We start from the raw sequence: 144,179 nt of genomic DNA on the forward strand, positions 1-144,179 counted from the left end.
AGAAAACATAGTTACAAACACTCACAGAGTTACAGGCAAACCCTCTGAGGGCAGAAACAGAGTTGTGCAATCCCAGCCAATCAGAAGCTAGGAAAAAGAGCCACCTAGGTCATGCTTGCTTTCAATGGGCAAGGGCAAGTCATGCTAAAAAGACCCCTTAACCCTCCTCCTGATCAGTAGCACAATTCTGAGTTGTACCAATCCAGCCAACCAAGCCTTGGTAGCACAGTCCATTGGACCGTGGTTGCTTTCAATGGGCAAGGGTAAGTCATGCCAATGAAGCTCCTTCCTTGTCCCTTAGTTGGCAGTACAACCCCTAAGGAGCACGCTAATCTCCTGGTAATCCATGGCACTGTTTTTCTCAGTTGCCTCTCTTGGATTATGCAATCTCTGCAGCTGAGCCTCGGGACACGGTGCTATTGGATCCCGCCTGCCAAGGGGCAGGTGGGATTCATGCCAAGGGAGCACTTCCCTCGCCTCTCAGCTGGATGTATAACCCTGTATAACATCATGCAGTATGACAAATGCCCTACTCTTATCTTTGCCCTGGACTGATGAATTCCACCCACGAAATTCACCCAAATATACTCACGGATCAGATAACTTATTCTGGCCAGGGAGGAAGTTACAGTTGAAAGGCTGGATCGAGCTTCAGTCCTTCGGAGCTCCCAAGACCATCCAAAATGCCATGATCTCCCCAAACAAAGGGAGCCCAGGGTTTTTATACACTCTGCCTCTCATTAGCGTCTGTGGCCGTGAGAGAGGTGGGTGTCTAGGATGCTCTTTGCTGATAGTACATGATGTTCAATATCTGCATAAGTTGCTTGTTTACTGCATGATTGACAGCCCCTCTGACAGCTTTACTGTGACTCCCAAGGTTGCCCTCAGACCCATGTATGTGTTGTTTTGGGAACATCTATCTTGCTTCCCTTCAGACCCATCTCCGCCTTGCTACATCTGAGGAATTGGGGCATCTGGTGTACATCCCACTTCCTCCCTCCTTCTGCTGTTCCTGGCGCCTAGGTCACCTGCATTCCTTTGCACCTTTCTCCCACTATAGCCAGGGCAATTCAGATAGAGTTGCTGTCTCTGCGTCATTCCCCGTCCTTCTCTTGATAAGATCCATGGTCAGTTTCTATGGTTTGGGGAAACACTGGGACATTCAAATTGTTTACATTTGCATTCCACCCAAGGACATCCTGGCATACATTCCTCCATTTCATTTCACACTGGTTACCTTCCAGACAAAGGTTTGTAAGTTCACTCTGGCACCTGTGTTTACATCAAGGAGAGGAAGAGCGAGGGCAGAAGTTCCCTTCACAAGGCGTAAATGTGGCAACTTTATTGATAGGAATAGGAAAGAGAAATGGGGGTGGAAGGGCAAGTTGAGAGGCATATAGGGAGAGAGAGGAAGTCAGCTTTATTGATAGTAAAGAAGGATTTTCAAGGAAAGGAGAATTTTCAGAGCCTAAGCAGCACACATTTCCCCCCCAATTGGGGGTCAAGCCCAACCGGAAATCGACTCATGACAAAGGCAGCACAGAAGCTGAAGGACTGTGAGGAGACAGAAGACTAAACAGAGGAAGGAAAGCGGAAGAAATTCAAAGAAAATGAGAAAGCTGAGACTGCACATGACGCTAGAGGAGAAACAGAACAGGGAAGGAAAGTGGGGATATGGACCATCACTGTGAAGACTTAGCAATTGTTCCTGGGGTATCATATTAGGGAGGTGACTTTTACTGAAAAGGGGGAGCAACAGTGAGCTTCAGCAAAGAGTAAGTAGGAAGATCAAACCTATGCATATTTAACCCAAAATAAGTACTACTGAGTTCAGTGGGGCTTACACCCAAGTATGTGTATATTGGACGGTAGCCATAGTAAATGAGTAGATCGCTTCATTTCCCCTTTAGTGTCTGGCTTCTAATGGCTCAGGTTTGAGGGTGGCTGGTTCCTCCTCCTTTTACCTTCAGCCTCTGGGGCTGTATCCTCTGCAGTTGCTGCTGCTGCTGCTACTATTGCACTTGCTGCTGCCTCTGCCATGCCTCCCTCAGCTTTGAGAACGCTCGTGGGTGTTGTACTGGGGGAAGCTGCTAGCATTGGCTTCTTCCTTGCCCCTTTCTACCTCTCACTGGTGAAATCCCAGGTTGCCAGTAAGTTGCCTCTTGCTGAATCTTTTCACAATTGTCTAGGTTAGAAGAACATTTTCATTATCATCATCTCTTTGACAACAAACAGTAAATGGTAAAATCACAGTATCAAAGAAAATGGCCTTGAACTGTTTCTAGAAGAATATCAGTGATCAAATCCTGAAGAACCATAAGTTAGGGGGTTGAAACACAATGCAGGTGCTGTTCCTTATTTCTTAACAGAAAGTGTGATTAGCCAGTGCTTATATAAGGCACCTTGGACCCACTCTTCTCCTGATAGGATGAACCATCCACAATGTATATTACTGTCTTCTTTAGGTTGAGCTTCAGTTTGTTCTACCTCATCTAATTGCTCATTGATCTGAAGTACTCATTCATGCAGTCCTCTGCTGCAGATGGATCAGGTGAAAAGAAGAAATAGAGCTTAATGTCATCAGAAGACCTAGAATATCTCAAAACCCACTGTGTGAATGTAGGTATTCATTGACAAGAAACACAAAAATGAACCTTATGGAATATGACAGTAGAAGTTCTAAGGAGCAGGGACAATATATTCCCAGAAACATGTTCTGGCACCTACTCATCAGAAGGGAACCCCTGAGATGGGTAACTTTGAGTTTGGTCTATATATTGCCAGGATTCGATCATTTTTGTCTGTCTCTTCCGCCAAGACGCTTGTTCATGCACTGGTTATTTCACGGTTGGACTACTGCAACCTTCTTCTCTCTGGCCTTCCTTCTTCTCACATCAGTCTGTTGGTTTCTGTTCACCACTCCGCCACAAAGATCATCTTCTTGGAAGTAGAAGTTCTAAGGGGCAGGGACAATATATTCCCAGAAACATGTTCTGGCACCTACTCATCAGAAAGGAACCCCTGAGATGGGTAACTTTGAGTTTGGTCTATAAACAATTGAATAAACAAACACACCCACCCAGTCATTTAGGAGTCACAAATCTTCAGTCTAAATAGGCAGTCCAGAAGGATGTCTTATTTGTTAGTATTGAAGACCACTGGGAGGCCCCAGAGAATTAGCATGGCTTCATTCCTCTTTCTCTTTTTCCAACAGTAATAACCTGTAATGGTGTCTAAGGCAATTTCAGTCCCCATCCAACCCAGAAATCATATATGTCTTCATAATCTATGGCATAGGTCCTATGCCATCTAAAAATGCCTATAGCTGGCTCACTACTACACGCCTGACTACCACAACCAAATAGGTTAGATCAAACTTAGAATTTGATCTATGGCTTGTATTTTGAGATGGATGCAATTTCATGACATAATTATAGCTTCCTTGAAATGGGCAAGAGAAGCTCCACCCCACGGCAAAGTAGTAATTCGAGTTGTTATTACTACACTTCAACAGGACTTAATGAACTAAGGAGGACGCATAAATGATGACATGCAGTTCCTCTTAAAGAGATCAATCAGGTTGATCTGGCATTAGGAGTGAGCAGTGAAGTGGCTGAATTTGCTGACGATACCAAATTATTTAAGGTTATTAAAACACAAAGGGATTGTGAAGAGCTCTAAAGAGAATTCTCCAAACTGGGAGAATGGGCATCCAAATGGCAGATGCGGTTCAATGTAAGCAAGTGTAAGGAGATGCACATTCGGGCAAAAAAACAAAAAAACAAACTTTAAGTATAATCTAATGGGATCTGAGCTGGCAGTGACTGAACAAGAAAGAGATCTTGGGATTGTGGTGGACAGCTCGATGAAAATGTCCACCCAGTGTGTGACCACTGTAAAGAAGGCAAACTCCATGTTTGGCATTATAAGAAAAGGAATTGAGAATAAAACGGCCAGTATCATACTGCCCTTAAACAAATCTATGGTGTGACCACACTTAGAATGCTGTGTACAGTTCTGGTCACCACACCTAAAAAAGAATATTATAGGGCTGGAAAAAGTGCAGAAAAGCCCAACTCAAATGATTAAGGGGCTGGAGCATCTCCCCTAAGAGGAAAGGTTACAACAACTGGGATTGTTTAGCTTGGAAAAAAGGAGACTAAGAGGTGTACTAAATTATGCATGGTATGGAGAATGTGGATAGGGAGACCTCTTTCTCCCTCTCTCAAAATACTAGAACCCGGGGTCATCCCATGAAGCTGATTGGTGGGAGATCCAGGACAAATAAAAGGAAGTGCTTCTTCACACAGCACATATTTCAGTTGGATAGCTTTAAAATGGGGGTGGATACATTCCTGGAGGCAAAGGCTATCAATGGCTACTATCCATGATGGCTGTATGTTGTCTCCAGTATTCAAGGCAGTAAGCCTGTATGCACCAGTTGCTGGGGAACATGGGTGGGAGGGTACTATTGCACCATGTCCTGTTGTTCATCCCTGACCAATGGCTGCTTGGCCATTGTGTGAGCAGAGTGCTGGACTAGATGGACCCTTGGTCTGATTTGGCAGCAAAGAAACATATGTCAGGTAAGCACAATACAAAATACAAGAAGCGTGTTCTGATTAGGGCTGTGCTCTGCTCCGTTTCAGATCGCCGAATCTGAAGCGGAGCGGGCCGATCCAGACCTTTGAAGGCCAGTTCTGAAGTGGATTGGAGGAGGTCCGGATCGGCGCAAAGCAGTTCGGAACAGTCTGAACCGATTCGGACTGTTCCAAAGCTCTGGACGCAGGTAATTGGGGGCAGGGGGCTTACCTGCCGCTGCAGTCCATGTGGTGACAGCGGCAGAGCCACATTGAAGCCTAAGTTGAAGCTGCCGCCCGGACTGCGAGGGATACAAGGAGGTTTGTGGTGGAGGGGGCTTACCTGGCTCTGCCACCACAGTCTGTGTGGCAACAGTGGTGGAGCCAGGTAAAGGGGCAGGGGGGAGGGGGCTTACCTGCATCCATAGCGGTCTGGGCGGTGGCTTCAACTGCGTCCCAGGCCTCAAGGCAGGAATAGGCCACAGCCTGTTTCTGCCTTGAGGCTTGGGCCTCTGTTGAAGCTGCTGCCCGAACCGCGACGGATGCAGGTAAGTGAGGGGGAGGGGGGCTTACCTGGCTCCACTGCCACAACAGTTTGTGCAGCGATGGAGGTGGAGCCAGGTAAGGGAGGGGGCATACCTGTATCTGTCGTGGTCTGGGCAGCAGCTTCAACTGAGACCCAGGCCTCAAGGCAGACTTTTTCTGCATTGAGACTTGGGACTCAGCTGAAGGTGACGCCCAGACAGTGACAGACGCAGGTAAGTGGGGGGAGGGGGCTTACCTGGCGCCGCTGCTGCTGTCCATGCGGTGATGGCGGTGGCGGCACCAGGTAAGTGGGGGAGGGGGGGGAACAAGGTGGGGAACAATATTAAATACAATATAATACATAAAACTAGTTAAAAGAGCATATAAAATCAATACTATATTAAAATAACTATCACAACGTATAAAAATTCTTAGGTTTAGAGGTCATCTGGGTCGGTCTGCCAGAAGAGACTAGTCTTTATGGCTGTCTTAAACCCAGAAAGCGTATTGAGGTGACGAATCTCCTCTGGCAGGCCATTCCATAGCCTGCGGGCAGCAGAAGAAAAGGTCCTCTGGGTAACAGTTGTCAGCCTAGTTGTGGCTGACTGGAGTCAACTCTTCTTAGAAGACCTGAGTGTGCAGGGCTGATCGCATGGGAGAAGTTGATCCCACAGGTAACCGGGACTCAAACCATGTAGGGCTTTAAAGTTAATAACCAGGGGGCAGAGCCTAGCAGTCCAATGGAGCGGTAAAGTCTCTTCTCAGTTCTCAATTTCTGAAGCCTAGAAGGGCACTTATCTCCATCTGATTGGCATAATAATGTGAGTAATATTTACAAAGGATTTATGAACCCTCTGTGCAATCGAAAATGTGAAAGCACCTCTCGGAGCGATTCAAAGTGAAGTGTTTTTTTTAAACTTTTGCTTTTGCTGCTCTTAAGAGGGGACTTTACAGAAACAACAATAAATAACTTTGATGGAATGCAGAGTATTTTAAGTGAACGTGAATCAATTCTTATCTGAAAGAAGCACAGAGAGGACGCTAATTAAGTCGCTCTAGAAATAATTTACAGAGGAAGAAGGAGGGGGGGCGGATGAGCGACGAGGAGAAAGGCTGTAAAAGTGAATGCTAAATGTCAAAAAAAACCAGAATAAAGGGAAACCAATTTGGACCAGAACCAAAGCACATCCCTCTGATAAATCAGCAGCCAGATTAGTAAAAGACGAAGAAAGTACACAAGAAAGTATACAAGACGATCTGGCTATAAATCCACAAATTGCTGAAGGCAAGAAAATGGCGGATGAAACTGGAAGTAAGCATTCAGGCAAAAAGAATGGCACAGTGCCAAAATCAGCACAGGATGATAACTATTCTAAGCTGATGGAAATGATTCAAAGCAATAATGAAGCTTTGTTTCAGGAAATGAAAAAAATAAATAAAGAAGAGGTTATCAAAAATGTGCAGGAGGTGAAAACATCAATATTAAAGCTTGAAAAGGATATGGCGCAAACAAAAGCAGAGGTTCAACAATTATCGAAGCAAGTGGATGTGAATCAACAGCAGCTAAACCAACACAGCATAAAATTTGATCAACATGAATTGAGGCTGATTCGTCTGGAAGATTACTCTAGACATCAAAATCTACGTATAAAAAATTTCCCTGAGATGCAAGGTGAGAATTTGAGAATAAGCATTTTGGGATGGTTTAAGGAGCTGGCTGCAGATATGGATCTAACACAGCAAGATGTTGACAATTCATCAAGTGGCTGGTAACAGAGCTGGGCCATGTCCAGAGATATCTTGGTTAGATTTGCAAATTATTATAAAAAAGAGCAATTTATGAAAAAATTAAGGCTAATAACTACATTGAAGTTTCAAGAATTGCCAGTTCAAATCTACAATGATCTGTGTCCACAAATCATCAAATGGAAGAGAAGGGTTAGATCAATAATAGCAAAGCTTAAAAGGGAGGGGGATTGCTTATTCATGGGGATATCCAGTGTTCCTGAGATTTATGTGTGAAGGAAGACAACATAGAATAACATCTTTGGAACAGGGAATGTCATTGCTGAGACAACTAGGGATGGATGAAGAGTCATCAACCCAGCCGGAAGGAGAAGATGAAGGACATCCTGGCTCTAGTGGGACTTAAAGATTTAATTAAAAGGGGAAAAAAAGGGAAGGAGATAAAAAGAATAATTAATGAGTTAGGGGCTTGCTGCATCGGGACTGTGGGTTCTATCCCCCCTTAAAGGTTCTAATAGCCATGACTGGGGTGTTTCACCAGCAGAGAAGTAAAGGGGGGAGCAGAAGAGGGGGGAGAGTAGAGGGAAGGGAGGGGAACTGGGGAGGAGAAGGGGAGGGGTGGGAATAAAAATTGTGATTGTTAGTTGGTGTAAGTTTAATTTTGTAGTGTTGGTGATAATGTGGGAGTGCACAAGGGATCTACAAAAAGTAAAACAAAAACATTATGGATAAGAAAATACGAATCTCAACACTCAATGTCAAATGGTTAGGGGCAGTTGTTAAGAGGAAGAGGATTGAACAATTGTTAAATAAAGATGGGGCCGATGGGGCCGATTTTATCTTTCTACAAGAAACTCCTCAAGCTAAAGAAGGTATAAATGAGTTACGCTTAAAGTGGTCAGTGTTGTATGAGAAGTCCATGGGGACCTAAAAATAAAATAAAATAGTGTGGCTATAATTATCTCGAAGAAAAGTGGATTCAGCATATTAAAGAGTAAAAAAGATGGGAAAGGGAGATATGTTATGATACAGGGGCAAATGGCAGGCGAGTATTACACTTTAATTAATATTTATGCCCCTAATGAGAGACAAAGAGAAGTATTTAGGGAAGGAGGAAATAAAAAAAGGATATGTAATATTGGCTGGAGATTTTAATATGGTAATGGACAACAAGTTAGATAAGTCAAACCACACCACTTGTGAAAGGAGGAATAATGTTACAATTTTAAATAAAATGATAAAGGAAAAGGATGTATGGTGATTGACAAGAGCGGGGGAGCCAGGATATACTTTTTATCCACCAATTTACAGAACGTTCTCCAGGATAGACTATATCTTTGTTCCAAAAGATTTAGCAACAAAGGTTTGTAGCACACAATTAGGGGGAATTAAAGTAACTGACCATGCATTGGTCAGCGTGGATATTAAAGTGAAAAGAGACTATAGAGAAGCTAATAGATGGAAGTTAAATACCAGAATATTAAAATATAAAAATGTGGTGGAAAAAATACAGAAGGAACTGCAAGAAATATGGGAAATTAATGAGAATGGGGAATGTCCCCCATCAGTATTTGGGATACAATGAAGGCAGTGGCTGGGGGATTTGTATTAGAGAAACGTGAAAATTAAAGAGGCAACAAGAGGAAATACAGAGGAAATTAGAGGATGAAATTAAGAAGCTTGGAAGAGAGTATTTGCAAAGTGGAAATAAACAAATCCTGATAGAATTACAAGCAAAAAAGAAAAAATTAGAAAATAGGAATTTAGAAGAAGTACAGAAGAACTTGATTTATTTAAAAAGAGAGTACTTTGAGAATAGTAATAAGAATTCTAAGGTGTTGGCGAGGGTCACACAAATGAAAAAGTCAAAGAATTCAATAGGGATAGTTAAAGATAAATTAGGAAAGTCATGTAGTATTATGAAAGGGAAAATAAAGATTTTTCAAGAATTTTATCAAGAATTATATAAGGAAAGAGACACACTGAAGACAAGGATGGGAAGCTATATAGATAAACATATAAAGACAGGTCTGATAGGGGAAGATAAAGATTTAATGGAAAGATATATTTCTCAAAGTGAAATAGAAGAAGCTATAGATAAATTAAAAGGGGGAAAATCCCCCGGTATAAATGGATTGGGATCGGAGTACTAAAAAACGTTTAAAAAACATTTTAATAACATTTTTAAAAATAATAGTGTTGAAATAAATGAAATTCTATAATGGGATAATAGAAGGAGATAGGATACCACCATCGTGGGAACAATCACTAATTATATTAATTCCAAAGCTGGATAAGGACTTAATGGTCCCAGACTCCTACAGACCTATCTCATTAATAAATCAGGATGCAAAAATTTTGTCAGCTATAATGGCGAGGCGAATGAACACATTTATTCACAGTAGCCCCACCAAATGCACAAACACAACCTGAAATCATATACTAAGCCAAGAATAAGAGATAGAAACACAGCACTGCTCCCCACCATAACCTTGGTGAACAACTGAATTGATGTGGTGCAAGGGGATGAGCTCCCCTAGGGCATCTCATTGTGGATGTTCCCCCACTCTCTCCTGCACTGGAAGGCCATTAGAGCCTTCCAAAGAGAGTAAAACGGTGGAGCAATGCCTATCATGAGTTGAAGTGAATGGTCACTTTTCAGTGGTGGAGCAATGCCTGTTATGAGTCAAAGTGAGCGTTTTACTTCTTCTCAGAGCTGTTGGTGGCTGTCAGTGTCTTGAACTGGCAGCTACTTCCCCCTCCCCCGGGCACGTCCCCCTATTGCTGGTAAAAGACAGATATAGCCTTTTTAAAAAAATTCTTCTTGCTGTTTATTCAGCAACACTGCTGCTTTTAATTCCACCCCTCCTTTGTTTATTTATTGATTTATTCCATTTTATATGCATTACTGGCTTATCCTTGGCTCACTTCCTTATGCCCCCAGAAATGCCAGCTGCATGCCTGCCTGCCTTCCCTCCCTCCTCCCCTGCCCACCTCGCAGGGATGTTGTGTGTGGGGTGCCCGATTTTCAAAAATTCGCCAAAAATCAGGGGATGATGGGATTGCTTTGAAACTTGGCATGCGTGTGTATATCCCCATGAGGTGTCATGGTGCCAAACATAAGGTTTCTAACTTGAACAGAAAAAAAAGTTGTGTAATTTTTTAGCTTTCAATGCAAGCCTATGGGGGGGGGGAAATGGAGCTCCGGATCCGGATCCGGAGCTCCGGGCGGAGCGGAGCGGAAGTGGGCGGAGCGGGGGCGGGGCGGAGCGGCCCGATCCGGAAAATGGCGGATCTGCAAGTGAAGCGGAGCGGGGGGTCCGTGCACACCCCTAGTAAGAATGGTTCACACAACACGCTAAGTCATGACTTGTTAAGTCATAATGTTTTGGTCAGAATGCTTAACCACCATGGCTTAGTGTTTCATCTGAATAGGGTCACCGTCTTTATTGTTTTCTTGTTTGCCAGAGAAAATAACTCCAATGCAGGCACCAACAACCACTGATGCTTCTACAAAGGTGAGCTGCTCCCCCCATTTGAACTGGTTTCCCTCCCTCCTATCCCAGCTAACCCTCTGCATAATGAAGGCTGGAGCAGTTTAGACCACCCCTCCAATATAACATAAGCTCCCCATGTGAAAAGGAGGACAGGGCTCTTGTCTCTTTAACTAGGGGTGTGCACGGACCCCCCGCTCCGCTTCACTTGCAGATCCGCCATTTTTTGGATCGGGCCGCTCCGCCCCACCCCCGCTCTGCCCACTTCCGCTCCGCTCCGCCCGGAGCTCCGGATCCGGATCCGGAGCTCCGTTTCCCCCCCCCCCATAGGCTTGCATTGAAAGCTAAAAAATTATACAACTTTTTTTCTGTTCAAGTTAGAAACCTCATGTTTGGCACCATGACACCTTATGGGGATATACACATGCACGCCAAGTTTCAAAGCAATCCCATCATCCCCTGATTTTTGGTGAATTTTTGAAAATCGGGCACCCCACACACAACATCCCTGCGAGGTGTGTTAAAAAACACGGGGAAAAGCCCGTTCAGATGAAGAAAGAGAAGTTTCCCAGAATCCCAAGTTACCTGTTTTGCCTATGCCCTCCTCCAACTTTGGGATCATCATGACCGGGAGCTGACTCTGCCCCTCAGCCCTTTGAAAAAGGTATTTTTCCCGCCGATTTTTTAAAAACTTCTAGCCCGCGACCCGTACGATGCAGAAAGTTGAGAGTGGTCTCAAAATGACCCCCATCCACGACTCTCTGTGCACAAGAATTTTCAGAATGATAGCTTAACCCCCCCCCCAGTTATCCCCGATTCTTTCCCTCAATGCAATCCTATGGGCGAAAAGCCGAAAACGCCGTTTGAGCCGCGCGGTTGACCCGATTTTCACAAAAATATAGCCCGCGACCCGTACGATGCAGAAAGTTGAGAGTGGTCTCAAAATGACCCCCATCCACGACTCTCTGTGCACAAGAATTTTCAGAATGATAGCTTAAACCCCCCCCAGTTATCCCCGATTCTTTCCCTCAATGCAATCCTATGGGCGAAAAGCCGAAAACGCAGTTTGAGCCACGCGGTTGACCCGATTTTCACAAAAATATAGCCCGTGACCCGTACGATGCAGAGAGGTGAGAGTGGTCTCAAAATGACCCCCATCCACGACTCTCTGTGCACAAGAATTTTCAGAATGATAGCTTCAAAAACAACGTAGTTATGCGCGATTATTTGCCGCAATGCAATCCTATGGCGAAATGTTTTCAAGATGGCGACCGGAGCGCTCCGCCTGAACTCGGAGCTCCGAAAAATGGCCGCTTCTCTTCGCCTTGCTTCTAGGGGGTCCGCGGTCCGCTCCTACTCCGCCTCTGGGTAAGGCGGAGCAGGCCAATCCGCTACTGCTTCTACGCTCCTAATCGGAGCGGAGCACATCCCTATCTTTAACTGTTGTATTGAAAAGAGAATTTCAGCAGGAGTCATTTTTATGTATGCAGCACCTGGTGAAATTCCTTCTTCATCAGAACAAAAGCTGCAGGAGCCCTGCTCTCTTTTGTATCTGGTCACTCTAGTATAGCTCCTGCAGCCTTAACTGTTGTGATGAAGAAGGCATTCTATGAAGCAGATTAGAAACTAGGTTGTGCAAAGATTCTGTAAAATCCATTATGACTGTATTTCACCAATTCTTAAGTGCCTTTCATTCCATCATCAGTTTCTTGGTGAAATTATTCCCCACCCCCATTTCCGGAATTTGCAACAATTTGCATTTGTGCAAATTCACCCTTGCAGAAATGCATGACACCCCTCCATGCCATGTGCATTTTGGCTAAATATGTATTTTTGATGGAGATCAAAGACAGAGACCAGTCTGAGGCCACAGGTAGATAGTAGGGGTGTCATCCGCTCCGATTAGGAGCGTAGAAGCAGTAGCGGATTGGCCTGCTCCGCCTTACCCAGAGGCGGAGTAGGAGCGGACCGCGGACCCCCTAGAAGCAAGGCGAAGAGAAGCGGCCATTTTTCGGAGCTCCTAGTTCAGGCGGAGCGCTCCGGTCGCCATCTTGAAAACATTTCACCATAGGATTGCATTGCGGCAAATAATCGCGCATAACTACGTTCTTTTTGAAGCTATCGTTCTAGAAATTCTTGTGCTCAGAGAGTCGTGGATGGGGGTCATTTTGAGACCACTCTCACCTCTCTGCGTTGTCTGGGTCGCGTGCTATATTTTTGTGAAAATCGGGTCAACCGCGCGGCTCAAACGGCGTTTTCGGCTTTTCGCCCATAGGATTGCATTGAGGGAAAGACTCGGGCATAACTGGGTTGGTTTTTAAGCTATCGTTCTGAAAATTCTTGTGCACAGAGAGTCGTGGATGCGGGTCATTTTGAGACTACTCTCAACTTTCTGCGTTGTCCGGGTCGCGCGCTAGAAGTTTTTAAAAAATCGGCGGGAAAAATACCTTTTTCAAAGGGCTGAGGGGCAGAGTCAGCTCCCGGTCATGATCACATGATCCCAAAGTTAGAGGAGGGGATAGGCAAAACGGGTAACTTGGGATTCTGGGAAACTTCTCTTTCTTCATCTGAACGGGCTTTTCCCAGTGTTTTTTAAAACAGTAGCCCTACCAAATGCACAAACACAACCTGAAATCATATACTAAGCCAAGAATAAGAGATAGAAACACAGCCCTGCTCCCCACCCTAACCTTGGTGAACAACTGAATAGATGTGGTGCAAGGGGATGAGCTCCCCTAGGGCATCTCATCGTGGACGGGCCCCCACTCTCTCCTGCACTGGAAGGCCATTAGAGCCTTCCAAAGAGAGTAAAACGGTGGAGCAATGCCTATCATGAGTCGAAGTGAGCGTTTACTTCTCAGTTGTGGAGCGATGCCTATTATGAGTTGAAGTGAGCGTTTTACTTCTTCTCAGAGCTGTTGGTGGCTGTCTTGAACTGGCAGCTACTTCCCCCTCCCCCGGGCATGTCCCCCTATTGCTGGTAAAAGACAGATATAGCCTTTTTAAAAAAATTCTTCTTGCTGTTTATTGAGCAACACTGCTGCTTTTAATTCCACCCCTCCTTTGTTTATTTATTGATTTATTCCATTTTATATGCATTACTGGCTTATCCTTGGCTCACTTCCTTATGCCCCCAGAAATGCCAGCTGCATGCCTGCCTGCCTTCCCTCCCTCCTCCCCTGCCCACCTCGCAGGGATGTTGTGTGTGGGGTGCCCGATTTTCAAAAATTCACCAAAAATCAGGGGATGATGGGATTGCTTTGAAACTTGGCGTGCGTGTGTATATCCCCATGAGGTGTCATGGTGCCAAACATGAGGTTTCTAACTTGAACAGAAAAAAAGTTGTGTAATTTTTTAGCTTTCAATGCAAGCCTATGGGGGGGGAAAATGGAGCTCCGGATCCGGATCCGGAGCTCCGGGCGGAGCGGAGCGGAAGTGGGCGGAGCGGGGGCGGGGCGGAGCGGCCCGATCCGGAAAATGGCGGATCTGCAAGTGAAGCGGAGCGGGGGGTCCGTGCACACCCCTACTAGATAGGGCGCTATCCTGGAGTGATCCCCGGGATCATCCCTGTGCATCCACATGACATATAGGGGATCCTGGATGCAGGAAGGGATGACCCCTCCCTTGGCATAAGATATGGCCCTACACTTTCAGCCCACTTTTTCCAGGGTCTCGGGATGATCCTGAGACTGTGGAACGTATGGGCAGGCATTGTGGTTTGTCCCAGCTCCTCGCTGTTACTCATGAGGAGCCGAGAACTGCGCATGGGGCGCAGAGTTCCTCAGGGATGGGGGGAGTGGGGAAATTAATGTTTTTAATAAAAAACTTACCTTTGAGCTGACAAGTGCTTATACACTTCTTCTGTATCTTTAAAAAAACACAAAATGGCGGGTGCAACATCCTGTTTGTCTGTCGTTGTCGCTCGCCATGTGTAAACAGAAGGGGAGATCTCACAATTAAAATATTGTGGGATCTGTTGGATCCTGGAATGGATCCTGGTTATGTTTCCAGGGATTTACTAATTCCTGAGGAGCTGGAGGAATCAGACGACTCAGCAGAAAACTTAAAGGTCAACGTTGCACCTGGACATTGATGTCATGATTGAATAATTGGTGACTTGATTGTTTCAATTAAGGGATTGCAAGCAGTTGCGTAATTGTACAGTTAGCCTATAAAAGGATTGTATTCCCATGTACATGTATCAGAGATCATTGTATCACTCCATGTATCAGAGCTGTTTTTGACTGACTGTATGTAAGTATTTGTATTTGTGTTTGCCATAACTAAATTATATTTTATATGCCAGTAAAGGTTTCTTTAAACCTTCTGAAAGTCTCTGTCTTAATCTGTGTCTGTGCTGACTGTGCTGGAAACCGCTGCAAAAACTCTGTTATAAGATTATTGGCCAGAAGCCCAGTCTGGCAATAACTAAAATAAGGTTGTGAATATTAGAGCAACATATCCCAATAGGTTATGGGCCCAGTCCCTAAAAAACAACCAGCAAGCAGAGTGGTTACAGCAAGAACAGTAGGACTGAAAGATTAAGCCGTGGTTGATTAAATTCCTGAGCGTCTTTGTTGAAAGTCATTGGAACAGGCAGCCGGAAAGCTATTTTGGATAGCTGGTGTCTGAAAAATCACACGGAGAGAACTAGCAAGAGTGGTTTTGAATTTAAGGGGGCACTGAGGAAGCTGAAACATGTATAGCTGGTCAGGCCCTAAAAGAAATTAAACCACTGAAGGGGTTATATATCAGAAACAACCTGTTAAATTGAAAGTATGGCATTAAACGTTGGGAACACTGTCCCTATGGAATTACTTACAGACGAAAATTACATGTCATGGTCATTCAAGTTAGAAATGAGCCTGAGAAATCTTGATCTGTGGGAGGTTGTAACAGATGCCCCAGCAGAAGATTTGAATGCAGCAGATTTACAGGAGTGGAGACGTCGCGCTGACCGGGCAAAAGCCCACATTGTTTTGTCAATGAGAAATGACCAACTGTCTTATATAAGCAGAGAAGACACAGTTGATGTTATCTGGGCTAAACTTAGAGCTGTATATATCAGGGATACTGCTGGAGCTAGAATAAGCTTAACCAGAAAGCTCTACCGCACACTGATGAAAGAGGGAGAAGATGTAAAAGCCCACTTGCAGAAATTAAGAGACTGTTTTGAAAGTCTAAATGCAGCAGGCTTACCTCTCAGTGACAAAATGAAAACGTATGTGGTTCTGTGGAGCTTACCACAGTCCTGGGACGTGCTGGTGACAACTTTAGAAGCAATGAGGATCCAGGACATGAGTTTAAATTTGATATCGGGCAGATTGATAGAAGAATGTCAAAAGAGGACTTTGAGAAAGTCAGCCCAAAGCAGTTCAGGCGACAAACCAGACGCGTTTGAAGAATGGTCTGGGTATGAAGGGGTTAAGGCTTTGGTGAAGAAGGAGGAAAATGAGTCAGCGTTTTCAACTTCGAGAAAGCCCAAAACTAATAAACCTCTACGGTGCTTCAGGTGCCAGAAGTTGGGACATTTGCAAAAGGATTGTAGAGATAAATTACAATCAGAGCCCAACAAAGAGGACAGAGGGAAAAATAAATCAGTGCAGCTAGTGACGGCAGAAGCAAGGAGTCAACTCTGCAAGCAAGCAGGAGGGAAGAGCTTTCAGTGGCTCATAGACTCTGGATCTTCTACAGTGATTTCGAATAGACCTGACTTCTTCCAGGACTTCAGGGACTCTTCTGAAAAATCTATCACGCTGGCTGATGGCAAAAAAGTTCAAGTGTCTGGCGAAGGCTCGTGCAGACTACCTTTTTTGAAAGAATGCTTTGATAATGCATTGTTTGTTCCCAGTTTAAGTTATTCTCTTCTAGGAGTATCAAGTTTAACAGAAAAAGGTTTCTGTGTGTCTTTTGAAAAAGACAAATGCTTTATTCGAAAGCATGGACTCCTGAAAGGAACTGCAAAGCTGCAGAATGGATTGTATTTTATACAGGACAATCCAAATGAGGAAGAAACTCCAGAGGTGCAAGCAGGTTGTATGGAAACTTTTGAAAATGTTCCTAACCATGACAATTGCATCCATGTTTTACATAGGAGACTTGGACATTCAAGTTTTAAAGTTCTGAACAAAACTCTGAATTTTTCAGAGGGTCTAAAAGTTCAGAAATGCAACAATTTTCTGGATTGTTTGGTTTGTAAAGTTGCCAAGTCGAAGCAGAGGAATATTCCACGTGTCAGAGACTGGCGGAGTCAACACGTATTGGGACTGGTGCACATGGATCTGACCGGCCCATTTCCAGAGAGCTATGGAGGAGCCAGATATGCTTTAGTCATTCTGGATGATAAAACCCGGTTTTCGTGGGTATACTTGTTAAAGCACAAATTTGAATGTTTAGACACGGTGCAGGAATGGGTTAAATTCATAGAGAGAAAACTCCAGAAGCAAATACGTGAGCTGATGACGGATCGGGGAGGCGAATTCCAATCGACCCGTTTTAAGCAGTTTTGTAAAAAGACTGGCATAAGTCATAAATTATGCAGCCCGAGGACACCGCATCAGAACGGCAATGTTGAGAGGCGCATCGGCGTGCTTAAAGAAAAAATGGAGTGCTTGTTAAAGGACGCTGAAGCAGAGCCACAATTGTGGGGAGAAGCGTTTGTGGCAGCCAATTACCTTTGTAACAGGACTTGGACTAAAACCATAAATAACATTCCTTTCTTTTTGCTTTACAACAGGAAACCAAATCTAAAGCACTTGAGAACTTGGGGGAGTTTTGCTGTTGTAAATGTTCCAATCTCACAGAGGCGTAGGTTACGCTTTGTAGGTTATGGTCACAACAACTGGAGGTTTTTGTGTGAAGGGGGAAGGATAGTGGTTTCTAGGTCAGCTAACTTTAGTGAAGCGAATTGGAAAAGAGTGCACGGCAACCCGGAAGTGCTGGTTGAACTAGAAAGCAGGCAGGAGCCTGAATTGTTGGTTAACCCACAAAGTGCAGAGACTCAAGAGTTAAGGCATGAAGAACAGCAGGAAGAAGCTCCAAGACACAGTCAAAGAGTTAATAAAGGCGTACCACCAAAGCGGTACGGCTTTGAAGCTTGCTGTGTGAATTATGAGCCTAGTTCTTACTCTAAAGTAAAGAAGTTGAATTCTTTAGAGAGGCAGCAGAAGGAAAGTGCCGAGCAAAAGAAAAGAAGCAGTCTTAAGGAAGAGACGAGTTTGCCAGTAAGGCAAAAATCTCTAAGCTGCAGGAAAGTGTTTAGACGCAAGCAGTTAGAGAAGGGGTGAAGAAATTCAAGCCTCGGCTTGTTGCCAGAAAAGTTAAGGAGGCAGTTTGAAATTGAATGTTCTTCAAAATGTTTAAATCTTTTGTTGTTGGAAAGAGTTTTTCCTAGAATTGAAAAAGGATCAAGCAGGTGAAAGAAGTTTTGCTAAGCAATGTGATTGCAGGATTGCAAAGGGAAAAAGCCCCATGGAAATGAATGTGTGAAGCAACCTGCAAAAGAAACAGCTTTAGCAACTTCAGGCTTGTATCATTTGGTGGTGAGAAAATGTTATGTTCAGTGAACAGTTTGATTGTGTTTTGTTACTATTCTCAGCAGGTTTATGGTGACGTTTGAAAAGATAGGAAGCAAGTGAAGTCTTTCCTATGAGGCTAAGTATTGTGCTGGTTTTTGGTAAGGTTACTTGGCTAATTCAGTAAATAAAGGACTTTTAGGTCCCGGTGGAGAAGCCAGTGACAGTTAAAGTTAAAGCACATAGCCACAATTTTTCAAAACATGAAAAACACAAAGAAAGTGGAAGTTTATTGTGAGTTTATTGTGAGACTAAAGAAAACCTTGCTGACATGTTCACAAAGCCACTAGGTCCCACCAAACACAGGGAAGTTTGTGAAACTTTAGGTTTCAGGGAGGACAAATGTAAATAACTGTACAATGTGTTGTTAAATCCTGTGTAAACATAAGAAGGGGTGTTGGATCCTGGAATGGATCCTGGATATGTTTCCAGGGAGTAACTAATTGCTGAGGAGCTGGAGGAATCAGAAGACTCAGCAGAAAACTTAAAGGTCAACGTTGCACCTGGACATTGATGTCATGATTGAATAATTGGTGACTTGATTGTTTCAATTAAGGGATTGCAAGCAGTTGCGTAATTGTACAGTTAGCCTATAAAAGGATTGTATTCCCATGTACATGTATCAGAGATCATTGTATCACTGTATCACTCCATGTATCAGAGCTGTTTTTGACTGACCGTATGTAAGTATTTGTATTTGTGTTTGCCATAACTAAATTATATTTTATATGCCAGTAAAGGTTTCTTTAAACCTTCTGAAAGTCTCTGTCTCAATCTGTATCTGTGCTGACTGTGCTGGAAACCGCTGCAAAAACTCTGTTATAAGATTATTGGCCAGAAGCCCAGTCTGGCAATAACTAAAATAAGGTTGTGAATATTAGAGCAACATATCCCAATAGGATCCTCACTCCTCTGTCGCACTAGACCCAGTAAGTCTAGCTGAGGCCTAAGTCAATAAGAAAGAAAAAGCCTACTCACAACATGAAAGGTGCTGCTCATAAATTTTATGGCAATATCAATAGCTTCAACCAGTTTCTGGAATTTTTCATCTTGAAGAGAAAACCGGTGTCCAAAGGTCACAGCACAAATCACGTTGGAGACTGCATTGGTGATGGGCAAGGAAGGGTCAAGTGGCTGCCCTGAAAATGGAGGCATATTAATATTAAATCAACATCTCCTATTAATAGCCAGAGTGGAATTTCATGGTGGTGTATAGGAGGCAATTAGGATTTTGGGCAATGTATTTTTGCATTGCAAATCAAGTAACATGAATGTGACCGGATGCACCGGGAAACCCCGGAGACCTCTGGAAAAATGGAGGTCTCCGGGGCAACCAGGACTGGCCCCCAATTCACCATGGAAAAGGGCTGGAAGATGCATTCCCAGACTTCCAGGACCACATCCTCCAGCGCTCCCCCAGCGCCAATCTAGCACAACTGAAGGCTAGATCGGTACTGGGCCCGGGGGCTGGGGCTGGAAGACACGTTCCCAGACTTCCAGGAATGTGTCTCTGAGCCTCTCCTCCCCTCAGGGCCGATATAGGTCTTCTGCTGAGCTGGTGCGATCACGCCAGTGCAGCAGATGGGCGAAATCGGCTTTGGGGGGAGGAGCTGGAAGCATTCCTGGACTTCCAGGAATGCATCTCCCAGCCCCGCCTCCCCCCAGGGCTGATCTAGCCATTCTGCTGTGCTGGTGCAATTGCCAGGGGGCTAGATGATGCATTCCATCTTCCAAATCCCCACCCCAGCACTGATCGCCAGCCAAGGAGGAGGAGAAGAAGAAGCAATAAGAAGAAGCAAGAAACAAGAAGAAGAAGCAATAAGAAGCAAGCAGGAGGAGAAGAAGGAGAAGAAAAAGCAAGTCGAAGGTAAGACTGAGGGGTGTGTGGGTGTGGGTGTGGGTGGGTGTGTGGGTGTGGGTGTGGGTGGGTGTGGGTGAGTGGGTGTGTGGGTGAGAGAGAGAGAGAGAGAGAGAATGAGAATGTATGGGTGAATGGGGTGCATGGGGTGTTTGAGTGAATGGATGTGTGTCTGCGTGTGTTTCGGAGTGTGTGATCCTAAGTGTGTTTGCTGTACGCGCGCACGTGTGCTGGCAGTGTGTGAGTGTATTGATGTCTGAATGGGATGCCTTGTTGTGTGACTACGAATGGATGCATGTGCATGTTTGCAGTGTGTGGGGGCTTTAGTTTTCTGTGAGTTGGGGGGATGATTTAGAGGTGATATTCCTATTAAATAATGCATTTTAGACCAATAGACCTTCCTTTCCAATTTGTTTGATATAATTGGCATGACGTATATTTTGTAACAATGGCTGATCATTGTTCATCCTTCTAAAAAACCTTCTAAAAAATTAAAAGGGTTGCCATTATCATCATCATCATCATCATCATCATCATCATCTATCTCTCTTTTCTTGCTTGTGGTGGTTTTTTCTAGATGAACATGATGGGCTTTGCCAAGTCATGCTGTCTTTTACTGATTCAGAAATTTCCTGACTATTGAACATGTTTTAAGTATAACTGCTTTCTGGATGTTGGGGTGCATGTATTTTGGTAGGCCTAATTTCTGAAGGTTTTCTGTGAAAAATAATAATGTGATGCTGGTGACTGATGTGACTAATGGAATAATTGTAACTTTTTCCTCTTGCCATAGTTCTTTAACTTCCATAGCCAGTGGTGTATATTTTTCTCTCTTGTCCTCTTCCTTTTCTGCAACATTTTTGGAGGTCAGGCAGGCGCCAACCTTGTACTCCTTTCGGCGCCTCCTGAAAACATCTTTATTCCAAAAAGCCTTTCTTTAACATGCAGCCTTGGATTTCTGATTTTTGCTTCTTTTTAAATTTTGTTTCAACTGTTTTTTCCCTTCATTTTACCTTGTACACCACTCCAAAAATTTTCAGTGGGGAGCGGTATATAAATATTCTAAATAATAATGATAATAATAATAATAACATTTTTGTCAGTAGGTATTGCCATGTCAAAGAGGTAGGTGTGTTTTTCTTGGTTGTTTTGACTGTTATGTCTTGTTGAAGTTGAAACAAGCTAAGAGGTGCTAGTCTTTAGTCCAGTTTGTTCCATTGCTAATGTTTGCAGGGTAATAATAGTTTATACTCTTTCTGAATGCTTCGTTGTTGGTTTGTTGTACTAGATTTTTCTGTACTTGTCAACTGCTTCATTTGTTCATTGGTAGCAGTATGCTGAATGTGTGATAATGGATATGAGAAAGGGGATGGGGAAAGAGTATTAAATGTTAGGAAAGGTGAGACTATGGTCATCCAGAAAAGGACTTGCAGTCAGAAAAGACATTTGAGGGAAGGGGAGACTGTATCACACAGAGTATAGCAAAAGCTTCAAAGTACAGCAAAAGCTACAAAAGTAAGAATGAGTGAAGTTAATTTTAGATACACTGAATGTTTCACTTGTTCTTTATTCCAGTGATTTTAACATTAAGATGTTATGTAGAACAGGTTTGTCTTAATTGTGTGCTATGAAATCAGACATGTGACCAAGGCCATTTTTGGGTGGGCACGCCCCCTTGGGGGCTGAGCATGTTGGTAGGCACACACCCTTGGGGGTGGCCATGTTGTCCTCCTTTTTGGTTTCCAAAATATGCTCACCATAGCTCAGAAACACTACAAACGAGAAGGATCTTGGATATACAGATCACAAAAAGATTTCTGCACATTGGGACACATGTCAGCATCATTTCCTAGCAATACATACCCTTTGCACGTGCAAAAATCTCCACCAGCTGCTGGGCCTCCTCTTGTATTTGGTGCTCCATGCCTTTCTTCCCCAGTCCCAGCTTCCGCATTGTCACTACAGCAAACCGTTTCTGCTGCTTCCAGGTGTGACCATTTGAAATTAGAATCCCTCAGGTCATCAAGAAACAATGATAAATTGTTACTCACAAACTACATGTTAAAATTATGAGGTTGCCAGCCTAGAAAAGTAAACATCTGCTGGAGATCAGGCCTGTAGATCCAAAGGCTGCCCAATCTTTTAGCAACTAAGAACTGTATTGCTAAGGCAGAATCCATCTAATACAGTTACTGATACCACTGACAACACTGCGTGCTTCTGCAAAAGAACAACTTGTGTATCCATTCAAAATCTCTGAGACTTGGATCTGTGGAACTCCCTGCCACAGTTTTAATAAAGCTCCAAAGTAAATCTCACAGTAAGGGAATGGTGCTTATAAAAAGTTCAACTAATGCTAAAACTCTTTTGCTTATAGAAATTCAGCTTCCCAGTTTCTATGGTGAAGGCATTTGATTGATACTTACAACTAGAGAGACATTTTAAAAATTAAGAACATTATTATACAAATTAAAGGAATGATTTACACGAGGGTGAAACCTGTGACAGCTCATTCTACCAGAGCCATCGCAACATCTGTTGCTTTTGGCAGAGGTGTTCCTTTGACAGAAGTCTGTAGAGCTGCAACGTGGTCCACTCCATCCACATTTGTTAGGCACTACAGTTTGGACACCCGTGCGAGGCACGACTGCTCGTTTGGATGGACAGTGCTCTCGGAGATCTTCAGATGATGCACCAACCCACCTCCAAAGATATGTCAGCTTCCTACTCGCCCATATGTGTGATGCATAGAGACCACGAAGAAGAAATACAGGTTGCTTACCTGTAACTGTAGTTCTTCGAGTGGTCGTCTATGCATTCACACAACCCATCCACCATCCCCACTTGGTGGTGTGAGACTTACAAATAACACAGTTATATGTGGAATGTACTTTATTTTATTTACACTCATGTTTATGGGGGCACAATGTCGGACTCCTGTAAACTGAGGTAAGGGCGGGAACCCCATGTACATACGTGGTAGCGTGGGGTAGGGGTTCCTGCCAGAAACGTTCCACTCAGCTATAGAAGGTTCCAGTCTGGTTTCTGCGCAGGTGCAAAGCCCATATGTGTGAATGCATAGATGACCACTCAAAGAACTACAGTTACAGGTAAGCAACCTGCATTTTCTTTGGAATGATCAAATGTCCAAATTGCGAGCAGAAAGCGTAATAGCCAGCCAGAAAAATAGCTTGAACTTGCTTAAACAGAAGCTGGGACCAGCAGCCAGCCAAATGGCCACTACCCCTTTGTCGCCACCTCAATATGACCACATGCTGTTTGCAGTTACATCTCACATTATGTCTGGATGGCAGGGTCCCCAGGGGCCACATGGCATTTGTTATGATGCCCCTGTGGATCCTCCGGAAAACATTCTGCTGTGTATTTCAGCATTGAGGTGGCCGGCCCCTGTCCCAGCACCAGCCGGAGTGGCCCTAGCAGCGACTGTGGCTCCGCCAGTTGTGGCTAGACCACCAGAAGTGGAAAGGCTTCAAGCCGATGCCCTAACCCCTAGAAATGAAAGAGCTGGGTCATTTGCTATCCCTTCATACTTGGGAGATCGAAGGTTAAGCACATTCAATTTGAGTAGGGCAGACCCAGATCATGGAGATATTCAATCATTTGAACAGGTTGCCCAACCACATGTGATGGACTACTTGAATAGTGAGCTCAAAGAGGCTTTGTGTGACAAGTGCAAGCATCTTAAAGTAGTTGGAGTAAAGAGAGCAACGAATAAGGTGGTTCTCCAGGGAATATTTGGTCCCTCAAGAGAGTACCCACTGTGTGCAAATTATTTTGACATGTCCTTGTAAGAATCCTTGGCTAGGGTGAGGAGAGCCCTAATAGAAAAAATGAGAAGAAGTTCACTGGACAGTAAATTGCTCCCTGTGTGCACTTACCCAAATTTTGCTGCCCAAAACCAGGCTCCAATCAGAGCTTACCAGCCATGGAGCTCCGCTGATATTTGGAATTTCAAACAGAGATTGCCAGCTCTTAGGGAAGACCCTGAGAGATTTATTGAAGAGCTTCTGAATTTGGCAATGCTGTATAATGCCACAGCATTAGATCTTGAAGATCTATTGAGAGTGGTTATACCTAAACAAGATTTTTATAGAATCTTAGCTGCTGCCAGGAACCCCACCAACAATGCCCTTACAGCCTGGCCAGTGAATCCCCTTGCAGGGGAGGTTGCTTTAACAGATACAGACCTCCAGCGAATGAGACAGGAGACTTTATGGCAAGCAATTTGACAAATTTGTGGGAAATGAATAAATATGACTGCCATTCGAGATATAAAACAGCTTGAAGATGAAAGCCCAAGGGCTTATCAACCCTGTCTGGAGTGTGCCATTAGAAAGCATTCCAATATAAACCCAGGCGATCCATAGAACTCCTGGCAAATCACTGATTTGCTCCTAAATGGGCTTCTCAGCAAAATTTCAGGGAAAATTAGGATTGCAGTCATAGAGTATCGAGAGGCCTCACCAGAAGAAATCTTGCGAGCTGCCACTCAATACTGGGATGACATGCAAGAAAAGAAACAAGTAAAAGAAAAATTAGAGACGAAGTTGCTAATGTTGCAACTGGAACAGCTCCAGACTCAAGGAAAGCAAACCCCTTGGGAAAAGGATCAGCCCCTAGGAAGGGAAACTCCCCAAGGAAGACCCTGAGGGGATGGGCTAAAATGTTTCTACTGTGGAAAGAAAGGCGATCCCCAACATTTCTGCAGAGACTGAATAAAGGGGGTCCACACCACCCTGGCACCCATGTCTCAGGGCCAGGAAGTGAGCCACCACAAACCCAATGACTAAGCCCCACCAATGTAGATTCTGATTCCAATGAAGAGCTTGGAGTGCTAACATTTAACGCATGGGAGCACCCAGACTCAGAGTGGCCTTTAGTAGATATAATGGAAGCAGGATTATTGAAGACTTTTTGGGACCTCTAGTCAACGTAACCAAAACCCACACTGTTGGCACTAAAGAGCCAATAGTAGTATTAACCATACAGGGGAATCAGATACCTTGTCTTGTAGATACAGGAGTGGCAATGACCACTATCAAAACTTCAGACTTAAAGTTAGAGCCTTCAGAGAAAATAGTAAATGCAATAGGCATAGGTGAACAGTTATCCTGCATAACTTGTCAAAATCTGTAGAAATCAGCATTGGAGGGAAGACAGATCATCAGCCATTGTTGATGTCACCCAGTACGCCAGTGTATTTATTAGGAAGAGATCTCTTGTGTAAATTAAATGCCACAATATATTGTGAATCTGATGGAACTTTGAAGGTAGAAATATCTAATCCAGATTCTGCCATTACTATGCTCATGCTAACTGAAGAGTCCCCTGAATATAAGCCAATGCCAAGCCATGTGGAGGAAAGCTTGAATGAAGTGATCACGCTGATTTGGAGGCTTTACCTGCCTCATTGTGGCCAGATTCTCCAAATGGCATAGGTCTATTGTCCAGCATAGAGCCAGTGTGAATTACATTGAAACCTAATCAAGTCCTTCCCAGAATCCCTCAATATTGGTTGTCCCATGAACAAATAGAGGACATCTGGCCAGTAATTAAAGATCTCCTTCAGTGAGGTGTGCTGAAAGTTTTACCTGATGGCTCACCTTGCAACACCCCTATTCTACCTATCAAAAAAAGAAAGCCTGGTGTAAATAATGATCCAAAACCAGTCTGGAGATTCTGCCAGGATCTGAGACATCTTAATCAAGTGGTTCAACCATGGCATAATTTGGTTCCAAACCCAGCCACGATTTTATCATCCATCCCTGATGATGCAAAATGGTTCTCAGCAATGGACCTTTGTTCAGCATTTTTTAGTATGCCCCTCCACCCAGACTCACAGTACCTGTTTGCATTTACCTTTGAAGGTAGAACCATCACGTGGGCGCGTTTACCAATCGGTTATTATGAAAGTTCCACCATCTTTTCTCAGGCCCTGTGCAAAGATCTGGAAGGGTTAAACCTTCCAAACAGGTCTAAATTGGTCCTTTATGTTGATGACATTCTGTTAGCAAATCCTACCTTAGGAGGATATAAAGAAGACACCTTAGTCTTGCTGAGGTGGCTTGCAAAGAAGGGCCACAAAGTATCAAAGAAAAATAATGCAATTAGCATTAAAGACAGTGACATATCTCGGACATCAAATTAGTGCTAAGGGAAGGAGTATGTCTAAACAGCGCATAGACACAGTGTTGTAACTGGGAAGACCTAAAAATGAAAAACAGTTGTGAGGATTTTTAGGAGCAGCAAGTTATTGCCGACAATGGATACCAAATTTCTCATTACTAGCAAAGCCCTTGATACAAACTACACAAGATTCATCCCCTGAACCGTTAAAATGGTCAGAAAAGATGAATCAGGGATGGGAAGCCTTAAAAATCTCTTTGACCTGAACCTCTGCATTGGGCTTGCCAAATTACAAAAAAAAATTGTGTTGTATTGCCATGAAACAAGGGGGGACTGTAAGTGGAGTGCTTACTCAACCATTAGGGGCAAAACAAAGGCCAGTAGCATATTACTCTGCACAATTAGACACAGCTGCACAAGGATTTCTGCCTTGTCTCCGAGCAGTGGCTGCTACCGCCTTGCTTGTAAAAAAAACAGCTGATTTGACATTGAGACATAATTTATGGGTCAGAGTTCCTCATGCAGTCACAGCCCTCCTGTTAACCAAATCTACACAGTTTTTATCGAATCAGAGATTGACTCAATACGAGCAGATACTATTGGGGGATCCAGCATTTACCCTCGAACGTTGCACTACCTTAAATCCAACCACCTTGCTTCCAATTGCTGGAGACAAGCTGGCTGAGGGAGGGGAACCCTCCGCATGATTGCAAATTGGTGGTTCAAGAATTAACCACACCCAGACAGGACCTGACTGATGTTGCCGTGGCAGCACCAGACCTGGTCCTGTTTATGGATGGCTCTTGTAAAAGAAACAGCCGGGGAGAGCTAGCAGCCGGATATGCGGTAGTTTCTCAAGCACTGACAGAAAAAGGAGAAGTGTATACCACACTGGAGAGTTTTGCTCTGCCACAGGTGCGAAGCACACAGGCAGAAGAATTAATTGCTTTGACAAGAGCTTGTCACCTAGCAAAGGGTTTCTCAGTAGATATTCATACAGATAACCATTATTGTTTTGCAATTTGTCACACTGTCAGGCAAATCTGGAAACATAGAGGTTTTATGACAGCTGCAGGAGGGCCTGTAGCCAATGGCCCTCTGATTGCAAATTTGCTTGAAGCAATCTTGCTACCAAAAGCTATAGCTGTCATGCATTGCAAATCCCACGCCAAAGAGAACACTTTGGTTCCTCCATATGAAAAGGAGGACAAGGCTCCTTTATCTTTAACAGTTGTATTGAAAAGGAAACTTCAGCAGGTGTCATTTGTATATGGGGAACCTGGTGAAATTTCCAACAGTTAAAGCTGCAGGTGCCCTGCCCTCTTTTAAATCTGGTCACTCTAGTATAGCTCCTGCAGCTTTAACTGTTGTGACGAGGAGGGAATTTCCTCAGGTTCTCCATATATACAAATGACACCTCCTGAAATTCCCTTTCAATTAATAACACTTTCCCTCCCGGTATCTTGGGAAGCATTAAAAAATCTCCAGGATGCTGCTCCAACCTGGGAAAGGAAATCCTGGGAAAGGATGGGAAAGTTGAAAAATAATGTATGGGTATCTTATGATGACAAACCAATTGCGCCCCAAGACTTGGTTAAGAAATTAGCATTAGTGAGTCATCAAACCTCACACATGAGTAAAGGAGGTATAGCAGCCCAAGTACTCAAACAATGGTGTGCACCAGGAATACACCTAGAAGCTAAGCAAGTGTGCCAAAATTGTGTAACTTGTATGAAGTTTTCAAAACCCACAGAAAAGCCTAAACTATCCACACACCCTTGGGTTTATGGTCTATTTCAGAGGTTGCAGATTGATTTTAATGAATTTACTAATGCTGTAAGAGGATTTAAATACTGGTTGACTGTTGTATGCACTTTCAGTGGATGGGTGGAATGTTTTCCTTTACGACATGCAACAGCAGAATTCTCTGTAAAATGTCTAATGAGGGAGGTGGTGCCCAGGTTTAGTATACCCTTAAGAGTGGATTCAGATAGAGGCAGCCATTTTACTGCCCAAATTGTAGCTAAAATGGCCTCTTTGCTAGGAATTGAGTTGAAATTCCATACCCCATATCATCCTGAGTCCAGTGGCCAAGGAGAAAGGAAAAAATGGAGAGATTAAGCCTAGGTTGAAAAAAAATAAGTGAAGTAACTTGTCCTAATTGAGTAGAAGCACTTCCTGTTGTGTTAATGAGTCTTAGAAACAGCCCAAACAGAAAACATGGACTCTCATCGCACGAGATTGTATTTGGGAGGCCTATGGCTGTGGGACTGTCTTCCCCCAAACCAACACATCTCTCCCTCACTGAGAGCAGTGAAGAAATACTCTGTTATGTTCTACATTTACACAGACTATTAGTTCAACTTCAAGGAAAAGCGAGAGACAAGCAGCCGCTTCTAGCTGATGTCCCATGTCACCTCTTTCAGCCAGGAGATGCAGTGTTCATAAAAGTCCATAAGAAGCCAAATTCGTTGGCTCCTACCTGGGACGGGCCCTATATTGTGTTGCTGACCACACACACTGCTGTTAAAGTAGCTGGAAAAGAGTCCTGGATACATGCAGCACATGTGAAAAAGCTGAATCCAGGATGCCAAAAGAGTGATCCAGATGACCCAGCTGTACCAGAGAGTGAGAGTTATCCAGACTTGATTGAATCATAGAATAGCAGAGTTGGAAGGGGCATTATCAAGACCTTATATGACTTCAGGAGAAAATTTTAACACTGAAGAAGCTGAAGTGGCTGTAAATCTGCTAATGTCTTGTTTACCTATTTCTGACTCAAAATATAAGGAATTTAAATTAATAACATCAGAAGATAATATTCTGCAAGAATTAAAAGCAGTTATTTTGTCAGGGTGGCCAGAAAGGAAAGCACAAGTATCTGAAGGACTTAAACCATATTGGAATTATAGAGAGGAATTAAGTGTGTATGATGGATTATTATTTAAAAATGATAGGCTGATTGTGCCTGAAAAGTTAAGGAAAGAAATGTTGCAATTAATTCATGAATGTCATTTGGGAATTGAGTTATGTAAGAGAAGAGCTCGAGATGTGATGTTTTGGCCAGGTATGTGCATGCAAATAGAAGGATTAATACAATCTTGTAAGATATGTCAAACTTTCAGAAATAATAATCAAAAGGAACCGATGTTCCTTTTAATTTTTGTGAACCGCCCAGAGAGCTTCGGCTATTGGGCGGTATAAAAATGTAATAAATAAATAAATAAATAAATAAATGTTGCCTCATGATCTTCTCATTGTCTCCTCTCAGTTCTTTTCTCCTCATATCTGTTCCTTATGGCTCGTTCCAATCTCGTCTCTCCTAACTTAGTTCCTATCCGGTGTCTCCCCTCTTCTCAGCTGCCTTTTTCGTGTTCCTTATGGAACTGTCGCTCTCTTGCTTCTAAGGCCCCTGTCATCCAGGACTTGTTTATCTCTAGGTCTCTCCACCTCCTTGCTCTTACTGAAACCTGGCTTCCTGCCCATGATACTGCCATCTCTGCTGCCCTCTCTCTTGGAGGACTCTCTTTCTCTCACACTAGTCGCCCAGAGGGTCGGGGTGCTGGTGTGGGTCTTTTATTATCTAGTTTGTGCCAGTTCCAGCCTCTTTCCATTCCACCTTCACATTGCTTCTCCTCCTTTGAGGTACATGTGGTGAGGCTCTTCGCTCCACTGCGACTGCGGGTTGCAGTTCTGTACCGCCCCCCAGGCTCGTCCTCAAAATTTATCTCTGATTTTGATTCATGGCTGTCCTTTTTCCTCTCTGATAACTGTCCTACTCTTATCTTGGGTGATTTCAACATTCATGTGGATGACCCTCAAGATGCTGCAGCTCTACGATTTCGCTCATTATCTTCCTCTTATGATCTTAAGCTTTGGTCTGATGCACCCACACATTCCCTTGGACACTGTCTGGATCTTGTTCTCACTCGGAATTGCTCTGTGTTGGACTTTTCTACTGCTGTCAGATCATCACCTAGTTTCTTTCAATATTACTCATAATCCTCCTCCTTCACGTCCCGCTTCTCGCTCTTGTCGTGACTTGCAATCTATCAATTATGAGGCTTTTTCCCAGTCTCTAGCCTCCTCCCTTCCTTCTGTCTGTTCGGCTGTCTCCTTGGACTCAGCTGTCTCCTTCTTTAATTCCTCCTTATCTTCAACTCTTGATAATCTTGCTCCATCTACAACTCGGATAGCTCGCCCTTCTCAACCCCAACCGTGGCTCACCTCTTCCCTCCGCTACCTTCGCTCTTGTTCCCGGGCAGCTGAACGCCTTTGGCGTAAGACCAGGGACCGGGCAGACTTTGTCCATTACAAATTTGTACTCTCCTCTTTCTCTTCTGCCATCTCACTGGCCAAACAGCAGTACTACTCAACGCTGATCCAATCAAATGCTAGGCATCCTCAGCGGCTCTTTGCGTCCTTCAATTCTCTTCTGAAGCCTAATCCGCCATCTCTCCCCGCCTCTCTGTCTGCTAATAACTTTGCCTCTTTTTTCAATGCTAAAATCCAAACTATCCGCTCTGATCTGGCCAGCTCTGCTCCTCTTCCAGTTCCTGTTCCTCATCTGTCAGCTCCTCCTGCAAATTTCTCTGCGTTTTCTTCGGTCTCTGCGGATGAACTGTCTACAATACTGCGCTCTTCGAAGCCTTCCACTTGTTCTCGTGATCCGATTCCTTCTCGCGTCTTTATTAATCTTATTCCTGCTATCCTCCCTTCCTTGCTACATATTATTAATCTTTCTCTGTCCTCTGGTTCATTTCCTTCTGCTTTTAAACATGCTACAGTCTCTCCCATTCTCAAGAAACCTACTCTTGATAGGCTATCTCTATCTAACTACCGACCTGTCTCTTTGTTGCCGTTTGTTTCAAAGATCCTGGAGAGTGCGGTCTACTCTCGCTGTCTTGACTTTCTTTCTAGTAACTCTGCTTTGGATCCATTTCAATCTGGATTCCGTCCTCTGCATTCCACCGAAACAGCCCTTACTAAGATCACCAATGATCTCCTTACTGCCAAGTCTAAAGGCCATTATTCCGTTCTTATTCTCCTTGATCTAACTGCAGCCTTTGACACGGTTGATCATGATCTTCTCTTAGATTCCCTTCATGACCTTGGATTTTGTGGCTCTGTCTATAACTGGTTTGCCTCCTATCTAGCGGGTCGCTCTTTCAGCGTGTTGGCTAATGGCAGCTCGTCTTCCTCCTTTCCCCTTTCAGTAGGGGTTCCGCAAGGCTCGGTGCTTGGCCCGTTGTTGTTTTCTTTATACATGTTGCCCTTGGGTAATCTTATTCAATGTCATGGCCTCCAATATCATCTGTATGCCGATGATACACAATTATATCTTTCTTCTCCGGATCTTTCTCCTGATGTTCACGATCGTATCTCGGCATGTCTCTCAGATATCTCAGCTTGGTTGCTTCATCGTCGTTTGAAATTTAATATGGCAAAGACTGAATTGCTTGTTTTTCCTCCTAAACCTTCTCCTCATCTCTCATTCTCTCTTACTGTCAATAATGTTACGCTTACTCCAGTCAAGGAAGCTCGTAGTCTTGGCTTTAAATTTGATTCCTCGCTCTCCTTTATTCCTCATATTGAGGCAGTAGCTAAATCCTGTCGTTTTTTCCTGTATAATATTGCCAGGATTCGATCATTTTTGTCTGTCTCTTCTGCCAAGACTCTTGTTCATGCATTGGTTATTTCTCGGTTGGACTACTGCAACCTTCTTCTCTCTGGCCTTCCTTCTTCTCACATCAGTCCATTGGTTTCTGTCCACCACTCTGCCGCGAAGATCATCTTCTTGGCTCGCCGCTCTGACCATGTTACTCCACTTCTGAAATCTCTTCATTGGCTTCCAATTCACTTCAGAATCCAATACAAACTTCTCCTGTTGACCTACAAAGCTTTTCACGGTCTAGCTCCTTCCTATCTCTCCTCTCTCATCTCACACTATTGCCCCGCTCGTGCTCTTCGCTCCTCTGATGCCATGTTTCTCGCCTGCCCGAGGGTCTCTACTTCCCTTGCTCGGCTTCGTCCATTTTCTTCTGCTGCCCCTTATGCCTGGAACGCTCTTCCAGAACATTTGAGAACTACAAGTTCAACCGCAGCTTTTAAAGCTCAGCTAAAAACTTTTCTTTTTCCTAAAGCTTTTAAAACTTGATTTTGTCATGATCAACCGTGTCAAAGGCTGCAGTTAGATCAAGGAGAATAAGAACGGAATAATGGCCTTTAGACTTGGCAGTAAGGAGATCATTGGTGATCTTAGTAAGGGCTGTTTCGGTGGAATGCAGAGGACGGAATCCAGATTGAAATGGATCCAAAGCAGAGTTACTAGAAAGAAAGTCAAGACAGCGAGAGTAGACCGCACGCTCCAGGATCTTTGAAACAAACGGCAACAAAGAGACAGGTCGGTAGTTAGATAGAGATAGCCTATCAAGAGTAGGTTTCTTGAGAATGGGAGAGACTGTAGCATGTTTAAAAGCAGAAGGAAATGAACCAGAGGACAGAGAAAGATTAATAATATGTAGCAAGGAAGGGAGGATAGCAGGAATAAGATTAATAAAGACGCGAGAAGGAATCGGATCACGAGAACAAGTGGAAGGCTTCGAAGAGCGCAGTATTGTAGACAGTTCATCCGCAGAGACCGAAGGAAATGCAGAGAAATTTGCAGGAGGAGCTGACAGATGAGGAACAGGAACTGGAAGAGGAGCAGAGCTGGCCAGATCAGAGCGGATAGTTTGGATTTTAGCATTGAAAAAAGAGGCAAAGTTATTAGCAGACAGAGAGGCGGGGAGAGATGGCGGATTAGGCTTCAGAAGAGAATTGAAGGACGCAAAGAGCCGCTGAGGATGCCTAGCATTTGATTGGATCAGCATTGAGTAGTACTGCTGTTTGGCCAGTGAGATGGCAGAAGAGAAAGAGGAGAGTACAAATTTGTAATGGACAAAGTCTGCCCGGTCCCTGGTCTTACGCCAAAGGCGTTCAGCTGCCCGGGAACAAGAGCGAAGGTAGCGGAGGGAAGAGGTGAGCCACGGTTGGGGTTGAGAAGGGCGAGCTATCCGAGTTGTAGATGGAGCAAGATTATCAAGAGTTGATACAACTCAGAATTGTGCTACTGATCAGGAGGAGGGTTAAGGGGTCTTTTTAGCATGACTTGCCCTTGCCCATTGAAAACAAGCATGACCTAGGTGGCTCTTTTTCCTAGCTCCTGATTGGCTGGGATTGCACAACTCTGTTTCTGCCCTCAGAGGGTTTGCCTGTAACTCTGTGAGTGTTTGTAACTATGTTTTCTGCCCAGAGAGGGTGGGAGACTCTGTGAAAAACTTGAGCTTTCTTTTCTTGTATTGTTTTATTCATTGCTATTTCCCCTACCCCAATTCCCCTCAATTAATCCTTTTGCTTGCTTCACAAACTAGTTGGGTTTCCTGACTGTCCCAGCCTGATCAACTGAGCTGCTTTTGGGGTTATTTAAATCCCCTTTTCACACCTTGTCTATCTCTTTCCTCATTCCCTCCTTCTGTTAGAGCTTTTCTACAGGAGGCTGTGAATTGGTTAATCCACTGTATTGACATTCTCATTCACTGCAGAATCGAGGTCCAAGAACTACCTGAGGAGTGTTTCCTTCCTTGCTATCCCACCACATAACTTCTAGGTGGCGCTATAGAAGAGTGTAATAGTGCAAATACACAAGGGGGGAAGCATTTTCTTTCATATTCACAAATGATACTGCTTTTTCCCTGCTCTAAAAAAATCTCTCCAGAAGTGCTGTTTAAAAAAAGAAGAAGCAAAACATTTGTCATGACATTGGCCAGATCTATACCTTGTGTCAAATCATTGTGATCCCACCATGGTAACACTATATCCCTCTTGTGTATTTATACTTTGTGGGATACACAATGACATTTGTTTTGGTATTATGGATAATGTGGAGTAAAACATAGGAAATAACTCTATGAAAGCAGAATACGGAAAGTGTAATCACCCCAACAGTTATCAGTGCACTTCAAGACTGCTATAAAGCACTAGTTTAGATCTAGCCCTGTTTTAAAGAACTCATAAACAACCATGAGTAGGGAATAATGAGTGAACAATGAATGCCTCATGTAGAAGAGTGAAAGCGAGCTGCACGGACGTACAATGTCCCTGGGGTGCACTGACACTTGCAGTTGGGAGAGAAGTGCTACTTCCCTTGCTCGGCTCCGTCCATTTTCTTCCACTGCCCCTTACGCCTGGAACGCTCTTCCAGAACATTTGAGAACTACAAGTTCAACCGCAGCTTTTAAAGCTCAACTAAAAACTTTTCTTTTTCCTAAAGCTTTTAAAACTTGATGTTGGGCAGACTTTATACTGTTAGTTTTACCCTACCCTGTGCCTGCTTACCCTACCCTGTGCCTGTTCACATTCTCTTCCCCTCCTTATTGTTTTACTATGATTTTATTAGATTCTAAGCCTATGCGGCAGAGTCTTGCTATTTACTGTTTTACTCTGTACAGCACCATGTACATTGATGGTGCTATATAAATAAATAATAATAATAATAATAATAATAATAATAATAATAATAAGTGGATGGATTGTAAAGCCTGTCAGCATACTACGTGGGGAAAGCTCAGAACTAAACAGTTATGCATAAACAGCAAACTGGATATAGGTGATAAGGATTTATTTAGCAACCAATTGCAGCACAAGTCTGTTTCAAGTTCTGAGAGGGGCCCATCTATATGAGGAATTCACTGTGATGCTACTGCACCTCATATATAGGCATGACACAAGACATTACGTCCAATCTGTATTAGCCTTGGTCATAAAAACTGTATTTTCACAAATTCCTTTTGTGATGGATTTTCCTTTTACTGTGGCTTCCCTGCGTCTCAAATTCAGTGTATCCTAAACTTGCAGTACTACTCCGAGGAGAGGCGGGGTGCCTTCAGTACTGTGAGAAAAAATGGAAAGTGTTTAAGCATGTTTGCTATCCAGTACCTGTGGAGATGTGTATCTGTGAATAACACACACACACACACATACACACTTCTGCTGGCTTCCCTCCTGCTGTTTTTCTCCGCCCAGTGTACTGAAGAGTTAGTGCAATGAGAAATGCAGCATGTTGCTTTTGCAATGACTCTTGAAAAACAGCAACACCTCTGCTCCTTCACATGATCACGTCTGCCCATAAGTTACGGAATGTGAAAAAGGGGGCGCAGGGAGGGAAGAAGCCGGACCGAGGACAGCTCACCTATTCTGACAATGCTGCTTCCCCTCCCCCTGCCTTTCAAACAATAAAGACAGAACGTCTTTTCAAGCCTTCCCAATTCTCTCCTTTGTCCATTTTAATTTCTTTCCCTTAACTGACATGTGTTGATATACAGGTCTACTCAGATGTAAATCACATTGTCTTTAATGAGCCTTACTCCTGAGAAAGTCAGTGTATTGCTTTTGGGATGATGTTTAAAAACAACAACTCCACTCCTTTGCATCATCACACCTACAAATAAGCTTAATTAATGTGAAAAAGAAAAATGAAGGAAACTTGTTGATGTTCTGAGACTCTACCAACATAGCCAATTTAATGTCATTTAGGGTTACATTTCTTTCACAAAAGCAATATTTATATCAAGTCTTCACTGGATTAATTGGCTACGTGGACCACAGGAAGAGGACCTTCTCTTCTGCTGCTCCCAAACTGTGGAATAGCCTGCCAGAGGAGACTCGTAAGAGACTCGTCAGCTTGACAAGGCTTTATCACACCAGCGTTATACTGTGCAATCACTGCAAATTGCATGCAAAGGACTCCAGTTCATAATCTGCTTTTATTGTGAAGTACTCCCATGTATCCTGCTTTAATGGTGCTTCAAAACAAAAAGATTTGCTCTATTTAGCCCCTGCTTTCTGACTGTATCTTCCGAGCCGCCGCTGGGGCACAGGAGCAGGATTTTAAAGAAATGCTTACATCTGCATAAGCTTTAAAGATAAAGACACCAAAATTGGCACATTAATAGATATTAGGGAGCGCTTTAAGCATACCAAATTTGAATTGAATTGGATCATCCGTTGATTTTTTATGATTTTTTTACATTTCCCCCCTTCCACTCACTTCCTGGTATGCAAAGGATCGCTGCCTCCTGGTAGCAAAAACAACAACAACAGTGAAAGCTTAGCACTACGGGGATAAACCAAAGGAAGCAGGCATGTGTGATAAAGCTCACAGTCTTTTAGCACTCAAGAAGGCTGTCAAGACTGATCTCTTCCGTCAGGCCTATCCAGTAGAATTTTAGGCTATTTTAGTATGTTTTAGGATGTTTTTAGGATGTTTTTAAACAGTGTATACCGTGTTTTTAATCAGTATTTTATGTGTTTCATGCTTGTTGTTGCTCCCTGCCTCGATCCAATTGGAGAGGCGGGTAAGAAATATATTATTATTATTATTATTATTATTATTATTATTATTATTATTATTATTATGATGTTGCATCAGTGTCAGAAGACGCCTCTGTGTAGATTGGGCCACAGAGTGGAGAAGTACTAGGACAGAATGGACTCAGCAATTCAAAGCAGAGCATCAGATTAAGTGGTAAGTAACGAGGGGGGGAATTTACAACACTAAATAAAACACCGTTAATTATTTGTATGCATTTTACAATGAGCTTCAACGGGGAACAGCACAGATTTTATAAGGATGGGGATGTGTTGTCAATCCAACTATTGGTTCTTGATTGAGTTCCTTCACTCCTTCTGGCAACTGGAACCTGAAGGCCCTCAGCAGGCTGGTCAAGAAGATGAAGAGCTCGACGCTCGCCAGCTGCTCCCCTAAACACACCCGAGCCCCTGCGGAGAAAATAAGGGAAAGGCAGCAAGTGAGTTAATATCCAGAGCATATATAAAGGAACAAGAGTTGGTATGCCCTCCCTCCCTCCCTCCCTCCCTCCCTCCCTCCCTCAAAACTGCTACAACTGCCTTTGGCACACCTCATCTTTACCCTGTTGGATGGCACCCCTCAGGAAGGAGTGGCTTTTGCTCAAGGATGCAGCGCAGATGACTCTGACTGTAAACCGTTTCAAAGCAGGCAAAACTAGTGGAAGTCTTTAGACATGGAAACAATCAGGGCTGCTTTCCACTCCACTGCCCCAGGCTGTGCAAAGTCAATAGCTCATAGGGGATCATCAAACACAACCTTGGCCACTACTGGCAACTGGCCAGCCCAGCAAGGGGCTTATGTCACAGATTCACAAAGAAAGAGAGGGAGAGAGACACAGAAAGGGAGGGAGAAAAGCCTGGCGGTGTCTGATTGTTTTGGGCTTCCACTCCTGCCTTCTACAGGAAGACTTCTGCATTCACTTCTGCTGCTGGTTTGTTTTTAAAGTCTTCAGCAGCTCTGTAGCGCTATCCACAATTCATGAAGGTTTGAAATGGCCACTGCTTTGGAAGGGTGACAGAATGAGGGAGTTATATAGTTTAGCATGCAGAAAGACTCAGGAACTGTAGACAGCATCTCCAATTAAAGGATGGGGACCACAGGTAATGAAACCGAGAAAGAGTCCTTAGTTAGACAGGGCAAAATGCTGGGGCGATCCCTGGGATTGTCCCTGTGCATCCACATGACGCACAGGGCATCCTGGGATCAGAGAGGGATGATCCCTTCCTTGCTTCGGGATCTTGCCCTCCACTTTAGGCCTGTTTTTTCCATGGTCGCAGGCTGAGCCCGAGACTGTGGAACATGTGGCCAGGTGTCATGGTTTATCCTGGCTCCTCATGGTTCCCTGTAAGGAGTCGGGACCCACGCACAAGACGTAGAGCTCCTCAGGAGGAGGACAGGCGGGCAGAGAGCCAGGCAGAGATAAGCCATAGATCTAGTATGGGGGAGTCAGTCCCGGCAGATGCCCCACCACAGCAGCACCCTGGGGGGAAGGCAGGCAGGCAGGCAGGCAGGCAGCAGACATTTCTGGGGGCACAAGGAAGTGAGCAAAGGATAGTTTCAAAGCCAGTAATGCAAACCATCCCTGTGAGGCGGGACCAGCACAGAGAGATGCCTTTTCTTTTGCATCCCATAACTAGGAGGCTAGGAGGATAAGAGTAAGGTTTTGTGATCCTTGCTTCAGAGTTGATTGACTGCACTGTGATCACAGCCATTATTAAACAACAACAACAACAACAACAACAACAACAGTAACGTTAATAATAGCAGTGCTAATTAATATTAATAGCAATAATAACAACAACAACAACAACAACAATAAGGAGTTGAACCACAATGAAAGCCTGCCTGACTTCACTGAAGAGGAAAAGCCAGGAGAGCTTGGGCTATGGGGTGTAAATATATAATGGAATAAATAGATAAATAAACAAAGGAGGGGTGGAATTAAAAGCAGCAGTATTGCTGAATAAACAACAAGAAGATTTTTTTTTAAAAGGCTATGTCTGTCTTTTACCAGTAAGAGGAAAGTGGACGTGCCCAGGGGGAGGGGGATATGCCAGTTTTTGACTGGCCCTAAGTAAGTACCAGTGTTTCAGAAGCTACCTGTCACTTCAACTCATGACAGGCATTAGTCTCCACTGGTTACTCTTTGGAGGGCTCTGATGACCCTCCAAGGGTGGGAGAGTGTGTGTGCATTGGGCACGTCCACATGCCCTAGGGGACCTCATCCCCTTGCACCACATCTATTCAGTTGTTCACCAAGGTTAGGGTGGGTAGCAGTGCTATGTTTCCTATCTGTTATTTATTTGCTTAGTATATGACTTCAGGTTGTGTTTGTGCATTTGGTGAGGCTACTGTTTTAAAAAACACTGGGAAAAGTCCATTCAGACTAAGAAAGAGAGGTTTCCCAGTATCCCAAGTTACTTAGTATCCCATTTTGCCTATCCCCTCCTCCAACTTTGGGATTGGAGGATGCTTCATCATGTGATCATGACTGGGAGTTGAATCTACCTCTCAGCACTTCAAAAAGGTACCTCTCCCACTTTTTTTACCCTATTTTTCCAAAAATTATAGCAAGCGAACCGCACCACGCAGAGTGCTGAGAGTAGGCTCAAAATGACTCCCAGCCACGACTCTCCAAGAACACGAAATTTCAGAAAGATAGCTTTAAAATCAACACAGTTATCCCCTAATCTTTTCTGCAATGCAATCCTATGGGCAAAAAAACACAAAATGGCGGGCGGATCACTCTGCAAAAAGAGAAGCGCTCCGCCTATGGCCACTTCTCTTCACCAGGACCCTGGTTCGCTTCTACTCCACCTCTGGGCAAGGCGGATCAGGCCAATTCACTTCTGATTCTCCACTCCGAGGAGAAGCGGAGCACATCCCTAGCGTTTACCTGCAACAAGTGCAAGCTGGTGGCACTTTTGGAAGAAAAAGTGAGAGGACTTGAGTGGCGAGTGTCCACCCTCCCAAGAATAAGAAAAGAGGAGGAGTTCTTAGACCCAACGGTGGAACTGCAACAGCAACAAGAAGCACATGAGATTGAAGAGCAACAGCCAGCTGAAGCAGTAGTGGAGTATGCTGAGGGGAGGAAAGCCAATGAAGAGGAAACTCTCTGGAAAAGAGTGACAGTTAGGAGCAGAAGAACTAGAAGGCATTCTGCACCGGTGGAACCATTAGAGTTAAGCAACCGCTTTCAGCTTCTGGAGGATGAGACTGATGGACAGATTGCAGAGGACGAAGTACAGGAGACACCGTGCATCAGTGAACAAGATGCAGAAGGTAGGTCAACCAAGAAGAAGAGAAGAGTAGTCATTGTGGGAGACTCCCTGCTGTGTGGATTGAAACCCAAGTATGTCATGAAGACCCATGGACTCGCCAGGTGTGCTGTCTCCCTGGATAGAGATGTGACTGAAGGGTTGCTGAAGCTCATAAAGCCCACGGACACATACCCCTTTCTTCTCATCCATGTGGGAACAAATGATGTCGCCAAGCAGAGCTACGAAGAAATCATTTCAGACTTTGAAGCTCTGGGAAGGAAACTGAAGAACTTTGGGGCCCAGGTAGTTTTCTCATCCATCCTCCCAGTTCTTGGAAGAGGATTAGAAAGGGAAAGAAAAATACTCCAGATGAACGACTGGCTACAAAGGTGGTGCCGACGTGAGAGTTTTGGATTCTGGGACCACGGGCTACGCTACTTGGAACATGGACTGCTGGCAAGGGATGGGTTGCACCTCACAAGGGCTGGAAAGAATGTGTTCAGCCACAGCATGAAGAACTTGATCAGGAGGGCTTTAAACTGAATCTTACGGGGGCAGGAGACGTAAACTTAGAGGTAACAATGAATGAAGGCCAATGCACCACAGTACAGAGAATAGCTCCAATAGTGCCCCCAAATAGTGTCCGCAACAATGTAGGAACAAAGCCAGACTATAAAACACATGGTCTTCGATGTCTACGTACTAATGCCCGGAGCATGGGAAACAAACAGAATGCATTTGATGAAGGAAAATACGACTTGATAGGTATAATTGAAACTTGGTGGGATGACTCCCATGACTGGAATATAGCAATTGAAGGATATAACTTGTTCAAAAAGAACAGAAGAAATAGAAAGGGAGGTAGCATTGCACTATATGTTAAAAATACCTATCCCTGCACAGAAATACAGGCGGATCAGACTGGGAGCCCCATCGAGAACATCTGGATTAAAATAAATGGGGCAAGGAATAAAAAGAACATGATAATTGGAGTCTACTACCGACCACCCAATCAAGGAGAAGACGAGGATGAAACTTTTGAGAAACAAATTGCCAGTGTTTCAAGGAAGTGTGATGTAGTAGTGATGGGGGACTTCAATTACTCTGATATCTGTTGGGAGACCATTACTGCCAAAAGCGGCCCTTCCAAGAAATTCCTGACATGTGTGGGTTATAACTTTCTCCTACAGAAAGTGGTGGAAGGAACTAGAGGATCAGCAAACCTTGACTTGATATTGACCAATAGGGATGACTTAGTGGAAAAAGTGGCAGTTACGGGAACTCTGGGGGAAAGTGACCACGTCATACTTGAATTCTTGATTATGAAGGAGACAAAAGTTGAGTGTAGGCATACACGTACTCTGGATTTTAGGAAAGCTGATTTTAATAAACTCGGAACTATGATAAGTAAGGTCCCATGGCAAGTGAGCCTAATGAGAAAAGGAGTGCAGGATAGGTGGAAGTATTTAAAAAAGGAAATTTTAAAGGCACAGTTACAAACAATTCCAACAAGGAGAAAAGATAGAAGACAACAGAGGAAACCAATGTGGCTCCACAAAAAGCTTAGGGACGACCTGAAAACAAAAAAGGATACATATAGGAAGTGGAAGGAAGGCCAGGCTACAAAAGAAGAGTACAGACAAGTGGCGCAGAAGTGCCGAAATGGCGTCAGGAAGGCTAAAGCTGTGAATGAGCTGAGATTAGCGAGGGATGCTAAAAACAATAAAAAGGCTTTCTTCAGATATGTGAGTAGTAAAAGACAGAGGAAAGAAATGGTGGTTCAACTGCTTAATAAGGATGGCAAATTGATAACAGACGACAAAGAAAAGGCTGAAGTGCTCAATTCCTACTTTGCCTCAGTCTTCTCCCAAAAGCAGGTCTATGACTCCCTTGGAAAAAATGAAGCAGAAGTTGAGGGGGCAGGATTGCAGTTTGAGATTGATAAACAAATGGTCAAAGAACACCTAATTTCCTTGAATGAGTTCAAATCTCCAGGGCCCGATGAACTGCATCCAAGAGTAATGAAGGAGCTAGCGAAAGAACTCTCAGAACCTTTGTCTATTATCTTTGCAAAATCATGGAAGACGGGTGAGGTGCCGGACAACTGGAGGAGGGCTAACGTTGTCCCTATCTTCAAAAAGGGCAAAAAGGAGGAACCTGGGAACTACAGACCGGTCAGTCTGACATCCATCCCTGGGAAAATTCTGGAGCAGATTATAAAGAAGTCAATCTGTAAACACCTTGAAATCAATGCAGTGATTAATCCAGTATCAGCCCAGCCCAAAGGCTTGGGAGGAGGCGGGCTGTTGCGAGGGAGAGGAGCAGAATGAAGGCATCTGCTGTGGCACGAAACACAGATCATGTGGTGTAGGGTGAGGCTGTGCCTATAAAAGGAAGCCTGCCCGAGGCATCAGCCTCTTTCCATTTTGGCTGTTTAAAGAAAAAGCAGGTCTGGTTTCTTCTAGAAGAACAAGCCTATGGGACTGGAGTGTGAGGAGCGGAACGAGCAGAGCATTCAATTGGCATAACCGGACGGCCTGCTCCTCAGGGGCTATGCGGCTCCAGTACCAGGATATGGTTTGCCTTTGGAGACCATCCTGTCTTCACCTACTCGATGACCCTTATAGCAGTGGGCGGGGGCAGTCTCCCCACATTTACAAAGTGTCACATAAGGAAGGAGCCGGATTTCCCGACTCCTTGCTTTGGAGAATGGCTTGCCCATAAGCCAGGCAAGTGGCCTGAGAGAAGGACTTAATTTCCACACTTTCACATGCAGATCCAGGGAGGGATTATTATTATTATTATTATTATTATTATTATTATTATTATTATTATTATTATTTATATAGCACCATCAATGTATCTAATGATTAATAAAGAGGCCCTAGTTTAACCCAAGCTCTTGTGTCCGTGTCTTTATTCTATGCTTCCGCTTCCTCTTGCAACTAGAAGCCAACATGGATTTGTCAGGAACAAATCCTGTCAGACTAATTTGATCTCATTTTTTGATAGGATAACCTCCCTTGTGGACTGTGGGAATGCTGTGGATATCATATATCTTGACTTCAGCAAAGCTTTTGACAAAGTGCCCCATGATATTCTGATTAACAAACTAGCTAAAAGTGGGCTAGATGGAACAACGATTAGGTGGATTCACAGTTGGCTACAGAATCGGACTCAAAGAGTACTTATCAATGGAACCTTCTCAAACTGGGGAGAGGCAACGAGTGGGGTGCCGCAGGGCTCAGCCCTGGGCCCAGTGCTCTTCAACATTTTTATTAATGATTTGGATGAGGAGGTGCAGGGAACGCTGATCAAATTTGCAGATGACACAAAATTGGGTGGGATAGCTAATACCCTGGAAGACAGAAACAAACGTCAAAGTGATCTTGATAGGCTGGAGTGCTGGGCTGAAAACAACAGAATGAAATTTAATAGGGATAAATGCCAAGTTCTACATTTAGGGAATAGAAACTGAATGCACAGTTACAAGATGGGGGGATACTTGGCTCAGCAATGCTACAAACGAGAAGGATCTTGGAATTGTTGTAGATCACAAGCTGAATATGAGCCAACAGTGCAATATGGCTGCAAGAAAGGCCAATGCTATTTTGGGCTGCATTAATAGAATTATAGCTTCCAAATCACATGAGAGACTGGTTCCTCTCTATTGGGCACTGGTTAGGCCTTATCTAGAGTATTGCGTCCAGTTCTGGGCTCCACAATTCTAGAAGGACACAGACAAGTTGGAGCATGTTCAGAGGAGGGCAACCAGGATGATCAGGGGTCTGGAAACAAAGCCCTATGAAGAGAGACTGAAAGGACTGGGCATGTTTAGCCTGGAGAAGAGAAGATTGAGGGGAGACATGATAGCACTCTTCAAATACTTAAAAGGTTGTCACACAGAGGAGGGCCAAGATCTCTTCTCGATCCTCCCAGAGTGCAGGACATGGAATAACGGGCTCAAGTTAAAGGAAGCCAGATTCCAGCTGGACGTCAGGAAAAACTTCCTAACTGTTAGAGCAGTATGAGAATGGAATCAGTTACCTAGGGAGGTTGTGGGCTCTCCCACACTAGAGGCATTCAAGAGGCAGCTGGACAACCATCTGTCAGGGATGCTTTAGGGTGGATTCCTGCATTGAGCAGGAGGTTGGACTCGATGGCCTTGTAGGCCCCTTCCAACTCTGCTATTTTATTATTCTATGATTCTATCTTCCAACTATTTCACCAATGAAGCCACAGAACACTGAGGCGTTCCTCATGTTATATGGGAATGTTATTGTGTAATGATTGTTTTTCAAAGCCCAACACTATTGATGCAATCCTACTCAGAAGGAAGTGCTATTGCGTTCACATGGTTTCCTCTCACATAACTGTATATAGAATCATGGAGGAAGTATTCCTTTATTCTTAGAAATTGTCCTTAGAAATTGACACAACCTCACTCTCCTGAAAAATAAGCAAGTGGGATAGTTTTGTTTAAAACGCAGTTGAGACTTTGATTTCTGGCCTCGTTCAATTACATCTGATGAAAAGAACTGGGATTGTTTTAGGTTTTCCTGAAAGGTAGTCAGAAACGACTGAACGAATAAACAACAACAAAAAGTCAGTTTTTTAAACGTTTTTAGGAAGTTTTTTTAGGGAGTTTTTAACAATGTATATTATGTTTTAATTATTATGTAGTTTATCATTTATTATTGTTCCCCACCTTGATCAAAATGGAGAGGCGGGCAAGAAATAAATTATTATTATTATTATTATTATTATTATTATTATTATTATTATTATTATTATCTCCCAGAAACAACCCAGGAAACATGTCTATAAATCACCAGCAGGTTGGGCTTTCTTCATTTACCTGCACCAAATGCCAGAAATTCTTCTCTATCCACAAAATTTCCATCCTTGTCCAAAAAATGATTTGGGTTGAACTCTTCAGGAGACTCCCACTGTTCAGGGTCCAGAAGAACAGAGCGCAGATCTGGAAAAATCGTGGTCCCCTTGCAAAAACAAACAAACAAAACCAACCTGAACATATCATGGTTATTCCTCACCTTCACCATTTTTATTATTATTTATTTATTGCACTTATATACCGCTCCCATAGCCTGGGCTCTCTGGGCGGTTTACAGAAATTATAAAATTAAGATTAAAATGAGTATACAAAATTTAAAATTTCTAAAACATAGCACATACACACATAAAGTATTAAAAACCGTTAAAAAACTAAAACACGTGGGTAATTAAGAAGTGCCGCTATATGCCTGGGCAAAGAGGAAAGTCTTAACCTGGCGCCGGAAAGATAGCAGCGTTGGCGCCAGGCGAGCCTCGTCAGGGAGATCATTCCATAGTCTGGGGGCCACCACCGAAAAGGCCCTGTCCCTCGTTGCCACACTCCGAGCCTCTCTCGGAATAGGCACCCGGACGAGGACTCAGAGGAGGACCTTCAATATCATTGAGAGTTTCTCAAATATGCACACACACACACACACCTTTTTCTGGAAGAGGACACAGTGGGGATAGGTTGTTTGTACTTTGAATCCTTAGAAAAGAAACCCTAAGTATGTGAAGCCCCTTGCTCCTGGGGCATAGGATTGTGGCCATCACTATATTCCATACCTTAGGAATGAGAAAACCATTCATTTTCACATCCTTGGCACATTGTCTTGGGATCCCAAATAATAAGGCATATTTTGAACGCTGCGTCTCATGAATCACAGCATTAGTGTAGGGCAGTTTCTTTTTATCTTGGTAGCAGACTGAGCGTGATGAACCGAAAACATCTTCTATCTCCTTGTAGACTTTATCTGAAGAAAATGATGGAATGAAAACTTTATTTTGGATAGCATTTTGATTTCAGAAAGCTGAACACTCATTTATTCTAAATGAAATGATTCCATATGAGTCACTTACTGAATTCCAAATTACAATCAGTTTATTATTATAATATATATATATATCTCCAAGGTGCTTAAAATAGCATATTTATTTATTTATTCATTTGTTTATTTATAACATTTGTATTCTGCTCCTCATTTAGGGCAATTCTAGAGCAGTGAACAACAAGAGATAAAATGAATGAAGTATAGAAAAAAAATAAAACATTACATTAAAAGTATTCTTTAACAAGCAGAGTGTGAGAGTGGTCAAGCAAGGAAAACTTCCTGAAAAAGAGCTGTTTTTCAGGAGATGCCAAAAACAATACAGTGCTGATGCCTGCCTGAACTCCAGAGGCAGAGAGTTCCATAAGAAGGGAGCCACCACACTGAAGACTCTCCTCCTGGTGGACTCCAGTTGGGCTATAATCCATGTGGAACCACCAGAAGCAGGCCCTTCAGATGACCTCAGTGATTGGGAAGGCTAGTAAGGAAGAAGGCACTCTCTCTAGTATCCTGGTCCCAAGCTGTTCATAACTTTGTACCAAAACCTTAAACCTGGCCCAGTAACAAAGGAGTTGAATGCTGGAAAAGGGCATCTCCCAATAACAGCCACTGCTGCTGAGTTCTGCACTAATTCCAGCTTCTGGAGAAGCCTTAAGGGAGCAGCCTTAAGGGCAGCTTTTTGTGAACCGCCCAGAGAGCTTCGGTATAGAAATGTAATAAATAAATAAATAAGCTCCACATAGCGCACACTACAGGAATCCAGAGTTCAGATTACTTTAATAATAATAATAATAATAATAATAATAATAATAATAATAATGTTACCCTCCTCTCCCTCTGGATCAAGGTGGGGTACAACACAAATGCAAATAACATAAAATACATATAATTGATTAAAACTTATAAAACTAATATGTTATTAAAAGGAGCACGTTATTAAAGGGCATCTTAAAATTCAACTGGGTAGGCCTGCCAGAAGAGATCAGTTTTACAGTTTTCTAAAATTCCAGAAGACTGTTAAGTTGACGAATCTCTCCCGGCACAGTACCACTCTGGCCAAGCTAACCCTGTCCAGGACAGGCTGTAGCTACGGAACCAGTCAAAGCTGATCACAGGCACCACAAGCTGCCTCGGCCACTTGGGCCTCCAGCAACAGTAGTGGATCTAAGAGTACCCCCAAACTTCAGACCTGATCTTTCAGAGGAGGTGCAACCCCATCCATAACAGGCAACCTACCTAGGGAGGTTGTGGGCTCTCCCACACTAGAGGCCTTCAAGTGGCAGCTGGACAACCATCTGTCAGGGATACTTTAGGGTAGATTCCTGCATTGAGCAGGGGGTTGGACTCGATGGCCTTGTAGGCCCCTTCCAACTCTGCTATTCTATGATTCTATGATCTCCCAGATCTCCCATCTTGCCAGATTCCCTCTTTGCTTCAGTTTTGGGGCCCTTAGCCAGCCCATTATTGCTTCTAGGCGCTGATCCAGGACTTTCACAGCCTCCCCCAAGTCAAATGTCAGAGGGAGATAGAGCTGTGTGTCATCAGCCTACTGATGGCACTTAGTTCCAAATCCCCTACTCATATAGATGTGGAACAACATTGGGGACAGCATGGTACCCTGTGGAACCCCATAGCTCAATTGCAAAGGGGCTGAGGAATGGTCATGCCATGTTACTCTCTGAAATCAGCCCCAAAGTTAGTACCAGAACCATTGTAACACAGTGTGGAGTCTATCCAAGAGGATACCATGGTTGATGGTATCAAAAACCGATGAGAGACCGAGCAAAATTAACAGGGTTGCACTCCCCATGTCCCTGTCTCGATAAAGGTCACCCATGATTCTCTCCAGCACTTAATCCACTCACAGATATTTATTCTACATATTATTCAGCAAAAGTTAATAAAAGCCACAAACCCAAGGCATAAAACATCTAGCAAAGACAATTCTAAAATCTCATCACAATTTCAGCTGAAAATCTAGAACATTTGAATAAAACATGATCAGGGAAAGGACACAGAAAACAAGCAATTTTGGGGGGACTTCCTAAATGCTTGCTTGTAATGATGGAACCTGACTGACCCCCGAGGGCAACTCATTCCAGACGGCCCTCTCTTGTGCATTTCCCCACCTAATTTCCCTTATTGGGAAAGTAAGAACAGCTTCCTTTGCTGATCTTACTAAATTCCAAATTCAAGTAAATTGGTCTCATTTGGCTTAAAGCTCTGAAGGTCAAAACCATGGCCATTGCTAGACCTAAGGTCTATCCCTGTATCGTCCAGGGGTCAAACCTGTTCATCTAGGTGACACACAGGGGATCCAGTGCTCAGGCAGGGGCGAACCCTGGATGATCCCAGGATAAACCTAAGGTCTAGCTGTGGCCCATGACTTTAAATTAGGTTAGCAAATGCACCAGTAACCAGCTCTGCTGGTGCAGTATAGGTTTTACGTAATCTGATCACCTCTGCTAATAACATCAAGGCCATCAGTAAAGCTATGGAGGCAGTTGGACCTCTAGATAACAACCAGGGATGGTGCAAGCAGTTGACTGGATCCAGGAGTCTGGCAGACACACACACACACGTCTGCCACCCTGAACCCAGTTCGGCACTCCTGACATGAGCGCAGACCCCAGCCCAAGTGCTTGCAATTTCAGTGCATGGATGGGTGGCTGCCAAGAACTCGCCATATGAAGCAGACCTCAGAAGAGGCTCACGCAACCAGGTGAGCAGGGGCTGGTGGCGGCAGGGTGGGTGCCCAATGAGGTGAGCACAGGTGAATTCAATTACCCCAACAGAGTTAAAGGAGTACCAAAGGAGGATAAGGAGATTGCAGAGAAGCTGGAACCATCTAAAGTTTTTGTTTGTTGGTTTGTTGGTTTTTAAACCCAGTTGTTTGAGATTCCCTTGATAAAGCATTTTTCTTCAAATGTGTCAGGAACCTACAATTAGCGCAGCCGCCTTTTTTGGTTTGGTTACACAGAAGTGTCTCTTGGTCCCATGGGACAGATCTCTCTCACCTTGGATATCTAGATGAATTGTCAAGAGAAGCAACGCCCATTTCAGAGCAGTGGTGGTGGTGTCTGTTCCTGCGATGAAGAAGTCATGAATACACTGAGCCAGGTTCTCTTCATCATAGGTAGAGTCGGGGTCATTCCTGCTCTGATGTTGAAAGTGGGGAAGGTGAAATTCCATTTGCAATCAATTACAGGCTGCCTTTCAACACTTCCTTTACCTTCCATGCCCATCTTCTGTGCCATAGGCACTATGAGTGTGTTTATTGGTGTTGCTACTTTCTATTCCTTCCTGAACTATTGAAATACAGCATTAGTGTCTACCGGCATAGAAATCCAGTAAGAAATATGGAGTACCAGGAGATGATGGTTGTGCTTGGGTTTTTTTTAAAAGCTATATACTGTGATATCCTGTGCTCCACATGTGAGCTCTGCATTTATTGATGTGAACTAACTAATGCCCCGTGTTTCATATTTGTGATGCTCAGCACCCTTTCCCCACGCCTTAGTATCTCTGACTGTGGGACACACTGTGTTTTGGGGGAGGAAAATGTTGGGACCACAAGATGGACAGTCTAAAAATACTACCAGGCTTCACTATAAGCCTTAAATTGGTTTAGAGACATCGTTACTTCTTAACTCCTCCACCTATCCTTCTGAAACTTTGCAGGTTTCATGCCTGGGGAATCCTCTATGATCCCATTTGTGTGGTAGGAATTGTGTATCTATGATACACAATTCCAACCACCCAATGACTGAGGACTTCCCCTCCACTGCTCCTATCCTTAGGAAGCTTTGCAGGTTTTTTACTTATGGGCATCTCAAGGGTGTTTGTCATTTTCAGAACAATGGTCCACAAGAAACATAGGGGTATAAGTGCACCCTCTTTTGGAGACCCTCAAGATGTCAAGGCCGCTCTTGTACAAAAAACCCTGTACCTATTCTGAAACTTGATGTTCTGTATCTTTCTGAATGAGGAAAATGGGATATCTGAAACCAAACCAAACCAAAAAAAAACTAACATCATCTACTGCAAAAGTTGTGCTATTCCACTTTGTTCTGCTATGTGTTATGGAGTGGCTACGGTGACTATTGCAGCAGGAATGTCCCCTGGCTACACCCCCTTAGTTCCATCAGGCTAAAGTCAGTCAGCAGATCCCTCCACCCTCTGCCCAGACTGGCTCAAAACAGCCTCCTATTCATTGGCATAGATGCCAGCAAAATGGAAAAATGGACATTCGAATCTACAGAAGCCCACCCCCCCCACATGATACATACAGAAGGGGAAGGGGTGGGACAAGTGAGGCAGCCAGATCAAGCACTGCTTTGTCTTTGTGGAGGAAGGATGAATTTTTGAGCGTTGGGAGACTGAACTTTAGAAGTTGTGCAAAGAGCAGGAATTGTTAATAATTGAGCACATGCAGGAATACTGTGTCAGGAGACATGCTCACAGAGGTTCATAGAGCGTAAGAAGCTATACTCAAGGGGGTGGACATGCTGTTGATATCTTAGAAGATCCTGCTAGGCTCCACCACCAATGTAAATGGCAAATAGTATTAGACAATGATAAGCAACAGCAAAAAAGAAAAGAAAACCCTGCTGCATAAAGAGCACATCGAAATCCCACACACAAGCCAGAGGCAAAAGCAGTGGTAGGTAGTGAGTGAAAAAGCCTCATCTAGAAAAGCAGGGAGTGGAAGGATACCTTACAAGAGTAGTATTCAAATAAAAAGCAGGCACTTACTTTCTCCATCTGAAGGAGGTAGAAATCAATGAGATCCTGTGGCTCATGGAAGGACTGATGCTCCTTATGCTTCTCTATCTCCTCTTTTGCATATGAGAGCACCCTCCCCAGGGCAGATAATGCCTTTTGGTGAGGCCCTGGAAGATGTTTTATGATCCATGGGAAGACTTCGCACAACTATAGGGAAAACAAAAGCAAAATACTGACATTACCAGGGAGGAGGATGGGGAACACTGTCCATCACTCAACCTCTTTGGATTAGCACTTCAGTATCATCGTCTGGATTATTCTTGAGGGCTAGCATGTTCTTATTTGGTGAAAACCTGGATCTAGCAGCTTCTTCTGAATCCTACAATTAGTAGATTTGGAGAAATTATTCTAATGGAAGATATGAATGAAGATTTAGGCAGCAAATACATCATATATCTGGGCACAATTCCAGACCCACTCTCAAAACAAGCGGGCGGCCTTTGGTCACACGAGGAGGAGCAAAAGGATTCACCTGTTTGTATTGGTGGGAGCTGCTTGTTTTAGAAACCAGATTCCTAAATAAGGGGAGGCGGTGGTTGGAAATACTGCAACAAAAGCTGGGGTGAAACACCCTCCAACCACAAACAGAAAAAACCAAACAATCACAAAAACTGTTTAAATAGATGTGTATATATCTTGTTCTCATTGGCAAGTTATGTTACACTGCCTCAAACTATGTAAACACATTGTTCATAAATCATAACCTATCACATCAAGATACAATTGCATGTCATATCTCCAATTTAAACAAAATACTTAAGGCCAATTATTCTATTTCAAAAGTATGTATATGTATCAAGGCTCCCTTTTTTCTCTTTAGTTGTCAGAGAAGATAGCCTCACCACAGGGAACGTGAACTGCCGCTGCTGCTAAGGTGAGCAAACTATATGCCCATCTCACTCAGTGACCTGGTTTGCCCCTCCCAATCCAGCTCAATATCTGTGGATTGGAGGTGCCACTTCTGACTGGAGGAAGAGTGTAACCTCCAGTATTAGAGGAGGTTGTTGTTGGGGAACATGGGGAACAGGTTGTTGTTGGGGAACATGGGTGGGAGGGTGCTATTGCACTCATGTCCTGCTTGTGGGTTCCTGGTCGACAGCTGGCCACTGTGTGAACAGAGTGCTGGACTGGATGGACCCTTGGTCTGATCCAGCATGTCCCTTATGTTTTTAAGAGTGTTTCACTGCACCCCCATAATGAAGACTGATTCATTTTAGAACTGAATTTACCACTCTGTCCAGTATTACAGCTATTGTAGTTAGGGATGTTGGAGAATTTCCTCTGTTCTCCACTTGTAAGTGACCGGTTCTAATTTGCACATCCCAGACAAATATTCAGATTGTAACACAGTTACCCTTTGGATTATGCTGGGGCAAGATCTAGAGGTGTCCAGGCTAAACTTCCCCATCTTCACTTGTTACTTATTTTTCTGACATTTCAAGCATTCCATAGCCTAGAGCCAGTATACGTTTAGAACTGCCTTCTCCTGTATGGACCTGCCCAAGCCTCAAGTTCAGCCTTGCTCTGTGTCCCGTCGCCATCATGTGGCAGAAGCCATTCCAAAACTACAGGTAGGGATTCTCTATTACGTTATACAAGCACTCAATCTTTACATCTAAAATAGAATGTGTATGTGGGTCACTTTTTGAAACTCAAACGTAATTGCACCTGTGGAATATTTTTATTTATTTATTTATTTATTTTTGTCAAGAGGGATGCCACTGTACACATGTGTTACTAGCTTGGGGTTTCCCACAAGAGATGGCTACATGAGAGGGTGGCTAAGACAGGATAACATATGTTGAACTTTGGAATAGAATCATATGTCATCTGCAATAAATTACATAACATTAAAACATTGGCACTGGAATCAAAACATACCTCCATAAATACATAAGAAGTGTGATGCTGGATCAGATAAAGGGTCCGTCTAGTCTGGCACTCTGTTCCCACAGTGGCCAACCAGCCATTGGCCAGGGACCAACAAGGCAGGACATGGTGCAACAGCACCCTCCCACGCATGTTCCCCAGCAACTGGTGCACACAGGCTTACTGCCTTGAATACTGGAGATACCACACAACCATCAGAGCTAGTAGCCATGGATAGCCTTTTCCTCCAGGAATTTATCCAACCCCCTTTTGAAGCCATCCAAATTGGTGGCCATCACTACATCTTGTGGTAGTGAGTTTCATAATTTCACTATGCGCTGTGTGTCCTGGATCTCCCACCAATCAGCTTCATGGGATGAGCCCGGGGTTCTGGTATTTTGAGAGTTGGAGAAAAATGTCTCATTGTCAGATAGCACCTTGCATAAGGTATCACTGCACTTCTGGTATAGGTGACCTGTTTGTCTACATGAATATATTGACAACAAAGATCTGCATAGTTAAAGCAATGGTATTCCTCGTAGTAACCTATGGCTGCGAGAGCTGGACCATAAGGAAAGCTGAGCAAAGGAAGATAGATGCTTTTGAACTGTGGTGTTGGAGGAAAATGCTGAGAGTGCCTTGGACCGCAAGAAGATCAAACCAGTCCATACTCCAGGAAATAAAGCCAGACTGCTCACTTGAGGGAATGGTATTAAAGGCAAAACTGAAGTACTTTGGCCACATAATGAGAAGACAGGATACCCTGGAGAAGAGGCTGATGCTAGGGAAAGTGGAAGGCAAAAGGAAGAGGGGCCGACCAAGGGCAAGATGGATGGATGATATTCTGGAGGTGACAGACTTGACCTTGGGGGAGCTAGGGGTGGCGACAGCCGACAGAAAGCTCTGGCGTGGGCTGGTCCATGAAGTCACAAAGAGTCGGAAATGACTGAACAAATAAACAACAACAGAGGGCATTTCAAATGTGGACGTTGCTCTTGTTATCACCAGACATTAGAACTGAGACATTTAAGCATCCACAAAGTGACGTGTATCATTTGAACCATTTTGGAGGAAATGTAATTCATCCAATGTAATTTCTGTTATTCTGTGTCGATGTTATCTTCTCTATGTTGGACAGACTAGGACACCATTGAGAATTAGGATTACTGAACATTGAAGTAAAATAAAAACTGAAAATAACAACACACTTCTGGGACAAGAAGCACACCAAGGAACTATTTGAAAAAGATTATTTGAAATGGAAGCAAACTGGAGCCCCATCCCGAATCACATTTTTATTGTAATATGCTAATTCGTATAGTTATATGATGGGATTACTGTAACATTATGTATTTCATAATCAGAGATTGTGTGTAAACACTGAATGATGTTTCTATTAATATTTTCAGATTCTTGTGGTTTTCCACTCATTCGTACTTTCCTAAAAGCAAGATAGACATTTTATTAGATAAGTAATTGTCGATTGTTAACTTTTGAGGATACAGTATTCAGGAGAATAATTACTGTTGCATTCTTATCCTGTCTCTCCTCCAAAATGTTCATTGTTGTGTACATTGCCCCCCACCCACCCTGCACATCTCCTTTTATCTTCACAATAGTTGTGAGAAATAGCTATGTGGTCCCATAGTTAGGCTAAGAGACAGTAAACCCAGCACTCTAATCACTATCATAAGGATTTTCCAAATACTGAAAGGGAACACGGAGCTTTGGAAGACCTATCCGTCTCAGTAGGAAAGGAAAAGGCAACTCACAGTATGAAAGATGCTGCCTGCAAATTTTAAGCCAACATCAACGGCTTCAATCAGTTCCTGGAATTTATGATCTTCAACAGAAAATCGGTGTCCAAAGGTCACTGCACATATCACATTGGAGACTGAATTGATGATGAGCAATGAAGGGTCAAGTGGCTGCCCTGAAAATTAAGGCATCTTAATATTAATTCAACATCTCCCATTCCCACTGAGAGTGGGATTTCACAGAGGGTCATGGGAAGCTATTGTGATTTCTGGCCGCTTATTTTTTGTCAGAAATCAAGTAGGGCACTTTTGGACACAGGTTTCTTTTCCCATAGAGTACTACTCCACAGTAGTGCCGTTTTAGTGCGGCACAATAGTGCAGTAGCCTGCTTTACCCATCCACGATCTGTAGCCTGTTTTAACCATTCACAATAGCATGGTAACACTGTTTTAAACCTTCAGTAGTGCAGTAGCTTACTTTGCCCTGCTCTCTTTTAACCTTTCACAATATTCCAATGGTGGATGAGAAGAGAGAGGTGTGGGGTAAACTACAGGGACTTAATTCAGCACTTCGATTAAACTTCCCTGAATGGCAGTGTGTGGACAAGGATGGGGAGCAAGCCTCTTGCACACACTGAGTAGCACCAATGCAGTTCATACTGTTCAGTTCTACTTGCTGCACCCCACCCAGCCAATCCTGAAGTACGTCCATTTCAAGTGTCATGTGATCCATGAAAGTAAGTTCTTAGGTATGGTAGACTCCACTTTTCTTGCTTTCTGTGCCACTGATGGACCAAAGCAATTTCATGGAAATCTGCATATAATCAGATACCACTTCTCATACTGTTCCCATATAGATTGGGCCCAAGAAATTACATTCCAAAATGTACAGCGTTCAAAAAGATTTATGGGGACTGGGACACATGTCGGCATCATTTCCTAGCATTACATACCCTTTGCACGTGCAAAAGTCTCCACCAGCTGCTGGGCCTCCTCTTCTATCTGGCGCTCCATGCCTTTCTTCCCCAGTCCTAGTTTCCTCAGAGTAACTAGACCAAACCGTCTTTGCTGTTTCCAGGTGTGACCATTTGCAAGTATAATACCTGAGGTTGTCAGTAATCAATGAGATATTGTGATTTTATTAGACTGTAAGCCTATGCGGCAGAGTTTTGCTATTTTATTGTTTTACTCTGTACAGCACCATGTACACTGATGGTGCTATATAAATAAATAAATAAATAAAATAATAATAATAATAATAATAATAATAATAATAATAATAATAATATTACTCACAAAATTCATGTTAAAAACATGTTACGTTGCAAGCCCATAACATTTACTGCAGATTATGCTCATGCATCTAATAGCTGCCGCTCTTACAGAATGTAGAATAAGACTCTGTCTAGTACTATCTAAATTTACTGGTACTGGCCACTTCTGTATGCTTCAGAAACAATCAAAAGTGCTCATTCTCTTCTATCTTTGAGCAATGAATCATTCAGGGTTGATTCACACAGAATTTATTTTTCACTCCTGCATCTCAATTTGTGTGCTATTGTGTGATAGACAGAAAACAGAAGATCCTAGAAATTCCTTCAGTTTACAGTGCTACCAAAATGTATAATCTCTGAGCAACAGATTGCTGTGGGAATAATTACTGTCATGTTACACTGGCAATTTCCACAACTTTTAGAAATCACACATGAATATTTCTAACTCGTTAAACAACAGTGGACATTTATTACCTTAGAAAGGACCACCTATTCCTAAAGGAACCTTCCTTGGACCGGAGTGCAGCCAGAGAAGTCCTGTTTACAAGACTACCATTCAGATCCATCAGGCTGGCAAGATAAAGAGACAGGGCCTTTTCAGTGGTAGCCCTGTCCCTGTGAAACTCCCACAAGATGCGCATTTGGCTTCCTCCCTAGTTGCTTTAAAACAAGCCTTTCCAAGCTGCATTTAACTGAATAAAATCATTAGTCTATAATTTTAACTGCTGATCCTTTTTATCTATGGCATTGTGTTGGGTGTCTAATTGTTTTATGGATTAAATTGTTTTTATGATCTTAACTGTAAACTGTCTTGAGGGAGCCTTTCACTTGACTTCCTGGACCATTGTTCAATGGTGTGTTTAAACTCACGTGTGATACCCATATTACGTATTTTCTGTGTGCAATATCAACGTAACACTAGTGTTTCCTAATCTAATAATAATCTATGGGGAAGCCCAGAGTTTTCTGCCATGAGGACTAGTCGTTCAAACAGAGGAGAAATCCAATTGGAAAAGGAACCACTGTTGTCTTTCTCTTTAAGATGATTCCCTAGCTGCTGGGGGTTTGGGACATGGCTTCATGCCTTTAGTAGTCACATCTGAAGACTGATGCTAATATTGCAATTCAACTGCAACACACTTCTGTGCTTAAATTCTAACAGGGGCTGCACCAAAACTCCAGCTTATGCGTGAGAACCTCCTATCAGACCCCGTCACTACCAACAAAGGAGTTTGTCAGGGATGTCTGCTAGCTCCCCTTTTATTCAATCTATATTTAAATGATATTGTCCCTACCCTAACTACTCGTGACTTCTATCCACCCGCTTAAAGGATAGGAACATTTCGGTGCTACTGTATGCAGATGACGCTGTTCTCCTTTCACATACGCAAGTGGGGATGCGTAGGATGTTGATAGCGCTAAGCGTATATTGAAAGAATGAAGCCCTTAAAGTCAATTTAAGGCAGCGGCCAATGTAACAGCTAACGCTATTTGCCGCTTCACAGCTGAAGCAGGAGGACAGTGGGTAGCACCACTATTAGAACTGTTTAAAAGCAAATTATTCCCTCAGATTCTGTATGGAGTGCCCATTTGGGCCCATGCAGATATCACACTATTAGCGGTAGTACAGCATAAATTTCTATCTAGGGCCCTCGGAGTTCCCAGATCTACATCTAAGGATATTGTCCGACTGGAAACTGCATGCCACTCAATCCATACATTGACTCTAAAAGCAGCAATATCCTTCTGGTGAAAGATAGTGTTTCAGTTGGCCTCACCATTGGTGCTGTCCTCATATGATGATATGGGGAAGGATTCATGGGCAGACAGGATGAGACACTCTGTCTCCAAATTGGACTTCTTGCAAGCATTCCTCCTTATGAGGGGGTATGATGGGGCCAAGGATGAGATTTCTAGAAGGCTGTATGACTGTGATATTCAGACAACTATGGCAGCGGTCAAAGTGAGCACCTCAAATGGGCTCTATAAAAGTATCATTACTGCTCCGGGAAAGGCTCCCCTATATTTAACTTCTGGAATGCCACAAGAGCTGAGATCGCTATTTACTCGGTGCAGGTTAAATTCACTCCAGCTGATGGAGGTGAAGGTGAAGGTGCGCTATAAAAACCACCCTAGCGTCAATGTAGATTGCCCAGCAGGCTGCCCTAAAATTGAGGATGTGATTCATGTCCTAGTTGAGTGCCCAAGGTATGCGGAGTTGAGGAAACATTACCTTGAGCCTTTGATTCCCAGGTTTAACTACATGTCATCTAAAGGTATAGTTCAAAAACTTTTGGCTGGTACAGACTATTATACATCAAGTTTGGCGATGGAGGTCCGGAAACTATTGATTGACTCAAACGATTAAACTCTAATAACCCAAAATTATATGTTGGTTAACATTGTAATTATAACCTGGATGATTGATATCCTATTAACACTCTTTTTTGTAGCATTTTTGCTGGCTAGTGGCAAGCTTGCGGCGGGTATATTATTGTCTCATCTGTTTGCGAATGGCCCATGCGGCTAATATGCAATAAAGTTTATTGATATTTAAATTCTAATTTCAAAAGGATTTATACAGTTATCTAGTGAAGACTGAAGAACAGCAACACTGAGCTATTTGTGCAATTCTCATCATAGCTGTATCTGATGTGCAAGCAGCCATGGAAGTAAGAAATCCTTCCATTTTTTGGATTTCCACCACATGAATAAGATATGCTGCAAGCCCCACAAATAACAATGGGTTCATCGAACCAGCTGGATGATGCTTTTTTATCCTCTTACATTTTCTATATAAGTAGGGTGTGGCACAATGTGGTCTACCCACCATTATAAACATGCATGCACTGAGGGTCTTCCTACAAAGATCAACTCCACCAATGCAAATACTTAATATTATATGGATAGCACCAATACTAGGGTGAGCATATGAAAAGGAGGACAGGGCTTCTGTATCTTTAACAGTTGCATTGAAAAGGGAATTTCTGCAGGTGTCATTTGTATATATGAGGAACCTGGTGAAATTTCCTCTTCATCACAGCAGTTAAAGCTGCAGGTGCCCTGCCCTCTTTTAAATCTGGTCACAGTATAGCTGCAGTATAGCTCCTGCAGCTTTAACTGTTGTGATGAAGAGGAAATTTCACCAGGTGCAACATGCATACAAATGACACCTGCTGACGCTCCCTTTTCTATGTAACTGTTAAAGGTACAGGAGCCCTGTCCTCATTTTCATATGGTCACTCTAACCAATACTGTCCAATAACACATACAATAGAACACCGGTAAAAGAATATCAACCATGATGTTAAAAGAATATCAAATTCTAGCCTGAGATTGGCAGAAATGGGAGAAACTGAGAAGGAAACATACTAGCCACCACACTCTCTGAGTATTATAAATCTGATTCCTAGGGAAGCTATCCATTTAATAGAACGGAATAACTCATATATGAACTTCTGCCATCTGGACAGAGGCCATGGGTGTATGCTCAAAGTAATGAGCTCCTGGCTCTAAGGGAACAGTTAAACATCAAAAGTGCTAAAAACAATACAATTGATAACAAAAAAGTTAAGGGTGTAAACAGTAAACAAGGTTTAATATACTAATAAAAGCAGATTATAAAGAGCACTTATAACATAATCAATAGTGTAATCACACAATTAAAATGGTATATAGCACTCTCAGGAGAAGTAATAAGGAGAATCAAGACTGTACCACATATCAGAAAACCAGGGGAAACTTTCCTTGCTGTCGTTGCAGTGTCTGTGTGAATTGCTTACAAATCAAACACTTCACCAACCCCCAAAACAGCAGACAGTATACACTTTGGGAGATGTTTAACCGTGAGTCTAAGGGCTTTATCTACATCATTCAATGTCCATGCAAACTCATATATGGGCATGACTACTAGAAAAATAAAAACCAGTATTTTTGAGCATAAGAGTTGCATTAGGAGGGAACTCTTCTGGATCTTTACATTACAAACCATGGTGCCCAGAGGCCTAAAGCATGACTGTAATTGGCACTCATATTCTGTGTAATTAAGTGATTATTTCTTGCAGAGTTGAATTTCCATTGGTCTTATTCTTTCTTATTTGCCGTGGTTGTTAGTTTGTTTAAGGGCCTCTTTGGATAAAGGCAGGAATTAACTGCTTTTAGGACCTTGCCCCTTTACTTGATGGCACAGGTGCCTGTTATAAATCTTTGATTCATTAGCGCCAGTATGTATGCCTGACTTTAGGGTGACCATATGAAAAGGAGGACAAGGCTCCTGTATCTTTAATAGTTGCATAGAAAAGGGAATTTCAGCAGGTGTCATTTGTGTATATGGAGAACCTGGTGAAATTCCCTCTTCATCACAACAGTTAAAGCTGCAGGAGCTATACTAGAGTGACCAGATTTAAAAGAGGGCAGGGCACCTGCAGCTTTAACTGTTGTGATGAAGACGGAATTTCACCAGGTTTCCCATATATACAAATGACACCTGCTGAAATTCCCCTTTCGATACAACTGTTAAAGATACAGGAGCCCTGTCCTCCTTTTCATATGGTCACCCTACCTTTGTTGTCAGTGGTTGTGGAGGTATTGGTGAAGGACAGTGTCATTCTGAATAATAATAATAATAATAATAATAATAATAATAATAATAATAATATATTTAGGGTGACCATATGAAAAGGAGGACAGGGCTCCTGTATCTTTAACAGTTGCATAGAAAAGGGAATTTCAGCAGATGTCATTTGTATATATGGAGAACCTGGTTAAATTTCCTCTTCATCACAACAGTTAAAGCTGCGGGTGCCCTGCCCTCTTTTGAATCTGGTCACTCTAGTATAGCTCCTGCAGCTTTAACTGTTGAGACGAAGAGGGAATTTTGTCCATAAATACAAATGATACCTGCTGAAATTTCCTTTTCTATGCAACTGTTAAAGATACAGGAGCCCTGTCCTCTTTTTCATATGGTCACCCTAAATGTATTTATTACCTGCCTTTCCCTCTGGATTGGGGTGGGGAGCAACATTAAATGCAATATAATACATAAAACTAGTAAAAAGAGCATATAAAACCAATACTATATTAAAATAACAACCACAGCTTATTAAAATTCTTAGGTTTAAAATTCATCTGGGTAGGCCTGCTAGAAGAGACTACTTTTTATGGCAGTCTTAAACTCAGAGAGAGTATTAAGGCAACAAATCTCCTCTGGCAGGCCATTCCACAGTCTGGGGGCAGCAGAAGAAAAGGTCCTCTGGGTAACAGTTGCCAGCCTAGTTGTGGATAACTGGAGTAAACCCTTCCCAGAGGACCTGAGTGTGCAGGGCAGATTGTATGAGAGAAGGTGATCCCACAGGTAACTTGGATCCAAACCATGCAGTGCAGAAGATGAAGATGCAGAAGATGAACAAGCATCCTCCCTTGATGAGAATATGTCTCTGCGAAGTGGCAGTCTTGTGGTAGTGAGAGACTTCATCATTAGACACAGACAGCTGGGTTTGTGAAGGACATGTAGACCACATGGTAAATTGCCTGCCTGGTGCAAAGGTTGCAGATATCACACACTGGCCATTGCTAGACGAGGTTTTAGCATGGTGTGAGGCCCCGTCTCCCTCCTGTGCATCCAGATGATGCACAGGGGATTCCGGGGTCAGGCCAGGCTAAGACCTCCCTTAACCCGGGATAAGTGGATTCGCTTATGGCCCGGCTTTTCCGCAGCCCCGGCCTGAGTCCGGGGCTGTGGAAGGTCTAGCAGGGTCCGTGGCTTTCCTGGCTGCTCGCTTACTCGTGAGTAGCCAGGAGAAGCCACGGACTGGGCACAGCGCTCATAGGAGCACTGTGCCCATCGGGCTGGGGGGGAATCACAGGGGGGGAGCTAGGGGCCAGGGGAAAGGCCGGACCCGGCAGGAGAGGGGGGGAAGAAGAACGGGAACGGGCATCGGGGATGGGGGATGGGGGTCAGGGGAAGAAGGACGGGGGACAGTGTCCGGGAAAGCTGCCAATAGACCAGCTAATTAGATGGAGATACAGATGTGGGCAGACAAACCCCAAGAATTTGGCCACAAACTCAGCAAACAAACAGTGGAGTTTGTCTTCAGCTGTGCTATGAAACAACACAGTTAACTCTTTAATGTCAGAGTACAAGACGTTTAAACATGAGGCAGAGTCCCGTTCCAAAAGTCAGAGGCTTATGAGAGGTAGAGAGAGTCCACGAAAACACTCCAGAAGTCCAGGGATACGAGCAGGTCACGAATTCAACCAGGATACAGGGTCACCAAGATCCGAAACAGGAACCAAGAGCTTTCACCAGGATGCTCAGTTAATCTCTGGCAAAGTTCCTGTTGCTTCCCAGCTCTCTAAATACCCCTCCCTGGCAGCTACAGGTGTTCCCTGTTGAGCTGGCGTCTAGCATAAATACGCAAAGACCTGCGCCGGGCTTCCTTTTCCGCCCTATGCTGCCTAAACAACTGTGCAGGTAAGTTTGTTGCTTCTCCCTCTGTGTCTTCTGAATTGGCCAATCTCCCTGCTGGTTTAATTACCAGCACATTGTTACTTGGCTCTGCCTCCACTTCGTTCTCTGAGTTGGCCCCACTCCCAGCTGACACCAGTTCAGCAGCCATGACAACAGCCTCTGTCTGCACCGGTTCTGCTTCCTCCTCCTCTGAGTCCATCCCCAGAAACTTTTCAGAGGGCCTAACAGACAGGGCATTGGGGACGGGGGGGGGGGGGAAGAAGGACGGGGGACAGGGCATCATGTATGGCGGACGGCAGGGGGGAAAGAAGGATGGGGGACAGGGCATCGGGGATGGGGGGGAAGATGGACGGGGGACAGGGTATCAGGGACGGGGGAAAGAAGGATGGGGGACAGGGCATGGCGGACAGGGGGAGGACGGGCGAGCGAATGGGCAGGGGGGGCATCAGGCATTGTGGGGGGGAATCAGGGGCGGGGGGAGCGGGGACCCTATATTTATTTTTAAAAACCACTTACCTTTACGGCGGTGTGCTCCTGCGCACATGGCCCTTTAAGGGGGGGGAAATGGCAGATGCGACAGGGCTTCCCCTTGCCCCATCGCGTGTTGACATGTGGAAAAGGGCGATGCGTGCATTAGATGTAGAGCGCCATCGCCCTGACTCCCGGCCAGATTATCCGGTAGGTCTAGCAAGGCCCACTGTCTAAATAGCTTTATAGATAGTGCTGGGGTGGAGTCAGTGGTCATGGTCCTTGTTGGTACCATTGGTGTGGGGAAATATATCATGTGATAATGGAAGCCAAATTTAGATGGCTAAGATCGGGAGTTGAAATCCAGGACTGCTGAATTCCTTGTTTTGAATGCGATCACAGTTGTACTATATTTACCATCTATTTTCAGAGTTCACCTCCTAGAGATATCCTCAGCTTACGAAAATTTCATAGAGAGATCTTGTGTTCCACGTTGCTAACATCCCTCTTAAATTTTGTCTGGAGGAAAGACCAGCACATCTGCTTATTCTGTTGAGTAGAATTTGACCCACAGAGGGTTAAATGATTGTAAAGGGTTAAAAGCTTTATAATCATGTTTCTGGACTTGGCAAGATTGCAACCGGAGTGTGGAGGACGTGGTCTACGCATCAGACATGGACAGAGGAGAATTGGCTAATTGGACAATTAAGTATGTTGCAATACTAGTGGTGAAATGTATTTAAGATGCACAGTGTCTAATGACATCTTATTAGGTTTAGATTGTTAGGTTCAGGTTTAGGTGATTAGGTATTAGGTGTTCGGAGATCCGTGTTGATATTATGATGACCATGCATGTAAATGAAAGTTTATACTAAACTGATGAGAAAACCTCAGTAAAAGAACTTTACCGATGAATAAGGACTGTATTATTTATTCCCCTCAATGAGTCTCTCAAGGAAAAGTGCAAGGACTTTGCAGCCAAAACTTTTGTTGCATGCTACGGACTATGTTCTTATCATTCACAACTTACCTCTTTCTCTTCCTACAACTTTAGTGAAAGGAGTCGACGGTCGCTCAGAGAATTCTCCTGAATGGTTGATCAGCCATTTCTTCACAGCTTGGAATCCAGACAGAACAATTGCAGGTTGATGTCCTAGCCATATAGTGTAAATGTTTCCATATTGCTTTGCCATCTGCCATTTGGGTCAAAGTATAGAAAGGGAATGTTACAATTAAACAATGCAAGTTAATACATGAGGGTTAACCTTGTGAGTGGGGGGGCAGGCGGGTGAGCAAGCAAGCAAGCAGGGGGGGCAAAGGGGGCATCGGACATGGTGAGCGGGGGCGGACGGGTGAGTGAGCAAGCAGGGGGGCCGAGCGAGCAAGCGAGGGGGCGGGCAGGGGGTGGACAAGCAAGCGAGTGAGGGGCAGGCAGGTGGGGGCATCAGACATTGTGGGGGGGAAATTGGGGCAGGGGGAGCGGGGAACCCCCCTTTTTTTTTAAAAAAAAGACCTAACTTATCGTTGGTGCGCTCCTGCGCACATGGCCCCTTTAAGTTTTTTTTAAATGGCTGACGCAACAGGGCTTTCCCTTACCCCGTCTCATGTCACATGTAGACTGGGGCGACAGCCCATGCTAGCTGCAGCGTGGGCTCGCCCCTACTCCCCACCAGATTAACAGGTAGGTCTAGCAAGGCCCTCAGTCTCTCCTCATAGGGCTTTGTTTCCATCCTGGCTGCCCTCCTCCGAACATGTTCCAGCTTGTCTGCATTCTTCTTGAAGTGTCATGCCCAGAACTGGATGCAATGCTCCATCTTGCCTTCTCTCTCCCAGTTTTCCTTTCCCCCTCAGATTCCTGCCTCATCTTTCCTTCTCACTTTCCCTTTGTTCTCCCAGAATATTCCTTCCTCCACCTTTGCTGATATTCCCACCCCATTGTGTTTATTCCCTCCTTTCACCTACCTGTTCCCTGCCTAGTATCAGAGCAGGAGAGAGGCTCTTCTGGTTGCCCAGTCCCACTGTGACAGGCAGGTAGGCAAGCCAAACCTTGCCAGAGGCATCTTATCCAACAACCATAACCCCTTTAGGGCACAATCCTATGCAGGTTTAGACAGAAAAATCTTCCAGCATTCCCAGTTACAATGGCTTAAAGCAGGAGTGGGCAATTTGTGGTTCTCCAGATATATTGTCATACAGCTCCCGTCAGTCCTAACCAGCACAGCCAATGGTAAGAGATCACGTAGGCCAAAACATCTGGAAGGCCACATGTTACCACCCACCACTTGCTTAGAACATCAGCTTTCATGTGTTGGGTCAGGACCAACCACTGGGTTGCAGCTTGAGTTTAGGTGGGTCACAAGAGGAGCTAGGGGGGTGCAGAGTGGGTCTTCTCTACCCAAAAATTTGGGGTGGTGCCCCATTGAGGTGATTCTCTGCCCCAATTTTGGAGCAGCTCCCCTTATTCTGCCCCATCAGATTACCCATCAGTGAACTGCCAGTTTTTGGATAACCACTCTAGTCAATGGAAATTAATCAAGTACTTACAGCACCTTCATTTTTAATGCTAAAGAGATGAAACTTGGCATGGTGATAGCTCTTAAGGAGGGATTTAGCCATGCCTTCAAATCAGATCCATATACACCTTGATTTTTTTAGGAATTTTTAAATTTCCCCCCTCAAACCATTATCCCCCTGAAACCAATACACAGACACACAGACACACACACACACACACACACACACACAAACACACGTTAATCCACCCCTGTGAATTTATGGAGGGAGCTTTTATCCTTTACTTTGCTAATGCAAAGCTCCACTGCTGCTGGTGAAAGTTTCTACTCCAGCCTTCTCCAACCTGATGCCCTCCAGATCTAGTGGAACCCACACCTGCACTGGAAGCCCAGCCAGCCAACAGGAGTATTTATTTATTTATTTATTGCATTTCTATACCACCAAACAGCTGAGGCTCCCTGGGTGGTTCACAAAAATTAATACTACTCAAAGTATAAAACAAACAGTATAAAAACATGATCTGAAATACAATATAAAAGCACATAATAGTTTAACTGAAATAAAGAGCCTGTCTGTGCCTGACTCAGGTGTAGAAGCTTTGTCACTCATGATGCCAGTCAGCCCAGCAGCAATTTCACACTGTGGAAATATGAATGATTGACTTCTATGAATCTGAGCAGAAATGTACTCCCTCTCCAGAATCAGCAGCCAGTTAGTGTTTCCCACTCCCCCAAACACTGTGATTGGAGGAGAACATAGTCACGGACAGTGCTGTGGCAATTCCTAATTGGTTAGCCACAGATGTCAATATCAAAGCAACTCCTCACCCCACTCAGCATCTTCCAAATATGGAGATCTTCAATTGAGACACACACACAGAGAGAGAGAGAGAGAGAGAGAGAGAGAGAGAGAGGGAGGATTGATGCCTGAAAAACAGTTGGAAAATTTCAGAGATGTTAAGCTGCAATTGGGCACGTCTCCACTCTGATATTAATCAATGGGTTTGGAAGCGGCCAATCTCTACTCTGGAAGATAGAATGCTCTGTGGATGTCCATGGTTACCAGATAATTCTGGGGCGGAGTGCACACCCTTGCTACTACCATACAAAATATATGGTCAATTGAAAAGTGTGTCCCTGGTAGCTTGGAGATAGTTAATACATCTTTTGGCCTGCTCAGAATTGAGCTGCTCTCCTTATAACCTAATCATAATACTTTAGCAAGCAATATGGGCTGATAAGGATTTGTTTATTTTGTGAGAGAGATTGGAAGGGGGCCCCTGCTTAGGGTGACCATATGGCAAGGAGGATATGGCTTCTGCAACTTTAGCAGTTGTATTGAAAAGGGAATTTCAGCCATTGCTGTTTGTATGCAGGCAGCACCTGGTGAAATTCCTGCTTCATCACAACAGTTAAAGCTGCAGGAGCCCTCCCTAGCATGACCAGATACAACAGAGGGCAGGGCTCCTGCAGCAGAGATTTCACCAGGTGCTGCAGGCATACTAATGGCTCCTGCTGAAATTCCCCTTTTTACGCAACTGGGTCCTGTCATCCTTTCCATATGGTCACCTTACTCTTTGTCTCTTGTCTGTTGCAGGTACATAAAAGTTTCCTTCTCCTTTATTGGGAAAAAGATTGTGAGTTGTGTTTGACTGGTAAGAGCAGGGGCTGTTTCTCAGCGGTAGAGCACGTGCTTTTCATGCAGAAGGTTCCAGTTTCAATCCTTGGCCATCTCCAGAGTCTCTCCAGTTAGGTCTAGGGAAGAATCCTGCCTGAAAGAATAGACAGCTGTTACCAGTCATTGCTGCTAATACTGAACTAGATAGGTCAATGGTCTGTCTCAGCATAATCCAGCTTCTTACGTTCCTATGCTCCACTTGATGCCAGAGGATCTACAAGAAAGGGATATTTAGGTGGATCCGATTTTATAATACAGAACATCTAGAGCACATTTTATCATACATTAGATTACATACATTACAAGCAGACTGAAGGGGTGTGTGCAGAGAAGTCTTTTCTATTTAATTTTTTTTGTTCTCCAGCCAACTACATGTTATATGAGGTATGTGCAAGGCGGCACCGGCTATTAGAGGCCTTGTTTCTTTTGAGTAATCTCCTGCTTATGAAATTGTGGAGCAATAACATTTTGAGAGAGAATAATGCATCTGTTCCTGTAAGTGTTTGTTATTTTGTGGGAAGTTATGGCAAGGAGATAAAACATCCCAAATATTGTGAGTTGTGGCTCCATTGGAGCTGTAGCTTCCAAGGTTTGTGCAGCTCAAGTGTAGTTTTTAAATTTGTTTCTTTCTTACATTTATATCTTGTCTGTTTTCCACCTTGGAACTCAAGTTGGCATACAAATGTCGATCTTCCACCCAGGAACTGACCAGAATCTACCTGTGTCACGAAAAGCTTCATCCCGTGTACCTGATTCCCTCAGATTATCCCTGTAGCGCTAAGATTTCGTTGTTGTTGTTTTTGCTACCAGGTGACAGCAATCCTTTGCATACCATGAAGTGAGTTTAAGGGGGGAAATGTTAAAAAATCATTAAAAAATCAACGGATATCCCAATTCAATTCAAATTGGGAGTGCTTAAAGCTCTCCCTAGTATCTATTATTGTACCAATTTTGGTGTCTTTAGCCTTAAAGCTTACGCAGATGTAAGCATTTGTTTAAAATCCTGCTCCTGCGCCCCAGCGGCGGCTCAGAAGATACGCTCAAAATGTAGGGGCTAAATATGGCGACTCTTTTGGCTTTATTGCATAATTAAGGCAGGATGCATGGGAGTACTTCACAATCAAAGCAGATTATAAGGTGGAAAACTTCTGAGTCCTTTGCATGCAATTCACAGTGATTGCACAGTATAACGCTGGTGTGATAAAGCTCAAAGTATGAATGAAACATGTATTGTTGATAAGAATTCATTATATTTCATAGGAGTGCTATTCATAATAATCTGTGTATGAAAACTGCAAATGATTAGTAATAGAACGATCAGCTATGCATATTACAAGCTAGCTTTAAGTTCGTGTTCTAGGGATTGGGGCAAAAAAGCTTGCCTCAAGTAGGGTGATTAGTTCTTGTAAGTAAAAAAGCTCATTATCTCATGTTTTCAGAGATTCATCCCACGTACACTTTTGTTCTCGTTTACACTTGAATTATCCCATTTTGGTTATATAGTGCTTATATTAGATTGTAAGCCTATGCGGCAGGGTCTTGCTATTTACTGTGTAATCTGTACAGCACCATGTACATTGATGGTGCTATATAAATAAATAAATAAATAAATAAATAAATAATAATAATAATAATAATAATAATAGTGCTTACATAGCATATGAAAACCCGTAAGCTTACACCTCTGCTGTAGAGCATTGCAGAGATCTATTGAGGTTCCCTCACACATGTTATCACACCCCCCCAGATCTTCTTTGTACCTCCTCCTACCGTTCATTGTTTGTTTGAAGTGGGGACAACCCCCTCTCTGACAACAGGGATTGGGATTTGCTTCTCTTGTTACTGAACATCAAAGTAGAACATTATGTAAGACTACAGTCAACTAAATCCCATTGAGTTCAACAGAATGCATTTCCAAATTAGAGCCCCTGGGATTTCAGTCTTAATTTTTGTAACTTTAAAAAGGGGAAAAAAACCTGGGGTGGGTGGCTGGGATGGCTGAACGAAGAGCGGTAGGAAGTGGCTGTCTCAACTCCCAGTGTATGGAGGAGGAGACTTCAAACGTAGCACCAGGACCTCCAATGACAGAGAAATTGAGAGGCAAATCACAGTTAGTGAGAGGATTAAGCGGTCCTTTCCCATGTGGGGGCTCCCAATAAAAATTGGGGGGAACCCATTTTTAAAAAAAGAGAAGAAAAAGGAGGTGAGATGCAGGATCCCCCCCCCCCCCGCAATGGAGAATGTTTCCATCTCGGCTTCCCCCTGTTTGTGTCTCTGAGCAAATCTGTGACCGGGCTGTCAAGGACCTTGAGTAATCATTGTGTTGAATCATCCCACTCTGCACCTGGCCGATATTCCCGTTGTACATGCAACCAAGCCAATAAAAGATCAAGGCTGAGCCGGTTTATTATTTATTTATTTATTTATTACATTTTTATACCGCCCAATAGCCGAAGCTCTCTGGGCGGTTCACAAAAATTAAAACCACAGTAAAACACCCAACAGGTTGTGGGGCTTCCTTGCAGCAGTGTGGATCCTGGTAACATAGGCTGAGAGGGAATGCTTTTCTGTCTGTGAGGCTACGTCCCACAGAGGTAGAGTTCATATAAAAGTTAGTTTAAGGGCTGGATGACTTGGGAAAGGAGTGGCTGCTTGTTCAGCATCGGGGGGGGGGGCGGAGGGTTGAGTGTGTGAGTGTGGGGAGTGTTGTGTTTGTCCTTCCTGCCTTTCTTGTTTTTATGCTGTGTCCTTTCCCCTTATGTGTTGTTCTGTCCCTGGGACGTGGGAACCCTACCAGACCTTGTGTGTGCATTTAATAAATTGTTTTGAACCCTACCGTGATGTGGCTGTTATTTCTGGTGCGTCAGACTTATCCTAGACTGGGGACGCAGGTTACTGGCTCCTTGACAGGCAGTACTGCTCAGCCCACCAAGATGGTTCTACGATCGGAGTGCCTCCAACAAGCCCCCCCCATTTTTCTAAACACTCTCAAGTTCCCAGAGAAACTTTACAGTCTCAAGGCCAAAGGAGGTTGTTTGTGAGCTCTTTCCCTGAGATTCCTGAAACTTGCACAGACATTCCAAACTAGTTTTAATTAAAGCTAACTATAACCTGCAAGGCATCCTGGCCTTACTTGAACCCTATACCTGATACACCCTCACCCTGGGGGTGTGGTTGGGAGCTGGAAGAGCTCTGGATTATGTGGATCCACAGCTGCACCCTCTCTGCCCACAAGCACACACCATCACACTTCTTTCCCCTCTCTCCAAAGTTGGAGTTCTGACTTTGGAAAAGAAGCCGTAATGAAGGTTCCCACAGTGACTGGAAGGGGCTGGGAGAGGTGATTCATGGTCAGATCTCTCTCACTGTGGGTGGACCTTCACAGCAAATTTGGCTGTGTTAAACATTACAAACTATCTGTACTGTAAAGTAGATATTTGACCTCACCCTTATCACTGAGGGTAGGAAACACCCTTAAGAGCTTCTCTAAATATTTTTTCCTAGGCGTTTCATGCAGTTTACAGTGTAGCATATAGTACATGGTGTCCTCTACCGATTGGCTGCCACAGATGTATAGGTGCTAATCTATGGGGATTTTCTTGAACTTGCCTTCCATAAAGTTGGATTTCATTGGCTGGCAGCTTCAGGGTAGTGAATGCCCTGTGAAGAGGTGGATTTAGTTTAGACAACTATTTCTCTATCCTGTGGACTGTGGGAATGCTGTGGACGTCATATATCTTGACTTCAGCAAAGCTTTTGACAAAGTACCACATGACATTCTGATTAACAAACTAGCTAAAAGTGGGCTAGATGGAACAACAATTAGGTGGATTCACAGTTGGCTATAGAATCGGACTCAAGGAGTACTTATCAATGGAACCTTCTCAAACTGGGGAGAGGCAACGAGTGGGGTACCGCAGGGCTCAGTCCTGGGCCCAGTCCTCTTCAACATTTTGATTAATGATTTGGATGAGGAGGTGCAAGGAAGGCTTATCAAATTTGCAGATGATACAAAATTGGATGGGATAGCTAATACCCCGGGAGACAGAAAAAACTTTAAAGTGATCTTAATAGGCTGGAGTGCTGGGCTGAAAACAACAGAATGAAATTTAATAGGGATAAATGCCAAGTTCTATATATAGGAAATAGAAACAAAATGCACAGTTACAAGATGGGGGATACTTGGCTCAGTAATACTACAAACAAGAAGGCTCTTGGAATTGTTGTAGATCACAAGCTGAGTATGAGCCAACAGTGTGATATGGCTGCAAGAAAGGCAAATGCTATTTTGGGCTGCATTAATGGAAGTATAGCTTCCAAATCATGTGATGTACGGGTTCCTCTCTATTCAGCCCTGGTTATGCATCTTTTAGAGTATTGCATCCAGTTCTGGGCTTCACAATTAAAGAAGGACACAGACAAGCTGGAGCTTGTTCAGAGAAGGGCAACCAGGATGATCAGCGGTCTGGAAACAAAGCTCTACGAAGAGAGACTGAAACAACTGGGCCTGTTTAGCCTGCAGAAGAGAAAATTGAGGGGAGACATGAGAGCACTCTTCAAATACTTAAAAGGTTGTCACACAGAGGAGGACCAGGATCTCTTCTTGATCCTCCCAGAGTGCAGGACACGGAATAACGGGCTCAAGTTAAAGGAAGCCAGATTCCAGCTGGACGTCAGGAAAAACTTCCTGACTGTTAGAGCAGTATGACAATGGAGTCAGTTACCTAGGGAGGTTGTGGGCTCTCGCACACTAGAGGCCTTCAAGAGGCAGCTGGAAAAGCATCTGTCAGGGATGCTTTAGGGTGGATTCCTGCATTGAGCAGGGGGTTGGACTCGATGGTCTTGTAGGCCCCTTCCAACTCTGCTATTCTATGATTCTGTGATCAAATGTTTTTTGGCTGAGATGAAATTCTACACTGTCATTTTAAGAGCTGTTAGCTCATCAAAGAGCTTCTTCACTAATTGCCTCTGCAATATGCATTGTGAGCTAAGAAGTCCCAAATTAGACCGGTCTAGTAACTCGGCATCCTCATAGATGGAAAGGCGCTCTGCTCGAGACAGAGGTATGTTGTCTAAATTCTTAGCATATTCTTCAGTTAAAGTCAGACAATGCTCAGGTGGGTGCAGAGGTGTGTGGTGTAAGTTTGTTTTGGAAACCAGTGTCTCTTTTAACCTTGGAGTAAGACATTTTTCTTTATCTTTGGTTCCTTTACTGGAGCAAAATAGTTTGACAGCTTACTTTGGTTAGATGAAGACTGCTCCAGTTTCCTCTTTTGTCTGGTTGGCCATTGTGTGAACAGAGTGCTGGACTAGATGGACCCTTGGTCTGATCCAGCATCAGGGCACTTCTTATATCTTGTAGTAACTGCTATCTCATGAGTATAGAACTATAGTATTAAGGGGGGGAACCTACACAGAGGTAGCTCGCTTTCTTTCACTCTGACTACTCCCTAGTATTCCTCTTCTTTTGCAATGCCAAGTATAATTTTATATTGCTCATTTTCTTACACCCATATCTCTACCAGTGAGTCCCACACGACTAAAGCAGAGTGGCATCCAGAGCAGATAAGAACCTCAAGGAAATTTGTAGTTAGTTGGAGTTTACTGTGGAGGGTGGGGAAATTTGCTCTGCTCTCCTCCAAAGTTCAGTTGTAATGAGAAGAAATAATAATAAAATACCCAACGGATTGACAACTTGCCAAGAATAAAATAATTAAAACAAACTAGAGAGCCAAGGTAGAAGGCTGCTGCATACATCACCATCTTACTGGAACAGGAAAAGTGGCCATGTCTACACCTTAAAGGTGTAGAGGGAGGGTGTGGGGGATCATGGATTAACCTGCTTCCGCAATCCTCCCCCAGTATCTTGACAGCCCCACGACATCCCAGAAGGAAAGAGGGACATTGTGGCCACCTTTTTTCCTCCAAGTGGAGCTGCACATGCAGCAAAAAGAAGGTTTAAAAAATGCGGCCAATTTCCCCTGCTATCCCCCCACCCCCATGGTCATGGAGCCACCCCATGTGGCTCCGTGCCCATTACAGGCCCTGGGAGCATGCAGCACACCAGCCACGGTCCTTGGGATGGTCCCAGGACCATGGCGAAAGTCGGGATAACTGGGCAACCAGTTATTCCAGGAAAATGCAGGGCTCATCCCTGCCTACCCATGGGATTTCCTGTGTGTCATTTGGGCATACAGAGATGATCCAGGGACAACCCTGGAAAAATGGCTGGTGTAGACATGCCCTTTGTTTCCCTGATGACCTTTATCAAGAGAGGGATAGCAGGAGTGCAACTTTGTTAACTCTGCTTGATCTCTCCTCGGCTTTTGGAGCCATCAACTATGGTATCCTCCTGGATCAGCTCAATGGCTGGATATTGAAGGCACTGTGTTACAGTAGTTCTGGTTCTCTCTGCTACTATTTCAGAAAGCAAAGCTGGGTGACTATTCCTTGGCTCCTTAGCCTTTGATCTAGGAAGTCCAGTGGGTAATATCTTCTATCCTTGTTTAATGTGTCTATGAAGCTGCTAAGAGTGGTCAGATCTGGAGTAGAGTGCCATCAGTGTGCTATATTTCCCTGTGACTTCTGAATCAGGTGAGGCTGTGCAGGACTTCAGTCAGTGCCTAGACTCAGTGATGGGTTGGATGAGGGCAATAAACGAAAGCTGAATCTTGGAATAATGGAGGATCATTAGGTGAGAGATTCCTGAGTCTGGGAGATAGGGGTATTGCTTGTTTTGTATGGGGTTGCATTCCTTCTGAGAGGTCAGGTTTGCAGTTTGGGGGTACTCCTAGATCCGTCACTGTTCCTGGAGTCCCAAGCGGCCACAGCAGCTCAGAATGCTTTCAACCAGCTTTGACTGGTCTACCAGCTACAGCCTCTCCTGGACAGGGATCAGCAAATGTTGGGGCTCCCCCAAACCTGCTTACACTTTCCTCTTGTACATGGCTCTTAGAGAACTCAGATTGTTATTAGTCTATAAGATAAGAAATAAGTGTTGTTGGAAATGAAACCCAACAGAAGAGGACTTAATGTGTATTCAATGAAATGATGAGAACTGGAAATCCTAATAGGATTGATAATTGTATATACAGAGAAATTTGCTATAGGATACTTAACATAATAGCTATAAAATTTAGAGGTGTGCACGGACCCCCCGATCCGTTTCTCTTCCAGATTCTCAACTTCTGGTCCACTCCGGTCCGCCTATAGCCCGCTCCGGTTCGCTGCGAAGCTCCAGATCTGGATCGGAGCACCGCTTTTCCCCCCCATAGGCTTGCATTGAAATCCCAAAAAAACTACAACTTTTTTTCTGTTAGTTAGAAACCTCAAATTCAGCAACATGACACCTCATGCAAGTATACAAACGCATGCCAAGACTCAAGCCAATCCAAGCCTCCCCTGATTTTGGGGGATTTTTTGAAAATCGGACACCCCATTTTCAGACATGAACTGTACTCCGACATTTTGACAGATAAAAACTTGGAAGCAGGCACATCCGCATTCATGGCAAGTTTCAAGCAGATTCAATCATCCCCTGATTTGGGGGGGGGGTTAACCTCCAACGCAGCACCCCTAACCCCAATTCAAACACCCCTTTCTATATCTCCGTCAATTTTCACGTTAGAAACCTCAAGTTAGGCACCATGACACCTCATGCACGTATACACATGAATGCCAAGACTCAAGCCAATCCAAGCCTCCCCTGATTTGGGGGGAATCCCCCAGTATCTGAGGGATTTAAAGCTGCAGACAGCTCAATGGGGCCATTTCAAAGGAAATCCCAACATGTCATGAACTGGGGAGCAGATAAACCTAAATATGAATCCTCTTTCACACTTGAAAAATTTATTTGGAACTTCAAAAAGTCTAAGTGAGCGCAGGAAAGACTTATCCCCTGAGTCAAAGCAAGACACACACAAACCATCCCTGCGAGGCAGGCAGGGGAGGAGGGAGGGAAGGCAGGCAGGCAGCAGACATTTCTGGGGCACAAGGAAGTGCGGCAATGATGGCTTGTTTCTTTCTAAGCCAGCAGTAACCATTGCAAACCAACCCTGCGAGGCGGGCGCAAGGAGTGAGCAAAGGATGGCTTGTTTCTTTCTAAGCCAGCAGTAACGCATTGCAAACCAACCCTGCAAGGCGGGCACAAGGAGTGAGCAAAGGATGGCTTGTTTCTTTCTAAGCCAGCAGTAACGCATTGCAAACCATCCCTGCGAGGCGGTCACAGAGGAGGAGGACAGGCAGGCAGAGAGCCAGGCAGAGATATACCATAGATCTAGTATGGGGGAGTCAGTCCCTGCAGATGCCCCACCACAGCAGTACCCCGGGGGGAAGGCAAGCAGGCAGCAGACATTTCTGGGGGGACAAGGAAGTGAGCCAAGGATAGTTTCAAAGCCAGTAATGCAAACCATCCCTGTGAGGTGGGAGCAGCACAGAGAGATGCCTTTTCTTTTGCATCCCATAATTAGGAGGCTAGGAGGATAAGAGTAAAGCTTTGTGATCCTTGTTTCAGAGTTGATTGACTGCACTGTGATCACAGCCATTACTAAACAACAACAACAATAGTAACATTAATAATAGCAGTACTAATTAATATTAATAGCAATAACAACAACAACAACAACAACAACAACAACAACAATAAGGAGTTGAACCACAATGAAAGCCTGCCTGACTTCACTGAAGAGGAAAAGCCAGGAGAGCTTGGGCTATGGAGTGTATAAATATAAAATGTAATAAATGAATAAATAAATAAACAAAGGAGGGGTGGAATTAAAAGCAGCAGTGTTGCTGAATAAACAACAAGAAGAATTTTTTTAAAAAGGCTATGTCTGTCTTTTACCAGTAAGAGGAAAGTGGACGTGCCCAAGGGGAGGGGGATATGCCAATTTTTGACTGGCCCTAAGTAAGTACCAGTCTTAAGAAACTACCTGTCACTTCAACTCATGACAGGCATTAGTCTCCACTGGTTACTCTTTGGAGGGCTCTGATGACCCTCCAAGGGTGGGAGAGTGTGTGCACTGGGCACGTCCACATGCCCTAGGGGACCTCATCCCCTTGCACCACATCTATTCAGTTGTTCACCAAGGTTAGGGTGGGTAGCAGTGCTGTGTTTCCTATCTGTTATTTATTTGCTTAGTGTATGATTTCAGGTTCTGTTTGTGCATTTGGTGGGGCTACTGTTTTAAAAAACACTGGGGAAAGTCCATTCAGACTAAGAAAGAGAAGTTTCCCAGTATCTCAAGTTACTAAGTATCCCATTTTGCCTATCCTTTCCTCCAACTTTGGGATCATGTGATCATGACTGGGAGTTGAATCTACCTCTCAGCACTTCAAAAAGGTACCTCTCCCGCTTTTTTTACCCAATTTTTTTAAAAAATATACCAAGCGAACCGCACCACGCAGAGTGCTGAGAGTAGTCTCAAAATGACCCCCAGCCACAACTCTCTAATCACAAGAAATTTCAGAAAGATAGCTTTAAAAACAAAACAGTTATGCCTTAATCTTTTCCGCAATGCAAACCTAGGGTGAAATTATCTAAAATGGCAGGCGGATCGCTCCGCAAAAGAGAAGCACTTCTCCTATGGCCGCTTCTCTTCGCCATGCTTCTAAGGCTCCCCGGTTCACTTCTACTCTGCCTCTCGGCAAGGCGGAGCAGGCCAATTCGCTTCTGATTCTCCGATTCCTTTTTTTTTTAATTTTTATTTTAAAACACAAAATAAACATCTTACAAAAAAAGAAACAACAACACAACATACTACATACATTGAATAAATGTTGAGTACATATATATTGAGTAAATATTAACTATAACCTATCCTGTCATTACAAATATAATCTTTCTTAACATATAAGTGCACCCTCCACCTCGGGATCTATTCCTGCTTCCAAAATCTCATACTTTCTTCCGCTGGCGGTTTCCCACTTCCCTTAGAAAACACAAATATTAGGAACTGTTTCTAAATTCCTTCAAACTCATTTATTTTCGTTATATTTTTCCTCCACTTAATATCACAAGTCAATTTATCATTAATAGCTATATCCCAAACTTCTTTATACCATTCTTCAATAGAATATTCCCCCTGAATCTTCCAGTTCCTAGCTACCATCAATCGTGCTGCAGTCAGCAAACTCGATATCAATTCTTTAATTTCTTTTCCACATTTTAAATCTTCAAATAGTGACAGTAATGCAATTTTTGGTGTTTGTTCTATTTTCATTCCCACTATTTCTTCTATTTCAAAAAACACCTTCTTCCATAACCTTTGTACATATTTGCATTGCCACCACATATGTAAATACGTTCCTTCTTCCCCACAACCTCTCCAACAATTTGCTGACTGCTGATTATTTATCTTATTCAATCTAATCGGGGTTAGGTACCACCTCCACAAAATTTTAAAATAATTCTCTTTTATTCTCACTGACATACTTCTCAACACTCTTTGTTTCCACAGTCCCTCCCAGCTCTGTCGCCCTATTTGTACTTTCAAATCTGTCTCCCATACCGTTTTTCCTGAGCTATCCATTAGCCCCTTTTCTAACAATATTTTATATATTTCGCTCATTAACCCTTTTAAGACTATGCTTCCTCCTTTACCTTTTTCCTTATTTACTATTAACTCCTCAAACTTCGTCATTTCTCTACAAACTCTATTTTCTTTAATCCACTTTTTATTCCATTGTTCTAATTGCCTAAACTCTAACCAAGATAATTTTTTCTCCTTTAACAGCTCTTCCATATCTTCTCTTGTATTTATATCTCTTAACCAATCCTTTAATTTCATTTCATTTTTCTCTTTTAATATTTTACTTAATCTACCCTTCAGTTCCTCTGGGAAATTCTTTAACATTATTACCGGTGACAAGGGAGAGTTGCTCGGAAGCAGCTTCCCTTTAAATTTACTCCAAATTTCCCATTGAAACCTCAGGAGTGGATTATCTATACTTTCAACCCACTTTCTCCCTCCTTCCTTAAAAAAAACATTTTCCAAACTCATCTCTACATTACATGTAGTTTTATCCTCCATCCAATCTAAATCTTCTGCTCCTATAATTGCTTCTACAATATGTCTTAACCTATTTGCTGCATAGTATAATTTTATATTTGGGAGACCCAATCCTCCCTTTTTTTGGATTAAATACCATTTATTCTTATTTACCCTCGCTTTCTTATCTCCATTACAATATTTATTAATAATATTTTGCCAACTTTTTATCTCAGCTTCTGAAATTTTTATTGGTAACATCCTAAAGACAAAATTTATCTTTGCTAAAATCTTCATTTTTATTAATGCTATTCTTCCAAACCAAGATAGATTTAATCTTTTATATTTTTCCAATTTTTCTAATACCTCTTTTTTTAACCTCATTAAATTCTCCTTTTCTAAATTATCTAAGTTTTTTGTAATTTTAATTCCCAAATATCTAATCTGTTCCTTAACTCTCATTTCTATTCCCTTACGTTCCCATTCCTTTTCTTCCTTCTTAGTATGATTAAACAAAATCATCTCTGATTTGGACCAATTTATTCTTAATCCTGTAACTTCTTCAAATTCTCTCAATTGTTGTTTAATTCTATCTATTTTTCTTATTGGATTCTTAATAGTCAGTAGGGTATCATCCGCAAACATATTCAATTTTATTTCCCTTACATCTCTAATTCCTTCTATCTCTCCATCATCTCTTATTGCATTCGCCAATACTTCCATAACCATTACAAACAGGAACGGCGAGAGCGGACATCCTTGTCTTGTATTATTATTATTATTATTTATTTATTTATATAGCACCATCGTTGTACATGGTGCTGCACAGACCACACAGTAAATAGCAAGACCCTGCCGCATAGGCTTACAATCTAATAAAGTTGTAGTAAACAATAAGGAGGGAAAGAGAATGCAAACAGGCACGGGAAGTGTAAACAGGCACCGGGTAGGGTGAAGCTAACAGTATAGAGTCAGAACAAACTCAAAGTTTAAAAGCTATAGGGAAAAGAAAAGTTTTTAGCTGAGTTTTAAAAGCTGTGATTGAGTTGGTAGTTCTCATGTGTTCTGGAAGAGCGTTCCAGGCATGAGGGGCAGCAGAGGAAAAAGGACAAAGCCGAGTAAGGGAAGTGGAGGTCCTTGGGCAGGCGAGAAGCATGGCATTAGAGGAGCGAAGAGCACGAGCGGGGCAATAGTGTGAGATGAGAGAGGAGAGATAGGCAGGAGCTAGACCGTGAAAAGCTTTGAAGGTCAACAGGAGAAGTTTATATTGGATTCTGGAGTGAATTGGAAGCCAATGAAGAGATTTCAGAAGCGGAGTGACATGGTCAGAGCGGCGGGCCAGGAAGATGATCTTAGCGGCAGAGTGGTGGACAGAGACCAGCGGACTGATGTGAGATGAGGGGAGGCCAGAGAGAAGGAGGTTGCAGTAGTCCAACCGAGAGATAACCAGTGCATGAACGAGAGTCTTGGCAGAAGAGACAGACAAAAATGGTCGAATCCTGGGAATATTATACAGGAAGAAACAACAAGATTTAGCTACTGCCTCGATATGAGGAATAAAGGAGAGCGAGGAATCAAATATAAAGCCAAGTCTACAAGCTTCCTTGACCGGAGTAAGCGTGACATCGTTGACAGTAAGAGAGAATGAGAGGTGAGGAGAAGGTTTAGGAGGAAAAACAAGCAGTTCAGTTTTTGCCATATTGAGTTTCAAACGGCGATGAAGCAGCCAGGCTGAGATATCTGAAAGACATGCCGAGATACGATCGTGGACATCAGGAGAAAGTTCCGGAGATGAGAGATATAGTTGTGTGTCATCGGCATACAGGTGATATTGGAGGCCATGAGATTGAATAAGTTTACCCAAGGGCACCATGTATAGAGAAAACAGCAGCGGGCCAAGCACCGAGCCTTGCGGAACCCCTACTGAAAGGGGAAAAGAGGAGGACGAGCTGCCGTTAGCCGACACGCTGAAAGAGCGACCCTCTAGATAGGAGGCGAACCAGTTATAGACAGAGCCACAGAGTCCAAGGTCATGGAGGGAATCTAAGAGAAGATCGTGATCAACCGTGTCAAAGGCTGCAGTTAGATCAAGGAGAATAAGGACGGAATAATGGCCCTTAGACTTGGCAGTAAGAAGATCATTGGTGATCTTGGTAAGGGCTGTTTCAGTGGAATGCAAAGGACGGAATCCAGATTGAAAGGGATCCAGAGCAGAGTTACTAGAGAGAATGTCAAGACAACGAGAGTAGACCACACGTTCCAGAATCTTTGAGACAAGGGGCAACAGAGAGACAGGTCGGTAGTTGGACAGAGAAAGTCGATCAAGAGTGGGTTTTTTGAGAATGGGAGAGACAGTAGCATGTTTAAAAGCAGAGGGAAATAAGCCAGAGGACAGAGAAGAATTAATGATGTGAAGCAAGGACGGGAGGATAGCGGGGATAAGATAATAAAGAGGGAAGAAGAGGGAATCGGATCACGGGAAGAAGTGGAAGGCTTCGACGAGCACAGTATTTTAGACAGTTCATCAGCTGAGACTGAGGGGAACGCTGTGAGAGTTGCAGGAGGAACTGACAGGTGAGGAACAGGAGCTGGAAGCGGAGCAGAGCTGGCCAGATCGGAGCGAATAGTTTGGATTTTAGCATTGAAGAAAGAGGCAAAGTCATTTTCAGTGAGTCCATAGTTTACCACCACTACAGCTGTATTTTTGGAATATAACTGTTCTATTATAGTTTTAAATTTATTTCCAAATCCCATTTTATCTAAAATAATCTTTAATGCCTGCCAGCTCACACAATCAAAACCTTAAAACTATCCAATGCCAAAATTCCTGCCTTAATCTTTGATTTTTTTATCGCATGTATTACATTTAAAACTCTTCCCATAAACTATGCATCTGCCTCCCCGCCACAAATCCACATTGATCTTCTCCTATATATTCTGATAAAAATTTATTTAACCGTTTAGCCAAAATAGATGAAAATTTTTTAGCATCCTGATTTATTAATGAAATAGGTCTATATGAATCGGGGATAGTCAAATCTTTGTCTGGTTTTGGAATTAATATTATCAATGAATGTTCTGATGATTCTAGTATCTTCTCTCCTAATAATATAGCGTTATAAAGTTTCAATAATTTCGGAATTAATAACTCCTTAAAAACTTTATAATATTCTGGTCCTAAGCCATCTGCTCCTGGTAATTTACCCATTTTCAAATTATCAATTACATCTTCAACTTCTCTTTGAGTTATTACCTTCTCCATTTGCTATTTATGTACTATTTTTATTCCCTTCTTTATATACCTTCCTATATAATCCTCCAACTTCTTTTTTTGAATTTCTTTACCCTTATATAATTCCTGATAAAATTTCTGAAAAATTGTTATTTTATCCTTCATTGTATGACAATAATTCCCTTGATTATCCTTCAATGCTCCTATCCCGTTTCTCTCTTTTTCCTTTTGTGTGAGTCTGGCAAGCAATCTAGAATTCTTATTGCTATTTTCAAAATACTCCCTTTTCATGTACATTAAAAATTTTTGAACCTCCTCTAAATTTAAATTTTCTAATTGTTTCTTCTTAGCTTGTATTTCTAATAATTTATATTTATTTTTACCCTGCCAATATTCTTCCTCCAAACTTCTAATTTCTATCTCTAGCTTCTCCTGCTCTGCATGCTGTTGTCTTTTTAAATTACACATTTCTCTAATACAGATTCCTCTTACTACAGCCTTCATGGTGTCCCAGACGACTGACCCAGCTATTCCTCCCTTTTCATTAATTTCCCAGGACTCTGACAATTCCCTCTAATTTTTTTCTAGCACTTTATTATATTTCAATATTTTTGTGTTCATTTTCCACCTGTACGCCTCTTTATAATTCTTCTTAATTGCAAATTCTAAACTTAACAATGCGTGGTCAGTTACCTTTATTACCCCCATTTCCATTTTACAAATCTTAGTTGCAAAACCTTTTGAGACAAATATATGATCTATCCTGGAGTATGTATGATGAACTGGGGAATAATATGAGAACCCAGGCTTAGCCCCATTAAGTAAACACCAAGAATCCACATAATCATTTTCTTTTACTAATTTATTCAATATAGTAATATCATTCCTCTTTTCAACATTAGTGGGGTTTGACCTGTCCCATCTATTATCCATAACCATATTAAAATCCCCAGCTAAGATATGATTCTCCGATTCTAAGCGGAGCGGAGCACACCCCTAGTAAAATTATTAGTGGCTTAGCTGACCAAGGATATTATTTAAAAGTTCATACTAAACATAAATTCATATTCCATATACATTCCTGTATTTATGATACTTTTATGTACTGTTTATTTATTTATATATTGTACTGTTTATTTATTTATATATTGTACCTTATTTATTATGAAAAGTATTTTTCCATATCAATTTTTTGCTGAAATACTTTACCAACACAATATGTTTGTTTGCAGCTACCACAAAAAAAAGAAAGTTCTCTTCCTCAACTTAATGAGTTATTGGCTAATTAATTTTATTTATTCATTTATTTATTTATTTATTGCATTTCTATAATGCCCAATAGCCGGAGCTGTCTGGGCAGTTCACAAAAATTAAAAACATTCAAAGTATAAAACAACAGTATAAAACCATGATATAAAATACAACATAAAAGCTCAACCAGATAAAAACAGCAGCAATGCAAAATTACAAATTTAAAACACCAGTTAAAATTTATGTATAGACTGTTACAATGCTGGGAGAATAAAAAGGTCTTCACCTGGCGTCTAAAGCCATATAATGTAGGTGCCAAGTGAACCTCCTTAGGGAGCTCATTCCACAGCCAGGGTGCCACAGCAGAGAAGGCCCTCCTCCAGGTAGCCACCTGCCTCACTTCCTTTGGTAGGGGCTCGCGGAGAAGGACCCCTGAGGATGAATTTTGGGTCTGGGCAGGTACATATGGGAGGAGGCATTCCTTCAGATATCCTGGCCCCGAGCCATTTAGGGCTTTGAATGTTAATACCAGCACTTTAGAAAGACTTACCTTAATGAGAGTATTTTCATGAAATCTAAATCCAATTCGCCATGTACTTCCAATGATAGGAAGGGAAAGAGGCCCAGGAGGGTAGTGTCTGTGTGACCAGAGTTGTTTCAAAAAGAGCAGAATCCAGAGGGCCACCAGCAGAGCAATCAAAAATACCCATATCTCCACCATTCTCCTGCCTCCTCTTTCTCTTTAATTCTTCTAATAGGTATAGGTCAGTTGCACCCTCTTTTTCCAATGGCCTTATACTTTCCTCAGTGACTCTACTCCTCTCTCTCTCTCTCTCTCTCTCTCTCTCTCTCTCTCTCTCTCTCTCTCTTTGTACAAGCATGTGTTTATATTTTTGAATTATTAAAAACAAATTAGCAACAAGTCATCTGACATTCTACACAAATAGTATTGGAATCACCCTACAGGTATGTATCACAATAGCACACTGCAATTTGCAATGCCCCTAATTCTGATATGTCACTCAAATAATAGGGAGGGAGAGATTTTTTTAATGTCAAAGGCCAGAATAAGCCAGGTCATGGTACAAATGCTACAAATATACAGAATAATTAATATACTATATTTCATGAAATATACATAAATATAAGAAGAGCGCTGCTGGAGAACACCAAATGCTTATCATGCCATACTCCAGCTGGCTCAAAGAGCTGCAGCCAGGTTGTTGACCGGGGCTGGTTACAGGGAGCACACAACTCCCCTGTTAAAACAGCTCCACTGGCTTCCAGTCTGTTTCCAGACACAATTCAAAGTGCTGGTTATAACCTATAAAGCTCTGTATGGTTCGGGTCCAGGTTATTTGAAAGAACGTATTCTCCCTTATGAGCCTGCCCGTGCTTTGAGATCTTCTGGAGAGGCCCTTCTTTCAGTCCCACCTTCTTCACAGGCACGCTTGGTGGGAACATGGGAGAGGGCCTTCTCGGTGGCTGCTCCGGTGCTCTGGAACTCTCTTCCCGGGGAAGCTAGACTGGCTCCCTCCTTGATGGGCTTTTGGAAGCAGGCTAAAACTTTTTTGTTCAAGCAGGCCTTTGGAGAATAATCCAGCCCTCCATCTATGTTAATGTCTTATAATTTTGTTGTGTATTTTTAAATTGTTTATGGTTTTGTTTCCCTCCCCCCCCCCATGTATATTTTAAACTTTGTAAGGCCGCCTTGAGGCCCAGCATTGGGCAAAAGGCGGGATACAAATAAATATAATAATAATAATAATAATAATAATAATAATAATAATAATATTCTGTTTTACCAAGAGGCAATGGTTCTTTTTTAGGAAAACAATAAGCACACCAGTGGGTGAAGGATAACAATTTATTAAGCAAAAACCAAGCTAATAACAATAAAAAAAAACACCAGAACACTAATGGTAGCAAGAAGAAATTACAAAGCAAGTTTATAATGCTTATGTCACTCTGGCAGCTAGGATGCTGTGTTTCTCAAAACCTCCTGCTTTCTTGGGAGACAAAAACAAGGCTTGCTAAGTAATCTACGAAGCTTTATTCAAGCAATAAACATATGTTCTCACCTGAAGATAGGCTAATCCCTAGGAATTTTTCCCTAGGAAAAACTATGCAAACTAAGCAAGATAATTGTCCTTTCAAGAAGAATAGAAAGCTCTTTCCCAAGATGCGTTAACTTCAGAGAGACTAGTTCTGAGGCAGCTTCTGTAGAGATGCCAGCAAGGCTGACTTTCTCTCGCCTTCCTTTAGCTCTGCTGTTTAAGACTGCAGCGTACTCTAGGATCAGCTAACCTCTCTGTGCTCTCCCCTTCGGAAGAATATTGGCATCCCATTGACTGTGTATTGTTTGCCCTTGAAGAGATAAGCTCTGGAAAGTGTTCACTCCCAGCTGGTGAAGAATAAAGTTTTGCATAAAATGAAGCAAAATTCTTTGTTTATATCTGCCTTATTTGTCACTTTTCTTCCATTCTCTGACCTTTTCTATTTTGATCTGTGAAGAGCATGACAAACTCAGAAATACGTTGACTTTGGCCACAGATTGCGTTCAGAGACTGTGTTTGGTTCTGCAGGGTGCAAACGGATTTGAATCATTTATAGGATTGTTGTTTCAATTATGTTTCAATATTTAACCGAATGTATTTGATAGTGGGATTTTACCATTTACTGTTTGTGGGCAAAGAAGTGATAATAATGAAGGTGTTCCTTCTGCCCAAACTGAAGTGGACTGAACCAGCACAGACTAGACTTGTAGTTGGGGAAAAAGAAGAGGTTGGTGAAAATAGACTTCAAAGATCTTTCCATCCCTACTCCAAGTCAGGATATTGCAACAGTAGAGGCACCGTCCTAATTTCCCAGAGGAAAAGGTGTGATTGGCTAAAGCTAGTACAAGGCACCCTAGAACTCTTTATCCACCTCTTGGCAGGACAAACAAGTCATTATCTTATTTGGATTAAGCTTCATATTACTCACTCTCATCCGGTATCTCAATGATGTGATGTTTTCATTCATGGAATCCCAGGGCTTTGCTAGACCTGCCGGCTTACGCCGGCAGGGAGGCGGGGCCAAGGCGCGCTAATGTTAGCACGCCTTGCCCAGGCTTCCAGACAGCGGAGCCGCAGGGAGGACGCAAGCCTTGTGGAGTCCGCCATTTTTTGTTGTTTGTTTGTTTAAAGGGGCCGCGGGTGGCCCAAAGACTCTGGGAAGGTAAGTGGCTTTTTTATTTTATTTTTTAAAAACGGGGGGGGGGGGGCGAAGGATGGGAAGGTGGGTGGCACGGGGGGAGGGCAGGTGCGATTGCACCACCGCCGCCTGAGCAAGCAGCCGAGCGGCGCTTGCCCGGGCAATGCCCGGGATGGGGCGGCATTGCCCGGGCAAGCGCCGCTCGGCTGCTTGCTCGGGCGGCAGCGGCACGATCGCATCCGCCCTCCCCCGTGCCACCCACCCTCCCATCCTTCGCCCCCCCTCTCTTCCCCCCCGCCGATGGGCACAGCGCTCCTATGAGCGCTGTGCCAGGTCCGCGGCTTTTCGCAGCTCCTCGCTCGCGAGGAGCCGCGAAAAGCCGCGGAAGTCTGCACACTTCCCCCAGCCCCGGCCTGAGGCTGGAGCTGGGGAAAAAGCACGCCATAAGCGCATTCGCTTATGGCGCGCTAGACCAGGCCTCACTGCGGCCTGCCGCCGGATTCCCCTGTGCGTCATCTGGACGCACAGCAAGGAAACCGGATTGGAAGGCGCGCTAAGGCCTGGTCTAGCAAGGCCCTCACACTGGACATAGAAGAGGTGAAAAGGAGAAATAAAGCTGTATTTGAACAACATTGTTTGAACCTGATGACCCCCAACCTCTGGATGACTACATCTACTGGCTTCATGTGGGTATTAATGAGCAAGATAAAAAGAAGTTGAACCTTGTGAAGGTTCTTCCAGAACTATGTTCACACATACACTCACCACACCAGCTTTGAACAATTCCCAACCACAACTGAGGGGCAGATAGATTTGTCTTATAACAGCTATGCACCAAGCCTAACATGTAACAGAAATGAAGAAACAACCCACTTTTTAAAGCTTGTAGCTGGCACTTCCAAAGTAGATCTAGGCCAGCCTTTCCCAACCTGGTGGAGTCCGGATGTCTTGGACTCAGTGGTGGCCCTCTCATTAGTCAGACATCTGCTCATGTGGCAGATTGGGAAAGATAATGGATTGGCTCCTACCCAGAACCCTGCCACTTCCTCCCTGGCCTTACCTAAACCTACCGGTTAGCCCGCGATGGAGGAGGGAAGATCTCACAATGTGTTTACATGCGATACATGACAATCTCGGAAAGAGAGGTGTCGCGCCCGCCATTTTTTAACTTAAAGGGGCAGCAGCGCATGAACATTCGTGTGCAAATAGTAAGTAATTTTTAAAATTTAAATTACTTTCCCTGCTCCCCCCACCCTACCTCCATGGGCGCAACACTCCTGAGGAGTGCTGCATCATGTGCGCGGCTCCCAGCTCCTCATGAGGAATCGCATGGAGCAGGTCAACCTGTGGCGCCCGGTGACATGTTCCGTGGTCTCAGGCTCAGCCTGGGACCGTGGAAAAACTGGAGCCAAAGGGGAGGGCTATATCCTGGGGCAAGGGAGGGATGATCCCTCCCTGATCCCAGGATCCCCTGTGCATCATGTGGATGCACAGGGATGATCCTGGGGATCACCTCGGGATAAAGCCCCATCTAGCTATGGCCACTGCATTGGACAGAGTTGTTATCAGGTTCTGCCAGTGTGGTGAGTGAAATTTCAACTGGGAAATTAGGACGGTGCCTCTACTGTTGCAATATCCTGACTTGGAGTAGGGATGGAAAGATCTTTGAAGTCTACTTTCACCAATCTTTTCTTTTTCCAAGTATAAGTCTAGTCTGTGCTGGTTCAGTCCACTTCAGTTTGGGCAGAAGGAACACCTTCATTATCATCACCTCTTTGCCCACAAACAGTAAATGATAAAATCCCACTATCAAATACATTCTGTTAAATATTGAAACATAATTGAAACAACAATCCTATAAATGATTCAAATCTGTTTGCACCCTGCAGAACCAAACACAGTCTCTGAACGCAATCTGTGGCCAAAGTCAACGTATTTCTGAGTTTGTCATGCTCTTCACAGATCAAAATAGAAATTTTGCTTCATTTTATGCAAAGCTTTATTCTTCAGTGAATCTATGTCAATTTTCATGTTAGAAACCTCAAGTTTGGCAACATGACACCTCATGGACGTATACACATGCATGCCAAGACTCAAGCCAATCCATGCATCCCCTGATTTTTGGGGAATTTTTGAAAATCGGACACCCCATTTTCAGACATGGACTGTTCCCCGACATTTTGACAGACAAATTTTTTTGAAGTGGGCACCCTCACAGATGCCATCTAGATCCACAATCATGCCAAGTTTCAAGCAAATCCCATCATCCCCTGATTTTTGGAGGGGCTTTAACCTCTAACGCACCTCCCATAACCCCAATTCACACTCCTTTCGATATCTCCGTCAATTTTCACGTTAGAAACCTCAAACTCGGCACCATGATAGTTTATCCATGTATACACATGCATGCTAAGCCTCAAGCAAATCCCATCATCTCCTGATTTTTGGCGGGGCTTTAACCTTTTAATTCACCACAAATCAAGTCCCATGCTAGAACTATGTCAATGTTCATGTTAGAAACCTCAAGTTCAGCACCATGACACCTCATGGACGTATACACACACATGCCAAGACTCAAGCCAATCCAAGCATCCCCTGATTTTGGGGGAATTTTTGAAAATCGGACACCCCAGTATCTCAGGGATTTAAAGCTGCAGACAGCTCAATGGGGCCATTTCAAAGGAAATCCCAAAATGCCATGAATTGGGGAGTAGAGAAAAACCTATATGAATCTTCTTCCAAACTTGAAAAATTGATTTGGAACTTCAAAAAGTCTAAGTGAGCGCAGGAAGGACTTATCCCGAGTCAAAGCAAGACACACACAAACCATCCCTGCGAGGTGGGCAGGGGAGGAGGGAGGGAAGGCAGGCAGGCAGCAGACATTTCTGGGGGCATACTGGTTAACCTTTGGAGGACTCTGATGACCCTCCAGGGCAGGACACAGTGTATGTGTGCACTGGGCACGTCCACATGCCCTAGGGGACCTCATCCCCTTGCACCACATCTATTCAGTTGTTCACCAAGGTTTGGGTGGGTAGCAGTGCTGTGTTTCCTATCTGTTATTTATTTGCTTAGTATATGATTTCAGGTTGTGTTTGTGCATTTGGTGGGGCTACTGTTTTAAAAAACACTGGGAAAAGTCCGTTCAAACTAAGAAAGAGAAGTTTCCCAGTATCCCAAGTTACTAGTATCCCGTTTTGCCTATCCCCAACTCCAACTTTGGGATCATGTGATCATGACTCTGCCTCTCAGCACTTCAAAAAGGTACCTCTCCCGCTTTTTTTACCCGCTTTTTCCAAAAATTATAGCAAGCGAACCACACCACGTAGAGTGCTGAGAGTAGGCTCAAAATGACCCCCAGCCACGACTCTTCTCTTATGGCCACTTCTCTCTGCTGTACTTCTAAGGGTCCACAGTCCGCTTCTACTCCGCCCCTGGGCAAAGCGGAGCAGGCCAATTCGCTTCTGATTCTCCGATTCTAATCGGAGAGGAGCACACCTCTAGTTACTGCACCCCAGTGCAGGAATGCCCAATGGGAATGGTGAGGCAGCAGAATGTAACATAATATAAATACTTTCTTGCAGGTTATGTATGGATTACGAAAACTAGGATTCCCTTACTCCATAGGTATATTGCGTCCAGTTCTGGGCTCCACAATTCAAGAAGGATGCAGACAAGCTGGAGCGTGTTCAGAGGAGGGCAACCAGGATGATCAGCGGTCTGGAAACAAAGCCCTATGAAGAGAGACTGAAAGAATTGGGCATGTTTAGCCTGGAGAAGAGAAGATTGAGGGGAGACATGATAGCACTCTTCAAATACTTAAAAGGTTGTCACACAAAGGAGGGCCAGGATCTCTTCTTGATCCTCCCAGAGTGCAGGACACGGAATAACGGGCTCAAGTTAAAGGAAGCCAGATTCTGACAGGACATCAGGAAAAACTTCCTGACTGTTAGAGCAGTACGACAATGGAATCAGTTACCTAGGGAGATTTTGGGCTCTCCCACACTAGAGGCCTTCAAGAGGCAGCTGGACAACCATCTGTCAGGGATGCTTTAGGGTGGATTCCTGCATTGAATGGAGGGTTGGACTCGATGGCCTTGTAGGCCCCTTCCAACTCTGCTATTCTATGATTCTCTGTCATGGTCAGCTTTTCTATTGTGGGGAATCACGTCTAGGATGTGTGACATGGATTGTCATGGTAAGGGAAGCAGTGGGGGAAAGGAGTGGCCATTGGCAGTGGTTGAAAAGAGGAGTGGGGAGAGAGAGAAGGGGAGAAAAAGGAAAGGAGGAAGTTTTTCAGGGGATTTGGGGAAGATAAGAAAGAGAAGGCGATGTTGGACAGAATGGCTGTAAGAGAAGGGAATTGGGCAAGTTGCGACAGTGAACAGCATTTCAGGAGTGGCATAAGAAGTTTATCCTTGCAACACACAGGGGCCTGCGGGAACAGTTAAACAGCTGTTTAGGAGTTGAGATAATTCAGGTAGTTACAGGGTGTTAATAGTGAAGTTGTTACTAATAAATTCTTAAGTTTTGTAAAAAGAAGGGCTTCCATGTTTGTCTAAGTCCTGGTTCCTCATCCAGATTCATAACTAACAGTTACAGATGTTGGTGTGACCAGAGAGCTGTGGCTATTGGGTGGTATAGAAATGTAATAAATAAATAAATAAATAAATACTCTTCCTTTCCCCCCCCCTTTTTTTTCCTTTTTGGGCTTGGGGTTCAACTACTGCACTTTGATAGTGATTTCTGACTTCCCTCTCATAATTAGACCAATCAAATTTCCTCTTCATCACAACAGTTAAAGCTGAAGGTGCCCTTCCCTCTTTTAAATCTGGTCACTCTAGTATAGCTCCTGCACTTTAACTGTTGTGATGAAGAGGGAATTTCATCAGGTTCTCCATATATACAAATGACACCTGCTGAAATTCCCTTTTCAATACAACTGTTAAAGATACAGGAGCCCAGTCCTCCTTTTCATATGGTCACCCTAGCTATAAGGTCAGGCTTCATTAGACCATACTGATTGAATAGTTATTGAATAGCTGTATACTCTGAGCCACTGGGATTTGTCTTTGAGAGACCAAATTATCCGTTTTGTGGTTTGTTTTTTGAAGCATTGCCTGGAGGACTGTTGCATGATTATCTATTAACCTGATTAAAGCTAATTCATGCTGCCTCCTGTTTGGATATTGCAACATATCTAGGAAAGACTTTGGCATTATGTTTCATCGCTGACAACTGTCTACCATTCTCAGCAATGCAGTACATCATTATGCGTCAAGCAATGTTGTTGCCAGATTTTCTGTTTTTCCTGTTTCTGATAATCTCCATCCTGGTAGTAGTAGACAGTGTAGCCTTCTGGTTTGGAATTCCTGGGTCTGTAGAAGTAAAAAGAAAGAGAAGGTATTACACCATGAAAAAACAGTAACAAAGCAAAATATTTCCTAGTCGGTAAAGATGCCTTGCCTCAATTCACATAGAGTGCCAAGGGTATCTTGCAATGCACAGTGCTTAACATACTTAACTCTGTAACTGTAAATGCTGTAAACTGTAAATAATTGAACCAAAGGTTTTGAAATCCAATTAGAAATGGCAGATAGCTTCTTTTCCACCCTAAAGAGCCACTCCCTTACACAAAAAAGATATAACCCGCTCCTGCATTGGCTATCTCATAAGTTCCAAAACATTTGGCCAATCCCCTGGAGAGGTAAAAATTAGGGCTGTGCTCCACTTCGCTTCAGATCATAGAAGCGGCATCGGTTTTGCCTCCATTAAAGGCGGAGGTGGGGCGGGGTGGGGGGCAGTGGAGCAACACAGGGCGGGTCGTCCATTTGCGGATTGACTCGCTTCCTCGCGAAGCTCCACCCTCCATGTTGGAAGGTTTTCCCCATAGGATTACATTGTGAGAACAAAGTGTGTATAACTTTTTTGTTTTAAAAGCTACATTCTTGAAACTTACTGTGCTGAGAGAGTGCTTGTTGGGGGTCATTTGTGTCAATTTTCAGAATTTTTCATCATGCGGCTTGCTTGCTATTAATTTTTATATGATGGGTAAAACAGGAGGGGGAAGCTCTTCTTTTCCACCTAAGCCAGAGGGAGCCAGAGACAGTTTCCTTTCTCGGGGGGTTGGTTAGTTCTGTACTGTAGCTGCATTTATTGGAGGAGATAGGATTTAACTTGGGGTGGGGTGTTTGTGTGTTTGCTGTGCACTACTTGTTAAGTGCAAAAAGCATTCAAATAAAGTTTGAGCATTCAAATAAAGTTTGGGCAAAGCACAATACACACTTGTCCCATTTCCCCAAATAATAAATACATTATTAGTATTAGTCCTTCCTCCAGATGAAAAAGGCATTGCTGCCCACTTGTATCTGTAAAAAAGGTCAGAGCGATTTGCATACAGCTGGTACTTGGCTCCAAATCCCCCAATAACCACTCCCAATGGCTTCATACAGATGCTGAGAACATTGTGGACAAAGATGGTAGCCTGTGGAACTCCTATAGCCCTTTATGGCCTTCACAGTTTGTGACCTTAGATCTATGAAAAGCCACAATAAAATGAAATGTTTTCAAGTCCTTCTTAAAAGCCTACAAGGATAGTGCATGGCAAACCCCCGATGGGAGTTTGTTCCACAGGTGTGGGGCCACTGCTGAGAAGACCCTCACACCCATGTTCCCCAGCAACTGGAGTCCATAGGCATACACTTCTGATTCTAGAGGTAGCATATAGCCATCAGGACTAATAGTCATTGGTGGCTTTATCTCCCAAGAATTTCTCTAGTCCCCTTTTAAATCCATCCAAATTGTTGTTCATCACTACATCATATGATAATAAATGCCGTCGTTTAACTATGAACCATGTGAAGAAGTATTCCCTTTTATCTGCCCTAAATCTCCCACCAATCAGCTTCCTGGGATGGCCCCAGGTTCTAGGTTTAGGAGGGAGAGAGAAAAGTGTCTTCCTATCCACTTTCTCCACACCATGTATAATATTGAACACCTCTAACATGTCCATTCCTTACTTGCCTTTTTCCCTAAACTGAATAATCCCAGCTATTGTAACCTTTCCTCTTAGAGGAGTTGCTCCAGTTTTAAAAAGGTATTGGATAAATTCCTGGAGTATTAATGATAATAGTAGTATAATTAATGATAATAGTAGTATTAATGACTACTAGTCATGATAGCTATGTGCTACCACTAGTATCAGTATCAGTAAGCATATAAACACCAATCACTGTTGAACATGGGTGGGTGGATGTTGTTGCACCAGTACGTGAGGTACTGGTTCCTCTCTATTCGGCCCTGGTTAGGCCTCATCTAGAGTATTGCATCCAGTTCTGGGCTCCACAATTCAAGAAGGACGCAGACAAGCTGGAGTGTGTTCAGAGGAGGGCAACCAGGATGATCAGGGGTCTGGAAACAAAGCCCTATGAAGAGAGACTGAAAGAACTGGGCATGTTTAGCCTGGAGAAGAGAATATTGAGGGGAGACATGATAGCACTCTTCAAATACTTAAAAGGTTGTCACACAGAGGAGGGCCAGGATCTCTTCTCAATCCTCCCAGAGTGCAAGACATGGAATAATGGGTTCAAGTTAAAGGAAGCCAGATTCCAGCTGGACATCAGGAAAAAATCCCTGACTGTTAGAGCAGTACAACGATGGAATCAGTTACCTAGGGAGGTTGTGGGCTCTCCCACACTAGAGGCATTCAAGAGGGAGCTGGACAACTATCTGTCAGGGAAGCTTTAGGGTAGATTCCTGCATTGAGCAGGGGGTTGGACTTGATGTTCTCGTAGGCCCCTTCCAACTCTGCTATTCTATGATTCTATGTCCTGCTTGTGGGATCCTGTTTGATAGTTCATTGGCTACTGCGTGAACAGAACACTAGACTTGGTCAGATCCAGCATGGCTATTTTTATGTTCTTATTATGAAGACCCAAAAATAGTTAATTTAGGAATCATTTCATCATTATGTACAATTAAATATTAATACTGAACTTGGTTCTAAGAGTGCTGATCCCTATGTAGCTAAAGTAGCACCATCCATAAACCAGACATGCACTAGATCAAGGTGTGCAGGAATACCCCCACCAAAAAAATATTAAGGGGAACCCCTCCCTAAGGTTGGGCAGGGGAACCCCAAACAAACCAATGAAGACCAATGCCAGACCTACCCCAAGCAGGATATTACACTTTGAAAACAGTTCGAAAATAGCATATGGAATGTGCCATGGGCCCCAACAGTTGCCAATACCATTATAAACTGTAATAAAGCAGGAGTGTAGATCCTGCTCAAGTGTGCTCAGTCGGCACAGAATGATGATGGACTATTGAAATGGGGGGATGAGTAAAAGTGGGGTGGGATGGAATAGAGAGACTGGAATCCTAAACAAGAGCACTACACACTGCAACATTTGTCCCACTTGGAGAACCTTAAGTTGAGTCATGAGAAACCCAGGACTTAAAAGCCTTTCTTATTCAATGGCAGACTAAGGGAGGTTGATTTGGGCCTGCTCATGAGGAATGTCAGAATGGTGAGAGCATAATTCTGTCTGGTTTCACAGAGGGAAGTAGGCTGAGAAAGTTGAATACTCCTCACTGTCATACCTCATCTCAAGGGAGTTTCCTCCGATGAGGAAGAGGATAGAGAGAGCCAGTTCAATGTGCTGCTACCAGAGTCAGATGGAGATTTGGTAGCTTCAGCTGACAGCAGTCCCCTGGGACCTCTGGAAGAGCAGCCTGGCACCTCTAGCAGCATTCTGGAGATTCTTCAAGTGCAGAAGGCAGAGCTGGACATAATCCAGGTGGTTGAACACCGAAGAAGCAAGCGACAGGAGCAGTGGAGGGAGAGAGTACAGCATGCAGCCTCGCTTAAGAACAACACATGGTCCTAATGAGCCAGCTGTGCTGATTAACCGCTGGCTATAAAACAGCCCACAGTCACACCTCACTGCAGGCAAACTGTCATTTTCCTCATCTCTCTGGCTTCACTTCATGAAGAGACTCCGATTCCTGGATTCCTAGACCCACGGCACTCTCCTAGACCATTCCTTTGGATGACCTCTGACCAGCTGCAATGCTTGGTTCCATGATCTCTTGACAATTGACAACCAGACTGTTCTGACCTTGCCTTTGTCTTCTGCTGCACTCCTGGAATTCCCCAAGATGACTTTGACTGACTGCTCAGACCCCTGCCCAGGACACTTACCTGCCTTAGAACACAACACTGACCATCTGCAAGTTTTGACCTTGAATGAAATGTCTACAGCTAAGATAGGTGATAACCCCTCTGTAGGAATCTATCAGGCAGCGGGGTGGGGGTGGGGGTTAGTCCAAGGAAGGAGGATCTCAAGCCAATTTCTTAGGAATGACAGCATCTATAGAAACCAGAATACAAATACCTTCTTTAATGTACTGCTAGCTGACAAGCTAGACTCCCCTGTATTTAAGCTCGGGGAGAAATTGCAGAGCCTTTGCTGGGAACATCCATCTTTTCTGCCTGAAAACCTTCCTGCTTGGACTTTCCATAGTCTGAGCTGTACCTTCTCCATCAATCTGGACCCTTGTTGGTTTGAACCTTGTATCATTGAAAACTTGCCCAGAACTGCCCTGAATCCTGGACTTAGTTGGCTTGGGAACATGGGGACCTCTACACTTGCAGATGTCTGGACCCAGCTCCTGTCTCCTGGAAGAGATGGATATGCAACAGCAAATGCTGGCAGTACACTACTACATTTATACACAGGACTAGTACAGTATTGAGCACTTGTGCATAAACAGCAAAGTAGAGGGGAAACATAAAAAGTTTGTTGAAACTTGATAAGGATTTATTTAACAACCAATTACAGCACATATCTGTTTCCAGTTCTGAGGTGGTGGTGAAGTACTAGGACAGAAAGAACTGAGCAATTCATGATAGAACTTCAGATTACGTGAAAAGTAATGAGAGGGACATTTATAGCAAAAAAAAATTGTAATTACATGGATATGGTTTACAATGAGCGAAAGCGGGGAACTGCACAGATTTTATAAGGATGGGGATTTGTTGTCAACCCTGTTATGGATTCTTGGTTGAGTTCTTTCACTTCTTCTGGCAACTGAAACCTGAATGCCCTCAGCAGGCTGGTCAAGAAAATGAAGAGCTCTATTCTTGCCAGCTGCTCCCCCAAACACACCCGAGCTCCTGTTGAGAAAGCAAAGGAAAGACAGCAAGTGAGTAACAATCCGTTCTCCGAGGCATACAGCCCAATCAAGAATGAGGTGTTTTTCTGAGAAAGGAATATGAGTTGGTAGGCCACGCATCCTTCCCACAGGACTGCCAATATTATTGGGGAAAAGGCAGGATACAAAGAGGAGGAGGAGGAGGAGGAGGAAGAATTGGGAAAAGGAACATGTGTTGGTAGGCCAAGGACTCCTCCCAGCTTCCAAAGTGACAACCAGGAAGTCCTGGTGCTACAACTGCCCACTACATACCTCCCTTGCACTCAATTGGTTAGCACCCCTCAGGGTGAGGACGGGTAGCTTTGGCCCAGGATGCACCAGTAGCCGACCCTAATTGTATAAAGTTTCAAAACAGGTCCAAGTACTGGACATACTTAGGACAGGGAAATAATAAGGGCTGTTTTCCACTCCACTACCTCCAGCTTTGTAATGGCAATGCTTCATAGTTGATCATTAAATATAATCCTTGGTCAATACTGACAACTAGCCAACCCAGCAATAGTGGGGTATGTCACAAATACTCAAATGAAAAGATTGAGAGAGATGGAAAGGGAGGGAGAAAAGCCTGGATTGATATTTGTTCTCCATGCTAGGCATTATAAGAAAAGGAATTGAGAATAAAATGGCCAATATCATACTGCCCTTCTACAAATCTATGGTGTGACCACACAAATACTGTGTACAGTTCTGGTCACCACACCTAAAGGATGATATAGAGCTGGAAAAAGTGCAGAAAAGGGCAACTAAGGCCATAGCTAGACAGGGCGAAATCCTGGGGTAATCCCTGAGAACGTCCCTGTGCATCCACATGATGCACAGGGGATCCCAGGATCAGGGAGGGATGATCCCTCCCTTGCCCTTGGAACTTGCCCTACCCTTTAGGCCTGTTTTTTCCATGTTCTTCAGTTGAGTCCGAGACCGTGGGATGTGTGGCTGAGCATCACGGTTCGTCCTGGCTCCTCACGAGGAGCCGGGACCCACACACAGGGCACAGAGCTCCTCAGGAGCTTTGCGCCCATTGGGGGTGGGGTGGGAGAGCAGGGAAAGTAATTATTTTTTTAAAAAAATAACTTACCTTTTGCACACAAGCGTTCATGCACTGCTGTCCCTTTAACCAAAAAAAATGGCGGGCACGACACCTCTCCGTCTGAGGTCGGCACACACCGCATGTGAACTGAGGGGGAGATCTCATGATGAAAAAATCACAAGATGTTCACCCTTCCATCCTGCTAGACTGCTAGGTCTAGCTAAGGCCTATAATGATTAAGGACCTGGAGCATCTCCCCTATGAGAGAAGGTTAAATCAACTGGGATTGTTAAGGGGAGACATGATAGAGGAGACATGACTGAGGTGTACAAAATCATGCATGGTATGGAGAATGTGGATAGGGAGACCTTTTTCTCCCTCTCTCAAAATAATAGAACCCAGGGTCATCCCATGAAACTGACTGGTGGGAGATCCAAGACAAATAAAAGGAAGCACTTCTTCACACAGCGCATAGTGAAATTATGGAACTCACTACCACAAGATGTGGTGGTGGCCACCAATCTGGATGGCTTTAAAAGGGGGTTGGATAAATTCTTAGAGGCAAAGGCTAACAATGGCTGCTAGCCCTGATGGTTGTGTGATATTTCCAGTATTCGAGGCAGTAAGCCTGTGTGCACCAGTTGCTGGGGAACATGGGCGGGAAGGTGCTGTTGCACCATGTCCTGCTTGTTCATCCCTGGCCACTGGCTGGTTGGCCACTGTGTGCACAGAGTGCTGGACTAGATGCACCCTTGGCCTTATCCACCAGGGCACTTCTTATGTCCTGATTTCTTGATCTTAGAAATTGAAAACCTGAGTTAAACCTCACAGTTTCTGAAAAATATGAAAGTGAGATAGTTTTGTTTCTACCTCATTTGGGAATCTGGTTTCATGCCAAACTCACTCAATTATATCTGATGAAAAGAACTGCAATGGTTTTAGGCTTGCCTGAAAGGAAGTCAGATTTTCTGCATCATCACACAGGGGGAAATTGTACTTGCTTACCATCGCTTCTCCACCTGCGCATTTGTCCTGCATTACTTCTTTTGAAACAGGAAGTAAATAACTTGCATGTGGCTCATTCAGTGGGCTGTTTTGACCCTGCTGATTCTCCTACACAAAGCAGGAGATAGCGGCAACTTCCGCCTTTAAAAGTAATTTGGACTTACTGGGGTGTTTTTTGTGGTGCGGAGAAGGCTAGAACGGGAGGGAGGCACACAGGAAGCAGATGACATAGTGAGAGGGACCTGCGAAAATCCGTGAGTGCCCAGTAATGAGTGTGCAATAAAATGCTCATTTTATGGATATCAGCATCTCCTGGAAGCAATCCATGAAATATGTCTATAAATCACAAGCAGGTTGGGATTTCTGCATTTACCTGCTCCAAATACCTAAAATTCTTTCCTAGCCACAAAATTTCCATCCTTGTCCAAAAAATGATTTGGGTTGAACTCCTCAAGAGTCTCCCATCGTGCACAATCAAGAAGAACAGAGCGCAGATCTGGAATAATTAGGGGGCCCTGCAAAAAAGAACAGCACATTTCACGATTGTTCCTCACTTCCACCGTATTAATCATTGAGAGTTTCTCATATACATACATACATACATACATACATACATACATACATGCATACATACCCATACCACTATTTCTTGGTAGAGGACACAATGGGGGTTATCTTAGCCCAGCTCCATATTTCTCCATAAGGAACTGTGAGCTGAAAGAATAAAAACTGTTCCTTTTTAAAACTGTTCCTTGCCAAGCAACAGCAGCCAGGCAGATTGGTGCCCACCCAAGTTAAAAGAAAAGCCTCAGAGCATTTCCCCACCCTAACATCCCCCCTGGGATGATGCTAGCAAGTGGGAAAACGCGCCAGGAGCTCTTGCTATGGGGTTTTGCATTCATTGGGGTGGGAGAGGGGGGAAGTCAGCTTGCATGCCTGCAATTGCCTCCACAAGCAGCTGTAAAAGTGTGGGTGGGGTATTAAGCCACCAGTGATAAGGATCCCTTTCAGCCCCCACCTTGAAAATAATCAAAGTGCCAATTTCCATTTTGAAACCTGCACATGTGTGATTGTGGGTGGGTGGGGTGGGGGTGTTTCAGTTCAGCCCTAGAATTCAGGTGCTCCTTCTAAAATAAACACTGGGAGCTTAACTTTGAAATCCATCAGGATTGTACTTTTCAACCCATAAAAAATAATTTATTTATTGCCGTATTTCTTCGATTCTAAGATGCACTTTTCCCCCCATATAAACATCTCTAAAAACGGGGTGTGTCTTAGAATCGCTGGTGCGATTATTCTTCTTAAAATCAAAGCTTTTTTTTCTGTTGGTGGTATTGGAATTAGTGTGTGTCTTACAATTGATGGCATCTTACAATCGAAGAAATACAGTATTCATTGCGTTTCTATACTGCCCAATAGCCGAAGCTCTCAGAGCGGTTCACAAAAATTAAAACTATTCAATTTTAGGGCTTCTTTAGAGTAGAGGCAAATTGCATTCACATACCAGAATTTTGTTTCCTGTTTCTCTTGCACAATTGTAATGAGCAGAATTACATAGGAGGAGAGGGGTAATTGAAAACTTCCCCTTCTCTCAGTGCTCATAGTATTGAATGGGACAGTGCCCACTAGTGAGTGTTTTGTAGTATAACTTTGGCTGCACACAGTAGGAAATCCCAAGATATTTCAGAAGAATTGGGATATCCAAGTTACCCCCCCCTAAAAAAAAAAAAAAAAAAACCGAAAGGAAGGACCCAAGGAGGAGCAAGAGACATGCAGGAGGTTCAAGATGTCATCAAAATGACCCACAAACTTCCATGAGTGGCCCATCACAAATATGCTATGAATTGCTCATTTCGAGAAGCTCTATGAATATGTGGGATATAGGAATGCAACCGTCACTATATTCTGTACCTTGGGAATGAGAATACCATTGACTTTCACATCCTTTGCAGGTTGTCTTGGGATTCCAAATAATAAGGCATATTTTGAACGCTGGATCTTGTGAATTACAGCATTAGTATAGGGGAGTTTGTTTTTATCTTCATAGCAGGTTGAGTGAGAAGAACCTAAAACGTCTTCTATCTCCTTGTGTACTTTTATCTGAGGAAAATGATACAAAAAGCTTTATTTTGAATATTACTTTTTATTTCAGAAAGCTTAAGTAATCACTGATGCCTATTTATTCTACATGATATTATTCCATACGAAACCCATATTCTTAATGAACCGCATATTCCAACTAGTTTATGACATTTATATCCTCACTTATTTCCAAGAAGGTAAAGACAACATACATGGTTCTCCTACACCATTAATCCTGCTAAGTAGCCTGTGAGGTAGATTAGGCTAAGCCAGAGCTTTCCAAACTTTTCATGTTGGTGACACACTTTTTAGACATGCATCATTTCACAACACAGTAATTTAGTTTTACTAGCAAACCAGAGGTTAAACTTACCCCTTATAAGAGATATGGACACATACATAAATTGTAATACGTTCGTGTGACACACCTACACACTGCAGCTGACACACTAACGTGTCACAACACACAGTTTGGAAAGCTCTGGGCTAATCTATACAGATTAGCCCAAGGTCATCCCAGTGAATTTCATGGCTGTGTGGGGATATTAATCTGGGTGTCCCAATCCTAGTATGACACTCTAACCACTACGAGGACTTTCAGACCGAGGAAATCACGTTTTCTTACCATTGCTCTGCTTCATGCTTCTCTTCCGCATTTGAAATGACTAGAAATTACAGTACATGGGGAAGAGAGCAGTGACCACACAGCCCATAAAGTTCAATGGGACAGCACCCTCTGGTGCACATTTTATAGTTCTACTTCACCTGCACATGGCAGGAAATCCTGACAAATCCCGACATATTTCAGAAGAGTCTGAGGCTTATTTTTTAATGCTACAACCAGGAAATGGAGTGGGAGACCCACAGGAAGCTCAATGCATTGTCACAATGACCCACAAACATCCCTGAGTGACCAGTCACGAGCATGCTATGAATCACTCATTTAAACTGAACTGGTTACACAGCCTGACCTAAGACAGGTGACAAGAACAGTGCTGTAACTATAGAAATAGATGGTAAAAATTAAGAACTGGGCAAAAGGTAAGTCCCAGACATGATTAGGTCTGAAAATGTTGAAGAATTACTGCACTAAATTTTTTATTTAGTTAGTTATTTAGTTATTAAATGTCTATTAATACTGTTGTGTCTGTCATACCTCTTATGATTGCCGTTTCTTAGTTTGTCACTCTTTATAAACTGTTTTATTCAGGCTGTGATTTTGTGTTTCGTACTAATAGTTGGTAGTCCGTACTGCCTCTGGCCGCTTAAGGGAGGCTCATGGATACACGATGGCATGCACTGACATTGTGGTCATATACTTGGTTTAGTTTTTTGCACTGCAGAAATGCAAAATGGATTGCGATGGCAGACGTGGTTATAATTTCAAGTCATGATCAGACAAGGTAAGATTAAGACACACTAGGGTTTGCAAATTCTGCAGCGATTTAGGACCTGTCAGGACCATTGGCCATTAATGAATCTTGATAGAGTATTGAAAGCTCTTAAACAATTTGGGACCAGGATACCTGATAGAGTGCCTTCTCCCCTACCAACCTGCTTGGTCACTGTGGTCATCCAAGGGCATGCGCCTGGTGGTTCCACATAGACCCATCCTCCGATTGGAGTCCACCAGAGGAAGAGCCTATAGTTTGGTAGCCCGCCTCCTACGGAATTTCCTGCCTCTGGAGGTCAGGCAGGCCCCAACTTAATATTCCTTTCGGCACCTCTTGAAAACGTCATTATTCCAAGAAGCCTTTCCTTAATGACCAGGCATGGTTCACTGTACATTTTGCTGCTTTTTTTTTTTTAAAGTGTTTTTTTCAGTTTTTATTTTATTTTAACTTGTACACCACTCCAAAATTTTCAGTTGGAAGTGGTATATAAATATCGTAAATAAAAATAAATAAATAAATGTTAACAAATTCAGTGCTCCTGTCAAATCTTGGAGATCTCTGGAATTTAGGGTTTTGTTTTGCAAAGCTTTGTTAACTGCCAAGAGAGCTTTGGCTATGGGGCTGTATATAAATGTAAATAATAATAATAATAATAATAATAATAATAATAATAATAATAATAGTTTTCATGTGTTGTTTTCAGTGATTTGACTGTCACCAAGTATACCAACTCCAAGTAACTTGGGAGGAGAGAAAACAGCTTACCTTGAACCCAACTTACCTTGCAGAGCAAACCATTTTTATCCCTCTCCTCAAGGATAACCATTCCCATCCCTTAGCCCATGATACCTCCTACGTTGATTCTTACATCCCAACTTCGATATTTTTATGGCCTTTTTCTCACAGTGTATTAGCAAAGTTACTTATTTTTGTATCTTTTTCCCACTCCCCCTTCTCTTTCTTCATCAATTCTGCCTCCCCAACTGCAAATATCCTTCCCTTTTCTTAGTTGCTAAGCCTTTTCTCTTCCCTCATTTAAATCTCTCTTAAAGGCCCAATTCTTCTACAAAATGTTCCTTGAGCCACCTAAGCCTCACAATGGAGGCACATAGCTGGGGCATGACTACACCAGCTTTTTGTTCCAGGGTCTTCCCTGGATCATCCCTGTGTGTCCAAATTAGGCATGTGCTCCACTCCGATTAGAGCCGGAGAATCATAAGCGAATTGGCCTGCTCCGCCTTGCCCAGAGGTGGAGTAGAAGCAGACCGCGGACCCCTAGAATCAAGGCGAAGAGAAGCGCCCATTTTCGGAGCGATCCCCTTTCCGCGGACCGCTCCGATTGCCATTATGAAACATTTCGCCCATAGGATTGCAATGCGGAAAAGAAAAGGGGATAACTGTGTTGTTTTTGAAGCTATCTTTCTGAAACTTCTTGTGCTTAGAGAGTCATGGCTGGGGGTCATTTTGAGCCTACTCTCAGCTCTCTGCGTGGTGTGGTTCACTTGCTAGAATTTTTTAAAAAGTAGGGTAAAGATGGGAAAAAGATTACCTTTTCGATTGCTGAGGGGCAGAGTCAACTCCCGGTCATGATCACATGATCCCAAAGTTGGAGGAGGGGATAGGCAAAATGGGTAACTTGGGATTCTGGGAACTTCTCTTCCTTAGTCTGAACGGACTTTTCCCAGTGTTTTTTAAAACAGTAGCCCCACCAAATGCAAAAACACAACCTGAAGTCATATACTAAGCCAATAATAAGAGATAGAAAACACAGCACTGCTACCCACCCTAACTTTGGGGAACAACTGAATAGATGTGGTGCAAGGGGATGAAGCTCCCCTAGGGCATGTGGACGAGCCCTCACTCTCCTGTACTTGGAGGGCCATCAGAGCCCTCCAAAGAGTAACCCAGTGGAGCAATGCCTATCATGAGTTGAAGTGAGCGTTTGCTTCTTAAAAGACTGGTACCTAGACTGGACCAGTCAAATTGGCAGATGATTCCCCCTTTGGACACACCCACCCACCCACGCCATTACTGGTAAAAGACAGATATAGCCTTTTTTTAAAAGTTCTTCTTGTTGTTTATTCAGCAACACTGCTGCTTTTAATTCCATCCCTCCTTTGTATATTTATTTATTTATTTATTCCATTTTATATGCATTACTGGCTTATCCTTGGCTCATTTCCTTATGCCCCCAGAAATGTCTGCTGCCTGCCTGCCTTCCCTCTCTCCTCCCCTGCCCACCTCGCAGGGATGGTTTGTGTCTGGCTTTGACTCAGGGGAGAAGTCCTTCCTGCGCTCAATTAGACTTTTGGAAGTTCCAAATCCATTTTTCAAGTGTGGAAGAAGATTCATATTTAGGTTGATCTCTACTCCCCAATTCATGGCATCTTGGGATTTCCTTTGAAATGGCCCCATTGAGCTGTATGCAGGTTTAAGCTCCGCCAAAAATCAGGGGATGATGGGATTGCCTTGTACCTTGGCATGATTGTGGGTCTAGATGGCATCGGTGAGTGTGCCCACTTCCCTTTTTTTTATCTGTCCAAATGTCAGAGAACAGTCCACGTCTGCAAATGGGGTGCCCGATTTTCATAAATTCCCCAAAAATCAGGGGATGATGGAACTGCCTTGAGTCTTGGCGTGCATGTGTATCCCTGGATAAGCTATCATGGTGGTGAGTTTGAGGTTTCTAACATGCAAATTGACGGAGCTATCGAAAGGGGTGTGAATGGGGGGCCTGATTTTCATAAATTCCCCAAAAATCAGGGGATGCTGGGATTGCCTTGAGTCTTGGCATGCATGTGTATCACTGGATAAGCTATCATGGTGGCGAGTTTGAGGTTTCTAACATGCAAATTGACAGAGCTATTGAAAGGAGTGTGAATGGGGTGCCTGATTTTCATAAATTCCCCAAAAATAGGGGATGCTGGGATTGCCTTGAGTCTTGGCGTGCATGTGTATACCTCCATGAGGTGTCATGGTGCCAAACTTGAGGTTTCTAACTTTAACAGAAAAAAGTTGTATATTTATTTATTACATTTTTATACCGCCCAATAGCCGAAGCTCTCTGGGCAGTTCACAAAAATTAAAACCATCATAAAACAACCAACAAGTTAAAAAACACAAATACAAAATACAATATAAAAAGCACAACCAGGATAAAACCACGTAACAAAATTGATATAAGGTTAAAATACAGAGTTAAAACAGTATAGTTAAAATTAAGTGTAAAAATACTGAGTGAATAAAAAGGTCTTCAGCTGGCGACGAAAGCAGTACAGTGTAGGTGCCAGGCGGACCTCTCTGGGGAGCTCATTCCAAAACCGGGGTGCCACAGTGGAGAAAGCCCTCCTCCTAGTAGCCACCTGCCTCACTTCCTTTGGCAGGGGCTCACGGAGAAGGGCCCCTGTAGATGATCTTAAGGTCCGGGTAGGTACATATGGGAGCAGGCGTTCCTTCAAATAACCTGGACCCAAACCGTTTAGGGCTTTAAATGTCAATACCAGCACTTTGAATCGGGCCCGGACCTGGACTGGCAGCCAATGAAGTTGTAAAAGGACTGGCGTAATGTGATCTCGCCAGCCAGTACCTGTTAGTAAACGGGCTGCCCTATTTTGTACCAGCTGAAGCTTCCGGACCGTTTTCAAAGGCAGCCCCACATATAACGCATTGCAGTAATCCAAACGAGAGGTTATCAGAGCATGGATAACTGTAGCTAGGCTATCACTGTCCAGATGAGGGCGCAGTTGGTATATCAGCCGAAGCTGATAAAAGGTGCTCTTTGCCACTGAGTTCACCTGTGCCTCAAGTGACAGTTCTGGATCGAAGAGCACCCCCAAACTACGGGCCCGATCCTTCAGGGAGAGTGCAACCCCATCCAGGACAGGGCAAACATCACCTCGCCGGACAAATGAACCACCCGCTAACAGTACCTCCGTCTTGTCTGGATTGAGTCTCAGTTTTAGCTTAATGCAAGCCTATGGGGGGGGGGGGGAACGGAGCTCCAATCCGGATCCGGAGCTCCGCAGCGGAGCGGAGCGGACATAGGTGAAGCGGGGGCAGAGCGAAGCGGCCCGATCCGCAAATCACGGATCTGGAAGAGAAGCAGAGCGGGGGTTCCGTGCACACCCGTAGTCCAAATGACACACAGGGAGCCCGGGGTCAGGCAGGGACAACCCCTGCATTTTCCCAGGATAACTGGTTGCTCATTTATCCCAATTTTTGTTGTGGTCCAAAGACCATCCCAAGGACCATGGCTGGTGTGCTGCGCATTCCCAGGGCCTGAAACAGGCACAGAGCTGAACGGGGTAGCTCCATGCCCATGGTGGGGACAGCAATTTAGCCATCTCAGGGATGGCAGGGGGGGTTGGGCATGGGTTTTTTCTTACCTTGTTTTTAAAAGAAAATGGTGGCAGTGACATCACATGGCTGTCACCATTTTCCGGGACATCGCACGGCTGACAAAACACTGGGTGAGGATCATGGAAGCAGGTAAGTCCATGATCCTCCACCTCCCTCCCTCTATTTATTTTTTTTATTTATTTATTACACTTATATACCGGCCCCATAGCCAGAGCTCTCTGGGCAGTTTACAGAAATTCTAAAATTGAGATAAAAACAAGTATACAAAATTTAAAATTTTAAAACATAGAACATACACACATAAAGCATTAAAAACCATTAAAAAAGCCTAAACATGTGGGTGATTAAGATGTGCTGCTATTTATTTATTTACTCTACACCCTTAGGTGTAGAACTGCCCCTGACCCTCCTCCAACCCAGTTTCATTAGTCATTCGACAGCTACTCCATCTCTTCTCATCCAAATAATCACAGATTAGAAGCTTTCTATGTAGGGTCAGGGAGTTCAGAAAAAAAATCATTCTCTGGTTTATTTTAATTTTATTCAACTGGTTCATCTTGATTATAAGTTCAAGAAGCTGTGAGAAATTTTATTTATTTATTTATTTATTTATTTATTACATTTTTATACCGCCCAATAGCCAAAGCTCTCTGGGCAGTTCACAAAAATTAAAACCACAATAAAACAGCCAACAGGTTAAAAGCACAATTACAAAATACAGTATAAAAAGCACAACCAGGATAAAACCACACAGCAAAATTGATATAAGATTAAAATACAGAATTAAAACAGTAAGATTTAAATTTAAGTTAAAATTAAGTGTTAAAAAATTGAGAGAATAAAAAGGTCTTCAGCTGGTGACGAAAGCAGTCCAGTGTAGGCGCCAGGCGGACCTCTCTGGGGAGCTCATTCCACAACCGGGGTGCCACAGCGGAGAAAGCCCTCTTTCTAGTAGCCACCTGCCTCACTTCCTTTGGCAGGGGCTCACGGAGAAGGGCCCCTGTAGATGATCTTAAGGTCCGGGCAGGTACATATGGGAGGAGGCGTTCCTTCAGATAACCTGGCCCCACCGTTTAGGGCTTTAAATGTCAATACCAGCACTAAAATTGCCCTCGGAATGGGCCATGTGGTCATTACTGCTTGCTCTTTCTCTCCCCATGTAAAGAGATCATCACTATTGTGGGACAGCAGCAGGAGGCCATAGCGATGGTAGGGAAACACGATTTCCCCCATCTGATGACGCTTCTAGTTTCTATGCTCCCGGCTCAGCAATCTTGTGGACGAGCACTGTATTTGGAAAAAAATATGGAGTAGAGCTAAGACAGCTCATTCCCAGTGAGGTCTAAGTTCTAAGAGGTGTGTGTGTGTGTGTGTGTGTGTGTGTATGTGTGTGAGAGAGAGGCTTTTGCTAGACCTACTTGTGGTTCTGGGATGGATGAGGGGTGATCTCACGTAAACAATGTGAGATCCCGCCCTCGTCTTGACATCAGGCGAGGCGACTGAAGTATAGAGACATCACACCCACCATTTTTCCATTTAAAGGGGACGACATGCATGAACACTCGTGCACAAAGGTAAGTTTTTTTTTAAAAAAATTGGGTTTCCCAGCTCCCCCCGCTCGTGCTCTCCGCTCCTCTGATGCCATGCTTCTCGCCTGCCCAAGGACCTCCACTTCCCTTACTCGGCTTCGTCCTTTTTCTTCTGCTGCCCCTTACGCCTGGAACGCTCTTCCAGAACACTTGAGAACTACAAACTCAATCACTGCTTTTAAAACTCAGCTAAAAACTTCTCTTTTCCCTATAGCCTTCAAATATTGAGTTTGTTCTGACTCTATACTGTTAGCTTCTCCCTACCCGGTGCCTGTTTACACTTCCCTGTGCCTGTTTGCATTCTCCTTCCCTCTTTATTGTTTACTACAACTTATTAGATTGTAAGCCTATGCAGCAGGGTCTTGCTATTTACTGTGTTATCTGTACAGCACCATGTACATTGATGGTGCTATATAAATAAATAATAATAATAAATAATAATAATAATAATAATCCCCCTGTCCGCAATCCCCTGTCCGCGATCTCCCCCCACCCCGCTCTGTCCTGATCTCCCCACATCCTGCTGTCCCGATCTCCCCCCACCCTGCCTCGATGGGTGCAGCGCTCCTGCGGAGTGCTGCGCCCCATGTGCGGCTTCTCCCAGCTCCTCACGAGTAATCACTAAAGCTAGGAGTATTCTTGGAACAGCCCACATGCTTGCAGTCTTGGACTCAGCCCAAGACTGCAGGAAATACTGGGCCCAAAGTGGAGCCTGTTATCCTGGGGCAAGGGAGGGCTACCCCTCCCTGACCCCGGGATCCCCTGTGCATCATCTGGATGCACAGGGGTGATCCCAGGGTTCACCCCAGGGTAAAGCCTGGTCTAGCAAAGGCCAGAGAGAGAGAGAGAGAGAGAAAGGGAGAGAGAGAGAGGGGGGGGCTGTAATTACTACTGTGAAAGTGAAGAACAATCCTGAAAAGTGCTGTCCTGGGTGCATTCAGAGTCTGCAGTAGTTTATTTATATTTAGCCATATGTCCTTTCAATAAAACCACAATAAAACAAAGAAACAAAACAAAATAGCAGCAACGGCACAGGCTTATTCTTCACAAAGACCCTGTGTAATTTCTTTGCCTCTAAAGTAAACAGGGCTACAATGCAACTAACATAGGGTTGACCGTCACACAAATTTATTTATTTATTTATTTATTTATTACATTTTTATACCGCCCAATAGCCGAAGCTCTCTGGGCGGTTCACAAAAATTAAAACCACAAAAAACATCCAACAGGTTAAAAACACAATTACGAAATTCCATAGTTAAACTACATGCTGCATACGTCCCTTTATCAGTCCTGAATCACCCACCAATCAGCTTCATGAGATGACCCTTTATGGTTCTACTGTTATGAGAGAGGGACAAAAATATCTCTCTACCTACTTTCTGCAGACCATGAATAATTTTGTACACCTCTATCATGCCCCCCCTTACTAACTTTTTTCTAAGCTAAACAGTCCTGAGGTTGTAACCTTTCTTCATTCAACAGTTGCTGCAGCTCCTTGGTCATTTTGGTTGCCATTTTCTGCAAGATTCCAACTCTACAACTTCCATTTTTAGCTGCACTGACCAGAACTGTATGCAGCATTCCAAGTGTGGTCATACAATAGGCCGTTTGATTTTCTATCCCTTTCCTAGTTATGCCTAACATGAAATTTACTATCTCTCTTTTCTTTATACAGCAGCTGTACACTGAGAATCAACATTTTTATCAAGCTGACCAGGACAGCCCAAGTTCTCTTTTTTGATCAGTCACCACTAGCTCAGATCCCATCACATATATGTGAAGTTAGGCTTCCCTCTGTCCACCCAACTTGCCTCATTTTACACTTTCTTACACTGAACCATGTTTTCTATCTTGATGTCCATTCTCCCAGCTTGGAGAGATAATTTTGGAGATTTTTCCAATCCTTAAGCAACTATCCTAAATAATTTGATGTCATCAGCAAACATAGCCATCCTAATTCCAGACCATTTATGAACAAGTTAAAAAACATAAAACCACGCAGCAAAATTGATATAAGGTTAAAATACAGAGTTAAAACAGTATAATTTAAATTTAAGTTAAAATTAAGTGTTAAAATACTGAGTGAATAAAAAGGTCTTCAGCTGGCGACGGAAGGAGTACAGTGTAGGCGCCAGGCGGACCTCTCTGGGGAGCTCATTCCACAACCGGGGTGCCACAGCGGAGAAAGCCCTCCTCCTAGTAGCCACCTGCCTCACTTCCTTTGGCAGGGGCTCACGGAGAAGGGCCCCTGTAGATGATCTTAAGGTCGGGGCAGGTACATATGGGAGGAGGGGTTCCTTTTTTTTTTTAATATAATAATTTTTATTCATTTTCAACACTATATAAACATAGATAAACATTTCCAAAATATAACTGAAACTAACACAATAAGAAAAAAAAATACATCAAATATCTGCTGCATACATATTGAATAATTGTTGAGTACAAATATCAAAAACTATTACATATGCCTTATCACACTACAACATCTTCATTCTTAACATAAATGTGCACCCCCCACCTCGGGATCATTCTTGAGTCCAAAATCTAATCATTTCTTCTGCTGGTGGTTTCCCACTTCCCTTAGTAAACACAAACACTAGGAACTGTTTCCAGATTCCTTCGAACTCATTTATTTTAGTTACGCCTTTTCTCCACTTAATATTGCATGTCAGTTTATCATTAATGGCTATGTCCCATACTACTTTATACCATTCCTCAATAGAATATTCCCCTTGGATCTTCCAGTTCCTAGCTATCATCAATCGTGCTGCAACCAACAAACTCGATATCAGCTCTATAGTTCCTTTTCCACACTTTATATCTTCAAATAGTGACAGCAATGCTATTTTTGGTGTTTGTTCTATTTTCATTCCCACTATTTCTTCAATTTCTGAAAACACCATCTTCCATAATCTTTGTACATATTTGCATTGCCACCACATATGTAAATACGTTCCTTTTTCCCCACATCCTCTCCAACAATTTGCTGAATGTTGATCACTTATCTTATTCAATCTAACCGGGGTTAGGTACCACCTCCATAAAATTTTAAAATAATTCTCCTTTATTCTTACTGATAAACTTCTCAACACTCTTTGTTTCCATAGTCCCTCCCAGCTCTGTCGCCCTATTTGTATCTTCAAATCTGATTCCCAAATCATTTTCTCTGTATTCTCTCTAAACTCCTTCTCTAACAATATTTTATATATTTCACTCATTAATCCTTTTGAAACTATACTACTTCCTTTTCCTTTCTCCTTACTTACTACTAATTCTTCAAACCTCGTCATCTTTCTGCACATTCTATTATCTTTAATCCACTTTTTATTCCATTGTTCTAATTGACCATATTCTAGCCAAGATAGCTTCTTCTCCTTTAACAAATTTTCCATATCTTCTCTTGTTTTAATATCTCTTACCCAATCCTTTAATTTTATTTTATTTTTCTCTTTTAATATTTTACATAATCTACCCTTTAGATCCTCTGGGAAATTCTTTAACATTATTATCGGTGCTAATTAGATTGTAAGCCTATGCGGCAGGGTCTTGCTATTTACTGTGTTATCTGTACAGCACCATGTACATCGATGGTGCTATATAAATAAATAATAATAATAATAATAATAATAAGGGAGAGTTGCTCGGAAGCAGCTTCCCTTTAAATTTACTCCAAATTTCCCATTGAGTCCTCAGGAGTGGATTATCTATACTTCCAACCCACTTTCTTCCTCCATCTTTAAAAAAAACATTCTCCAGATTCATCTCTACCTTACTTATGATTTTTTCTTCCATCCAATATAAATCTCCTACTCCCATAATTGCTTCTACAACATGTCTTAATCTATTTGCTACGTAGTATAATTTTATGTTTGGGAGACCCATTCCCCCCTTTTTTTGGCTTAGGTACCAATTATTTTTATTCACTCTTGCTCTCTTTTCTCCATTACAATATTTATTAATAATATTTTGCCAACTTTTTATCTCGGTTTCTGATATTTTTATAGGTAACATCCTAAATACAAAATTAATTTTAGCTAATATCTTCATTTTTATCAAAGCTATTCTCCCAAACCAAGATAAATTTAATCTTTTATATTTTTCCAATTTCTCTAGTACCTCCTTCTTTAACCTCGTTAAATTTTCCCTTTCTAAATTCTCTAGATTTAACTTAACTTTCAATTCCATTCCCTTAAATTCCCAATCCTTTTCTTCCTTCTTAGTATAGTTAAACAACATCATCTCTGATTTAGACCAATTTATTTTTAACCCTGTAATTTCCTCAAATTCCCTCAACTGATATTTAATTCTTTCTAATTTTCTTAATGGATTCTTAATGGTCAATAAAGTATCATCCGCAAACATGTTTAGCTTTATTTCCCTTACCTCTCCAATTCCTTCTAATTCTTTATCCTCCCTTAGTGCCTTCGCCAAAACTTCCATAACCATTACAAAAAGGACCGGCGAGAGCGGACATCCTTGTCTTGTTCCTCTGGCTAGTCGTATCTTTTCAGTAAGTCCGTCATTTACCACCACTACCGCCGTATTTTGGGAATATAGCTGTTCTATTACATTTTTAAATTTATTTCCAAATCCCAATTTATCTATAATACTCTTTAGTGCCTGCCAGCTCACACAATCAAAAGCTTTAAAAATATCTAATGCCATAATACCTGCCTTAATATTTGCTTTTTTTATTACATTTATTACATTTAAAACTCTACCCACTAAATTATGCATATGTCTTCCTACCACAAACCCACATTGATCTGCTCCTATATATTCTGCCAAAAATTTATTTAGTCGTTTGGCCATAATAGATGTAAAAATTTTAGCATCCTGATTTATTAAAGAAATAGGTCTATAAGAATCGGGATTAGTCAAATCTTTATCTGGTTTTGGGATCAGAATTATCACTGAATGTTCCCATGATTCGGGTATCTTCTCTCCTGATAATATCCTATTATAAAGTTCCATTAATTTTGGAACTAAACAATCTTTGAAGACCTTATAATATTCTGGACCCAAACCATCTGCTCCTGGTGATTTACCCACTTTTAACTTATCAATAACCTCTTCAACTTCTCTTTGAGTTATTACTGACTCCATTAACTCCTTATATTCTGATTTTATTTCCTTCTTTATAAACCTTCCAATATACTCCTCCACCTTTTCTTGTTGAATTTCTTTACCCTTGTACAATTCCTGATAAAATTCCTGAAAATTTTTTATTTTAGCTTTCATTGCATGACAATAATTCCCTCGGCTATCTTTCAACGTTTCTATCCCATTCCTCCCTTTTTCTTTTTGTGTGAGCTTGGCAAGCAACCTCGAGTTCTTATCACTGTTTTCAAAATATTCCCTTTTCATATACATTAAATTCTTTTGAATCTCTTCTATATTTAAATTTTCTAATTGTTTCTTCTTAGCTTGTATTTCCACTAATTTATATTTATCTTTACTTCGCCAATATCTTTCCTCCAAGTTTTTAATTTCTATCTCTAACTTTTCCTGTTCTGCACGTTGTTGTCTTTTTAAACTACATGTTTCTCTAATACAGATTCCTCTTGCTACAGCCTTCATGGTGTCCCAAATGACTGACCCAGCTGTTCCTCCTTTTTCATTAATTTCCCATGACTCCGACAGTTCCTTCCGAATTTTATCTACTATTTTATTGTATTTCAATATCTTTGTGTTCAACTTCCATCTATATGCCTCTTTATAATCTTTCTTAACTGTAAATTCTAAACTTAACAAGGCATGATCAGTTACTTTTATTACCCCCATTTCCATTTTACAAATCCTCGTTGCAAAGTCTTTTGAAACAAATATATGATCTATCCTGGAGTATGTATGATGAACTGGGGAAAAGTATGAGAATCCAGGCCTATTCCCGTTAAGTAAGCGCCACGAATCTAAATAATCATTTTCTTTTACTAATTTATTCAATATAGTCATATTGTTCCTCTTTTCAGCATTAGTGGGATTTGACCTGTCTCTTTTATTATCCATAACCATATTAAAATCCCCAGCTAATATAGCATACCCCTCCTTAAATTCTTCTATTTCTTTAAACAACTTTATAAAAAACTCTCTATGCCTCTCATTTGGGGCATAAACATTAATCAAAGTATAGACCTTTCCCTCAATTTTACCTTTTAACATAAGATATCTACCCTTATCATCCTTTTTTACCTCTTCTAATGTAAACCCACTTTTTTTTTAAATCAAAGTGGCCACTCCATTTTTTTTGATGTCCCTAATGACTTTTCATAATAGGCTAGCCACTTTAATTTTATCATATTCGAATTCTCGGAGCCTTGGTGTGTCTCTTGGATCATTATAATATCTGATCCCTCTTTATTAAGCATTTGTTCTATTCTCTTCCTTTTCACGACTGCCCCTAAACCTTTAACATTGAGTGTTGAGGAGGGGTTCCTTCAGATAACCTGGCCCCACCGTTTAGGGCTTTAAATGTCAATACCAGCACTTTGAATCGGGCCCGGACCTGGACTGGCAGCCAATGAAGCTGGAAAAGGACTGGCGTAATGTGATCTCGCCGGCCAGTCCCTGTTAGTAAACGGGCTGCCCTGTTTTGTACCAGATGAAGCTTCTGGACCATTTTCAAAGGCAGCCCCACGTATAACTCATTGCAGTAATCCAAGCGAGAGGTTATCCGAGCATGGATAACTGTAGCTAGGCTATATCTGTCCAGATAAGGGCGTAGTTGGTATATCAACCTAAGCTGATAAAAGGTGCTCTTTGGCACTGAGTTCACCTGTGCCTCAAGTGACAGTTCTGGATCGAAGAGCACCCCCAAACTATGGACCCGATCCTTTAGGGAGAGTGCAACCCCGTCCAGGACAGGGCAAACATCACCTCGCTGGACAGATGAACCACCCGCTAACAGTACCTCCGTCTTGTCTGGATTGAGTCTCAGTCTGTTAGCCCTCATCCAGTCCATTACCGTGCCCAGGCACTGGTTCAGAACAGTCACTGCCTCACCTGGGTTTGATGAAAAGGAAAGGTAGAGCTGGGTATCATCCGCATATTGATGTCACCTCAGTCCACATCTCCGAATAACCTCCCCCAGCGGCTTCATGTATATGTTAAACAGCATAGGGGATAAGATAGAGCCCTGTGGAACCCCATGGCTTAGAAGTCACGGCACAGAGCAATGATCCCCCAGCACCACCTTCTGGAATCGGCCATCCAAGTAGGAGAGGAACCACTGAAACGCAGTACCTCCAACTCCCAGCTCAGACAACCTATCCAGAAGGATACCATGGTCGATGGTATCAAAGGCCGCTGAGAGGTCCAGGAGAACCAACAGGGTCGCACTCCCCCTGTCTCTCTCCCGACAGAGGTCAGCCCACAGGGCGACCAAGGCAGTTTCCATTCCAAAACCAGGCTTGAAACCCAATTGAAATGGATCTAGATAATCCGTTTCATTCAAGAGTGCCTGGAGTTGTCCTGCAACCACCCGCTCAAGCACCTTGCCCAGGAAAGGGATATTAGCCACCGGCCTGTAGTTAACGTCCTCCGTCTTGTGAGAAATCGTTTTCTTACATAAGAGGTGAGCCAAGACTTTCAGGTTAGTTCTGTCTTCTAGAACTCCAGCAATACAGTTTTTCAAGGAAGCTTCTAGGAGGCATTATTAGAGTTAAAGCTTTGCGAGCAGAGAACGAACTCATGAAATAAGACACAGACACCAGAGCTTGGGATAAATTAGGGCCTCTTTATTTAATTAGGGAAATTCTCCCCTCCCTGGATCTGTACGTGAAAGTGCGGGAATCTTAACTGCTCTTACTCCAGGCCACTAGCCTGCATTTATTTATTTATTTATTTATTTATTTATTGCATTTCTATACTGCCCAATAGCCGAAGCTCTCTGGGCGGTTTGCAAATAAAGGGCGAGCCACTCAGTTGAACACAGGGTTTGGGTAAACCTGGCCCCTTTTCCAAGCTACAGTTCAGCATATGGAGGGACCACCCTGCATCATCCCCACCTGGGGTTGCAAAGCTCCAGGTAGATGAGACAGGAAGGACCCGAAAGGCAAACCATATCCTGACACAAGAGCTGCACAGCCCCCGAGGAGCAGGACCTTTGGATTGCCAATCACCATAAAGGTGACAGAGTGCTCACCATCCCTATTCTGACCTCATGTAATTCCCGCACAACCCGGATATCCCCGAATTAACATTTATCCTCAAATGGTAATGATTAAGGCCAGTATGAAGTAGGCAAAAACCTGTGCATCACTAAATGCCAGGGAAAATTCCTAATCAGCCCTCCTTGCAAAAGGAGTGACTGGCTTGTCCCATACTACCTGCTAGGGAAGGAGGGTGGGGACAGAACTAAAAAGAGGCCGAGAAACACGAGCCTATAAAGGCTGGCCCCACTCAGGCCAAAGGCGGCATGCGTGTGACACACCTGTGCAGCATCTACTTGATTCCTCCCTGCCTGCAAAGACAACCCCCACCAAAGCTTTTAAAAGCTTCCTTATCTTAGCACATCATTTACGTGGCCCTTGCTCCCATGGGACAGATCTCTCTCACCTTGGATATCTGGATGATTTCTCAGGAGAAGCAATGCCCATTTCAGAGCAGTGGTGGTGGTGTCTGTTCCCACAAAAAAGAAGTCGTGAATACTAGGCATGTGCTCCGCTCCGATTAGGTGCGTAGAAGCAGTAGCGGATTGGCCTGCTCCGCCTTACCCAGAGGCGGAGTAGGAGCAGACCGCAGACCCCTAGAAGCAAGGCGAAGAGAAGCGACCATTTTTCGGAGCTCCTAGTTCAGGCAGAGCGCTCCGGTCGCCATCTTGAAAACATTTCGCCCATAGGATTGCATTGCGGCAAATAATCGCGGATAACTACGTTGTTTTTGAAGCTATCGTTCTGGAAATTCTTGTGCACAGAGAGTCGTGGATGGGAGTCATTTTGAGACTACTCTCACCTCTCTGTGTCGTGCGGGTCACGTGCTAGAATTTTTTAAAAATCGGGTCAACAGCGCGGCTCAAACGGTGATTTTCGGCTTTTCGCCCATAGGATTGCATTGCGGGAAAGAATTGGGGATAACTGGGGGGGGGTTAAGCTATCGTTCTGAAAATTCTTGTGCTTAGACAGTCGTGGATGGGGGTCATTTTGAGACTACTCTCACCTCTCTGTGTCATGTGGTTCGCGTGCTATATTTTTTAAAAAATCGGGTAAACAAACATTACAAACAGGGACAGCGCGTGTCAAACGGAGGTTTTCGCCCATAGGATTGCATTGCGGAAAACAATTGGGGATAACTGGGTTGATTTTTAAGCTATCGTTCTGGAAATTCTTGTGCACAGAGAGTCGTGGATGGGGGTCATTTTGAGACTACTCTCACCTCTCTGCGTGGTGCGGGTCGCGAGCTAGAATTTTTTAAAAAATCGGTGGGAAAAATACCTTTTTCAAAGGGCTGAGGGGCAGAGTCAGCTCCCGGTCATGATCACATGATCCCAAAGTTAGAGGAGGGCATAGGCAAAACGGGTAACTTGGGATTCTGGGAAACTTCTCTTTCTTCATCTGAACGGACTTTTCCCAGTGTTTTTTAACACAGTAGCCACACCAAATGCACAAACACAACCTGAAATCATATACTAAGCCAAGAATAAGAGATAGAAACATAGCACTGCTACCCACCCTAACTTTGGGGAACAACTGAAAAGATGTGGTGCAAGGGGATGAGCTCCCCTAGGGCATCTCATCGTGGACGTGCCCCCACTCTTTCCTGCACTGGAAGGCCATTAGAGCCTTCCAAAGAGAGTAAAACGGTGGAGCAATGCCTATCATGAGTCGAAGTGAGCGTTTACTTCTTAGTGGTGGAGCGATGCCTATTATGAGTTGAAGTGAGCATTTAATTCTCAATCTCAGAGCTGTTGGTGAAGCAATGGCTGTCTTGAGTTGAACTGGCAGCTGCTTCCCCCTCCCCCGGGCACGTCCCCCTATTGCTGGTAAAAGACAGATATAGCCTTTTTTTTAAAAAATCTTCTTGCTGTTTATTGAGCAACACTGCTGCTTTTAATTCCACCCCTCCTTTGTTTATTTATTGATTTATTCCATTTTATATGCATTACTGGCTTATCCTTGGCTCACTTCCTTATGCCCCCAGAAATGCCAGCTGCATGCCTGCCTGCCTTCCCTCCCTCCTCCCCTGCCCACCTCGCAGGGATGTTGTGTGTGTGTGGCTTTGACTCAGGGGAGAAGTCCTTCCTGCGCTCACTTGGAGTTTTGGAAGTTCCAAATTTTGCAGGTTTAAGCCCCGCCAAAAAACAGGGGATGATGGGACTGCCTTGAGTCTCGGCGTGCGTATGTATCCCTGGATAATCTGTCATGGTGGTGAGTTTGAGGGTTTTTTTTAACGTGCAAAATTGACGGAGCTATGGAAAGGGGTGTTGGATTTTCATAAATTCACCAAAAATCAGGGGATGATGGGACTGCCTTGAGTCTCGGCATGCGTATGTATCCCTGGATAAGCTTTCATGGTGGCGTGTTTGAGGTTTCTAACGTGCAAATTGACGGAGCTATGGAAAGGGGTGTGAATGGGGTGCCCGATTTTCAAAAATTCCCCAAAAATCAGGGGATGATGGGATTGCTTTGAAACTTGGTGTGCATGTGTATACCCCCATGAGGTGTCATGGTGCCAAACATGAGGTTTCTAACTTGAATAGAAAAAAAGTTGTATAATTTTTTAGCTTTCAATGCAAGCCTATAGGGGGGAAAACGGAGCTCCGATCCAGATCCGGAGCTCCAAGCGGAGCGGAGCGGAAGTGGGCGGAGCGGCCCGATCCAAAAAATGGCGGATCTGCAAGTGAAGCGGAGCGGGGGGTCCGTGCTAGGGGTGTGATCCGCTCCGATTAGTAGCGTAGAAGCAGTAGCGGATTGGCCTGCTCCGCCTTACCCAGAGGCGGAGTAGGAGCGGACCGCAGACCCCTAGAAGCAAGGCGAAGAGAAGCGACCATTTTTCAGAGCTCCTAGTTCAGGCGGAGCGCTCCGGTCGCCATCTTGAAAACATTTTGCCATAGGATTGCATTGCGGCAAATAATCGCGGATAACTACGTTGTTTTTGAAGCTATCGTTCTGGATATTCTTGTGCTCAGAGAGTCGTGGATGGGGGTCATTTTGAGACCACTCTCACCTCTCTGCGTCGTGTGGGTCGCGTGCTATATTTTTTTGAAAATCGGGTCAACCGCGCGGCTCAAACGGCGTTTCGGCTTTTCGCCCATAGGATTGCATTGCGGAAAAGAATCGGGGATAACTGGGGGGGGGGGTTAAGCTATCGTTCTGAAAATTCTTGTGCACAGAGAGTCGTGGATGGGGGTCATTTTGAGACTACTCTCAACTTTCTGCGTCCTGTAGTTCACGTGCAATATTTTGTTAAAAATCGGGGTTTGGGTTTTTTTTATTTTTTTGGAAGCGATGACAGGCACATTCAACTCCCAATCCTGATGAGAATTGATCTCCTCAGAAAGCATCCTCCTCCAATCCCAGCGTTGGAGGGGGGACTAAGGCAGACCCACCCTGAGAACTTTCTGTTTTGTGTCTCTTTGTGGGTTGGCATTCGTGGAGGGAACACTTAGTTAGTTAGTGCTCCTGCTTTGGACTTTGGAGATAGATTAGGATAGATTTAGTTTGGCGCGTGTGTGTGTGTTTGTTTGCTTCTTTCTGACTTATAGCTTAGTTTGCCCTGTGTTTTTCCCTTACTTTGATTTAATATAAACTTTATTTTTAAATTTTGGAGTGTGTGTTTGGTGGGTTGGGTTGGTTGCCCCCCCCCCCGACTGTTCTGCTTTTGTGAAAGCTTTCTTTTGAAAGCATACACACACTTCTTGTCCCATTTCCCTACATTTATTAGTAATATTCTTAAACATATTTTATTATATTCTTTTACATAGTCTTAGTAGTATATTAGTATATTCTCATACATATTATTAGTAGTATTCATATTTTGTTCTTCTTATAGTAGTAGTGTTTGGTTGGTTCTTTTCCCCCCTCCCCTCTCTTAAATCCTGATTGTGTTTCCTTCTATCTTCTATATACCAAAAAATACCAAAAAAAATTTATTCTCTTTTTCTTCTCTGTGTAACTTGGACTGAGTGTGCTGCTTTTGTGAAGTGCAACAGGCAGCCACAGATTGAGCATTTTGGGGAAAGCATACACACACTTCTTGTCCCATTTCCCTACATTTATTAGTAATATTCTTAAACATATTATTATATTCTTTTACATATTCTTAGTAGTATATATATATTAGTATATTCTCATACATATTATATTAGTAGTATCATATTTTATTCTTTTTATACAGCATACTTCTTGTCCCATTTCCCTACATTTAAACATATTATATTCTTCTTATACATATTCTTAGTAGTACCTTATACATATTATTAGTAGTATATTTTATTAGTCATCATGAAAAGAGGGAGCAGGCGTGCTGAAAGCAGCAAGGCTCAGGCTGGCAGCAGTAAGCAGGCTGCCTCTCCTCCTGTGAAAATCAAATGGGCAACTCCTTGGCTGACTGCTCCAAAACAGAAGCAGGACAAACAGCAGGCAGAGCCACTCTCTTCTGCAACTTGTGCCCGGCGTTCTCTTTTTGAGGGTGGAATGGGAAAAGTGCCCCTTTACAAGAGGCACATGGCAGCAGTGCCATTAGAGGAGGAGGTGTATCCCCAACTCCTTCATTATCCTTTCAGCCCACGAGCCCGCTGATGGACCTAGACGAGGTCCTCAGCACAGTGGAGGGGGGGAGGAGGAGGAGGCGGTGGGCCTCCAGGATGTGGGGGCTGAGGAGGAGCAGCAGCAGGCCGAGGCTCTCTCCCCAGTCTCATCCCACCCCTCTTCCGCTGCCACCCCTGTTTCTGTGGCAACACCAGAGAGCTCAGGCAGGCAATTGGTGGTGTCACCACGGAAACGAAAGACAAGCATCGTGTGGGACCACTTTGAGTTGGGAGCGGATCCCCGCTTTGCTGTCTGTCGCCACTGCAAACTCAGCCTAAGCAGGGGTTCATCGACAGGGCATTATGGAACCAGCAGCATGAAGATGCATCTTCAGAGGCAGCACCAGTCGGTCTTGATGGGGAAAGAGGCGGGCAAGGCGACTGGTTCAAGGGGAAAGCCGAAGGCTGCTGCTGCTGCTGCTGCTGCTGCTGCTAGCACTTCCACTCTCAGCTCTCCATCTCCCATCCCCACAAGGGTTAGGCAGGCAACCCTGCCGGAAATGGGGTGGGGGAAGTATGGAACCACAAGATGGCGTTTTCCAACGCCCTCCCAGATCACCACGTCAATCGGTGAGATGGTGGCGTTGGACGACCAGCCATTCAGCCTCGTCGACAACGCAGGCTTCAAGAGGCTGATGGCGCTTGTGGTGCCATACTATAAGCTGCCGTGTCGCACCACCCTGAGCAGACGGGTGGTGCCTTCCCTGTACCGTTCCTGCAGGGAGTTAGTGCTGGGTCGTCTGTGCCAGGCAGAGGCACGGATGGTGCACTTCACCTCGGACATTTGGTCCAGCGAGGGCGGAGTGCACGCTTACCTGTCCCTGACGGCACACTGGTGGGCAGCCGTGGGGCAGGAAGGATCCAGCACTACAGGGACTGGCAAGGAGGGCTACTGCTGGGCCCTCCTCCACACGCAAGTGATGGACCAGTCCCACACGGCAGCGGAGATTACGGAGGCCATGAACCGCATGGTGGATGGGTGGCTAGCTGGGCAGAAGGTCACCCGCGGTTACATGGTCACAGACGGAGCCAACATGGTGAAGGCGGTGCGCGACGGCGGATTCGAGGGCGTCCGCTGCATCGCGCACGTCTTGAACCTGGTGGTGAGGGATGGCCTTGGGATGGGCAGCAGCAAGCCCAACCTTGGTCCCCTGTCCGGGATCCGTAACCTCCTGGAGAGCTGCAGAAAGGTGGCAGGCCATTTCCACCACAGCGTCAAGGGCAGTCGCTTGCTGCGGGAGAAGCCGGAGGAGTTGAATCTCCCGCAGCACAGGCTAGTGCAGGATGTGGTGACACGCTGGAACTCCACCTACCTGATGCTGGAGCGGATGGTGGAGCAACAGCGTGCCATCCACGACTTGTTCAGGGTCAGGGACATGGGCGTCCACCACATGGGCAAGCAGCAGTGGGACGCCATGTCCCACCTGTTGGCGGTCCTCAAGCCATTCCTGAACGCCACCGAGACCCTGAGCAAAAGCTCTGCCCTCCTCAGCCAGGTGATCCCTGTATGCAGGCATCTCCAGAAACAGATGGGCGACTTTCTGGAGTACAGGGATCCCGTCACCGGCAGGCGCTTCGAGCCCGAGGTCCGCGAAGCGGTGACTAGGCTGAGGGACGGCCTGACGCGGAGGCTGGAGCCCATCCAAACCGACAGGGTCCACATGTTGGCAGCCATGTGCGACACTCGTGTGAAGGATGGGCTTTGTGGGCCAAATAGCAGGCAGCACTGGGTGGAAACGCTGGTGGGCGAAGTGCGGGTGGCATGGGCCAAGAGGGTGGGGCAGAGTGAGGCAGAGGAGCAGGCCACCCCTCCCCGCAGCAGCAGCAGCAGCACCAGCAGCAGCCTCACCTGCATCCCTCCCAGCAGCAGCACAAGCGAGGGGTATTGGGAAGAGGCTCTGCACGCCGTGGTTGGGCAGAGACCCTCCCCAGCCACCGGCCAGGATGACGCTGCAACCACCGTGCAGCGTTACCTGTCAGAGCCCATGGAGGACTGCTCCATGGACCCCCTGGCCTACTGGTCATCCCGCTTTCAGATTTGGCCGGACCTGTCGCGGGTGGCCATGGATCGACTCAGCTGCCCACCCACCAGTGTTCCAAGCGAGAGGGTGTTCTCTATGGCGGGCGACATAGTGACCCCTCACCGCTCTCGCTTGGAGCCGGACTTGGTGGAGCAGCTGGTCTTTCTGAAGGGCAATCTCCCCCTGCTGGGATACCCCACCCTCAAGCCCTCGTAGGAGTGACAGGCAGGCTCCCCTCCCTTTAATTCCACCCCTCCTTTGGTTGGCAGGCACACTACAGTTCAGGCAGGCTGGCTTTTTCTTTTTATTATTATTTTTATTATATTTTTCTTCTTCTTCTTCTTCTTCTTCTTATTTAGTGGCTGTGTTACAGTTCACAACATCAACTCTGAATCATTACATTCGTCTCTGTAGGCACTAGGCAGAGTTTGTCACCGTGCGTGTGTGTGACTGACTGTGAGGGCAAAGCACCGCACTTGAGTTCATTTCATTTCTGTGGCGTCCGGTACAGCTTAGTCAACTCATCCGGATAGTTTTCCACCCAGTTCCAAAAGACTCCATGATTGACTGCACGTGTTTAGGTGAGGTGCAAGCAGGGGGCAAGGCAATGCCTGGCACCACCACCACTAGCCAGGCTGCCTCTCTCCAGCAGTCCACGGGTCGCCCTTTGGAGTGCCCTTGGCTGGGAGTGGAAGACGTACTCCCTGATCCAGAAGTATGGTTTTGAGAAGCAAGCTGTCACTTGAACTCATGAGCCTCTGTGCAAAAGCTGTCATTGTGTGTGTGGTTGTGAGTGTTACTGCAGCTGCCTGTCTCGCTGCGAAAATGAAACAGGCGAGTCCTCGTCTTTGAGAAGCAACCTTTCACTTGAACTCATGGAAGTCATTGACTTCAGCACAGCCACTACGTAGAGGCTGTGGTCCTCCAGGATGTGGGTGACTCGATCAGTGTGCTGATTTTGAGAAGCAACCTTTCACTTAAACTCATTCACTTCCCCAATTGAGGGTGAGGGAGGTTAAACTCCAGCAGTCCACGGGTCGCCCTTTGGAAAGCTCAGGGATCAAGTGGACTACTCGACCAGTCTGCTGATTTTGAGAGGCAACTTTTCACTTCAACTCATGGACTTCCCCAATTGAGGGAGGTACTCCAGCAGTCCACCGATCTCCCGTAGCACAGCCACTTAGTGCGTACGGACAGTTGAAGTTTCCTGAGAAGTGAGCTCTCACTTCGACTCATGACAGCCATTGACTTCACCACAGCCACTACTGTGGTTGCTGTGGTCCTCCAGGATGTGGGTGAGGATTAGTCACAGAAGCTGGTCGAGCTTCTCTCCCCAGTCTCGTCCCACCCTCTTCCGCTGTAACGCCCTCTTTGAGAAGCAAGCTGTCACTGAAACTCATGAAAGCCATAGACTTCCGAAGCAACCTTTCACTTCAACTCATTGACTTCCCCTTTGAGAAAAACCTAAGCTCCAGTAATGCACCGTTTGTCCGTGGGACAGCTCTCTTACGAGAATCTGCACTGCATATGCAGCAGTGCCATGGCTTTGAGAAGCCGAGACCCATCCCAGCCACCGGGAACCGGAGGAAAACTCCAGCAGTCCACGGGTCGCCCTTTGGATAGCTCGGGGATCAAATGGAGTACTTGATCTGTGTGCTGATTTTGAGAAGCTACCTTTCACTTCAACTCATGGACTTCCCCTATGTGCGGGAGGTACTCCAGCAGTCCACCGATCGCCCATAGCACAGCCACTAGCAAAGCCACTACAGTGGATGCTCTCTTCTCTCTCTCTCCTCAGTCTCATCCAACCCCTCTTCCTCTTCCCCTTCTGCTGTAACCCCTCTTTGAGAAGCAAGCTTTCACTTAAACTCATCATTCACTTCCCCAATTGAGGGAGGTAAATGCCAGCAGTCCAAGGGTCGCCCTTTGGAGGGCTCAGCAGCAACGTTAATCCTCCAAGCATGCACACAAATCTTCCATACTCAAAGTAACTGCTTCAATAACTAGTAGCTCCTTTTTGCCTGCCTGCCTGCCTGCCTGCCCGCCTGCCTGGGAGCCGTCCTTGTGAGGTAGCTGGATCTGCTGGGACTCACTCCCCCAGAGATCTATGGCATACCTGTGCAAGGTACCAGCTCCTTTGGGCCCACCGGCCCTAGCCTGCCTGCCTGCCTGCCTGCCTGCCCATGCCCGCCTGCCTGGGAGCCGTCCTTGTGAGGTAGCTGGATCTGCTGGGACTCACTCCCCCAGAGATCTATGGCATACCTGTGCAAGGTACCAGCTCCTTTGTGCCCACCGGCCCATGCCTGCCTGCCTGCCTGCCCATGCCCGCCTGCCCGGGAGCCGTCCTTGTGAGGTAGCTGGATCTGCTGGGACTCACTCCCCCAGAGATCTATGGCATACCTGTGCAAGGTACCAGCTCCTTTGTGCCCACCAGCCCATGCCTGCCTGCCCGCCTGCCCGCCTGCCTGCCTGCCTGCCCATGCCCGCTTGCCCGGGAGCCGTCCTTGTGAGGTAGCTGGATCTGCTGGGACTCACTCCCCCAGAGATCTATGGCATACCTGTGCAAGGTACCAGCTCCTTTGTGCCCACCGGCCCAAGCCTGCCTGCCTGCCTGCCTGCCTGCCCATGCCCGCCTGCCCGTCACTCCCCAATTGAGGGAGGTTAACTGCAGCAGTCCACGGGTCGCCCTTTGGAGAGCTCAGGGATCAGATGCACTATTCGTGATCCAGTCTGGTGATTTTTTGAGAAGCAAGCTGTCACTTCAACTCATGGACTTCCCCAATTGCGGCTGGTACTCCAACAGTCCACCGAACTCCCATAGCACAGCCACTTAGTGCATAGGGACAGTTTAAGTTTCCTGAGAAGTGAGCTCTCACTTCGACTCATGACAGCCATTGACTTCACCACTTAAGCACAGCCCCTATGGTTGAGGCGCAGCTGGCCATGCCTCTCTCCCCAACCACTGTCTGCATAGGGACAGTTTCAGTTTCCTCCTGAGAAGTGAGCTTTCACTTCGACTCATGACAGCCATTGACTTCACCACTTGAGCACAGCCCCTACGGTTGAGGCGCAGCTGGCCGTGCCTCTCTCCCCAACCACTGTCTGCATAAGGACAGTTTAAGTTTCCTCCTGAGAAGTGAGCTTTCACTTTGACTCATGACAGCCATTGACTTCACCACTTAGCTGTTCCTCATGTTGTCCTTTCCCTGAGGTGGAGTTCATAGCAGCAGCTGGCCGTGCCTCTCTCCCCAACCACTGTCTGCATAGGGACAGTTTCAGTTTCCTCCTGAGAAGTGAGCTTTCACTTCGACTCATGACAGCCATTGACTTCACCACTTAGCTGTTCCTCATGTTGTCCTTTCCCTGAGGTGGAGTTCGTAGCAGCAGCTGGCCGTGCCTCTCTCCCCAACCACTGTCTGCATAGGGACAGTTTCAGTTTCCTCCTGAGAAGTGAGCTTTCACTTCGACTCATGACAGCCATTGACTTTACCAGCCACTTTGTGTTGGATGCTGTGGTCCTCCAGGATGTGGGTGAGGATTAGTAGCAGAAGCTGGTCCAGCTTCTCTCCCCGGTCTCGTCCCACCCCTCTTCCGCTGTAACCCTCTCTTTGAGAAGCAAGCTGTCACTTCAACTCATGGACTTCCCCAATTGCGGCTGGTACTCCAGGTGTCCACCGAACTCCCGTAGCACAGCCACTTAGTGCATAGGGACAGTTTAAGTTTCCTGAGAAGTGAGCTCTCACTTCGACTCATGACAGCCATTGACTTCACCACTTAGCTGTTCCTCATGTTGTCCTTTCCCTGAAGTGGAGTTCGTAGCAGCAGCTGGTCGAGCGTCTCTCCCCAGTCTTGCAATTAAAGGTATCTGAGAAGGGAGCTCTCACTTCGACTCATGACAGCCATTGACTTTACCACAGCCACTTTGTGTGGGATGCTGTGGTCCTCCAGGATGTGGGTGAGGATTAGTAGCAGAAGCTGGTCCAGCTTCTCTCCCCGGTCTCGTCCCACCCCTCTTCCGCTGTAACCCTCTCTTTGAGAAGCAAGCTGTCACTTCAACTCATGGACTTCCCCTCAGAGAAAAAGCTAAGCTCCAGCAGTCGACCGATCGCCCGTAGCACAGCCACTACGTTTCCTGAGAAGTGAGCTCTCACTTCAACTCGTCTTGTAGTGCGCCCGCCGAGTTGAGCACAGCCACTACAGTGGAGGCGCCTGCCTGGGAGCCGTCCTTGTGAGGTAGCTGGATCTGCTGGGACTGACTCCCCCGCAGATCTATGGCTTACTTGTGCAAGGTACCAGCTTTTCTGGGCCCGCCAACCCATGCCTGCCTGCCTGTCTGCCCGCCTCCCCCGGGGTGCTGCTGTGGTGGGGCATCTGGCAGGACTGACTCCTCGCCTGCTCTGCCCACCTGGTGCCTGGGAGATGGGCTTTGCGGTTCGTGCCCAGCACCCTCCGGCACGCTTGCTCCCAGTCGTCCTCCTCTGTGCCCCTCAAGGCGTAACTGCTGGCTTAGAAAGAAACAACCAGCCATCTTTGCCTCACTTGCTCCTTGCGCCCGCTTATGGGTTGGTTTGCTATGCGTTAGTGCTCAAGTCATCCTTGCGGCACTACAATGCATGCTGCCTGCCTGCCTGCCTGCCTGCCTGCCTGCTTTCCCTCCCTTCTCCCCTTCCCGCCTTGCAGGGATGGTGTATGTGTCTTGCTTTGACTCAGGGGAGAAGTCCTTCCTGCGCTCACTTAGACTTTATCAAGTTGAACTGGCCCCATTGAGCTGTCTGCATTGCAACTTTAAATCCCTGACATACTGGAGTGCCCGATTTTCAAAACTTCCCCTAACATCAGGGGATGATGGGATTGCCTTGAAACATGGTGTCCATGGGGACACATGGGTAAGCTGTCATGGGACCAAAGGATAGGTTTCTAACATGCAAATTGACATAGTTGTAGAATGGGACTTGATTTAGGGTGAGTTAAAAAGTTTAAGCCGCGCCAAAAATCAGGGGATGATGGGATTGCCTTGAGTGTGGACGTCCCTGTGGACACATGGATAAGCTGTCCTGGTGCCGAGTTTGAGGTTTCTAACATGCAAATTGACGGAGCTATCCCAAGGGGTGTGAATGGGGTGCCCGATTTTCAAAAATTCGCCAAAAATCAGGGGATGATGGGATTGCCTTGAAACTTGGCGTGTGTGTGTATACGCCCATGAGGTGTCATGGTGCCAAACATGAGGTTTCTAACTTCAACCAAAAAAAAGTTGTTTACTTTTTTAGCTTTCAATGCAACCCTAAGGGGGGGAAAAACGGAGCTCCGATCCGGATCCGGAGCTCCGAGCGGAGCAGAGTGGAAGTGGGCAGAGCGGGGGCGGGGCGGAGCGGCCCGCTCCGGAAAATGGTGGATCTGCAAGTGAAGCGGAGCGGGGGGTCCGTGCACACCCCTAGTCCGTGCACACCCCTAGTGAATACACTGAGCAAGGTTCTCTTCGTCATAGGTAGAGTTGGGATCATTCCTGCTCTGATGTTGAAAACAGGAAAGGTGAAATTCCATTTGCAATGAATTACAGTCTGCCCTTCAACATTTACTTTCTCGGAACCCCCTTATTATTTTAGTTTTAATCATGTTCCATAGTTGAGTATGATGAGATCATTGCACTCACTCATGTGCACCCCACATCTTCTGCTACATGTAAGGATCTCTGGATTGTGAAATTGTGCTTGGAGGAAAATGTTATATAATGTGATATACTGTGTCTGACATAAACATTAAACCACACCTTAATGTTGAATTACTAATGCTCTGTATTTCATATTCCTCATGCCCACTCCTTAATAACTCTTATTGTGAATTCAATAGGTTGGTTAAAGGATATTAAGGTTAATTGATCCCCATTAATCGTTGACCATGTATCAGGAACACCAATATTGTCAACTCTGACTGGCAGCAGCTCTCCAGGGTTTCAGGCAAGCTTTTATTTTTCCAGCTCTATCTAGAGATGCCAGAGATTGAATTTAGACCTTCTGAATGCAAACAAGATGCTTCACCACTGAGCTGCTGTCCTATATCAGGATTCAAGATTCTAATCTGAACTTATAATAGTGAGGATGGAAGCTGTGTAATATTTATTTCCTATGCAGTATTAAAGAATGAGGAAGTACCTGTGGCATTACTTAAACTATGGTATTGTATTACTGTTTACTTTCAAGATCAGCTATGCTGGATTAGTTGTTCTTTCACAGTTTAACCATTTGTGCAGCAAAACCATTGCAACATACTGGCTAAAGTGCTAGATGAGTGACAGACAGGTTCAAATTCATGCTCAGCCATGAAACTTGGGCAAATAACATGTTCTCTTTAAAATAAAATAAAAAGTAATTATTTTAACATTCTATCTTTTTTTTCCTATTTGTATTTTTATTGTTCACTGCTCCAGAATCTGTCTAGATGTGGAGCTGTATACAATGGGCGTGTCTACACCAAGGGAGGGGAGGGGAAGGATTTTGTGATATGGTGATTGCGAGATCCTCCCCCTTAGTCCACATGCGGCGCACAACATCCCGGGAGGAAGGAGGCTGTTGCGCCCACCATTTTTTTTTATTGAAGATGAGTGCAAGAGCACTCCATCGAAAAGGTAATTAAAAAAAAGATTCTGCTCCCTCCCTCCCACCTCCTCCTCCTCCTTGCGAGGAGCCAGGACAAAGCCAGGACAGCCACCCACACATCCTGCAGTCTCAGGACGATCCCGAGATGGCAGGAAAAACTGGGGTAAAAGCCATCCCTGTTATCCCAGGGAAAGGGAGGGATCATCTCTCCCTGCCCCCGGGATCCCCTGTGCATCATGTGGATGCACAGGGATGATCCTGGGGCGATCCCTGGGAGAAGGCATAGTGTAGACATCCCCAATGTTGTACATAAATAAATAATATAATAAAACGTGGGGAAGAAAACATGAATGCATACATAAGATTAAAATGCAATCAAGAAATGATGTCAGGATGATTAAAAAGGTCAATCTTTTTGTTGGTTTTTCAATAATGCTTTTGTATGAAATGGGCCCAAACCCATTGTCATTTTACTTATAGAAGCAAAGGTCCCTATGCAAGTTGCCTTAACCTATAAGTTCCCACTCAGCAACAGCCGTCCTATCACATTCCCAGTTGGGATTATGAAAATACCTGCCTTTCTTTTTTCCAGACATTTGTGTGGATGCACTTACGGATGATAACTTATTTAGCAACTTAATTTAATATTGGTGAAGTTTGGGAGAGGGATTGAATGCAAATATTATGTGAGACCTAAGCCTAATCTACACCTGCCATTTATCCCAGGATAGTATCAAGGTCATCTCAGTGTGGCCACATGATGTACAGCTGATCCTAGGGTGATGCGGGGATGACCACTCCACTTTCCCAGGATATCAGTGACTAGATTTGTCACTATTTTTCCCCTGTATTGGGACAATCACAAGATCTGTGGGCAGTGTGCCCCCTCCTGAGTTCATTGCTGCTCCTTGTGAGTAGCAGGGCTCAGCAAACAGGCAAACAGCTGTGTGGTGGTGAGCCCATGAGTATCAGAGCATTTTCACCATGTTTTGGATGGGTCTTGGTCTCTTCCACTCCTGAGAGTGTTTGTTTTTAAATATCACCACTTTGTGCATGATCGCAACTCTGCTCTTGCGCAAGTGTCAGGAGTAGTACAAAAAACCCACTTGCCCAGAACATGTGGTCCATGAGGGACAATCGCAGGCACAGAAAACTCCATGATCACCACCCCACTCCCCAAAGGGCTGCAGGTGTAGATTATGCCCTAGACTTATGATTTTACTATTCAGTCACAGCAGGGAATGACACAGACACAAGTAGTAGTCAAATAAAAAGTGGGCACTTACTTTCTCTATCTGAAGTAGATAGAAATCCATGAAATCCTGAGGCTCATGGGAAGACAGTTGCTGCTTATGCTTCTCTATCTCCTCCTTTGCATGTGAAAGCACCATCTCCACAGCAGACAATGCTTTCTTGTGAGGCCCTGGAAGATGTTTCATAATCCATGGGAACATGTCATACAACTGTAGGGAAAACAAAAACAAAATCCGGACATCAGCAAGGAGGAGGCTGAATAACAGAGTCCACTATCAGCCAACCCCTTTGGATGAGCATTTCAGTATCATCCTCTGGATCATTCTTGAGGGCTAGCATATTAATTTGATTCTTCCTCAGTGAAAAGCTGGATCTATTATGCTTTAAGGTGGGTTCCTGCATTGAGCAGGGGGTTGGACTCAATGACCTTATAGGCCCCTTCCAACTCTACTATTCTTTGATTCTATCTATCTATTCTATGATTAAGCATGGAGAAAATCAAGTATTGCTGAGGAAAATCAGCATGGCTTTTGCAAAGAATCAGCATGGCTCCTGCTTCACCAACCTCTGGAGGGTTTTGGCAATGTCAACAATTATGTGGATGGGGTGATCTGGTCACCATCTCTTCTTATACTTGCTCAGAGAAAACTTTTGACTAGGTACTTCACCAATGGTTCTAGAGTAAATTAAGCAATGATGCTATACGATGAAGTATCCTCTTATGGACCAGTAAGTAACTGGCCAAATTATAGGAAGCAAGGGATAGGAGTAATGGATGGTTCTAACAACTGAAGGAAATAAGTAGTAATGTCTTTCCAAAGGATTCTTTTTTATTGCAGCCATACATCTGAATAATCTAATCAGGCAATAATTATGGAGTAGGCAGACTCAATTCCTATATATCCACTTGACATTCAGTAAAATTATCTAGATTATCACTTGCACTGTCTAGAGGGATGGAAATTGTCTATGGAAATTGTTTTATTGCTTTTTTATATTATTCATATATTTATGAATAAATATATGTACATAGAATCATAGAATAGCAGAGTTGGAAGGGGCCTACAAGGCCATCGAGTCCAACCCTCCACTCAATGCAGGAATCTACCCTAAAGCATCCCTGACAGATGGTTGTCCATCTGCCTCTTGAAGGCCTCTAGTGTGGGAGAGCCCACAACCTCCCTAGGTAACTGGTTCCATTGTCATACTGCTCTAACAGTCAGCAAGTTGGTCACTAATAATAGTTACCACTTATTTACATGGAACAAATATTAAGCTAAATGGAATGCACCATGTTCACTATCCTGTTTTCTACCATACAAATGTAAACCGCCCAGAGAGCCCCGGCTATGGGAGCGGTATATAAGTGCAATAAATAAATAAATAAATAAATAAATAAATGAATGAATGAGGTTCAATCTTGCCTACTTTAAAAATATCATGAACATATACAATGCTTTTTACCATTCTGACTGAAGATGATGTATGAGATATCCGTGACGACTCAGTACATTTGTACTATAAATGGCCTCACTTTCCACACTTATAACAAATTCTTCCATCACCTTTATTAGGAGGTTTGTATAAATGATCCTGTCACATTCTCTTTAGGCTAAGAACTCAGTTCCTTACGTTTTAACTGTTCCCCTTTCAAACCCATAGAATGACCTCTGAAAATCAGTTGTTTGTAAAGGTTTTCTCTGTGGAGACGGTCTGCGCCTCCCCTTCTGTTCAGCAAAATCAACCACCTCACGCACATTCTAAGGGCCTTTATCCCTTACTAGCAAATGGTAGGAGGATCATGAATTCTCCCCTTTGTGTCTGCTTTGCCACTGCTTATTCATTTACCAAATAAGTCAGGCCTTAGCTAGACCTACCTGTAAATCCAGGCTAGAGGAGGGAAGATCCCGCAATGCAACTATCGCGGGATCTCGCCCTCGTTCACACGCAAGGCGCAACGAGCTCTGGAGGAGACCCGTCGCGCCTACCATTTTAAAAAAAGTTTTAAAGGGCCAGCAGCGCAGGAGCGCTCCAGCAATAGCAGGTAGGGGTTGTTGTTGTTTTTTAAAAAAATCCCCGCTCCCCCCACCCTAGCCCGGATGGATGCAGTGCTCCTGGGGAGCGCTGCGCCCCATGCACGGCTCCCGGCTACATGCAAGTAATCACATAAAGCCGGGGAGAAGCCGCTTCAATGGGCTCAGCCCGAGACCGCGGGGAAAACTGGGCCCAAAGTGGTGCCCATTATCCCGGGGCAAGGGAGCGTTGACCCCTGCCTGAGCCTGGGATCCCCTGTGCGTCATCTGGATGCACAGGGGCAATCCCAGGTATCAGCCCAGGATAACTCCTCGTCTAGCTAAGGCCTCAGTGAGCTTAGCACCCAATTCCACATATGACTCACCGTACTGTAAATGACAAGATCTAAAATGTTTTCTGAAGTAAGCTGGCCCTAGTCTGAATCTTTTATACACAGCTTCTTTGTATTCGTCATAGTTTAATGGGTGATCTGAGGAGAAACTATGATATATTTCTGCCAATTCTGCTTTTATTAAACTGGGAAGCTATTTCATATATTCCTCTTTAGGAATGTCCCACAAATGTGCTCCTTTTACAAATGTTGAAAGGAGAACGTGGAGATCTTCACTTGCCACATACAGCAAAATCTGTGGGTGTTATTTTGGGATTTTAAGGCTCTCTGCCTTTGCCCTCTCTTTTACTTTTCTCTGCTTTTCGCTCCACCTCTATAAGTTTCTCCAGCTCAAATTGTTGTTGTGTCTCCTTTTCCTCAATTTCAATTCTCAGTTGCCTCTTTCCCCCCTCCATTTCCACTCCCTGCCTCAAATGTATGTTGTTTCTCCTTTCCCTCTAGCTCCATGGTTTTAACACTATTCTGTTCCTTCAGAATTTCTAAATACGCAGGGCCTGTGTTCTTTACCTCAGGGTTTTTCCTCTACCCTCCTCCCCCCCACTTCGCTAGAGGCTTCCACCTGGTGTTGTATCAACATCACTCTCAATTCTCCACGCTTTTCCCCTCAGGAGAAAAGTTTTGGACTTCTCCCTTAGGTGCCTCTCTTTCATGCTTATACATTTTGCCGTTTTCCCTCACACTTTTCTCTCACATTTCAAATTCAACAACTCTTTTCTCATATCTTGAAGGACCTGCAACAAAATGTTGTAGTTGGAATGCTGCTGTTCAATGCTCCAGCTAGCCAGCCAGCCCTCTTTTGGGGTATTCTATCTTATTCCCCTCTCCCCATTTCCTGGTTTTCTGTTCCCCATATATTACTTGACACTTGGTATTCTGCAGCCTGTAAGAATCCTCTTTTCCAATTTGGGGTTGCTTTAGGGGTTTCTTGCTCCTTTCATTTTTCTCCCCAAAGATATTTCTATCTAGGCAAATTTTAGGGTTCCACCAAGAATACTGAAACTTTACTTTTGTTTCCCAATATTTTCTTTAAGTTATATATCTGTTATAAAACAGCACCTGATTGCTACTACCATATTTCTTCGATTGTGAGACGCCATCGATTGTAAGACGCACACTAATTTCAGTACCACCAACAGGAAGAAAAAAACCTAAGACACACCCGCGATTCTAAGATGCACCCCATTTTTAGAGATGTTTATATGGGGGGAAAAGTGCATCTTAGAATTGAAGAAATAGCGTAGTATATTCAAGGAGACTGGAACAAAATGTTGCAGTGTGAAGTGATCCTGTGCAGGGTTCCAGCCAGACTCCTAACCTCTTCCATCATACCTCATTCATTCCGTTCCTCCCTCCCCTCTCATTTTCTATTCCCTCCCACTAGCAAACACTCGCTGTTCTGTGACCATTGAGCATGCTGATTGGGGCATTTGGGGGAGGTTTGCTGCCTTAGATTCTTTTTCCTTAAGGACATTTTGTACATCTGCAAACTTTAGACTTCCGACCTTGCAGATACCTCTTATTTCTCAGTGGTTCTGTTTTGTTTACGATTCTGTTGGCATTCACTAACTGAGTTCACTATTACAAAGAGTGATGATTTAGGAGCCTTGAATCCAGAAGTGTGTATGCAACTGGTTGTAGTAGCAGTTGCAGTCTAGCTAAAGAGCCAAATACATGGGGGGCATGTCTAGATGGGGCAATATCCCGGGGATTGTCCCGGGATTGCCCCTGTGCATCCACATGACACACAGGTCATGCCGGGAGCAGGGAGGGATGATCCCTCCCTTGGCCTGGGATATCACCATACTCTTTCATTCTGATTCTTCCCATGGTTTCAGGATTGTCCCAAGACTGTGGGAGGTGTGGGCAGCCATCCTGGTTTTGTCCTGGCTCTTTGTGAGTAAGTGCAAAGAGCCAGGAACCGGGCATGGGGCACAGAGCTCTTCAGGTGCTCTGTGCCCATCAGGGCTGGGGAGGGGAGCAGGGTCGGGGCTTTTTGCTGGAGCGCAAGTGAGCTCCAGCTCTTTTTCTCTCTAAAAAAAATGGCCTCTGGGACACAGATGTGTTGCCCGGGATGTCGCACAGCCCATGTGGACTGAGGGGGGAGATCTTGTCATCAGCATATCACAAGATCCTCCCCCTCCCCTCCCCTGGTGTAGACATGCCCCTGGTCTCACTTGTCTTAAGTCCAGCAGTCTATCCACTATCAAAAAGGTTTTCAGAATGTGACTCCTTTGCTGAGAGAAATGCACTGGCTGTCTATTTGCTGCCAAGCCAAAGGTTAATGTTTTGTTATTGGTGTATAAAGACAAGGTTATTTTAAAAAAGAACACCCCTTCTCCTCTATCACTCTTCTGAGTCACTGAGGTGATCAGAGGAGGAACTCCTGGAGGTTCTGCAAGCGCCTGAGATCTGGTCAGAATCCTCTTGGAGTAGAGCCTCTGGAGTATTGACATCCTCTCTGTGGAATTCCCTACAAGTTGATGTCAGGCAGGCACAAACATTGCTTTGTTTTTCAAGTCTCCTAAAGACATTTTTTATTTAAACAAGCTCTTCCTGAATGGCCAGCTACAGTTTTACTGGTATAACATGATCTTAAATATGTTGATTCTTTTGTATCTTTATACCTTTTTACTGTTCACTGCTCTGGAATCTGTTTTTAGATATAGAGTGGTTTACAAATTTTGCACATTAAATAAATAAGATTTTCAAATTACTGAAAAGGAACATAGATCTTTGGGAGGCCTGTCTGTCTCAGAAAGAAAAAGACTACTCACAAAATTAAATAAGGTGCCTCCAAATTTTAAGCCAACATCAACAGCTTCAATCAGTTTCTGCAATTTTTAATCTTCAAGAGAAAACCGGTGTCCAAAGGTCACAGCACATAGCACATTGGAGACTGTATTAGTGATGGGCAAGGAAGGGTCAAATGGCTGTCCTGCAAATTAAGATATATTAATATTAATCCAACCTCTCCTATTAATAATGAGAGTGAGATTTCAGGGTGTTACATGGAAAACTATTGGGATATCAGGCAATTTGTTTTTGAGTTAGAAATCAAGTAAAATACAACAGATTCCATTCCACTGTGTGCAGAGTACAAGAAAACATTTATGCAGACTGTGATACATGTTAGGCCGGTATCATCTCTTGTACTACATACCCTTTGCACCAGCAAAAGTCTCCACAAGCTGATAGGCCTCCTCTTCTATTTGGCATTCCACGCCTTTGTTCCCCAATCCCAGCTTTCGCATAGTAACTTGTCCAAACCATCTTTGCTGCTTCCAGGTGTGCCCATTTGAAAGTACCAAACCCGAGGTCATCAGGAATCAATGAGGAATTATTACCCTCAGAATTAATGTAAAAAATCTTTAAGTCCATGAACTAGAAGAGGCTCATGACCGTGCAACTAAGAGCTGCCTATTCTTTCAGATGTTTTAAACTGCATTGCTGATGCAGACCCAGGGCATGTCTATACCTTAAGGGTGTAGAGGAAGGGGGGAGGATCACAGACTTACCTGCTTCCATGATCCTCCCTCAGCATCTTGACGGCCATGCAACGTCCTAGAAGGAAAGAGGGATATCGCAACCACCATTTTATTATATAAAAAGAACGGCCCCGTGCACACACGTAGCAAAAAGCAAAGGTAAAAAAAAATCCCATGCCCAACCCCCAACCCCCACCATTCCAGGAATGGTGAAATTGCTGTCCCCAACCCCAACCCCATGGGCATGGAGCCACCCCTTGCAGCTCCGTGCCCATTTCAGGCCCTGGGATCATGCAGCATACCAGCCACAGTCCTCACCATTTTGATGGCTGAGGGCCAGAACAGACATTACTTTAAATGCTAGTTGAGCAGCTATGTCAAAGTGGAGTAGAGGAGGGTGGGTTTAAGATCCAGACTTGGGATAGGGGGTGGGTTTTTACTTACCCTTGAGTAAAAATGAAAAAAAAGATATAGCAGCTAGTCACACAGCTAAACTAAATTTGATTTTGGCCATTGGAGCAACCTTCTGCAACCACATGTTCCCCAGATGTTTTGGACTACAATTCCCACAATTCTTGAAAATTAGCCATGCAGGGTGGAGCTGATGGGAGATGCAGTCCAAAACATCTGGATTGCACCAGGAAGGAAATACTGAGTTAGAGCATCGGTCTCCAACTGGATGGCCAGGACCCACTATTGGGTTACAGCTCAAGTTACAGAAAGCCAGATTCTCGCTGGACATCAGGAAAAAACTACCTAACTGTTAGAGTAGTATGACAATGGAACCAATTACTTAGGGAGGTTGTGGGCTCTTCCACACTAGAGGCATTCGGGCGGCAGCTGGACAGCCATCTGTCAGGTATGCTTTAAGGTAGATTCCTGCAATGAGCAGGGACTAGATGGCCTCATAGGCCCCTTCCAACTGTACTATTCCATGATTGCAAGAACAACAGCAGCACTGTACAAATTATATGATAAAAAATTGAGAAGTTGGTCCCAATTGCATATTCAGCTTAAAGTTGGGTTCCTGGTTTGAAAAAATTGGAGATTACTGGTTTGGAGAGAGTTAATGGGTATTTGGGCCTGCTTGGAATTTAGTAGGGATGTGCTCCGCTCCGATTAGAAGCGGAGAATCAGAAGCGAATTGGCCTGCTCTGCTTTGCCCAGAGGCGGAGTAGAAGCGGACCAGGGACCCGTAGAAGCACGGCGAAGAGAAGCACCCATACGCAGAGCACTTCTCTTTTCGCGGACCAATCCGATCGCCATTTTGAAAAATTTTGCCCATAGGATTGCATTGTGGAAAAGAATAGGGGATAACTGTATTGTTTTTTAAGCTATCTTTCTGAAACTTCTTGTGCTTAGAGAGTCATGGCTGGGGGTCATTTTGAGCCTACTCTCAGCTCTCTGCATGCTGTGGTTCGCTTGCTAGAATTTTTGGAAAAATCGTTTTTAATACTATTTAATACCGAAAGTGGCTGTGAAAGAACAATGTCCCTGCTCCTTAGGACTTCTATCACAATCCACAAATTTTAGTTTTGGCTGTCTTGTTCATTAATATCTGCATGGTTATAGTCATCCAGAGGATTTGGGGCGTGGTATCCTAAATATGCTGATGACACACAATTCTATTTCTCCTGATCTGCGTGTAGCATGGGATTCCATGAATGAGTACTTAAAATCAATGAGAAAGAATAAACTGAAGCTCAGTCTGGACATGACAGAGATGTACATAATGGATTATTTATCCTATCAGGAAAACAGTGTGTCCTAGAGAGCCTTACATCACCACTTGCTAATCATACCTGGAAAATAAGGAACGGCACCTGTATTGTGTTGCAACATCCTCACTTGTGGTTCTTCGGAACTAGCTCATTGATGGTATTCCAGAAACAACAGAGCATAAGATGAGCCATGCTGGATCAGACCAAAGGTCCATCTAGACCAGCACTCCATTCACACAGTGGTCAACCAGCTGTCCACCAGTGAACCACAAGCAGGACATGGATGCAACAACACCATCCCTGCCCATGTTCCTCAACAACTGGTGTATATAGGCTTGCTGCCTAAGATATTGGATGTAGCACATAGCTATCAGGACTAGTAGCCGTTGCTAACCTTCTCCTCCAGGAATTTATCCACCCCCCCCTTTTAATTTTTATTTATTTATTTATTTTATTTACTTTATTTATATACTACTCCCCATTCAGAATTTCGGAGCGGTATATAAATATTGTAAATAAAACTGGTGTCCATTGTCCTGCTTCCCCAGGACTCTTCATTGGAGAAATCTCCAATGGATCCTGGGGAAGGGACTGGCAGCAAGGTAGGACAAGAGCCCTTATTTTCAAGGGGCAGGTAAGACCCAGCTGAACCCCCTTTAACAGAGCCTGACAGTGATGAAGGGGATCAGGAAGTTGTTCCAGCCCCAGCCAAGTGCTGGCTAATGAGGGTGAGGGATCAACCAGAGCTTGGAGGCTACAGGGCTAATTCCAGCACCTGATGTCAAGTTGTCAGGAGCTAAAAGATTCTGAACAGCCCAGGAAAGACGCTGGAAACAATGTGCGACCCCCAGTGGTGGACCCATCCAGTTCTCCACGTGTTTGGACTCCACAGTGAACCTAGACTCCTTGAACTTCGAGCCCAACTCTGCCTGTATCTAACATCCTACTCAGTGACCACGCTATTCAGCTCTGCTGGCATACCAGGCAACTAAGGAATCCAGCTGCAGTTTTCCTGCTTGGTCCACACATTGAATAAGGACAGCCACAAATCTCCACTCTTAGCAGGCAAAAATTGAGTTTGTTTCAAGCCCTTAAAATAAAAGGGAGATAAGGTAGGAGGCTTACCATGGAACAGCTGCAGCAGGGAAACCTACTTCTCTGTGTTCAGGTAAACCAGCTAAGTGCCAAGGTGCAAGCTTTGCAAGTCCAGCTGAGAGCCGCCGCCGCCTCTCCCACACCAGCTTTGAAAGCAAAATGGCCTTTGCCAGTCCCAGAGAAGTTCTTACTGGTTAAGTCCTCTGTGTGACAACCTTCAAATACTTAAAAGGTTGTCACACGGAGGAGGGCCAGGATCTCTTCTCGATCCTCCCAGAGTGTAGGACACGGAATAATGGGCTTAAGTTAAAGGAAGCCAGATTCCAGCTGGACATCAGGAAAAACTTCCTGACTGTTAGAGCAGTATGACAATGGAAACAGTTACCTAGGGAGGTTGTGGGCTCTCCCACACTAGAGGCACTCAAGAGGCAGCTGGACAACCATCTGTCAGGAATGCTTTAGGGTGGATTCCTGCATTGAGCAGGGGGTTGGACTCGATGGCCTTGTAGGCCCCTTCCAACTCTGCTATTCTATGATTCTATGATTCTATGAAATACGTATGGGATTGATTTTTCTATTTATTCTTTTCTGGTCCTTACCTACCCTTTAAATAAAATCCATTTCCCTAATAAAGTACCCCATGACCAGCTATCTTAATGGCATGCTATATAGGGTGACCATATAAAAAGGAGGACAGGGCTCCTGTATCTTTAACAGTTGCATAGAAAAGGAATTTCAGCAGGGGGGAATCCGCATGTCGTATCGAGACCGCTTCTAAGCGACCCCAGTGCGACGTGAAAGCGATCGTGTAACTTGCCTTTGGAAGAGTCGAGGAAGAGCCGTCCTTGCCACCGCCGCCGCCACCCACAGACCTCCTCACCGGCCGGCGAGGAGAGCTCGGCTGAAGAAGGCGGGGTGGAGAGCGGAAAAAGCTCTCCACCCCACCTTCTTCCCCCGATCTCTCCGTCCCAGCCGGCGAGGAGGTCTGTGGGTGGCGGCGGCGGCAAGGACGGCTCTTCCTCGAAATTTCACCAGGTTCTCCATATATACAAATGACACCTGCTGAAATTCCCTTTTCTATGCAACTGTTAAAGATTCAGGAGCCCTGTATTCCTTTTCATATGGTCACCCTACTGTTTTAAGACTTAAAAAAGAAAGCTTCTGAGTGACCACACTTTTAAAAATCAGTTCTATACATGTTTTCTCAGAAGTAAGACTCTCTCTGTTCAATGGGGTTTACTCAAAGGTAAGCCAGCATGTGATGTTAGCAGTTGAAATCAATGGGATTTACTTTGGAGTAGGGAACCAGCAGATCTGCAGTTTATAAACTTGAAGATGCACAACTTCACATGATCGGAGCAATGGAAGATCGATCCTACGATCCTTCGCACTGGTAGATTATGAGGAAAAGAATTTAAAGGGGGAATTTTAAAATCATAAAAAAATCAAGGGATGACCCAATCTAATTCAAATTTAAGAGCTATCACTGTACCAATTTGGATGTCTTTCTCTTTAAAACTTACGCAGATGTAAGCATTTATTTAATTTCCATTTTAAAAAAATCCCTTAAAATCAAAGGATGATCCAATTGGATTCAAATTCGGCATGCTGAAAGCCCTTCTAAAGAGCCATCACTGTGTCAATTTTGAACTCAAAACTGAGCTGAGGGAAGGCAGGCAGGAAGGGACGGCTTGCTTCACGGGTGTCATGTTTATGCTTGTTCCCTGGGGCATTCACATGTGCTGCCAAGCTGACACGAGACACTCACATCAGTGAGACTTCTTTTATTGAGGAAATCACACGGTAGACAAGCTTAATGGTTACAGAGTTTCCAAAACACACTTAAAGCTGAACAATGGTTAGAAAGCTTTAGGCTCTTTTTTCTGAAACATTCCTTAAGGCAAAGACTTGGAGAGGGGGTGGTGAATAGGGTGTGCCAATATGAGCTTCACTAGTTGCTGCATACGCTGGCACCTCAAAAGGACATGGCCAATCTCCTGAAACAAAGTCCCAGGAAAGGTTGCTCTGAGCCAACAGAGCCAGGCAGAGAGATCCATCATACACTTATCAGTCTCAGCCTACCACTACTGAGCTGACCCTGTTACCATACTTTAGGAAAGATTAAGCCTCCGGCCCAGGAGTCCCACCCTTAGAACATCAGAAGTGCCATGCTGGATCAGACCAAGGGTCCATCTAGTCCAGCACTCTGTTCACACAGTAGCCAACCAGCCACTGGCCAGGGATGAACAAGCAGGACATGGTGCAACAGCACCCTCCCACCCATGTTCCCCAGCAACTGGTTCACACAGGCTTACTGCCTTGAATACTGGACTTACAACTGCCTTTTATTGAAAAGGAGAGATGGAAACGGGAGGGGAGAGAAGCTACGCAGCCTGCCCAGTCCAGCTTAACATCTTGATGGGGAAACCAGCCCAGAGAGCATGCCAGATAGCCTCTCCCAACCTCCTAAGGAATGAAGGTGAGGAACACCCTCCCTCCCTCTACGATGTTACCAATGCATCCCCCTCTTGCTTCCCCCTGCAAAGCAAGTCATGAAGCAAAGGTGAAGGAATGAAAATACAATAGACTCTTCTTTCATTCAACCCAGCAGTCAGGAAGCAGGAGGAGGAAAGGATTTGAACTGGAATTTTAAAACACCTTCTCTTTCATCAGCAATACCGCCCACAGAACATCGGATTGAAAATGATGAATGAAAATACACATTGAAGTTCGAGCAGTGTGCTTCCACATTATGGGAAGAACCGGACTTTCTGCGTGCCAAAAAACGTTGCTAAGGTATGGGGGGGGGGAGAAACGCAATAACAGCAGGACACGGTCGACATCATCTGAGTCCTTTGCATGCAATGCACTACTGCAGCAGACTGTAATGCTGGTATGATGGAGCTCTTAGTCTATTTTAGAGATTTTCTATACAAATCTGTTAATCTGTTACTTTTGGTTTCATTGCAAAATTGAAATCTGAGCACAATACGAGGAGCATTTCATTTCCTGCTTTTTGGCTTCAAAACCTCTAGGTGGCATTGTTGTACAGCGCAAATACACAAAATGAAATTATACTTCCTTTCACAGTTAAATTTTCCCTGTTCTAAAAAAAATTCCCCTGCTCTAAAAGAAACAGAAGCAAAATTGGAAGGTCACAATGTTATCTAAAGAATCTGTATACAACTGTGAGTAGGGAGTGACATGCACACAGTAAATTCCTTGTGTAGAAAAGCCTCTGTGGAGTTTTTGCTTTGCTTTTAGGCTATGTTTAAAAATCAGTTGTAAGTTGCTTGACAATGTTTGTTTGTAAAAACTGTTGTGGTTGCTCAGGTTGGCATTGCTTTTTTATTTTATTTTATTTTATTTTATTTATTTATTTATTACATTTTTATACCGCCCAATAGCCGAAGCTCTCTGGGCGGTTCACAAAAATTAAAACCATCATAAAACAACCAACAGGTTAAAAACACAAATACAAAATACAGTATAAAAAGCACAACCAGGATAAAACCACACAGCAAAATTGATATAAGGTTAAAATACAGAGTTAAAACAGTAAAATTTAAATTTAAGTTAAAATTAAGTGTTAAAATACTGAGTGAATAAAAAGGTCTTCAGCTGGCGATGAAAGCAGTACAATGTAGGCGCCAGGCGGACCTCTCTGGGGAGCTCATTCCACAACCGGGGTGCCACAGCGAGAAAGCCCTCCTCCTAGTAGCCACCTGCCTCACTTCCTTTGGCAGGGGCTCATGGAGAAGGGCCCCTGTAGATGATCTTAAGGTCCGGGTAGGTACATATGGGAGGAGGCGTTCCTTCAAATAACCTGGCCCCAAACCGTTTAGGGCTTTAAATGTGTTTAAAACATGTTCTTAACATGTTTTTAAAACATGTTCGTGGTTGCTTTAGCTAATTTACTTCTAATTTACAGCTATAGTTTCTCAGAGCGATGGTTAATTTTAATAAAAATCTTTTTTTTTCTGTTTTACAGAACTAGGGATGCATGTGCAAGTGCAGTATAGTAATTGGAATATTGGACTGGGACTTGTGCAGTCTGGGTTCCAGTCCCCACTCAGTCATGAATCTCACTAGGCAACTTTGGGCAAGTGCTGACTCTCGGCCTAACCTACCACACAGGATTATTGTAACAGCACTCACCCTCTGGACAACCGTCCCTCATGCAGTTCAGGAGGTAGAAATGTAACATCCTCTAAACACATCTGGGCTGTGACTGCTGCTGGTTTAGCACTGAGTCACTGATAGACAGAACTAACAACATGGTTTTTATATTTGAGTATGGTCCACATCCTTTCTAAGTCTGACAGATCTGATGACACCAAGATCTGCCAGATATTCTCAGGATGAAATCTTGCAGGTATTTTGCTAGGCGTTGATGTAGGAAAACCTCAAGGTCAAGTGTTAGCTCTGCCAGCAATTGTTGATGGCCTTCAGGAGGCCAACACCTATCTTGCCACCAATGTAAAATGCTAGCTACACCCACCTACGCTGGGCACTCCTCTCACTGGTGGAGCCTGGCAGCCACCATTTTAATCCCTATCTCCACTATGTCTCTGCTGGAGACCCAAATTAGTGTTGCTCACTTCAAGCCATTAGGGGAACTATCTATACCTGAAATGCCCTCTCCCTTGGAGAAAGCCATGTCTTTAGCCAGTGCAGCTTCTGCAGTGTATATTATGGAGGCAAAAACAAAGCAATATTTTAGGGATTATATTATCATCATGTAACCAAAGCAGCACCATCTGCACACAAGAGATGTACAAGCCACAGGGCTTGCAGAACTAGAAAAATCTTGGGGGCAGGGAGGACGTTGAAGGTGGGGGACAAACCAATGAAGAATGCATGTGCATAGAATGCTGACTGACTGTTGAGATGAATAACACTAAAATCGGGTGGGAGATAGAATGGAAAGATTGGAATTCTGAATAGGTGTATCTGATCAAGTCAGCAGGGCTCCTGCAGCTTTCACTGTTGTGATGAAGAGGGAATTTCACCAGCTGCTGCATGCATACAAAGGACACCTGCTAAAATTCTCTTTTCTACACAACTGTTAAAGATACAGGAGCACTGTCTTCCTTCCCATATGGTCACCCTAGTTAAAGCTGCAGGTGCCCTGCCCTCTTTTAAATCTGGTCACTCTAGTATAGCTCCTGCAGCTTTCACTGTTGTGATGAAGAGGGAATTTCACCAGGTTCTCCATATATACAAATGACACCTGCTGAAATTCCCTTTTCTATGCAACTGTTAAAGATACAGGAGCGCTGTCCTCCTTTCCATATGGTCACCCTGTTTAACATCAATCCAATGTTCTATTAAGGCACTGCGCAAGATTTTACTTGTCCCACATTTTACCAGTGCCACTAGGCACAAGGCTCATGCCTGCCAGGAAACAATATGAAAGCCCTAATCACTACACATGTTAAGTGATTAGGTGAGCTAACTGAAGTGTTATGAAGAAGGTTAGTATTGTTCAAAAGTAACTCTTTCAAGATGCCAGAGGGTTGATGTTTTCTCCATCCTTTTTCAGGAATCTGGGGCTTAATCTGCACCTACATCCCTATTGCAACAGAGAAGGGGTAATTGCAAGGGTTCCTGCTTCAACAGTCATCACTCATGGGGCACAAGCAAGGAAGTTTCCCTCAAGTAAAGGAGAGCCATTGCAGGAGGACAGGTGCCCTGTGACGGCATTTCTGAATGTGTATTGGGAGAAGTGGGTGGGACTGGACAAATGACTACGGAGCACAGAATTATTTTTTAAAAATATCTCCTTTGAGATTCGCACCAGCGCAGACACACAGCAATGCAGTTAGCTGGCAAACCATGCCCGCAAAGGCTTCTGGGTGAATGGCTGCTTCTGCTTATAAGCTAGCAAACTGTTATTTCCTTCCGTACCAGTCAGCAACGTTCCTTTGTGTTATGGGAAAGATGGGTCAAAACCACAATTACAGTGATCTCATGAGAACCTCAGGTGTCTTATCTATGTAGCCTGGTACTGTATCTGGAGGCTCTTAATGAGCTGATATTCCAGTATTGCCCTATTGAGGGGCCATGTCATAACAGCCCATCCATCCAATTAGTAAGTGAACCTGGGTGAAAGAGATGTGCTTATGTGTGCCAAAGAAATGCCAAGTAATACCTTGTTTACATTTGTTTATTAATAACAAAGCAGTTCTCCTCATCACAAGAATC

At 44.0% G+C, this 144,179-nt stretch overlaps 1 pseudogene; it reads right to left on the minus strand.

The window, feature by feature from the left end:
• Nucleotides 1-36,551: 36,551 nt before the first annotated feature.
• LOC134402415 (cytochrome P450 2J5-like) lies at nt 36,552-82,479 on the minus strand (annotated as a pseudogene).
• Between the last annotated feature and the right edge of the window lie 61,700 nt (nt 82,480-144,179).

The sequence above is a fragment of the Elgaria multicarinata genome, chromosome 8 (genome assembly GCF_023053635.1).
Source record: "Elgaria multicarinata webbii isolate HBS135686 ecotype San Diego chromosome 8, rElgMul1.1.pri, whole genome shotgun sequence".
Taxonomy (NCBI): domain Eukaryota; kingdom Metazoa; phylum Chordata; class Lepidosauria; order Squamata; family Anguidae; genus Elgaria; species Elgaria multicarinata.